Source organism: Sabethes cyaneus, chromosome 1 (assembly GCF_943734655.1).
Source record: "Sabethes cyaneus chromosome 1, idSabCyanKW18_F2, whole genome shotgun sequence".
In the NCBI taxonomy this organism is placed as follows: Eukaryota; Metazoa; Arthropoda; class Insecta; order Diptera; family Culicidae; genus Sabethes; species Sabethes cyaneus.
Window position 1 is genome coordinate 126,717,364 of NC_071353.1, and position 144,179 is coordinate 126,861,542.

A 144,179-nucleotide genomic window follows, 5' to 3' on the forward strand; every position below is an offset into this window, starting at 1 on the left:
GTCTTGTCTGTCTGTGAAGTCTGTCATCGAACTTGCACCGAGGGATAGAGCACTTGCAATCAAAGCTTTCGAATTTTTCGAATATCTTCCAAACATGACATCTGTCAATCGTTTCGCAAAAGGCGCATCGAAAAATCATCGAAAATGGGTGCTCGTTAGTGCGATCTCGCTTTCGCAATCGTCATTTGTGGCACGAAGCGATGGTGATGTTCTTTCGACTCGTTCATTACATATTTTGTGTCTAGTGTGTGTCAAGAGGACGAACATTTTTTCTTCCTCCACTAAATTCGGAAAATTTGCACATTTTTGTTCCGCTTCTGGTTTACTTGTTCCGATCGCTATGTAGTACAGGTGCCGCCGGGGTCGCGAGTGTATACGGTTTGTCCGCCAGTTGCCGATGGTTGGCGAAAGGTGTGGATAATTTTTTTTACTCGGATGGTGAATTCTTTTGTTGTGGAGTGCCACCAGAAGAAGAGTGGATTAAAGAAAACAGGAGGTAATAGAAGAAGACGTTGTGCAGTCGCAGTGCAAGGGCCAAAGTGCTTATGGATTGGTCCGTCCGTCGGATCTTATGAATGTGGTTCTCGCTGTGACTGCAGGCACCTGCTGCTCGCAGATTCGACGGCGAATTCGATTACTTGGTCGTTCCGGATTGTTGCCGCTGGCTTACTCAAGTTTTGTAGTTGCTTTAGTCGAAAGAAGAAGAAGAAGACCAAGGAAACAGAGTATTTTAGATAGGATTGCACTATTCCGAAGGCACACAGGCAGTTCTAACAATGGACGAGGATCGCCACAAACGGTAATCATGGTTTGCTGGACGTTGAAGCAATTTGACGACAATCGGGTTTGTTATTTTCTTGTTCCAGATTGCTGGCGCTGGAGGAGAGGTTGCGTGATCCGGGCAGTATTGCCAACGTTGACTGCCTGCTGGACACAGTGACGGCACTGGTTGCGGATTGTGATCACGACAACGTTAAGATCATCAAAAATATTGAAACATACATAAAACGATGTAAGTCTGCGCAGCTGGCTTTGAATAGCTTAGATCATTAAGAGATTCTTGCGTGTTTGTTGTTGTTTGCTAAATGACTAATCAAACTGTTCGATGCTTACGTCTTTGGTTATACAGTTTGAGCTCGTCTTGGTTCGAGCGTTTTTTTGCAACGTCAACTTGCCGAATACCAGTTGACTTTTTGTTTAATTTCATAATAATGGTGCTTTAATTGATTTTGTCCTTTAAATGGCATAAATTAAATATAATAAATAATTAGTTAATTCGATAATCAATGCCATATACATCACATGAAACCCTTTGAAACGTCAAAGGCCGCGGACGCGAAAGATAAGCCTTAGCTGTTAGCGGATTATGTTACTAGAAAGGTCAACTTTTGATAAACAACTGCTGATTCTGTTATTAAACTTGGTTGGAATATGATTGAGCAAAGCTTGACGCTGCATGAACCACGTTTAAATAGTTGTTGGCTTTGTTAGCTCGACGTATGAAATTCGATTTAAACATTCTATTTCTCTACCTCAAAATGTTTAGGAAATTATGTAAAACTACCATACAATATCAGTAATTTGCTTCTAAAATTTTCCCGTTACTTATTTTGGTAATTTAGACGATGATTCTATTCCTCACTTTTTCATCGTTTTTCATAAAATTGGTCAATATTTAATCTGCATTTTTTAAATGTAACTCAGAGAGTCATTCACAAACAATCTGCATTACAATTTTCGGTTCATGTTTATCAATATATCCTGAACTTTATCAGCCGATAGCAGGAAGGGCTCTTGCCGTATCAATAATTCCTCTATTGTATTTTATTGACTCGGTCCTGGGCTACAACTCGTCGTCAATCATCGGCAAGTCGGCTTCAACCTGGCTGAGCCATCTAGTACGTAGGGCCCCTCTATTCCTGCCGGTGGGATCAATACGTCTTATCTGAGGTTTAACTATTTTTTTGGAAAATAGGAAAAAAGACGCACAAACGACAAATATTTTTTTCATGAAAATTTTACCAACAATTGGTAACACCTTCGAGTCCAGGTCCACGAACATTCTGGTAGTATACCCAATTACGGTTGACATCAAAGAAGACTGGTTTGACTGCAGGTTGGAGTTTCTGTGAAATGAATTTACTTGCTAAATAGGTGTAATTTAGCTAAAACTTGGTTCAAACTACGCAAAAATTCCCAGATTTTGAATAGAAAATTTAACCAATTTTGCTTGCTAAACAGTACAAATCGACAAAGGAATTTAATGTATGTAATTATTTTGCCCCAGTTTATTGAGATTGGCAAGGTGTTTTGGAAATAAATTAGGGTATCCACGTTGTATTACCGACATTTTTGCAAGATCTGTCGGTGGTAAGAATTTGTTCCGTAGTTTCACGAGTTCCCTGGAAGCACGTCTGGTGATTGCCTACGAAACCTTGTGCTATCGGTGACAGCTGGCGTTACAGGATCTGGGAGAGTACTTCGTAGGCGGCGATAGCTGCCGCAATCGAGCCTCCAACCACTTCTCCGGTAGCTTCTGCTCCTCACAAATCTTGGAAATAAACCAGTGATAGAGCCATTGCCTACATTTCTCGGCAATGTCTATAAAACTTTGCCGGTAGCCGGTCCTTACCAGCGCCATTTGATTTCTCGTTTGACTTCTTGGATGCCATGCGCTATCCTCCATGGGCACTTCTACGTTAATTTCCTTTCCTATCTACAGCCAATTATTCGAAAGAATTTTACAAACTGAAACGAAATCGTGAAGAGCTCAACCTCGTCTACAACTTCGAAGAAGCCTCATCCAGAATTTTTCTATAGACGAACTACTACCAGCTCTAGATGGCACTAAAGGCTCATCAACGGGCCCTGATGACATTGGAACGCGTTCAATTCCACTGCAAATGCGCCCTTCTAGTTAAAGGCCTTCAAACATATGGTCTAATGATGTAATTCCGGATCCATAGAAACAAAGCGTTGTTATCCCGATACAAAATGGAATGGGCACAAGCGACTATCTTTCGGAATTAGATCATGTGATAACGGAAGCAGCAAAAAAGGAAGAGCGTTGTGAAAACGTTGTTCTGGACATAAAAAAGGCTTACGATCGTGCATTATTAGCAAACATTTGGGAATAAACAGCGTTGGTTTCAAAATCTCAGGCGATAAATCTGCACTAGTGCCAACTAAAAAACCTTAAAAATGGCCTTAAAAAATATTTTTTGAAACGATGGCTCTACAATTGAACAGCAACTTAAAAATGGCACCTCGAAGGGGGGAAGATAACCATGGACGGAATCAAACTGCAATATCATAAATCTCTAGAATTTTTAGTGTGATGTTCGATAGAAATTCTTCTTCAACAGTCGCACCAAAAAGCTGATCGAAGAATGCAAAAGTCTTCCTAATCTACTGAAAGCTATTACTCGATGGGCTGACAGGAAGACTCTTGAAGGAATTGGCTACGCTATCGTTCTATCCCAATTGTTTTATGAACTCGAGGTACTCAGGTAGCGGAACGTTATCCAGCTCAATTCAACTTATAACGTTGTTATTCGTACAGTATCAGCTACCCTCCGAACAACACCAATACAACTGATGATGATAGAGGTAGTACAACTCCAGTGGTAATTTATAACAACCTTAACGCTGGCAAAAAGGCTTGCAGGATCATGGAAAAGGAAAAGACTATAACAAACACAATATAGGAAAAAACCAATCAAGCGCTTGATACCCTAACCAGTCAACAACTCCCGAAAATCATAAAAATCCATACTAGTCTAAGTAAACCTTGGCATGAAGCGAACCCAAAAGTCGATTGGGTTTTAAAAAAGCGTCTCAAAGTTGGTCAAGGGCGTCTTATTACCCAAGAATTATTCCGAAAACATGTGGAAAACACATATACCGTTTGCGATCTTTGGTTCACAGTTCACAGACGATTCGCTAGCACAATCTAAAGTTGGAATTAGAATTTTAGGCACAAGCTACCGGCTTAGTGGAAGCCTTCGCAATGAATGTTTCGTCCATTCAGCGGAAGCTGCTGCAATCGCGAAAGTCACAAGGCATGTACAAAATAGAAGCGTAGCAGGCATGTTGCCTACAGGAGGTAGAAAAAGGGGTGTCGTATCATCCTATCATCCAAAAAATTGAAATCGACACAAAAGATTAACAAACCACTATGAAGGAAGAGGTAAACAATATGGCTCGCGAAGGACGAAATACGGAGATGGTGTACCACTCAGTTTCCGTGGAAGATGCGGGTGGCAGGTGTAAAACCATTTTGTGGAGAAAATATCAATCTATATGGAAGGACGTAGATACGGAAGACCTTAGATTCATCAAGGGAACCATAAAAATGGAATGACAGAAATAAGGCGAGATTACGCCTAGGACATACTTGGTTAAATAAAGAAGAGCACCTGTTCAAAAGAAAACTCTCCACGGTATGTGATCTCTGTAGCGAACCAATCACTGTTAACCATATACTACTCGATTGCTGCAAATATGCCAATGAAACGGAGAGATTCGGACTACCTAACATCAGAAATATCTTAAGTAACAACAGTTAAGTAAGGCAATTAAGTAAGTCTGCAACTTCGCCATTGAGGTGTTCATCGAAGAACTGCTTTCACCTGTTGTCGACCACCTCGCGCGCGTTTGTGATTAGATTCCCTCCCTCGTCACTACACAGATCAGGTTTCGGTGTGTAGCTTTTATACGAGTTTGGTTCATCTTCTCGTGAAACTTGTACGTGTCATTAGCACGGAATAGTTGTTCTAATTCTTCACAACCTCTCTCTTCCTTTTGGCATTTTTTTACTGCTTAGGATTATGGTCAACTGGTTCGTCGTTCGTCGGTATTTGGCCATGTTCTCTCTAGTGGCGATGCTCGAATAATTTTTCCAAGCAATTTTTTTCCTTTCCACCACTTGTTAGCATTCCCCATCAAACCAATCGTTTTGTATACTCTGGGACTTTTGACCTAGTGCCACTCTTCGGAAAAAGGCAGTGCCTGATCCCGTATTCGCGCGTAGTTTTCGGCAGATGGCGAATTATCTACACCCCGTATGTTCATGATGTTAGAGAAGAATCGGCCTTCTATCCACCTTTTCGCATGCGCAATGGCGGCTAGTGGATACAACCTTCGGAAAATATTAGCATGCCTTGAAACCTTAATTCGCGTTAAGTTGACATTTCCATGCTTGATTGTTGTTGTACATAGAACTATCACGTGAGCGTGAGCGAATTTGCCAAAAGCAAATAAACATTTTCGGAAAGTGTACCCGCTAGCCGCCATTATGTGCGCGACAAGGTGGGTAAGAACGTGGTCAATCTGGTTCATTTTTATAGGTTGGTCAGGTGATTTCCAGGTGCTTTCGTGGATATCTTTGCATGGGAAAAGGTGCTTCGGATCACCAGGCCTCAGGAAGCTGCGAAGTTTATACATTATTGGTCGTTATCGTTCGTTTTGGTGCGCAGACTATGGGGTCCTAACACTTGTTTATACATATTTTCCCTACCGACGAGCGTACATATCCCCATAAATGACGTCCAGCCTTGCGTAGAACGCTTTCTTCTCATCATCGGGCGTACCCACGTGCGGGCAGTGATTATGCTATAATTGAAAAAAAAAAGGCTTTTTATTCTCAATAGACACATAATCTTGTTGATCGCGTTCCTATCTATTACGCGATCCTGTTTGTCTAACGAAGCCCGTTCCCAGTTCGTTGGTAGTGTCACCGCTCTGGTAAAACTGGGCCTTTCCAATGGGGATTTTCCAAACCTTCTCTAGTTTGCGACAGCCAGCTGCTCGAGCAGCACCCGGTCACCACCTACGAGATCTTGCGATATTCAGTTCCAAGTGCCGAGTTTCCATTCCGTTCGTCCTCCTTATTTGGTTACCTGTATCGATGCCGAGTATTGTGATCTGAATTCGCTTGAATTACTGTAGTAGTTTGATTAAGGTAGGTTGCCTTACTAGGACCATGTTACCGTGCCTCGTGGTGGGGTTGTCATCTTAGGTGCTGAGACAACACAGTGCTTCCTTCCTTGTCGGTATACGACCTTGGTTTCCACCAGAGTTGGTTAGCCGATCTCCACTAAGGTTGCTCGTATTTCGGTTGGTACCACGGGGAGGTGGGGATAGGAGTTGCTGGATAAGAGGCTAAGGACCACTATGGGGTCTCAATTGCGATGATGCTTTTGCTAAATACGCTCTAAATACGGTGGCGAATAGATTGGCTGGTTCCGGGTTGATCCGAAGTTCGATCCGAACGGAATTTTAAAGGCTGGTCATCAAAAGATTGCAACGTCTAAGAATTTCCGATTGTAGCATCCAATGCACATTAAAAAATGAGCTTAAGGTCAAGCCTTACATATCTAAACCGCGCATCTTCACGAAAGCAGCAACAAGTTAGACTTGAGAGAGCGAAGAAGATGCTTCACTGGGCCGAAAGCGGTAAATTTTTTTGACATAGAGGTTTCTGACAAGAAATTTTTCCAATTAAACAATTTGTAAACTCTCAAAACAACAGGGTTTATATCTGACTGAAACCATGGGTTGGTCACCAGGAAGGAGCACGCGTCCCGTAGATAATGATTTGGGTCGCTGTACTCGCGGAAGGGCGCTCTCCAATTGTTTTCATTGAGTCTGGTATCAATGTAAATGAAATATGCTGTCGGAAAAGTGTTTCAGAAGTTGCTTCGCAGTCGGTGGACAAAGATTTCAGTTTGGATGTTTGGATTCAGGCCATGGATGTTTCAACAAGACTTGACACCGCTCTCACAAAGCGCGAGTGAACCAAGAATGGCCGAAAGGCAAACTTGCCAACCACACCACAGTGTACTCTTACACACGCTTTCTAAACCTGTTGTACCTGATAGATATCATGCTCGAGCTCATAACTGTCAGGCACACCTTAGGTGGGACTGGATTCCAGTTGAGTGTCTTCCTGTAGATTTCGTTCGCTCCCCTCAAAGTATGTCAGATCCACCTTTAAAGACGTTTCCGAATCATAGTTTTTATTTGGCATTGGTGATATTGACGACCGAGTTTTGAATTGAAAACCCAAGTGTAATGCCACCAAGTCTGCATTATGTATTCAGGCAACGATTAACGCAGACCTGCCGTTGTATCCGCTGATACGCACCACGTCTCGCAGGTAATGGAACGGATTTCACGTTCAAATGGAAAATTTGTGTTAGGTGAGGTGATCTGATTTGAGGGCTGACCATTCCAATGACCCAAAAAGTCACCGCTGGTCATCCTGTGTCTATACCAGTCTTGGTACCATCTTCTGGGGCTGTCTGGCTACTAGGCGTACTACTGCCCTACTGTGAAATTGGAATGATTGTGGATGCTCATTTCCACTGACTTGGTCTTTGCGGTTTAAGCCCACGGCTTTGCTTTGTTAAAGGGTTCCAGGGTAAACCTCTGTTCGGTTTTTTATCAATGCCAACTAAAATCTCGTCTATAACGACAAGGAACAGTAGCAGGGAAAGTATGTAACGCTGTCTCATTTCTTCAGTGACACTTATAGGCTTATAGGGCCTGAGAGGAGGCCTCTTTCGAAATTACCAATTAACTACAAGATGACTGATTTGCTCTTTCATAATACTGTGCGTTGTGATCTAATCACACATAATCGGTCGAAACGAAATACAGCTTGCTAATACCGGAGAGTAATGCTGATTCTCTTCTGATGCCTTACATCCAGTCTATCGGTGTCAGTTTCCTAAATATTGATTTATTTATTATTCGATTATGTCCATCCGACCTGTTCGGTCTTAATGGATTAGATGGGGTAAAGCCAAGTAGAGGCCATCCTCTTGGAGGCGATTCAGGTTGCAGTAATTCAACGGACTGAAGAGAACGCTGAGGAGCACGAAAGCCAAGCAATGAAAGAATATTCGGCGAGTCGAATTCTCCGTTCAACAGCTTGGCGACAAGTACAGCTTGCTGGTTTTTTCTGCGTCGTTCTAAAGTATCTAGACCGATAAGGTGACATCGTTCAGGATACGAAGGAAGATTTACAGGATCATGCCACGGGAGATCACATAGTGCTATGCGGATAAATCTCTTTTGCACTCGTTCAATTCTCAATGTCCAGGCTACTTGATAAGGAGTCCAGATCAGACACGCGTTTTCCAATATTGGTCTCACTAGAGAACAACACAAGGCCTTTAAACAGTACAGATCCTTAAAGTCCCGTCCAATCTTTGTTATGACACCGAGCTGCCGGTTTGCTTTAGAAATTACATTCGAACGATTCTGATTAAAACATAGCTTGGTATCGAGAACGACGCCCAGGTCGTTAACATGTTGAACGGTCTTAAGTACTTGGGTCTCAATGTTATATTCGAACAATATAGGGCTGACAGTTCGATGGAAGGTCATAATCTGACATTTAGCCGTGTTGACGATGAGCCAGTTCTTGCGACACCAATTGACGAAAGTGTCAAGCAGCTTTTGCAAATTTCGGCAATCTTCAATGGATCGAACAGCGAGATATACACCCCTATTCTGTATTTCGAACGGGTTTCTTTTTCGTTCGAAACTGACATTTCGTTCGAATAAACAATCGATCGAAATATTTCAACTCGTTCGAAATACAGAATATGGGTGATAGTTTCAAATCGTCCGCCTATATCAACTTACATCCATCACCCAAAAGTAAAGCAACGTCATTAAAATATAACGAGAAAAGCAATGGACCCATATTGCTACTTTGTGGCACCCTCGATCTAGTTGTAAATTGGGAGGAGAGACATGATTTGAGCTGCACGCGTAGCATTCGATCACTTAAATAAGAATATAACGTCAAACGCGGCCTTCAAGTCTGTGTAAATTACATAAACTTGAGCCTTCTGCTCTAAATGCGAGATGCAAGTCGATGTGAAATCCAGAAGATTCATACAAACAGAACGACCTGGCATAAATCCGTGCAGATCGAAGGAAATATTTTAGGAGCAAGAATAGCAGTTCTCACAATTATTTCAAACAGCTTACACGACGCAGAGAGGCTAGTTATGACACGATAATTTCCTATATTTTGTCAGTCACCAGATTTGAAAACTGGGAACATATAAGACTGCTTCCAAATCGCCGGGAACTTTCTTTGCTCAAACGACCTATTAAAAATATTCGACATAGCGGTTCCGCCACTACAGACGCACAGTGGGAATATTGTCGAAGAGCTAGTCAACATTTGCGGTACGGTCGATTAGTAATTGTCCAGCTCTTCTTTTTTGGTATCCTCGCACTAAATTTCTAACATTACTGTTACGTATTTAGTAAAAATAGATTAGATTATAAGACAAACTTTCCGCCATGGTATTCAACACAAAAACATTTGATATTTTCATTCTTGACAGAGAATTTTGAGTTATATTCATAAAACCAAGAAAAACCAAGAATTTAAAATCACAAATTGAGTTGCACCCTGATGATTTGATTTCGGAAACGTTTCCTCACGTATTTCCGGCAGAAGAACAACAAACAAGGTCTAGGATTCTGTAATAATGTTTGTTTTAGATTTAAGTTAGGCATATGATAATCATGTGGATGATGTCAAAGTTATCAAATTCTTACGCAGTAGGTGTAGGTGTATAAACTGTTTTTGGGCATCATTTTAGAACGTAAAAAAATAATTCCTATCGTTTTTCGTTTCACCCGGCAGACAAAGACCTTGCCCGAGAGATCAACGAGCTGCGCATGAAACCGGATGACTTCATTCCGATAAAACTCATCGGCCGTGGTTCGTTCGGCGAGGTTCAGCTGGTGCGTCATAAAACGTCCAAACAGGTGTACGCGATGAAACGGCTGTCCAAGTATGAGATGATCACTCGCTCGGATACGGCCTTCTTCTGGGAGGAGCGCTACATCATGGCTCACGCTAACTCGGAGTGGATCGTCCAGCTTCATTATGCCTTCCAGGATAACAAGTACCTTTACATGGTGATGGACTACATGCCGGGAGGGGACATTGTCAGTTTGATGAACATCTACGAAATTCCAGAGAAATGGGCTATTTTCTATACGATGGAAGTTGTGCTGGCTCTCGACACTATTCATAATATGGGTTTCATTCATCGTGATGTTAAGCCGGATAACATGCTGCTGGATAAGTACGGTCATCTTAAATTGGCCGATTTTGGCACGTGTATGCGTATGGGTCCCGACGGATTAGTACGTTCGTCCAATGCTGTTGGAACACCCGATTACATTAGTCCAGAAGTGCTGCAATTTCAAGGTGCTCAAGGGGGCTACGGGCGGGAGTGCGACTGGTGGTCGGTTGGTATTTTCCTGTACGAAATTCTAATTGGTGACACGCCATTCTACTCGGATAGTTTAGTTGGAACCTACAGTAAAATTATGGACCATGAGAACTCATTGCATTTCCCGCAGGATGCAGCTATTAGTCAGAACGCTAAATCGCTAATTAAAGGTTTTCTTACCGATCGAACAAAACGATTGGGTCGGCATAGTGTAGACGAAATCAAGTGTCATCCATTTTTCCAAAACGATGTGTGGACATTCGAGAATTTGCGCGAATCTGTCCCGCCGGTTGTACCGGAGTTAAGCAGCGATGACGATACACGTAACTTTGACGAAATCGAACGGAAGAATAGCGTTGAAGCGAACTTTCCTACCCCGACTACCTTCTCCGGCGATCATCTTCCTTTCATCGGGTTCACCTATACGGGCGACTTTCAGCTACTGTCCGGTGCTCAGGACAATGTGGACAACAAGACCACTGCAATAAATTCATCAACTCAGCGAAATCATCATGCACGGCATCGTTCGTCCAATAATGCCGAACTGCTTCGGTTAGAAAATTTGCTGCAACGGGAACGAAACACCATCGAGATGCTGGAGAAACAGGAACGAACACTTCGGCAGCAGATCGAAATCATAACGCAGCGTGAGACCGAAATACAGAATTTGGCCAATAGCTACGAGAAAGAGCTGACAATGTTGAAGCATAACTACCGTGAAATGCAACGAAAGGCGGAGAACGAACAGGAAGTTCGTCGGAAGACAGAAAACATGCTGCTTGAGACAAAGCAACGACTGGAAGATGAGAAAAGCAAACGCACCCGCGAAATGAACAACAACCAACAGTCTACCGATAAGATAAACATGTTGGAAAAACAACTGGCGGATATGCAGGAAAAGTATAAGAACGAGACCGAAAATAGCCAGAAGATGAAGAAACAGGTAGCGGAGCTGCGTCTTTCTAAGACCGACGTCGAACAGAAGGCCAACGATTTGCAGTCGATGCTAGCGGGGCTGCAAACGGCGCGAGATGTTCTTCAGCAGGAGGTTGCAGATTTGCAATCTCGTCTGGCACAGGAAAGAAATTCTCGCCTGCAGATGACCGAGCAGCAGAAGGAGCTGGAGGGTAAGATACTGTCCCTTAGTGGCGATCTGGAGCGTTCGATGACCCGCGAACAGCAGGCTCTCGAAGACAATCGAAGTCTAACCGACAAGATATCGGACCTGGAGAAGGAGCACGCATCGATCGAGTGCGAACTGAAGGCTGTCCAGAATCGGTACCATCAGGAGGTGAAAGCACACCAGGAGACGGAGAAATCAAGACAACTCAACAACGAAGAGGCTAACATGCAGGAGGTTAAAGGTAACTGGAAAAAGAGTTGTCTAAAATTATACTATTTTTTGTTTCAACCGGTGTTTGTATTTGTTGTAGCACTTCAAACCAAGCTGAATGAGGAAAAGGTGGCGCGGCAGAAGGCAGAACAGAACTCCCAGGAGAAGGAACGTCAGATTTCGATGCTGTCGGTGGACTATCGGCAGATCCAGCAAAGATTGCAAAAGCTTGAAGGCGAATATAGACAGGTAATTTTGCATTTTGTTTGGTTTTTTTTTTGGAAAATTAAATTATTGTTTGGTTACTGTGTTGTACAGGAATCGGAAAAGGTTCTAGCACTGCACAGTCAGCTTGAGCAAGAGCAGACTAAAAAGAGCACACTGCTGTCGGAGCTCAGCCTTCAAAGTTCGGAAGTGGCTCATTTGAAAGCGAAGGAAATGCAGCTGGTCAAGGAGGTGCAGCAGTTTCGCGAGACGAAACGCAAATATGAGGAAGATATTGTAAAAATTAAAAATGCTCACAATGTTGATATTCTCCAGGTATGTGTCGGATTATTACACATTTCAAAGTGTTGGTTTTTAGCTGTAGTTAAAATTTATTTTGCTTTTAAATTTAGATGAAAGAACTGCAAGATCAACTGGAAGCCGAACAATACTTTTCTCGTCTTTATAAGACTCAGAGCAACGAAGTTCGTGAGGAGCTAGAAGAAAAAACCCGTCAAATTCAGGAGCTCGAAGAGGAACGCAGCTCGGTACTGCATCAGCTGCAGCTGGCTATGGCCCGAGCGGACTCGGAAGCTTTGGCTCGTTCGATAGCGGAGGAAACGGTGGCCGATCTAGAGAAGGATAAAACCATGAAAGAGCTCGAGTTGAAGGATCTAATTACGAAGCATCGCAACGAACTGTCAACCAAAGAAGCGGCCCTCACGTCCCTGAAAGATCTCGAGACCGAAATGAACAAGAAGCTAAACAACAAACTGTTTGAAATCGATGACCTGACGCAGCAGAATCGTAAGCTTCACGATGAACTTGGTCAGCTGAAGACCGAGCAGACTGAGATGGAGAAATTGCGCACAAAACTCAAGACTGAGACGATGCTGAAGCAGCAGGCGGTGAACAAACTTGCCGAAATCATGAACCGGAAGGACAACAATCTCACCGGGAAGCAGAAAAGCAAAGTTAATTCGACTGCGGATCTAAGGAAAAAGGAGAAGGAAAATAAACGTCTTCAACAGGAACTGTCGGTTGAACGTACCAAGTACGACGAATTGAGTCTGAAGCACAATGAAATCATCAGTCAGCTATCAAGGGAAATTGATGTAAGTAGAAGAAATGCCTTAAATGTATTCAAGTCAATCGTAAAATGTATGTAATTTTCCCCCTTCACAGATCAAAACGAAGCTTCAGATGGAAATCGAATGCAAAGCGACCGAGATTGAACATCTGCAAATGAAACTGAATGAAACGGCATCGTTATCGTCTGCTGACAATGATACTATTGAAGACAACCAGGACGCAATATTCGAGGGTTGGTTGAGTATACCGAACAAGCAGAACATCAAACGGTACGGTTGGAAGAAGCAGTTTGTGGTCGTTTCGCCCAAGCGGATCATTTTCTACAGCTCGGAGGTCGACAAGCAGCATACAATTGATCCGCTGTTGATCATCGATCTTAGGTTTGTATGCTATTTTGATTTTAATAGTTTGGTAATCACTAGCGTGCCCAGACATGAACGAAAGGTAAGGCACTCGACTTTTGAAAAGAATGCGTTGCCTTGGAAAATCCAGTAATCGTAGGATAGCGGATCTATTATTACTTATCACAAAAGTACCGACCGATTAGGTTGAAGCCCCCGAATTTTCGGGTGCCAATTGGATTATAAATCAAAGTTGAAATTGGACTTGAAATTTGGCTTACTGGCAATGATAGAAATGCTAAGGTAGCAGATGCGAAAATTAAATCAATTCTTACACATTTTTAAGTATTACGTTTAATAATATCAACAGCGGTCGATTATTGGAGTTTATCAACGGATTCCCGATATAAATACTGCACACTAGCTCTTTGGTCTCGAGGGTTGGGAAGCGGGTGCGACTCTATGGTTTAAAGCTTCTGTCGACTACCGCGAACGCCCAAGCCGTGTTGCGCCCAAACAAGAAAAAAATATTTAAAAATTTTTTGGTAGAACTTAATTTTGCGTCTTTTCTCTGGAGTTTTCCACCATCACTTAACTTAAAATTGGAATTAAAGTTAAAAATAAATATAATGAAATCGGACTTGAAGTAGAATTCGAAACGAAACGTGAAATAGCACTTGAAGTTGGGCTTAAACTCATAGTGGAGTGAAGTGCAATTGTACTTGAAATTAGCCTTGGAATTGAACTTAAAATAGTAATTAAAATTGGACATGGAATTAGAATTAAATTTGAACTTAAAATTAAGTTTAAATTAGGCTTGAAACTAAACTCAAATTTTAATTAATAACTGTAATTAAAATTCAACTTGAAACTGGAACTATTTTTTTCGCAATTAACTTACTTATAATAAAAAATAGTGGCAGATTGAGTTAAAAATTGCAGGCTTTTCGTTTACAGTACTTATTTTGTTTTATAAAGAATTTTAAAGAGAAAGCGAGGCACGTGTGCCAGAGTGCCCCAGTCTGGGTACGCCAGTTTAGATAGACCTGATGGACCAATGATCAATTTGTATTTCACCTGCAGCAAAGTGTTCCATGTCCGGCCGGTCACGCAAGGTGACGTTATTAGGGCGGATCCCAAAGAAATTCCCAGAATTTTCCAGCTGCTTTATGCAGGGGAGGGTGAAGCGAGGCGGCCTGACGAGCAGCAACAGCTGGATGTCAGCTCGTCAAAGGCGGACGAGAGGCCCATGACATTGCAGTACAAAGGTAATAAAATCCTACAGATCAATTTAAAAGTTTATGGTAAACTAACATCCACAATGCTGTTGCAGGTCATGAATTTCTTCAGATCAGTTACCACATACCAACCACTTGTGATTTGCCATCGTGCCAGAAGACACTCTGGCACGTGTTTAAATCATTGCCAGCATACGAGTGCAAAAGGTAATCATGTAGTTAATCTTAATCCTCTGAAATAATACTCGAAAATGCTTTTTTACAGATGTCGGTTCAAGCTACATAAGGAGCACGTGGACAATAACAACCCGTTGGCTCCGTGTAAGCTGCATCATGATCCGAATCATGCACGTGAAATGCTGCTGCTTGCCTCTTCCAACGAGGACCAAAATCGGTGGGTAAGTCGACTTTCAAAGCGTATCCAGAAGAGTGGATACAAGGCTAATTCGACCAACAATCTTGGCGGTGCTGGTGGCAGCACCAGTAGCAACAGCAGTAGTGGAAATAGTGACGGTAGCAAAATTTCACCGAGGTAAGTCAGCTTAACACCGATGACATCTGGCCGAATGAATTGTAACAATAAATCAAACTACTTTTTATCTATTCGCCTCTGATAACCGTTCATTTGTGGCTAATGTCGTTCATCATCCTTACCGCGGTGGTACTTGGGTCTTAATATGCTCGTTCGTTTTTCTCAGTCAATCGACACGTTCTAATTACAAACCATACGCTGTGAATGTGCAACGGTCTGCTACCCTACCGGCGAATGCATCGCTGAAGCAACAGCAGTAACTTACGCTCGATTCAAATCAGATCTAACTTATCTGATCCTGTTCGGGTAAAGCGGCGTGGAGCGGTGTAAACGTTAGCGAGCTGGTAGCAGCAACCACTGTTGCATCTACAAATGTAACTACAACACTACGACGGCTAAACTGCTATGCTACTAAAATACGATATCAACTAGATAGTGATAGTTTTTGACAATAACCTTTTCTTCGTACCGCGACGGTGTTGAAGTAGCAGTCGCAAATTGCTAATAACCTCTGGCTCCAAATAGCAGCTCAATCTTCATCAAATATATTAAACTTATAAATGGATTATAAGGACAAGCTTCTATAACGCAAATTACAAACTTACTTTTTAAGGGCAAGCGTCATTGTTCGCATTTAATACTTTCGTACAGTAGTTCTAACAAATTAGACTTTCAATCGGTTTGCCCACATTCAAATAAGTTTTAAACGCCATTCCCAACGCAGAACTTACAAACCGGATGTAATAATCAGCCGTGCTGTGTGTGCTAGTGATTTCCAATTAGCAATTCTTTTAGACATATAGCTTACATACTAATTTTTATCAGAAATAGAATATCGCTGTCTGTGCGGTGGGCTACGAATGCTTTCAAACCCTCGGCACAATGGCAGCGCGATAAATCTTTCAACTGCACATTCCTGCTAACACAAACACTGGCTTCTGCTTGCTGATATAGACTTTCGACTGACTGACTAACTGATTCCTATCCGTTATTGTTTTATTTGGCTCGCTTTTGTGTACTTTACTTAATAACAAAACCAAGACCAACTGGAATACGAAGATAATAAGATATTTAGATGTTCATAAATTATTCGTTTTTATTAAGAAAACAAGTTGATGAAAGAGAAGCGACAAGTTAACATTTGTTCTAGTTTTTTTGTTTCACCGTAGGATGGTAATTTGTTAGGGTTCGAATTTAACAAAAAAATGAGAAAAAAAGTTGAATTGTAGTGGAATTCAAAATTCCTAACCTATAGATTGAAAAGTAGGATGCCAGTGCAGCTTTTCCTGAAAAGATAAACATAGCTAAGGATCCGCATCCTTTGTGTATTTCTAGCTAGCATTTAAATATACATTTTTTCGGACGAAGCTCGTTAAAACGTTGTACAGTATGAGAAATCGTTATCATATTATATATATATATTATATATTTAAAATATTTTTTAAATAACTTTTATATGTATAGTGAACAAATTCCATTTTACAAAACAAGTGCCTTTAAATCTAATATAATGAATATCTATTACATAATCTTTCCTAACAAATAATCCATTACTGGAGAATGAGGAAAAAACATATCAGGATCATAGCTGATCGGATATGCAAATAAGAATCAAACCAATGTGAGCTTTAGATACCTAGTTGTGTCTTTTCTATCCCAAGTTTACACACGAAAGGCTCTTTGAAATAAACTTTGTACATTCTGAAAGTATTTCGATCATCACTAATTATAAAACAATCCGAAGCAAACAACAGCTACTCAAACACCAATAATTTTGATTTATCGAAATTTTTCATATAACTGCAGTAAAACTCTTTTCACAAAAAAAGAGGATAACTAAAGAGAAATCCGAAATTGAATTAATATTCTCTCCTTTTACGACCGTTTTTTACATTTGATAGTGGACATAAAATGAAACTTGAGTCTCAAACTGAAGGCGGAGTCGGCTTCGTTTGGTTTTCTGTTCGACCATTGTGGGGGAACTTACGTGACCTTATGGACTTACGTGACTTATGGTCGATGTGGGAAGAGTAATCCACCAATCGCCATACTGTACGGTTGGAATACAAGCTGAAAACAGTTTGCTGTTTTCTTTTGTGTCTTCCGAACCACATTGGTTTTAATGGAAGTACACCCAACAAGTCTGCATTCGATTCCAGTCGAAGCCGGTGGGATTTTCTGGGGCGAAAATCTCCGAAACATGCCTTGCATCGCACGAGGAAATGAACTCCCTCACCTGGCGCCGATTCGTTGACCGCAGGGACCGCTTACTCGGATGATGGTAGTTGGCACAATATGGGGCGGACAGATGCCTCTCATCTGTCAAAAATTTCTCATCGGCCGTGACTGTACACAACACATTTCAGGTCCGCGTTGTTTAAGGCCAATCTTCGCATTGAAGCCATCTAAATTAATTAGAAGGCTTCCCTTCGACAATTTCTTGTTCACACCATTTTTAATTACTTACTAAGTTGGCCTTGCATCTTCTGACAAGGTCTGCATAACGTAACTGCTCCAGTTCCGTGGGCACCCAGTGCTCGCCAGAACTCGTTCTCCCTGGTCTTGCCACCTCGCTCGCTCCAGATTCGAAGTAAACATCATTTTTGCAGATTAGCTGTCCGGCATTCTAGCAACACGCGCTGCCAAATGTATCCGTCCAGCTCTAGCCACTTTCCGAATAATTCTAAGAGCCACTCCCTAAAAATTTCTGGGTTCGTTGTACAGACGCGTAAGTTCGTGGTTCGCCTTCATAAACCGTTCTCGTGCACGCCGTCAAAGATGGGTCTTGGAGTCCGCCGTTCGAAAACTCCGAGTGGTCGTATGTTACATCGTTCCTTTCCGTTCCTGTAGCGCTACGATGTCCAACTTGCAGCTCTTCATTTCTTCAGAAAGCATATGATAAGTACTTCCGAGGATATTCAGAGACCGACAGTTCCATGTTCCAAATTTCCAATCGTTGCACAGAGGAGTAACTAGGGCAAAAAGCTGGCCAAAATAAGAAAAACATTTTTTTCGGTCTTCTAATACAATATATATTTTTTTGTATGCTGAAATAGATGCTGCATAAAGAACTCTTAGTCAAAAGACGTAGAAACATACCTGTAAGTTTTCACAGGTGTACAAACATTGGCAACATTTGAAACATTTTTTTTGAAAATCATCAAGCATCAGGAAACGGATTCCACCAGAAGTAAACAAAAAGATTAACAAAGGATATTTATCAAAACATAGGTTCATCATGAGTAATTCTAACTGGTTTGTAGAAAGAAAATTTAAAATTTTTAAAATATGACTTGTTTTGAATAGTTTTGACAAACAACCATTTTTCTGCAATTTTGTGCTTTTTCAATGGTAAAAAAGTTATCAAATCTTGCAGAATCTGGTCATATATTCTATGGAGGAATGAATCTTTGTGGTATTCTGAACAAATTGGTACATAAAGCTCATCCGGAAACGTCCGGACTGGCATTTGCGGCCCTTTTGAAAATTATATGTTTCACATTGTTTTCAATGAAATATCGGCAATTCGCACCTAGTTGCGTAATATCTTTTGTGCAAGATAATGCGGATTGGTTATCCCGGGGTTTGAGAGGGGAGCGAAGAGAGGGGGAGAGGATCCGGGAGTTTGATATTTGATGTTTTTGATATTATTCCTACTGCAAACAGCCTCATCGAGGTTCCCAGCTAATGTCAAAAAATCTTAATATGTGTGCGTGGTGGAATACTTCATATGCTAGCTCTGTGATCTGTAGTCTGTGTTGGGCGACCCTGTAGTCTTTGTACGGACGTTTTCCTTGACAAGTGTGTGTATGTGAACCAATTGACTTACATCATTGGAAGGAAGTAATCGACAATACATGATCAGGAGTGTTGTGAAAAAACTGTGTGACTGAATTCTATTGCTTTTATCACAATTAAATTGGAATTTCCGTAAACAAACAATGGCCACCGATGCAGGTAAGCTAGTTATCTTTTGTAATTTCATCATTGGATCAGTCTACTCATTCATTATTGGATCAGTAGGTTTTGGAGAAGGCTGCAAAATAGTGACTAGACAATATCTTTATAATTTAATGGAACTTAGTAATGGATCGATAAATGATAAATTTAATTACTTAGAAAAAAAAACTTTTAAAAGAACTTAATTGCTCGAAAGACAACCTGCTCATTGCTAAGAAAAAGCTCGTAACATTCAGATTCGACTTCAGAAAAAGATGGTCCAGTTGTTCTTACCATAAAAAAACATTCGCTCAAAAATACTGCAATTGGTTAAAGGGGTTTCTGAGTTTCCCTATGAGGAAGAAAATGAGAGCTTCAGGTGCTGGGCGACCCAGCAAAGAATTTTGTGTGTCAAGTGATCGTAGCAAGCGTCGCAAGACACAAGAGCTTCGTGAAAGTGTGCCAATCGAAGAATTGACTTATGCAACGCAGATGAGCCAACGTGCTTCTGGGAACACTATGGTTGCCGCAATTATTAAGGACATTGGCGAATTTCCTTCCAAAGCCACTACTTATCGTAAAGCGTTAACAAATTTTAAATCACCAAAGGTTGATAAACATTCGCCATCGGATGCATTGTCTATTTTTGTTGAAGCAGATTTAACAAGGCATCAATGGGAAGTAATTCATGCTTCAAATAAATCAATTTACCCATCTTATTCATCATTACAAAAGGCCAAGATGCAATGTTATCCAGAGGAAAAATTCATTGCTGTTTCTGAAGTTTGTTTGTCGGTTGAGCTTCAAGGATTACTTGATCATACAGCCACACGGCTATGTAAATATCTTGATGAAGTTCTGATAACCTTAACAAAAGTTGAACAACAGAACGTGGAACTATTTTCCAAGTGCGGGTGTGATGGTTCACAACAGGATAAATTTAAACAGAAATTTGAGAACGTTGAAGATTCTGACGGAAATATTTTTTTAAGTTCTCTTGTGCCATTGAGACTATTTGTCAATATTGAGAATAAACACAAATTGTTATGGCAAAATCCTGCTCCATCGTCGCCAAGGTATTGCCGTCCTATCCGAGGCCGATTTCTCCGAGAAAACATTGAAACTACCAATGATGAAATATCCTTTGTCGAAAAACAAATTTCAGAACACTCGAGCTCAAAATACAATGCAACCAATGGAAATCTTATTCTAATTAAACATACGCTTCAACCCACAATGGTTGATGCGAAGGTTTGCAATGCTGCATGCAATACTTCGTCAAGCATGCGGTGCTATATTTGTGGAGCAACATCCAAAACTTTCAACAATTTGGAAAAGGCGAGTGAAGAAAACCCAGACACGTTCAGGTTTGGCTTGTCAACATTACATGCGCGAATTCGTTTTTTTGAGATGATTCTTCATTTGAGTTACAAATTACCACTACAAAAATGGCAAGTTCGTCTTGAAGGTGAAAAAAGATCGTTGCAGAGAGTAAAAAGCATATTCAAGCTGAAATGAAAAGTAAGCTAGGACTTCTAGTGGATGTGCCGAAAACCGGTTGTGGGAATACAAACGATGGTAACACTGCAAGGCGGTTCTTTGAGAACGTACGGGAGTAGAAGAAAAATTGATTTATCGTTTTACGATAATCATCGAAGCTATTACTTGTGGTCATAGTGTAGATACTGAAAAGTTTGCGGCATACGCAATGGACACAGCTAGAATGTATGTATCACTTTATGATTGGCATCCCATGACACCTACTGTGCATAAAATTTTGGTGCATGGCAAGAGTATTATAGAACACGCACTTTTACCAATCGGTTTACTTTCCGAGGAGGCTGCTGAGGCGCGAAACAAGCACTTCAGAGCATATCGGCAAAATTTTGCAAGAAAGTTTTCGAGGACAGCTTGTAATCGAGATATTCTGAATAGGTTGCTACTGAGCTCGGATCCATTTTTGAGTTCATGCCGTAAGGTTTCAACTAAAAACCGTAAACCATTTGGCAGCGAAACTCTCAATTTACTTAAAGTAGACGACATCGTCGATGCCGATCATAGTCAAGTGCCAGAGATTCAATGCGACTCAGCTGAAGAATCGAATTGATCATACGTAAGATAATATACATGGTATTACTTGATTTTTGGCTAATATCTCCCTTTTTTTCAGAGTAACATATACCATTTCACAATTTTATTGTTTGTAAGTTTAGGTAAATGATACCAGAGAAAATAAAAATATGTATCTTAAATTTCGTTTATTCTTTCATTGGCGTGGTAGAAGAAAACCAAAATCTGCACTGATAAGTGAATCGAAATGATTAGTAATGGCATCAGTTTGTTACAAAATTAACTATTTTGACGTTTCACTTCATATTCGAGCGAAATATTACTTAATACATAAGAAAATAATTTTGGCCAGCTTTTTGCCCTAGTTACTCCTCTGTGCGTTGGTCCGTTTTCGTCGCCTGGGTCTCTGCCGATTTTTTTATTTGCCAGAAGTGCCAGAAGTGGGCTCAAAAATGCCTCTGCGACGGACAGTCGCGAAGACTGTCTTTTGCAGCTGGTCCCGATTGCTGTACACAGTTTATGAATTGATCATACCCATTGAAGGAGTTGAGCTAGGTTGTAAGACTGTGCCCCAATTAGGTACTACATGGTTAATAACACCAATAACCTTCTTGGGATGGAGTTTCTATACAGAGTATGGAGTTAATAGGTAGCTTCTGAAGAAGCTGTACCTGGAAGACGCAAGAGCTCCATAGGAGCAGAGCATGTGCGTTGAACTTTCTAGTTCTAACCTTCTTAGTTTGCAAAAGCGGCAAATGCCAGTTAAAACCTTTGCAATTCTCTTTAAATGGTAAAGAACGGGACAATGTCCGGTGAGAAGCCCTGTGATTGTGCGCAGTTTACCACGCGTTAAGGTTAGTAGTTTTTCAACTACTGCAGGGTCTGGGTAAATAAACTGTTTAGCTTGTTTACAGCCCTGCGTTTGATACCAACTGGATGCTATTTCTAGCTTATGAAGGTGTCCAGAAACCGTTCGGGGTCAATGAATTGCTGATCAGATCTTTGCCTCGGTAGGCTGTCAGCAAGCTGACTTTGTTTTGGCAGGAAAGCTCCCTTAAAGTTGTGCTGCACTCTCAAACTAATTTGGATGCAAATTAGGTGGACTTGAGAGCCAGTAGTGCAGCCTGGCTGTCGGTAAAGATTCCGATTTTCGCATGCCTATACTTTCGTTTTTGACATATCTTGGTGCAGATGTATATTGCATATACTTCCGCTTGGGAAACGTTGGGCCATTTGCCCAGTGGAAGAGCTTCCTTTATTCGGGGTCCGTAGACTCCGGAAGCTGTTTAGGTCTCAATTTTTTATCCATTTGTACAGAAGCAGATGGTACCGGATAAAAGAATATGCCTTCCATTGTTCCGTACAGTGCGATCTGTATCCATTACACTGTATGGAACATCCATGTTTGGCCGTGCCTCCATCCAGTCAGAAATTGTCGTTACTAAGGATGATAATTTGAACTCCCTCAGTACGCGAAGGTGGCCAATTTGGTCCCCTTCAAGTATGTTACGACACCTGTGCAACCTTAGTGCACAAAGTTTGGCTTCCTTATTCACATCAAGATGTTAAGGTAGCAATGGCTGCAGTTGGTGTTGTGCGCATAGCGCTGGTTACTGACAAATATGCTAGGCGTTGAACTTTGTTTAGCTTGGCCTGCGCTGTCACCTGATTCATCTTTGGTCACCATACAAGAGTGTGCAATAGTAGTGTATGACCGAAGGGCTAGTTGAGGTTCCAGTTCCCAGGTTTTGCCAAACAATGAACTGTATGCCCAGAAGGCCGAAGCTGCTTTCCTAAAAACGTAGTGTAGGTGAGCAGTCCAGTTCAATTTACTATCCAAAACAATATCCAGATGTTTAACTTCATTGCAGAAGCTTAGTCTGACGCCATTCAGTGTAGGGGGAGTAAGAGTACGTCTCCTTCGCCAAGCAAATGGTATCACCACTGTTTTGGCGGGGTTTATATTAGGTCCCTCCGGTAAACACAACGAAAAAGTGGTATTTAGAGCTCCTTGACGACTAGACAGCACTGAGTCAAATTTACCTCTGACAATAAGTACTACGCCGTCGGCGTAAGCAATGACCTCATAACCATGCTGTGCTGTGATAGCTTGTGCCAGACTGCGTCGACCACCAGTGACCAAAGCAAGGAGGAGAGAACTCGTCCTTGAGGACATCCTTTAATCGCAGAGATCGTCATCGACGTGTCTCCTAATGAGGCTGTGATTTCCCTGTTTGACAATACTGCTTGAATCCAGCTCATTGTCGGCTGATCAGTTCCTTTATTGAGGAGGGCCGTATTAATTGAAGCGAAGGAGGTGTTGTCGAAAGCGCCTTCAATGTCAAGAAAAGCACAAAGTGCCGACATTTCAATCTGCATCACTAGGCAGTGAAGTGTGGTTTCCGTAGATTTACCGGCGGTAAACATGTTTGCTGACTCACCTGTAGAGGGGAGTCCTTAAATAACTCATTACGGATGTGATTAGCCATGATTTTGTCCATCAACTTGAGAAGCGTTGATGTCAGACGAATTGGTCTGAATGAAAGCTTTTGTCGTGGCTTTTTGTTGTCTGCCTTAGGTATGAACACCACGCTGACTTCTCTCCAGCTTGCCGGGACATGTCCCAACGTAAAGCTGGCACGAAAGAGGTTGATGAGCTCGGACATTATATTCTTTGCCAATTGATCCGATCACAATTGCTACTTATGTCGTTCATTGCTTGTTTTTACGTCATGTTAGCTTGTAAGGTGCGTGACCAACCCCACTATGTCGCCCAAGGACCAACGTAGCTCGAAAGAGCCCTCCCTAGTCAGCACCAACTCGTATATCATACGTATTTAGTAGATACGTATTTCGCCTGCGACTTGCAGGCTTAATCAGTGTTTGTTTCGAACTCAGACCTAATTTCAGACAAGCAGGTACAATAAACAAAAAGGTTTAATAGGGGTCAATCTCGGCACAGACAAACAGACGAGACACTCACGATAATTCCATCGTCCAATCAAAAATCACTCATTTTTCAAAAAAGCATGTTTCGCAACATGGCCACACCGCGGCGCGTAAGTGTTGGTTTGAGTTTTCAGTATAAAACCATTCAAATGTACAAAACCCTACAGCATAAAACCCTGCAAATGCAAGCTACTCCGCAACATGCATAACAGAGGGTGCTAGTGTGCAAGCAAAATGTGCAGGACGATGGTTTTTAAAGCATTTTCTTCTAAGTGTCATGTCAGTTCGTCAGTGACCCGGTGTAGTGGTTAGCATTCACGCCTCCTGGCGTCGAGGACTATAGTCCATACCCGCTGAAGCCATGACCTATAAGCTGTTAATGTGTCTATAATCAAACAAAAAACAAACTTATGATGTTGCATTTAAGACGAATACAGTGGACCCTCGTTCGTTTGAACGATTCCTCATGCAAACTAACGGGGTTACTTTTTAATTTGAACAACTGGTAACCCGAAATATGCTGAATCCTGTGTGAACTGGCTGTCCTGCTTTTTGTTATTGTTTTGGTGGTTTGTTTTAGTTGGCAATTGCAAGCGCGAATACTGCATTCTCCGATCGGATTTCTATCTTAATCGTTGGGAAAACGAAATGTGAAACCGATTAAACACGCAGGGTCAGTACAAACAAATCGTGTTTATGTGCGTTGTCTGCATAAACAAATGATGTCGGAGTGTCCAATGGGACTGCATGGCGAACAGTTAGGTTTTGTTACCGCGTATGTTGTAGATACTTCTTCGGTGTGTTGCAACGCGAGTGGAAGTGATTGCTAGTGTGCCAAATGAAGAATAGTGATCAATTTCATCGTAGAGAATGAAGAATGCCATATACTCCTATTGAATTGTAATATAGTTTTTGGTTTATGTTTGCCGGTCATCGAGTCAACGAGTTGCCATGTTAATGAAAGAAGCAAAGCAACGAGGGATAAGTATTAGTATTATTTCATACAGGGTTACAAATTAATTCAGCACTAAATGCATCAAGTTACATTCAAACATGTATCCATTTTCATATTTCATATAATTATTTTAAACATACTAACTTAAATGCAAACATTAAATTCTTTCTTAGTGATAACCGTTATTGAAATCATACTAATTACAAGCTTTCCGATATCAATACATATGCAGCCCCCTCGCGAAGCAAATACTGCACCGCACCGATCCATTACCGTTTATCCTACAGACAGATTCTTATTAGAACTAGTTACCTCTCTCTCCTTCTCTTCTCATATTGGCACTTGCAACTGTAAAATACCTCTCTTTCTCTGATATATGTCGAATTTGTTTATTCAATCCGGATTGGAACTGGATGAACTTTTTGTGTTCATTTGCTCCTATCTGACAGATAAAATTCATCCAGTTTCAACCCGGATTGAATAAACAAATTCGACAATAGTGTCACGTTTTTTTGGCGAAGCAGATATGGTGTGAAGCGTGGGAGGATATTGTCATTTTTGATTTTATTCGTCATGTTTGCTATCCGCGTGCGCATGTCGTTGAACACCATTGACTGATTTTTGTTTCGTAAATGCGGTTACATGAGCTCACTGTGCTTCCAGGTCGAGCCTTATATTGCGGGACGGTAAATCGGCATTGTGCAGATTTCATAAAAGTGTTTAACCCTTGGTTTCGACTTTCAATTAATTGAAGGTGCGGTGGGTAAGGATGCGTTTTTTTTGCCTTTGGACATTAGCTTGGCTTTGAATCCTTTGAATAGATTCTTTTGATGGTTGTTTGGAACTTGGAAGACCTGTGAATTCTCAGCTGTGAATAGGTTCAGTGCAAATGTGTTTTAAGCCAATTTAGATAATTTGATATTTTCTCAGTCAACTGAAAACTATGTATTGTCTGTTGTTTCGTTTTTTATGTTGTTCAGAGCTCTAGATCGAGGGGCAAGACACTGTCGAAAATATATTACTTTTCCCTACGGAAATATTTTTCCAACCTTAATATATTGACCTTTCCCACCCATAATATAACCGAAAGCCCTATAAAGTTACATTTATTTATACATTTATAGGGTTTTAATAGAGCCTAATATATTAATATTATGATAATATTATGAAGTGTCTTGCCCCTCGCTCTAGATATATGGAATTTCGCCTGTTTGGGGACGCGATAGGTAACTTTTTCGACACGTACAGAGTGGTCGTGCGATTCTGAGTACACTTAGGTATCAGGCTTTCACTTTAATCTGTAGACTTCGTAAGCGGTTTTTGCCGCCACACCGCATCAACTATTAGAAGCATATAATTTCCTACAATATATTTCTTATATCGCGTGATAAAGATAATAATAAATACTAGTTTAAAATTGTAAAAAATTGTAATAAGTAGCCAGTTTCATCCATGTTACCGAGAGTTATGAATGAAGCGAAATATTGACTTATTTTACCCCACCACCATCTTTCGGTTAATAGTATTTATGTTTAAACGTACTATTCGTACTATACTATGAAATACACCATCTACAGGGATGAGACATTGTCGCGGTTATGCACGATTTAGCAACACTCCCTACAGCCGGCTGTCTGGAGTTAAAATTGCTATAAATACTTTTACCTAATATATAACTCTCTGCTTAGACTTATTAATAGTGTGAGTACTCATTCAAATTTTTCATTGGAACAAATATATTCTCAAAACTATAATAAATGAAAAAATTAAATACGATCGAATGAATAATGAATAGACGAAAAACATACCTAGAATTCTACATTTTATAAAAAACAAAAAAGCAACGATCGCATCACTTATCAAGGTGAATCCTGATCCAACAAACCCAACCTTTCTAGCAAAACTCCTTCCTGTAATCTTTGTAGGGATGCAGAGGTTAACACGGTCTCTAGAACAGCAAAGATTACACTAACATTCCTTCCCCGTTCCCACCTGATTGCAAGGACGTGGCCGGCGCAGTTATTGATCATTACTATGTCGAATCACTGAATTTTGCACAATGAGAATGATCGGTAAATCCCAACCACATTCATTTGATTCATTGTGCAATTTCACTGGTTCTGGTCAATCACTGAGTGCAACCATTGATATGTGCAATCAGTCTAAGCTAAGCTAAGCTAAGGTTGTCTGCATAAACAAATGATGTCATGTTGAGAATGACATTTGAACCATGTTTACACGACGTGCAAGTGCAAACCAGCGGGGTTCAAATTAAAAAGTATTCAGATTAAAAATGGTCAAACAAACGAGGGTCCACGGTATTCGAAAATGGCTTCTGATTCTCACCCAAGTTCTCACCAAACAAAATTATTGTACCTTTCCATATATAATGTCTTGATCTACTAACAGGAATGTGATAAAAAAATTGAAGCTGTCAAAGTTCGTGTTCTTTTCTTTCTGTTATGTATTCGGTTCGTAGTATTTAATCTCATTTGCGTATCGTGATCAAATTGTAGAAAATTTGCATAAATTAGTGCAAAACTTGACTAAAATCCGGCCTAAACTGTATCACGAAAGTATACACACTATGTGCTCTAGTAGTACACTGAGAATAATGCTCTAAACGGCGACCGAAAGGCGAACTTCGTCCGATTCGTTCCGCATGCTCTTTCAGTGAAGTAAATACATAGTCGTCGAGAAAATTAATTAAAATTCATCTACGAAATGCCCAATATTGTTCAGCGGCTGCTGGTACAGCGAAGTCATTTGTTTTCATTGACTGCGGGTCATCGATGCTTTCATCAGACGGTCCCAAAACGGCATTCATCCGGGCCGCCCAAGCTGTCGCCTTACGATGTAAGTACAGTACAAGTACATACCGCGAATACCTACTTGATTGATTTATAGCGATATAAATACATAGGTAATATGTCATTTCACCAAGGAGACAACGGTGATGTTTACGCTTTTCATATTCACTTATTTATTTGCGGTGAGAAACATTGATTGTTTGATCATCTTTAAAATCAACAAATTACACCGTACGTTGGTGGATGTTGTTGGTATTAATAATGCTCTGGTAGGTCACGCTGACGTTTATTTGATTTTTGTGTGTAACGCAAGGATTAAAATTGAAAATATTTCAATATTCACATCTGAAAGAGACGTATATTAATTGTTTTGTTGTATTACAATTACGGCAATTACGTTACATTACGTTGAATATTTACACTGACGAATTCACTACTTAAACCTGCAGGTAAACTGTGTCCTTCGTGCCAACGAATATACGCAAGAGTTCGTGGGGAGTTCGGTCAAAAGTTACGACACAAACCAGTTGGCATCAAATTCACCAATCGAGGACTCGCGCAGTGAAGGCAGTTGTGTACATACATCCGGCCTATTGGTTGGCATCTTCGATGGTCACGCTGGTGCGGCATGCTCTCAAGTTATCAGCAAGCGATTGATGCGTTACATAGCCGCATCGCTGGTTCCTCCCGACGATCTGAAGCAGCACATCCAGAACGGGGCACAGAGCCACTCGTTCATCAACTGCCATAACGATAAGGTTTTATTGCATGACTTAAGCAGTATTAATGTATCATTTGATAATAACGCTTGGTTTTGCAGCTTGAATTTGTCAGTGAAATCAAGGATCTCTATGAACGTAATTTCAACATCTTTGCTAATGAGCTTACGAACACCACGCTGGCTGGTTTTCAGATGCATCAGGTTTTGGAAAACGCTTTTCTCCGTTTGGATCAGGATTTGTCCCGGGAAGCCATCGAGAATCCTAGCTTGCGAACAATGTCTGTGGCAATGAGTGGTGCTGTTGCTGTGGTAGCTCACATTGACGGACCACATCTGCATATAGCTTCCGTGGGGGATTGTTCTGCTGTTCTGGGAACCGTCACTGACACAGGTTTAAAAAATTCTTGTAATTGATATATAGCCACGTAGAATACATTTAATCTTGTTTACAGGTCAATGGACCGCTAAAAAGTTAACTAACGAACACAACAGCGACAACGTTGCAGAGGTCCGTCGGTTGCTTAATGAACATCCAGCTACGGAACGGGATACCGTTATTCGAGGAGAACGTTTGCTCGGTCAGCTGGCTCCTCTACGTGCTATTGGCGATTTCCGGTACAAGTGGACCCGCCAGCAGCTGCAGGAGCTTGTAGTGCCTCAGTTTGGTGAACAGGTGATAGCTCCGTTTTATCTTACTCCACCATATTTGTCAGCCTGTCCGGAAATTACTCACCATATGCTAACACCTCGGGATAAATTTTTGATTCTCGCCAGCGATGGCCTTTGGGATACCATGAGTCCGATGCAAACCGTCCATTTGGTGGGTGAGCATATGTACGGCAAAGCTTTCCTCCAACCACTCAAACTACCGAAACATGATGTAACGTTCGGCGAAATCAGTCAAATGCTTAGTACTCGCAAAGCAGGCCTCCAGAAGAAACCGCTCGATCGCAATGCAGCGACTCACCTGATTCGGAATGCACTGGGTGGAACCGAATATGGCGTAGAGCATTCTAAGCTGTCGCACATGCTTTCTCTACCTCAGGACATTGTTCGATTGTTCCGAGATGACATCACAATAACCGTGGTCTTCTTCGATTCAGAATACCTACGCAACTGCCCCACCTAGCAGCGAAGGTCACTTTCGCTGCCACAGACCAAGAGCCTCGCCTTAAGCTCGGCAGTGGATGCCGCGGGATGACAATAATCAACATTCAGTCAGAAGGGCCGCAGTACTTTTGCTAAGGCTGTTATCACAAGACCTCAGAAGCATCCTCAGGTCGGCGACTGTTCATAAGCACATGTAACGAAGGAGTAAAGACACTTGGTTCTCATCTGTCGTGGATTACTGTATATCTATAGTTGAATAGCTAGCGTGTGTACATAAACTTGCTTTTTCAGAATCTTTTGTACGTGTTATTTTCGCTCAATATAGATATCTATATTTAACAAGCCGTTTAAAGACGATGAAGAATAAAAGTCGCTGCATGCTAATGCACATTACGAAGTCGACAAATAATAAACCATAGACTTAATTATTTTGCAATTTTAGTGTATTGCTGTAATCAATAGGCGTTACTGATTGTTAAAAATTTCCATTCAATAATAGGGGCGGGTACCAAGCGACTTCGAGGGTCTAATAAGCGGCCAGCGGCTCTCAAACCCCTTAGTAATTACTCATCCACTGTACTAACTAACTATCCGCAATGGAATTCTGAACTGCATTGCGTACCAGAATTCTTTTGGCGTAAAGTGCCCCATGTATGTATCGACGAGGAGGCAGTAAAATTTCTGGAGATTACGGTAACAACTCAAGTCGTAGGGCGAAGCGCTGCTACGAACGTATCGTATGACCCCATGAAGGGCCACCTGGATCTCCTTAGCTCATGGGATATTTTTTTGACAGTGTGTATACTTCGAGCGAAAGTATCCTCCGTCTACACCAAAATTAAAATGACGACCGCTGTACACAAGCAACCTTGGAACATCGTCGAACTAATGCTGGAGAAAGACCTACCCGTGCGCCAACTAAATCTTTAAGCTTCCTGCGGACTGTTTTGCAAGGCTCGCTGCGATAGATGTGTAAAAGCGCTGTAAATTTCCGATTAGGGGATTCTGCATCAGGTGGGGCAATCTCCCGAGTCTCGCGTCGCAACTACATTTGCGACTGTCGAGAAGGTTCCCCGCAAGGTGGATCTATATCAGCCAGCAACCTTTAATCGCATACAACAGAATTCACCGTAAAGTGCCGATTGTGCTTCGGTCTTTTATCACCTGTAGCCACCGTAGCTCTTAGGTATTGGTGAGCAGGCTACTCAACCAACGCTATTGGTCGCCGTTCGCCAGTCTCTGAATCTAACGACTCCGTCAAGAATCCGGTTGTAATATTCCATTTCCAATTACAGCTTGGTTCGATTCATGGATCTCCCAGCTTCGACAAAAGGTAGCGGTACACAACGGTAAACGTTATTTGGATGATCCTCTCTTACCTAATTTTCCGTTCTTTCACCTTCACGTCTTGCCTCCCCTGAGATGCTATAAACACCTTTTCTTCATCACTTTGTTCAACCATCCCGTACGTTAATTGTAAAAAAACTGTCGCTATAAAAAAATAGACAGCCAATGACAACAGACCTTCGCTGCGTGCAAGCGAATTTGCTAAGGGTACTTCCAGTGTTTTGGGTCGGAGGTTTGTCAACCAATTGCTAACAGCTGTTGATAGAAGAGCCTTGGGTTTATGATAATTCTCGGTCTTGGCAACTATGGTAAGTTAACTACTGTTACTCACAGTCTAAACCGACGGCTGTAATTCCGTAAATAAAGAAATAAAACTCTCCCATTACAGAATTTATACAACGTGACATTTTCACCGTTCAACTTGAAATGCCGACGACTACGAGGAATCAGTGAAGATAAACTGTTCGGGGCGTTCGCATACTTCCTGGATGACAAAGACAAACACCACTCAAAGTTGCTGCGCTCGTGCACGGTGCTGCTGGGCTCTGAACGGGCCGTCCTTGATTAGTTGCTGCGATATTAGCGCCCACCGCATGGTGTGGGACAGTATAGGTGAAAATATTAGGGGTTAGTACCTACTTGAAGACTTAACTTCTAACAATATCATTGCATGCAATGTAGGGAATGACCTCAGTTTTGTTAACGCTGTCAGACGAGACAGCGCTTCAGACTGTTATCATTGGTCGACATAAAGGCTATGACTTTCAGTGATAAGACGGAAGCGTCCCGGTCTACGTATTTGCATTTCGGGCAGTCTCCTTAGGTTCTCTCGAGTCTGTCGTAGAACTCGTCCTTAGCATCATCAGATTTATCATTTGTCGGTGCATATGTAACTTAATTAGGATGTAGTTGAAGAATTTGCCTTTCAATTCTCAACAAACATACGGTCGTCTTCGGGGCTCCACCGAATAACTGGTTATTTTGTTTTTTCAACGCTATGTATTTTTGACGTTCCACAAACCGACTGTATTTTGTAAACAAACAACATGGAAACCGAAAGAAGCGAAAATTGTACTCAGTTATTTGGAAAATCTATTGTGGTCTGCATCTAGGCTAGTTACACAGCTGAAATTGCCCAGGAATACCGTATGGCGCGTTATCAAACGGTATAAGGAACGTGACGACGATTCGGAAGCCTCAAGCTAATCATCAGAGTGAAACTGTCGACCGGAAACTGCGTGGTAAGATTTTGAAGACCATCAACAGGATTCCCCATCTGTCGGATCGTGATTTTGCCAGAAAATTAGGTGCTGCCCATAGTACCGTGAGGAGAATTCGACTCCGGGGAGGGCATTCAGTCGTATCGAGTTGGCAAACAGTCAAACCGAACCATAAAACAGAATAGTGTGGCCTAAATCCGTGCTCGAAAGCTATACAACCGGATGTTAACTAAGTTCAACGGGTGTCTTCTGATGGACGATGAAACCTATGTCAAGGCTGACTTCGGGCAAAAGCCAGGTCAAAAATTTTACTTGACAACGGCTCGGGGGGGGGGTTGTTCCAAGCAAATTTAAATTTATTTTTGCCGACAAATTTGCACGGAAATTTATGATATGGCAGGGCATTTGCAGCTGTGGCAGAAAAACGAAAGTTTTCGTTACAAATAAGACAATGAGGTCGGAACTGTATCAAAAGCAGTGTCTTCAGAAACGATTTTTGCCGTTCATTCGATCCCACCACCATCCCGTGATGTTTTGGCCAGATTTGGCAAGCTGTCATTACAGCAAAGTCGTTCAAGAATGGTATGCGGAGAAAGGGGTCTAGTTTGTTCCGAAAGACCTTAACCCACCCAATTGTTTTCCTTTATTGAGAAATACTGGGCAATCATGAAGAGGAGACTCAAGGCAAAGGGAAAAATTGTCAAAGACATCAATCAGATGAAGACCTGGTGGTCGACCACCGCTCCGTAGATGGGTTGGATCAAACCCGAAACCGGTTAGCGTAAAAGGTACTTTTAATGTTTTGTAAGAACCATAAGTGCTGTGTCTTGTTTGTCCGTGTAATGAGCCATTTCACAGGAAAAGTTCGACAATTCCTTCGAAACCGTGACGAATTATTTTATCCGTATTTTTTCTTAAAAATATGAAGAAAACAATAAATAACTGAAATAAACGCAATTGTTTTTGTTCCAATACTATCTGACGCAAGCTTGACGTGATAGACAAATCTCTAAAAATCTCTAAAAAGGCTGGTTGACTATCGCGGCATCTCTGCACTAAACTAAATATAAAAACTGTTCGAGCTTGTTGTGACGTTATTTACACGGACCTTTCCGTCGCTTTCGACAAATTGAACCATCGAATCGCCATCGCCAAACTGGACAAACTCGGAATCGGAGGCTCGTTGCTACGATTGTTTAATTTCTACCTCTCCGACCGCCACCTAGAAGTTAGCATCGACGGGTTCACCTCCAGACCTTTCACTGCTAACTCTGGAATTCCACAAGGTAGCAATCTCGGACCTTTGGTTTTCCTCGTTTACTTCAACGATGTCAACTTCCTGCTTAAATGCCTGCGACTCTCTTTTGCCGACGATCTGAAGCTGCTGCTGCTTCTGCTTCTGCTGCTGGTCCATGGTTCAGCTGCTGCTTGCTGCTTCTCCAAAAGTCGTCACAAGAATGAGGATTCACACGGATGACGTCCGTTTATATAGCATCGCTCGGCAGCTGACGCGCCGTTGCCATATTAGACTATAATACGTTGCATTGACAGTGTTGTCAGAGTAGACCGTTGTGAATCGCTTTATTTTTTTGTTCATGATGTTTATTCATCATTAATTATTATTATTATTCTTATCTCCCACACCTACGTGACCATAGATAGCAGATTTGGCTTCCATTGATCTAATTTTTGAATGCAAGTGTGATTTAAGGTGTCGCAGGATAAGTTTTTAATCATGTTCGATACTGGCCATTTCCCCCAGCGGTAACTTAATTCAGAACATTTCCGGTTAGTCACAATACAGTCACAAAACTCCTAAAATGGTCGCCAATGGGCATATAAAGCATGAAAAATCAATACCGGCTGCGATCTACGTTCATTGTAGAAGTGCCATTGAAATTTTTTATTTACTTTATATGTGCAATCTGCCCTTTATAACTTCAAAAGGGCGTTACTCAAAAATTTATCCTACGATTTTTTTTAAATTGGCTCACAGGTGGCAATACAAACCAATTGGCATTTGCCGTTTTAATGACGTATTTTATTTTTTAGTAACGGTCTTTTGTACACCATGCACCCACAATTGATGAATTTCCAGTCGTTATTTTTGAAGAAAATGTTGAATCCCGTGACACTGTTCTGGAGCGGTGCAATAACGGCGAATTGCAACGAGTCCTAAAGACTCCTCGCTCATATGACTCATTGCAATGCCCACTGCCATGGAGAGTATCATGAGACAATTTCACAGGATTGATATCGTTCTCACCGAATTTCTGTCGTTTCGTAACGACGAAAGCGAAACCTATTACAGACATAGGGTATGTTGCTACATCGTCGTAATTGCCTATTCCCGTCCAATCCAACACAAATTATTAAAAATATCAGCATTTTTATGACACACATTGCAAAACTAGTTATTCCCTAATATTTTAGTTGGTTGTCTATCATACGCGATCAATCAAAGGGAGCTGAGATCTATTTAAATGCTTTTTATCATTAAAGAAGTTCTACCAGCCAAATTTCCTACGTTTTTTTCGAGCGACGAAGAAGACAATGTCGACTAATCGTTCTAATTTCCGTCATTCATAAATGAAAATAACTCACGCAAGGCATTGTCGTTATTCTACAGCCAGGAAAACTTGCCTAACCTGCAGAAGTGTTGTAGAATAACATTTGTCATGCCGTCCTGCACAAATACATGCGCGTTAGCTTCGTAAACATTGTTGTGATTTTTAGTTCCGACGATGAAAAATTTTGATGGACGGATTTTAAAACGGTACGACGAATTTTAGCAAAAAAGTCAATTGCGTATTTTCAATAATATGCTTTAATAGTCGCTTTTCAGTGATTTCAAAGTTCACGGATCGGAAGGTAAGTGTGTTTTAGTCAAATCAGCACAAGAACTTTTGGCGTATTCATTAAATCCATCCAGCAAATGATGAAAATTAGAATGGCTTTACTTATTACGACGGGAATTAGAAAAAGACCCTACGTCCCCAAGAGTTCAAGAGTTTCACTGACTTCAACCGATTTAACTTTCGAATTCATGCGTTGTGAATCCTTTATCTTTGTTTATTTACGCGCCGGACAACAAAACGAAGAATGTAGTCTATTTAAAACTAAAAGCATTGAATTTACGTTACAGTTATGACGACAGATTCCCTTAATCTCTTTACTTTCCGAGTAAATAAAAGTTAAGTATTAAATTCAACGTACAGTAAAACGAGTGGTTCCATCTCGTTTGATCAAAACAACCAAGTTCGGAGAAAGTTTTTGTTTTAAACTTTTTTGATATCTATCCTGACATGAAATTTAATTGGAGGTTGGTAGAATGAAATTCGCCGGGTCAGCCAGTTATAGTATGCGGCAATCCTCAAAGCTATTCGCAGGTAGCTGGCCGGCCGAACTTTTTGTCCCAAAATTCCATTTTCATTCATATTTCTTAGAACCGATTGCTTCCTATCGATCGCACTAAAGTGGTGGCGTCTTGTCGGCACAATGCTGCGTTTGTTGAGCACGTGCGAGAGTCCTGTGAAGGAAGATTTCAGTCGATCGACGAAAAGCATGCGAGTGTAGATCTTCTCTGAGAAGAGATGTTCACATTGAGTGTGAGGAGAGTAAAAATCAATCAGAGAGGAAGAGTGACGAGTAATGCTCTCGCTGGGTGCTATTGAGTGCTAGCTTTTGAAAAGTCTGTGATAATCATTGGATCATTGGATAGTCAGACAGGGCAAATAAGTCTTCTTCGGTGAAGATCGACTGTGTCTGAATACTGGAAAGGTTTTAATTAATTCTCTCCTTCGAGGAGTTTAATCAAAATGCTGTTACAGTCTCTCTAGCTGGCACAATAGCACTAAGTATAACGATATTTAAGTGTAAACATGAAGGGCCCAAGTTAATAATGTAAACAAACCGTGCTGAAAAGGTTAACCGAAATGCTTGTAAGGTCAGAAAGTGACTGTTTTGACATGTTTTAAAGGAACTTCATGATAAAATACGTATCAAGAATTTTCAGTAATATTTTCATGCAGGTTTTCAGCTAAAAAGTTTATATTAAAACTAGTTCTAGTTCTATTTCTAACTGTAAAATGATTTTTTGTAGAAAATATACTGATTTACTGGGATTTTCAGAAAATTTACAATTTTGAAAAAGATGCAAAAGGCAAAACGCGAGTGAGAGCTACGTCTCCTGTATTTCCAAATCTCCACCGCTGAGTTCCTGCTAGAGGTGACGTGAGAGGATTGGAGTTTCTTTGCAGACTGCGATGTAGGCACAGAGACAATCGATCATTAGCCGCCGTGAAGGCAAGTTGAGTTTCTGTCTAGTGTAGTGAAGATCGACTGCGTTTGTTGGTTGAGAACAGGTCAGGTTTTTCCACTTCTCCACTACTGAGAAGAGCTTTGTTGAGAAGTTTTCCAGAAAGGTGTGCAGTGGCAGGTGATTTCTTTTGATATCAAATTTGATCGGAAGAGTTTTTGGTGGAAGTTACTTTTGCGTTGTGTTGTGATGTATATTTTGTGTGCGAGCAGTAAAACTTTTTGCTTATTTCCGGTTCGATGATCAGGATCAGTATTGATCTTTCGCAGATGCTGTTGCTGGATGGAAAGGAATTTTTGACTTTGGCGTACGCGTAAGAGTGTTTGAAACAGATTGGTGCGTGTGTTGGTGGTGTTCGCTGTTTGGTGATTGCAGTTACCTATACATAGCGGCGGTGATCGAATTCTGATAGACGAAGATCACAACACGATGGTTTACCTAACACCAATACCAGAAAAATGATAAAGTTTGAAGTGATCGATAGAAAGATTTGATAGATCCAAGCAAAATCGGAAGAAATGATGAATTCTAATGATCGCATTTTTTAATCATAGCGAGATCGAACAGATTACGAGTGAATTGTGGTTTTAGTACGATCGAAAATAGTACTAATCTGGGACAGGATTTGTCAACTGGCTTCTTATTATTTATCTTCATCGAGTTTGCATTGGTTCTCTAAAAAGTACCAATAATTATTTGATCGGCAATTGAATTTTATTTACAATTGATAAATACCAGCGTCAATCATGGAAACTTCCAGTATTGTTTCAGCGTCAATTTTGTGCATCCCTGATGAAAAGATTGATCGATCAATTAGGATCACTTCCATCTTAAAACTGGCTGTGTGATAAGGCTCGACAGGTTTCAACCTGTATATTAATAGAGTAACTGATAAATTATGATAATTTGTATGTTTATTTTTTCACTAAAACCTGCTTCATTCAGTAAACTTTAACTTTATGATTAAGTTTTTACTTTTCTTGTCTCATAGCTGGTGCGCATCTGTATTCGTGATCGATCGATCTTCTGTGTTATTTCTTGGATGCTCTCATCTACCTATTCCGCGGTAATACGCAAGTGGATTTGTTTACATTTTAATTATCCGCCTCAGAAGTGGGATTAAAGTTCACGAATGGTTAATTCAATTAATCCGGCAATTAAATGTTTGTTTTCTGTGTTGCTTTAAATGCCAATCTTAGATTGGTTGATAAATTGATCAGTTACCTGCGATCACACAAGTTCTAAATTATTAATTTCAGGTTTCGTGCGAGTAAACCGTGGTGCGACTTTTAAATCCGCGAGAAGATGAATCTGGAAAGTAGAAAAATCCTGCTAGTGACACTGGGTACGGCTTTGGGGCTGCTATGCTTGGCGCAATTTGCATACTCCTGCAATGAAATGGTTTGCGCTAGTATCGTGTCGAAGTGTATGCTAACGCAGAGCTGTAGATGCGATATGAAAAATTGCTCGTGCTGCAAGGAATGCTCCGAATGCCTGAGTTATCTGTATACCGAGTGTTGTAGCTGCCTGGAGATGTGCCCGAAACCAAACGAGACGACCAACGAATTGAGCAAACAGTCCCACGTGGAAGAGCTGGAGGGCTTCCCGAACTTATTCAATGTACTTACATCCGAAGAGGATCCAGAAGAGCGATGGAAGATTTTCACGTTTCCAATCGATTTCGATGCGGCCTTGTACGGACCGACTGCAGAGAGTGGAATGAAATATCTGATGCGTGAGTAGAATTACTTTAAGTAGTGAGGTTATGGTGTATTCTTATTAAATTCATTTGTGCAATGTACGCAAATCTTTATTCAAACCGCAGCGCACACAATTTACGCAATTTATATATAGATCTTGATCTACATCTGTATATCTATACAGTTCGTTTTCGTCATACTAATTTCTAAGAGCTTATACTCGTATAGGGCAAGTCCTTTCTTAACTGTTGATAAAAGGTATGTATAAAAAGAATATCTATGGTGCGAGGTGGCTGCCTTGAGGTACCTTAGATAGGGCAGTACTCAACGAACGTACTCCGTTGACGATCAAAATTTTTCCAACTGGAGTTTAGTTTGCGCAAAGTTATGACGGAAAATGAACGATAACGAATACAACGGAAGCAAGATGACGCGAAATATAAATCAATCCGGATCTTCAAAACTGCAGCTCCTGGAAGATATTCTCTCTCAAGCACTTATTTCAACGGAAGCGATTATCAGAAATTTTCTTTCCACTAAAACAGCTGATTAAAATGAAATACAACGACCAATTGCCTATGGAAGCTCATATCTTTGTTCTTGAAAAAGTAATAGGTACAACTAGATGAGATTCACCAGTGATAGTATTCTTTCTACTGGTAACAATGCCTAAATTGTACAATCAATTAGTAACGGTTTTAGAAACGTGACCGGTAGAGTAATGTTCGATAGAATTTGTCAAAGCGAAACTGCTAAATGAAGAATTTAAGCGACCATACAGTACTGAAAAGCTGTAATCTTGTGTAGCATTTGCCGTTAAAGGCAGAAAACTTATCTTCATCGAAAAATATTGGGAAACCGAAGAAAAAAGAAGCTATTCTATTGGAAACGAAAGATGCGGTAGCTTTTCATACAACGGAAGAGATGAATTTCTCGCTGGATATTAGATAGTGGAACCCCCAGGGGTTCGCCAACGTTTTAGCTCGCAGATTGGGAACCACTGGTCTAGCGAATTTTTATTGTAGGATATATTGCTGGATTTAATGGAATGTAAATCATTCAGGATGGGGCACTTCTTGAAGCGATTCCCATCAGATCACCTGTACAAACCGAGTATAGCGGGGACAGGTTCTTGCTGCAGCACGAGCCACTTCGGCTATACGCTGCTAGAGGTGAAGGAGACAAGCTGCCAAGAATTACGCGTGCCTACTGGATGAGACTCTAACTTCCTCTATAGAGTTAGGTGCTTCTGATTAGATACGCTCTGCTGTGGAAAGGGTCCCAATGGGACGCTAGGTGAAGAGCAGTGTTGCAGATCGAGCGAAAAGCAAACGACGCCGGCGCGTAATTTTCCTGTACTCTAATAATCGGCTGCAAAGTCTGTCGATAAAGAAGGGTAATGTCTAAAGACATTTATACCCAAGGCTTTGTTTGTTTATCTGAGGCAACACTTTTAATTATTTCACCCATTTTTCATACAGAGCGTCGATGGTCTCCTCATGCCATTGGACACCGGCTTGCCGTACTTGTTAGGGGGGACTTTTGAGAAACATGAGCGGATCAGACTACGAGGGACGAAGAACGGCATCATACGCATAATGGCGTTTGTTTACTGTCTCAGTTAGCTCTGGGTTGACATTCAGCCGGCTGTTAGATAGAGTACAGGACAATTACGAGGCTAGTGCAATGGTCCTACTGACTGTATCTAGCAAGCACCGCTTAGCCAAGATTGCCCCAGATAAAGGGTGTTAAAATTCCACGGTGTCTTCGGTCGCCGGCGATTTCCAGTTCTGCTTTTTTGATTATGCTGTTCCAGCTTGCTTTTCAGGTGTTCACAAAGGAACGGTGATAATGGATCGCCCATCGGTGCACCTTTCAACTGCTTGTAGTAATTGTCTCTGAACGTGAAGTTCAGAGAAAGAAGAACTATTTCACATTGAAATTAACACGTATTTGTTTGGTGATACAGGTTGATAGACCTCTGCCACGATTCCCACTACAGGATCGCTCGTCCAGGATAATCCTTGATTCTGTTTACTATCAATGGCTTCAGTTAAGAGCTCGTTCATAACGACGAGCAGCAGTATCGGCGATTGATATGCCACACCAGCACCCAGATTTAGATAAGTCTCCTGTCTTGGAACCTTTTTCCGCAACATTTGCCTGGACGATACAGGGACAGCTTTGATGAGCATTTCGGGTGAAAGGCTGTTTATTCCACGGTTTTCATAGACATTTTGACTATCAACAGAACTAAACAAAATATTTCAAGTAAAATCCATTGAAATACAAGTAGGTGAAACAATTCATGTTTGAAGCTTGTTGTGTTTATATACCTTTCACTAGCATTATATAATTAATTAGTACGGTATTTTTATTCTTCTGTTTTTTTCCAAAGCTCTGAAATGTCTTTTTTTCTTCTAATTTCTCCAGACTCTAGCGACAACGATTTGAAGCCCCGTTTCGAGGATCCGTCGAAAATAACCGTTAACTGCACGGTTGCCTACATGGCTCAGTGCATGTCCTGGAACAAGTGCAAGGAGAGTTGTGTCACAATGGGATCTTCTAGCTATCGGTGCGTCATTTTTGGGTGTTTCAATTTTCCCGCTAATAACTAAAAACAACCTTCTCGCAGATGGTTCCATGATGGATGCTGCGAGTGCGTCGGTCAGACATGCATCAACTACGGCATCAACGACTCTCGCTGTCGGGAATGCCCGGAAAACAAGGATCTGGATTTGGACGACATCCCCAATGAGGACGAGCTGGACTACGGGGACGGAGTTGGACCGCTGGACAACAATGGTGGTGGTGTTGAGTCCACCAACATCTGAATGATTTCGGCATGGTGCAGCTTGCTGACGACGGTTGCCAGTGCGTTGTTGATTGGTATATGATGAGAGCAGCTGGTTGGGTGACATATGTGCCTTCGCCATCCAAGTATTATCTTGCCGGGTTGGTCTTTGAAACGTATTTGACAGACAGAAGCGTAGTACTTAACGCAACAGTAAAAGTATACTGGAGGTACTTGAAAATGAAATTTGGACAGTATTTTAGATGCGACAGGCAATTAGGTGGTTTTATGGCGTTTTGTATTTACAAATAAAACTTATTATTTATAACTTTATGTGCAGGGAGAAATCGGACAAAAATTGCATCACAAAACTACTAATATTTAAGCATGTAATGTACAATAAAACTTTAGCTATGTAACTGAGAAGTTTTTCTCCGCCTTAGAGTTCGAAACTAGTGAAGTACGGTTTTTCAACAAAAAATAACACCCTGTTATGGCACCATCAATAACCAAGACGATAATGTTCATTGCTAGCACTGTTTTCGTTTTTTACCTATTCGATTTTTTTTCAAATTTCTTTACTGCACTAACCACATTGACCGTTTTTAATAGGTCAGATTTTGAGCCAGCTTTCACCTTAACATTTTTTCTCATTAAAGTTTTATGAGCAAACACAGCTTTCGACACCGGCAATCTAGCTAAACTGCTTCTACTCTGAACAATTTCCTCAAGATTCATATCGCCGGCTTCGCTTTCCGTTGTTTGTCTGGATTTTTTCTTCAAACGGCTTTTCCCCACTACAAGCCTATTTAGGATCCGATTTATTTTCTCCATTTCCATCTTCAGTTCTTCAAATTTCACTTCCATTTCCAGCACTTCATTTGTTGCTGCTGCTGCTGATTCGATTTCGAAGCGTCGACTGTCCACAATCTCCTTCACAATGATGCTTTGATCGGCAATCCGCAATGCCTCGTCCAGGACGTGTTCATCCAGTGTCAAAAATAGAGGGAACTTTAAAAGTTTTAGATTTACGTAAAACCCTTCGGTTCCCCGTGCAAACCAAGCCCCAGGTAGATTCGGAACAACCCTCCACTCGCCCTTAGGGAGCTTTTTACAGCCTCCCTCCAGGTTTGCGATCTGTTGAACTACAATTTTCCGGAATTCTTTCGGCCTGACTGCGATCACGTAAGAGTGGTTTTCGAAAAATGGGCTTGGGAAAAGTTTTCGAATATAATTGATCGGTAAACTTCGCAGGCCACGCTCGTACCGTTCTAGGATTAGTACCTTTTTGCTAATGCTGATCAGCTCCGATTCTTGTTTGATGGCTGTGATATCGCTGACCGCCAAACCGTTGATAAGATTGAGAATAACTATCGGTGCGAAAAATATGAATAACACAAAAAGAATTATTTTCCCTCCACTAAAATCGACAGCAGCTGCTTCAAATTCGCCGGTGGTCATGACCAGAGTTTTTAGGGCTGCATTTGAGAAGGATGTGAATTTGTTAAAATCTTCCTCGGTGCCGTTGGATGTTATAGGTTGTGTTGTTGTTTGATCGTTATACGAAACAAAAAAGCCGAATGTAAAGGCAGCCAGCAGTGGGATGAAGAGTAGAAAACTTTTTAGGAAGTTTACTGAAACGGTTTTGAACATGTACATGTAGGTCGACAGGCTGTTGAAGGGAAGAGATCCTATGAGAACGGTGAGCTGCATTGCGAAAGCAATGATGGTCAGTGAAGAGAGAATTGAGTTACAGCCACCCGAGAGGACGATTAGCATCGATGTGATCGTACCTATGTCTAAATAGTTTTCCATTGAGGAAAGATAGTTGAGTCCTAGGAACATTGCCTGTACGATCTCGCGAAAGATCATGTAAATAGCACCAATTAAAGTCAGACAGGTTAAAAGTATCGAGTAATCGCCACCATTGCAGGCGTCCAGGGAATGCAAACTGAAGCAAACCACGGTAAGTAATGTACAAAACAGATTGAGGTAACTCCATTTGGTTAGTCTGAGCCATTTTACCAGAATAAACGAGTAGATGACGGGGTGGATGAGTAATGGCTTAAGATCTTTCGATTTTGCTATTATTTTGATTGGATCCATTTCAGTTACAAATGTTGGTTCCGGCTTTTGTAGGGTATTTGAAACAGAAGCTTTCTCCACAATACGCCACAAATTTTGCTTATTGCGGTCTCTGGGGGCGTTACTTTTAACCTGCCGTTTCTTGAAGATATACGGATCGAAACCATTCAGGTTGAATCTAATTTCATTACGATCATAGTAGGATCGTTTGACGTCAATTGAAACACACTGGTCAAAATACATCTTCCAAAAATCGTACCGAGCGTAGTGCAGAGGGGTGAGACCGTCCTTATTACGAATGCCTAGAAAGGCATATTTTTGTTGAAGCAACTCAAGCGCTATATCGGTGAAACCGAACTTTAAGGCGTTGTGTAGAGCGGTGTTTCCATTGTTATCGGTTCGAGTGAGATGAATTTTTTGGTCCTTGGACAGCAGATCGGCGCACTGTAAAACTCTTGCTCTTTCTTCGTAACGATTTTGAAGTTCATGTGCCCGATTCAAGGTGAGCGCCAGAATTGGTTCGTCGTTGATCAATATTTTGTCGGTCATGTTGTTCAACAGAACACCCAATATGTTCACATTGCCATTTTCACAGGCTTTTTTCAGCAGCCCCTTGAGCTCTACTCGATGCAATAGTTTAGATCCCTTAACTTCCTCATCATCTGCAGGAATAAAAACTCTGGTCCTAATCTTTTTCGGTAGTTTCTCCACTTGAAATATTTTTTTCCCGGCGTACTCTACAATCTTCCTAACACTTCTCTCCAGATTAAGCTCAACGGCAGTGTGCAACAGACATCGAATAATACTGGAAACATCCTCCGTATGGATATTTAACCATTCCAGTTGCTGGGCAAAGTTACCTTCCTCTTCGAAACGCAAATAGATTTCCAACAATTCGATGGTCACCCTGTCCGGTACCGCATTTTGGTAGAAATGGACCATTTGTTTTTTCCTCTTGCCAATAACAATGGCACCGTTAAATTGTTTGACACATTCCTCTAGAAAACCTGCATTTTCTTTCGACGTGTTCCGCATCAGTAGCTCGAATGGTAACTGAAGCCGATCACTGCAAATGTTGAAATCAGCTTTCGCCTTAATCAGCATTAATATAATCTGCCGGAGGTCCTCGACCTGTGGGCGGTTTTCCGCAGCCTTCAACGACCGTTTCTTGAATTTAGGGCTATTGACCAGGGCGTCGTATAGTTCACACAGCAGGAAGAGAGCTGTTTTGCGCTGTTTGTTGCGGCAGTTTACTTGAATGTTCGGTTGATCTAGTAACCATTCGATAAATTTGACGTTCAACTGTTCGACGGCATAGTGCAGTGGGGCATTCAAGTCCGGCCCGGAGATTCGCTGTTTGAGAGGTAAGGATTATTTATGATAATATTGTTTTGACAATATGATCTATTTACCTCATTCACACAATTGAAACGGCTTATGAAACGTTCCAAGTACGGTTGATACTTGTTAGTTTCTTGAAGCATGCTATCTAAGATAAGCTGCAGCTTAGAATTGAACAGAAACGTCTTCGGTTCCGGGATGGTGGTTTGAGCGTCCCAGTACTTCATTTCTTCGATTAGATTATTGAGAATCTCGATTCTAGGATCATTCAGAACAGATTGAAACTGTTCCAAGTCATCAGCGTCCAAGGCTTGTTGAAAAGATTTAGAGATTGATACCTACAACGTAAGCGAACGATATTAAATAATATATTCAACAATGACAATAGCTGTGACGTCGAGTGAAATTGAAATGAACAAATATTGAAGTATCAGCAAAGATAACGCTGCTGCAGGCAGTTTTAATATTATGTGGAGTTTTGTGATTGTGACCATCATTTATAAATAGGTGAACGATAGTTTTATCAGATCACCTGCAGTTGTTTCCTCTCCGTTCGCTTGCTTCTACGAGTTTCCTCCATGACCAAACACGTTGCCTCTGGCTCTGAAAGTAAACAAAGTGAGAGAATCAATACTCACGGAATGTAGAACCATCACCACTTACCGACAGCCGCTGCGGGATTTCCTTGTTCTGGATGACTCATTTTTATACTGCAACTCTAACTGTAGTTAAATTGACTAATTTTTCATGTGATAGAGCACTTCAAAATCATATAAATGATAAGCATGATATAAAGCGTATGAAAGACAGTAACTTGTTTCGACTGCGAGAGAATATAAACTGAATCGTAGAAGCGTACGTTTACTTCATCGAACGACTTAAGCTAAGCGTGTTTTCAAGATGAAAGAGCGAACAGTAGAACAGAAGAGAACTCTCCCGGCGGGGCCACCGGAGAGTGATGGTCACTGCATTGCATTTATCGGCTTGTGACGTTCATCTATTTAATTCAGAGAACGATAAATTTCAGATTGTAATCGAGGCACGATTTCATACTTTCGGTCGGGGCGGTCTACCGAAATGTTTAATAGTAATATAGAAGCAGATAACGATTTTTTTCGCATAGGAACTGAATCTACAATTGTTTTGTTGTTGGCTTGTGATTTGTTTAATTGTTGGTTGTTCATACTGTCAATCATCGCTTTCCATGAATTGATATACAGAGATACAAGATACATGCACAATACATGGCCACAGAAAAAAAAAACAAAATTTCTTAGCATTGACACTTAGCGCTCCAAAGCGATGAAAAGTGTTCTATTTCGGTACATACTAGCTACCATACGTAGGTACGCTAAGGGGAGGCAAGTGAAACTCGTTGCGATTCTCGACAGTGAATCCCCAGCAACCGCGATGGAACCCACAGCCCACAGAACTGAACTTCAAGGAAATATCACTATCGGCACAGTGGCACAGAGCACTATAATGCTCACGTGTGAGCTGTGTGTAGCATCAGGAACATGTTTAACCTTCTGTGACTGAGGTGGTAGTTTGACAGACATAAATGCACAAGATGTGACAATAGTTGTATTTTGATTCTGAAGTTTACAGTGTCTTCCCGACCCATTGCTGCGGTTTTATTATATCTAATAGGTTGCTAAAGATATGTTCTCAATGCTGAAATAATTAAAATCTGAATTTACATACGGTACGTTGCTGCTTCGTCGTAATTGCCTATTCCCGTCCTATCCAACACAAATTATTAAAAATATCAGCGACACACAATGCAAAATTAGTTATTGCCTAATATTTTAGTTTGTTGACGCGATCAATCAAAGTGAGCTGAGATCTATTGAAATGCTTTTTATCATTAAAGAATTCCTCGCAGCCAAATTTCCTACGTTTTTTCGTGCGACGAAGAAGAAAATGTCGGCTAATCGTTTCAATTTCCGTCATTCATAAAATGAAAATAACTCACGCAACGCATTGTCGTTATTCTGCAGTCGGGAAAACTTGCATAACCTGCAGAAATTTTGCAGAATAACATTTGTCATGCCGTCCTACACAAATACATGCGCGCTAGCTTCGTAAAAATTATTGTGATTTTTAGTTCGGACGATGAAAAATTTTAATAGACGGATTTTAAAACGGTACGACGAATTTAAGAAATAAAGTCAGTTGCGTAATTTGAATAAAATGCTTTAATGATCGCTTTTTAGTGAATTCAAAGGGCACGGATCGGAAGGTAAGTGTGTTTAAGTCAAATCAGCAGCACAACTTTTGGAGTATTCATTAAATCCACCTAAGAAATGATGAAAATTAGAGTGGCCTTCGTTACTACGATGGGAATTAGAAATAAACCCTACTATCTTATTCTAATAACAAAGTTAATCCAAAACATAATTTAGGTGGATCAAAAATATTAGGTACAAATTGGCACTGTAAAAAAATGCCTATCTGCATGATCGTGATGGATGAACGTGATCGTGATCGACAACAATGGAGGAGAATCAGGACTTGATGGCAGACCCAGCTAGCACCAACTCGTATATCAATGTACGAAAACTATCGTAAATATCTCCTAACAAACTCGAAATCGTAACTAAAGCTGGATAAAGTGGGATCAAGTTGATTTTTTGTCGTATATAATGATAATGACTGACATACATACGATTTTCAGCACAAAATCGTAGAGCAATACGGAGCGACTCGCGCTTAATCGGATATTATCGTATATAAATACTTATATAGTCATAACGCTCAAAATTATTCGTAATCACGTATATCGCCTCCAAAATAGTACGGATATGCTGATTTTTACCTTTTTTATACATATGAAAATGCTAGCTGGGGTCGTCTTGAGGCGTGTGAAAAGCTGGATTTCGCTTGACTGTTGTACCACAAAGCTGTAGCACAGGCACTTGTCCACAGCACAGAGAGGATCGCACTATGATCACGGAGAAGCACCAGTAGACGATCTGGTTGTAATGTAATGTGTAATGTAACGTATGCTCAGGCAGGAGTATATGACGGACACGAGAGTTCAGTACGGTATAACGTAGCCGGTTGTTGACGTTTGTTAAACAACAGCAAGTTAACAGAGTAGAAGCAGGGCTCGATGCATGGTCTTGAGATACTGGTGTACTGGAATCAATTCGGATTCCATTATGTACGCAGTATTCGGTCAGACATAACCCAGTGTTTTACCTTACAGAAGCTAGAGTTTCGCTTGGCCATTGCGTCAAAACTGCATTACAGATGGTTGTACAGTGGACTTTCGGAAAAGTTAATCGATTGGGGAATGGGTTGATTAACTTTTCCGAAATATTAACTTTTCCGAGCAGTCCTAAAAATCATTGAAAATGATAAATACAAAGCGAAAAATGCATTCCGGGATATAGGATACACATTTTTATGAATTTAAAAGTTGTAATGGAAAGAAATATGTAGCAAGATCTTTATGAAATAATACTTAGTTCCTTTCAGTAAGTTTAAAATAGTCGGTTACACTAGTCTACTTTTGTTTTTAACGTAGGACTACGTCTTATGGCAAGTTTTGAGATAGGGTGTCATTCCAAAAAATCGAAAAATGCGAGCGTCACGAAAAATGAAAGGTTTTGAGCGCCAATAGCTCAGCGGTTTTTCGATCGATTTTCAATATTCTCACATCAATCGATCGGAAAATCTTCTAAGAATTGACCCAAATGAAGAAAAGTATGGATTCTTGATGTTGAACTATTGTAAAATTGAAAATAATGAACCTATGTTTTACCAGAATTCTCGCTTCGTGATTGGTTGTAAGATCCTTTACGATGATCTAAACCTATACCAATTTGATATCTGTGCTTGGGAAGTAAGCCAAAACAAGTGACGGAGTTGCCTCATTTCAACAATATTTCTTAACACCGCGGTTAAACCTTGACCATTTTGATGTCCTTGCTTGGGAAGTACGCCAGAAAGAGTGACAAAGCCCCCTCGTGGCAACAGATTTCTTACGAACGCGAATTAACCTAGTCCAATTTGATGTCTGTGTTAGGGAAGTGTGCCAGAAAAAATGACACAAGTTCGTTGTCCCAACAGATCGCAAATTCTTTACTGCGAGATGATAAAACCTCGGCGAATTTGATATCTGTGTTGGAAAAATGTGCTACAGTAGACTCTCGGAAAAGTTAACTCTCTGAAAAGTTAATTGTTCCGAAAAGTTAAGCGAATATCAGCTCTCATGCAACGCTCTAAAAAGTTAATTTTTGCCTTAACTTTTCTGAGAGTTTGAATTTATTGGTTGTCCAAGCGTTCGTCCACACACGTGAGTTTACCTTCTATCTTAATTTCTCATTTTTCAGTTTATTGTCGCATTTCCACAGTTTCATACAGAGTCGCATCATAACTGATATTAAATTAAACTTTTGTACCGGACAATCGCAACAATAGTTCAATACGAGCACATAGTTACTTCAGAATTATTGATGACATACTGGAAAAGCGCAAACTCAGATGAATTTTAAATGCAAAAGAAGGAACTAAAAATAAGCGCGAACATTATCAAAACGTATTCGCAGAAAAAACGAAAGTAAACTAGTGTAACCGATTATTTTAAACTTACTGAAAGGAACTAAGTATTATTTCATAATGATCTTGCTACATTATTTTTTTCCATTACAACTTCCAAATATATAAAAATGTGTATCTTATATCCCGGAATGCATTTTTCGCCCTTGTGTTTATCATTTTTAATGATTTTTAGGACTACTCGGAAAAGTTAATAGTTCGGAAAAGTTATTCGACCCATTCCTCAATCGATTAACTTTTCCGAGAGTCTACTGTACATCTGTAGTGTACAGTTATAATAAGACTCTGTATGAATACGCATGCTTGCCGTATCATTAGAAGTGTAGTGAAAAGATGTGCTGTTGATAAAATAGGATTGAATTGGTAAAATCCCTTCAACGTGGGGATCCATGGGTAATAAAAACAATCTTTAATTTCTGTAAGGTAGCAGGCAAGCAATAGTTTGTGTTCTTGATTTTGTTAAATTGTTTTCAAATGCACAATGTTTCGAGAATTGAACGTATGCAATGTTACTACTTTGATAAATGTTACATACAACGCATGTAGCATGTATATATGTTGCATATAGCATGTATACATGAAGAATCGAATGATTACAAGCATGAATACATGCTACTATCACTACAAAGAGACTTACGTAGTCCTGCGTCACCTATATATGCGGTCGTGTCTTGTACACAACCCCTCTGATTTTTTTCGTAGAGTCTGCGACTCCTTTTTGATAATGTTCGCGCTTATTTTTAGTTCCTTGCTGTTCCTTCTTTTGCATTTAAAATTCAATCTGAGTTTGCGCTTTTCCAATATCAATCAATCCTGAATCCTGTTATCAATAATCCTGAAGTAACTATTTGCTCTTATTGAACTATTGTTGCAGCTGACCGGGGCAAGACTTTAATTTAATCCCAGTTTTGATGCAACTCTGTAAGGGTAAGCGGGGTAAGACCGCCCGCCTAAGCAATACCTCCTGTATAAAAAAAAGTTGTAGCTCAATTTCTAATTTATCTGCTTTAAATGAACAATTGATCTATTACCTACATATAAAAAATAAAAACATAAATATCTGTAATGATTTTCTATTTTTTATTGCGATTTGGAAACACCTCCAAAAAATAGAGTATTTTTTCCATGCGGGGTGAAACACGCCCACTAACGGGGTAAAACCGCCATAGCATATAACTTTAACAATATTCAACCGATTTGAATGAAACTGGTGGCATTGGATTCATGAATTTATCTAATTTAAACAAATTGAATCAGTTTGCTATCAAACAATACATAGTTCCCCGAGATTCGCAAGTTCGAAAGAGTGTCCGGCAACCACTCGTATTGGAAGAATATCAGTAATATAGGTACCGACAGTCTTGAAATTGATACCGTGTAGTTTCCTTAGACAACAAGATGGATCGGGTTAGGCATCCTGGAGTCAATCTTTAAGGACTAGAGAGGATCTAAGATAAAATATAACAATATGGGAATTAAAGTTCCTGCAATTGATCCGGTAGGTCATTTTTTGACATTTAAAATTGTTCTGATTGATAAAGCAGATACATATTACTTTTCCATTGCTAAGATAATTTGCTATATTTTCATAAAAAATATGTTTATTCTATGTTATTTGTCCCAAGAGGGAGGAATTATTAAAAAAAAGCTATATCCGAGAAAAAAAGAAAATGTCCATAGCGCCCGCAGGGAAAATTGGCGATTTAGATTTTTCCAAACAGTCCACCAGCTATAAACTAAGCACATTTATATTGTTTTATGTAAATCTGAGATCCTTTGGTCCAAACTATGCAATTATTTTAAAAATCTCCTTATCGCACTAGCATTATACACGACGGTCTTGCACCGTTCGTTGTGGGCGGTTTTACCCCCAAATGACCGATTTACACATTTCACTATTTATTTCAACAAAACTGCATGAACAGTTACCTAATTTAGGTACTGTCGGATGAAGACAGGATCAGAGAAGCGATGTGGGTTGGATTTACTGAAAGTTTTAACGTTTTGAATAAAATAAACCCTAAGTTCTGCGGGAACAAAGTTATAAAAAACGAAACGATTATAACGAAAAATCTATTTTTATTTATTTCTCCGATAGTTTATACGATATTGCTGTACAAGGTATTGTAAAATATTGCGTACGCAATCAGTAATATGACTGTCATCAACATTTAACACCAATTTGAGCAAGGCCCTGTAAAACCATGGTGGGCGGTTTTACCCCGGCGGGCGTTGTTACCCCGTTTACCCTTATGAAATTGTGGCAAGGTGACAATAAACCGAAAAATGAAAAATAAAGATAGAAGGTAAATACACGTTGTGTGGACGAACGCTTCGACAACCAATAAATTCGAACTCTCAGAAAAGTTAAGGCAAAAATTAACTTTTTAGAGCGTTGCATGAGAGCTGATATTCGCTTAACTTTTCTGAACAATTAACTTTTCAGAGAGTTAACTTTTGCGAGAGTCCACTGTATTTGTTCTGGATTGTAGTATTCTATGGGTTCTATCCACAGCACAGAATAGACAGTGCCGTACCTTGTACCATTTATTCGAATTTTCTAGACCAGATGAGTTAAACATATCTTAAAACGTTATATTTTAGCTTTGCTCTTACGGCATATGTACTTAAAACTTTTCATACGGCGGATATCTCTTGTTAGTTCCGAAAACTTATTGTACAACTTGGTTCCTACATTGGTAAATCTACATTGGCAAATTCTTAATTTGCTAGTTGAGATACACAAGTTATTCTTCAATTTTCATGTTTCATAATTCTGCCAACACTGCTTGACGATTGCTTTTGAACCTTTCTGCTTGGAACAATTTGCGTAGTCTGTTGTGATTTTTTTTATTGATTAAAGCCACTCCGTTAGTGTGGTATCCTGGTATTTATAGCATACTAGCTGATTCGACAAACCAGAACCGCATTGCCATAAAATAAACTGTGTTGTACATAAATCGTGAATCTCGGATGACTTTTGTCACAATCTAGAGTTTTGCAAGTTTCTGAGAAGCGCACCTTAGATGATTCATTTTGGCAATTACGTAACTATGCAAGCATGGGTACTGCCGCTACTCGTATAACAGTCCCATTTAACAAGCGAGTGGTCGTGGGTTCGAATCTTAGTAGAATCAAGCCATTCGATGTCAAGTGACTTTAGCATGGGTTTATTCTCAGGCCCCTCCATTTACCCTTCCTTCGTGCTGAATTCTATATTTACCCTCTGAAGCCTCTTGACAGTGCAAATGTCCCTCCTATAGTTAAGTGTACTGGTCAGAGGTACGAATGAGTCCTCGCCAGGGACGGCTATAATATGGGATAGTGCTGGCAGCGAGGAATAAGTGGGTAAAGTAGATTAAGCTTTGAAGGAAGGGTAAACCCCAATACACGCAAGCACGCATAAAATTTAATAAGCATATCGCTCACTCAATAGCGATTATAGCAAAAAGAAATGCAGTGCAGGTCATACAGCAAACACCCGGGCGATATTACAATAGATCAACTATACTGGTCGCAGTAATGAGTCCACACATGAAAAAAAAAACAGTCCCATTTTATATGTAGTTTCCTATATAAATGGGACTGTTATGCGAGTAGCAGCAAGGTAGTTTAATATAGAAATTTGCAATTTTTCCTCACAGTAAAGTAGAAAACAATCCCCCCGTTGCTTATCCAGATAAAATAAAGTGAACAGCACTTAAATTTTCGCCGAGATTGAATAACATTTCGCCAAATACCATTTCGCGAAAAACCTTACGCGGAATGTACCATTTCACGAAAAAACTTTTCGTGGAAAGTATCATTTCGGTCCTCGGGGTGATCCTCTCCTTACTCGCTATTGCTCGTTCGGATCCAACTGAAGGAAAGTAATAGTCCTAACCTAGGAAAACAAATAAACCTAAACAGAGGTGATTTCTGCGTGGGGGCTGCAGATAGTTTTTGGTGGTCTTGTTATTGACTGTTATATTTTATGGAAGAGTCCAAAATTTCTCGATCTCAATTAGTTTTTGAGTTATGCAAAATTTTCTGTTTTATTTGATATGAGAATCCCTATCTCCCTACCAGGGGTGAGGGGTATCAAACCATCATACATTAAATTCAAGCCTCCAATCCCCCAAATGCCAAATTTGGTTCCATTTGCTTGATTAGTTCTCGAGTTATGGGGAACTTTGTATTTTATATGTATAGGAGCCCTCCCTTTTAATGTGGAGTGGCCATAATTTACCATAGAAAAATTCCGGCCTCCTACCTCCTAAAACCCCACATGCCAAATTTGGTTCATTTGCTTGATTAGTTCTGGAGTTATGAGGAAGTATGTACTCGGTCAACTGATCCGTCAATTGTGCATGACGCTTGATCAGTTTTTAATGTGACCGCATATGTCACCGAGGTTCAGATTACAATGGATCATTGAAAAAGCTGAAAAATCTTATAGATGGCTCCAGCATAGACATGTTCTGTCAAACACACTCGACGAACGTCTGTGATCGACTGTCAAACTGCATTTCAATCTGATTGGTCCATCCAAAAAGGCCGATTCAGATTAACCGGTATCAACCATCAACAACAACGGAACGGCAAGAAATTATGACGTATAATCTGTATCATCCTTAAAGGTGCTTAAAGTTTACTCTAAATATGCCACGTGAGGCTTTAGTATCCATCTAGCGGTAAGCATGAGCAAAAACTACCTAGAATGATCCATTGTTGACCAACATTAGAAAAGGGCGGATAAGCCAAATGTCAAACAGAACGAGTAAGAGTTCATTTTCCTATGCTGCTCCAGCAAAAAATAACTCTCGCTCGGTCTGTTTAACGTTTGGCTTATCCGCCCTTTTCTAATGTTGGTCGAGAATTATTAAGATTAAAGAAGGTTATTCCAGCGGGGGTGTATGGTATTGTGCTGTGGTAAAGTGCTATACAGGGCCTAAATATTGCCCGTTTCTTTGGTAACAAAACGCGCTGCTCACTTTTTTGATAGCTTGAAATCGTCGCAGAAAGAATCTGCTTGGCTGTATGTAAGTTCTAAGTAAATATTATGCTTGTCTAGCACGTAAGCTATTGATTTACTTGATAAAATAAACGATATTTGCCCCCGCGACGATTCAATTCACCAGGTGTAATTCTTACAGCGTTGAGGAAAAACCCGAATTAAGCCACCTAGCGGTGTGACCTAGCCTAATATATAATTATTTCCGAGTTTCTCAGCAACATTTATAATAAACTTGACTCTATTTTCCGTTCCTTATTCCTCAAAATCCTTATTTACCAGTAAAATTCACAAGAAAATACTGCGTGCAATAATTACATTTTCCTTCCTAGAGTGCATAAATATTGGTAAGCATCATTTAATTTACTTTATCAACACCTTATTTAGTTTTATAATATTTACGTGATTTATTGAATTGTTTTATAGAAATTAACCTTCTAACGGGTTTACAGATGGCCTTAACTTTTGGGCGGAGGAGCCACATACGAAGCTTTGAATTTACAATTTGAGAAGTGTGTTCATAATAGATTTCTTGATTTTAATATCATGCGTTCAAGAGTTAGCATCTTTCAAAAACAAGAATTCAGAAAAATTACGAAAAAAAATATTGCGCAAATAATTCCTTTGCACTTTTGAAGGAAAAGGATATCTAGAACAAAATGATTGGCCTTGAAATTTTATTATGAGTTTACTTGACTTCAATTTTGAAATTTATCTGAATTTGAAAAAATAACCAAGAGCATTAGATATGAAAAACGAAAAAGAGAAATTGAACTTTTTCTTAGTTGGCGCTCCTTCAGATAATTATTTTTGCATGAAGCTCAAAACCTAAGCTTCTTTTGAATGCACTTTCATGAAAAAATAGTCATTAGCTTGGTCGCATCGTTTTTACGATGTAACCCGTTAGAGGGTTTAGAAAATGGTATGAGATAAAAAAATAGTGCAAAAGAAGCGCCATAAACATGCTTGAGAATGGAAAATATGATCGATATGTTTACTAGTGCTTGTCATTTTCGATTTATTTATTAAAACATGATACATGACATAAGACTTCTGTCTTTTAAAGTGTCACTAACGAAAATTTATCGTACAAAATTACTAGCAACCTTTTCTTTCTATTTTTCATATAAAATTTCTAAGCTCTAGTATCTATTGATTCAGTGTCTATTTTCGAAGCCTGCAAGTTGTAGGCGAAATACGTATATGTCGCGAATAAATATTAATAGTAGAATTTAATCGGAAAAAATTCTACAATTCCCAAAACAAGTAAACATAGAGGTATACTATATTGAGCAAAGTTGTGTATTTTTACTATTTGTACAATTTTTTAATACATGAAAAAGTTATACAACAATTTTACAAAAAGAGCTAAAATAGAAAAACTGATTTTACAAATTAACAAATAAGATTTTTCTATCTTCGCTGAAGAGATAGAACGTTACTGTCTTCAGCAAAATTTCTTGTAATGATATGCTCTATAACTTTGCAGAACACATCACCAAGTTTTCCCAAGCAAAACTATAGTGCGCACGTTTTTTTGGGTTTGGGCAATTGTGCGCGCGAGTAAGCGTTTACTAAATTTGGCGCGAGTGTTCGATGGTTAATATCTCTTGACCGGCAAAACCAATTGTTCTTAAATTTTGCAGATATATTTACAGCATTAAAATCTCTAATTTGATGTCAAAATGATTTAAACTGGATAAATTATCTTAGATGAAATCTTAATAAATTATTGTAAATTTTGATGTGTTGTATACGATTGCTCATAACTTTCAAATTAAACATCCAATCAAAAAACAAATCAATAGTGATCTATTAGGATATATTACCTTTCAAATGAGACTAATAGCGCATAAATTAGTTTGGCCACCTCTGAGAAACAGGCGATAATTATTACCTTGTCAAAACAGGTTTTTTAAGCATAACTTTTAAACTACTTGTTTGTTTTCAAGAAAATTTCCTGAACAATTTGGCGTTAACAAGAGCTTTCATTTGATATTAAGATCGTTGAAATTGGTCATGTAGTTCCGGAGAAAATCGTGTCACGTGATTTTTACATTCTTATTTATAACTTTTAAACGGAATGTCGGACCACGAAACAGTTCAATAGTGATCTACTAGGCAATAATACCTTTCAAACAAAAGTAATAGCACACAAATCGGTTCAGCCCTCTCCGAGAAACAGGCGATAGAAAAAATCATCACATACATACACATGCACACATACACACAGACATTGTTCATTTCGTCGAACCTTATCGATTGGTATATGTGGCTTGGCCCTCTGGGCCTCGGATCAATTTCTCGTTTTTCGACCAATTTTTAAACCTTTGTTATATAGTATAACAAAGGTAGAAAGGTAAACTAAAAGTCATCCCGTTGGTTAAAGGGATATGTTTACAATGTCTGTAACAGCCAATAATGGTCGCATATTTTTCTCTAAATATGCGCAACTGTTTTATTATAGACCCAATAACTTCGTAGGTATTTTGTGTCTCCAAATGCGTTGTACATAAGTTTTAACTTTCACCTAAAATTGAGAACTGTTGAAAATTACCCCGTTTGACGGTATTCTTTATTATTTTTATTAAAATCATGACCAATGCTGTCTTATTAGTCCAATCTTCTAAAAGCATTCTAAATTACAGATATTTTTTTTGAAATCGGTTTATATTTGTTGTCTTTATCTTGGGCTGTTTTTATTGAGCTACCTTTTCTGCTGTTATGTTCCTTTTACTTCTCTATAGTTTTTTGTGTGTGCTTTGATCCGCAATTCGCAGTGCTTCTTCCATAATGTGTTCATCAAGCGTCAAAAATAACGGAAACTGAAGAAATTTCAGATTTACTATTCTGTGCTTAAAAAATCCACCGGGCAAATTCGGAACAACTCGCCATGTTTGTTTTTGTATTTTTTTTTCACTTTGTTTAGAAACAGGGTTGTCTTCGTTTCCGTTGCTAGTCTCCGTTTCCGGAGTTTGACCTTCTGATCTTTTGTTCTTTGTTTTTGGGTTGTCTTCGTTTCCGTTGCTAGTCTCCGTTTTCGGAGTTTGACCTTCTGATCTTTTGTTCTTTGCTTTTGTGTCTGATTTATTTTTTTGTTGAACCATAATCTTTCCAAATTCCTTGGTTTTTACTGCTATTTTGTACGAGTGGTCTTCAAAAAATGAGCTGAAGAAAAGCTTTCGCATGAATGGGCAGAGATTTCGCAAACCCCGCTCATAGCGATCCAAAATCAAGACTTTTTTGCTAATGCTGATCAATTCAGACTCTTGTCTGATGGCAGTGATGTCGCTGACAGCCAAGCCATTAATAAGGTTAAGGATAACAATCGGTGCGAAAAATAAGAACAGCACAAAAAGAAGTATTTGGCCTCCACTAAAGCCGATAGCAGCCGCTTCAAACTCTCCGGTCGTCATAACCAGGGTTTTTAGAGCCGCATTTGAAAAGGTTTGGAAGTGGTTGAAAGCACTTTCGGAGTCATCGGTCGTGGTTGTTTGATTGGAAGAATTGATTTCTAATTTTGGATTGTAATAAGATAGAAAAAAGCCAAGAGTAAAGGCGGCAAGTAGTGGGACAAAAAGGAGAAAACTTTTCAGAAAATTAAGTGAGACGGTTGTAAACATGTGCATGTAAATCGATAGGCTGTTAAATGGAAGAGATCCTATCAGAACGGTAATCTGTAATGCGAATGCAATGATGGTCAGAGAAGATAGAGTTGAGTTGCAACCTCCGAGGAGCACGATGAGCATCAGTATAATAGTCGTTATGTCTAGAAAGTTGTCAATAGAGAAAATATAATCTAGACGTAGAAGGATTGCTTGTAAAATTTCGCGGCCGATCATGAAAATTGCACCAAACCAAGTTATCACTAAAGTAACTGTGCTTTCGCAGCTGTTAAGTGAATGATAGCTGAAGGCAACTACCGCAAATAATGTAAAAGCCAGATTTAGGAAGCTCCATTTTGTCATTCTGAACCATTTTACCAGAATAAAAGAGTAAATAACCGGGTGAATAAGCAGTGGTCTGAGATTTTTTAAATTTGCTATTATTTTGATTGCATCCATCTCAGTTACGAACGTTTTTTTGCTACTTCTAATGGCCCGTATTTTGTAAATGTACGGTTCGAGGCCCTTCAGATTGAAGGTAATTACATTTCGGTCACTATGTGACCGTTTTTCATCCATTGAAACACACCGATCAAAATACATCTTCCAAAAATCGTAATTAGCGTAGTGTAGAGGGGAAAGACCGTCTTTATTACAAAGGCCTAGAAAAGCGAGTTTTTGTTTTTGGAGTAACTTAAGAGCTATATCTGTAATACCGAGTTTTAAAGTAATATGTACAGCGTTGTTTCCATTGTTATCTGTTCGTGTAAGATATACTAATTTGTGGTCGCAAAGTAGATCCACGCAGTGAACAACTTTTGCTCTTCTATCAGGTTGATTTTGCAGTTCATGTGTCCGATATACAGTTGTCACCAAAATTGGATCATCGTTGATAAGTATTTGATCAGTCATTTTGCTCAGCAGAATTTTCAATATGTTTACATTTCCGTTATCGCAGGCTTTTTTCAACAATCCCTTAAGTTCTACTCGATATTTTAACTCGTCTCCTTTAATGGTTTTATTTATAACTTCAAAAATCTTTTTTCCTGCATATTTCACGATTTTCTCAACACTTTTTTCTAAATTAAGCTCAACCGCGCAATGTAACAGATAACTAATAACATTAGGTATGTACGCGGTGTTGATATCTAGTAATTTTAATTCCTGAGAAAACTTTTCTTCTTGTTTGAAATTCAAATAAATTTCTAATATTTCGATAGTCATATGGGAAAGTTTCTGGTCTTTATAAAAACCGACGGTTCGTTTTTTCGACACGTTTCTACGGTTTGATGTTGATGTTTGATGTTTATTAGCTCGATGCCAAGATATTAGCCGAATTAGATTATCATCATCATCAAGTTTTTTATCAGTCATCCTGCTCAGTAGATCCTTCACTATATTTACATTTCCGTTATCGCAGGCTTTTTTCAGTAGTCCCTGAAGTTCTACTTGATAGGTCAACTCGTTTCCTTTAATATTGTTATTATTATTCTTTCTAAAAATCTTTTTTTCTGCATCATGCTCTACGATCTGCTCATAACTTTTCTCTAAATTAAGCTCAACCGCACCATGTAACAGACATTTTATAACATTAGATATATTCTCGTTATCGATGCTAAGTCGTTTCAGTTGCTGGAAAAACATTTCTTCCTCTTTAAAATGCAAGCAAATTTCCAATAACTCGATAGTAACGTTGGTAGGTATCTGGTCTCCGTAAAAATCGAAAGTCGTCACCGGTGTGCTAAAAGCAATAGCATTACTGAAATCAGTCGTGCACTTTTCCAGAAACAGATCGTTTTCTGGACTGTTCTTTAATAGAAGATCGAATGGCAACAAGCAACGTCCGCCGCAGATATTAAAGTCGGCTTTTTTTCTCAGCAGCATTAATATGATCCGTTTTCTTTTTTCTTTTTCAATTTGAGGATTTTGTTGTTGTTGTTGTTGTTGTTGTTTTCGTCGTTTTTTAGATTTCACAATGGCAGTAGTGTTGTAGTTTTCACATAGCAGAAGGAGGGCAGTTTTACTCTGCATATTACGGCAGTTTATGTCAAGTTTCTGTTGATTCAGCAACCATTCGACGAATTCGATGTTCGACTGATTGACCGCATAGTGCAGCGGAGTGTTTAAATCCGGGTAGATTCTCTGTTTGAAATATAAAGATTAATTAGTTTTGTTTTTCTAATAATAAAGTTTGATTACCTCATTTACGCAGTCAAAACGATTAATGAACATTTTCAAGTATTCGTTGTATTTGGTAATGTCTTTAAGCATGGCATCCAAGATACGCTGTAGCTTGGAACTGAACAGGAAGGTCTTTGGTTTTGGAATGGAGTTCGGAGCGTCCCAGTTCTGTATTTCATCGATTAGTTCAATGAGTTGTTCGATATCGGAATGATTGAGAATCCTTTGGAACTTTTGTGGGTCACTAAGTCCGGTTGATTCAAGTATATCCTCCAATTTCTGGCTTTCGACGCGATGATGTTGACAGGGAATCAGATTTGGAACGAATACGTGCACAAAAGAGCGCACGCTAGCACGAATCAAAGCTTGCATTCGGCTTCGCACAAAGGCTCGCCATTTTGACAACCTGGAGACTACGTCCTTCTCGGATTTGATCACTTCTATGTCCAAAACTTTTTCGAAAGATTTGATGATTGATGACTGCGAAATATACGAAAACTGGTAACTACTCGACAAACATGGTCAGTCTAGATGAAATCATGGACTTGTTATTGCAAATGAAGAGAGAGTGAAAGTTAGAAAAAGATACCCAAATGTAATGAATTGTGTTGAGCGAAAAGTCGCTTTAGGTCTTACGGGCTAATCTTTATTAATTAATTGGTTTTCCATCTTACGACACACTCAAGTAGCACACTTACGGTGCTTTTAGGTATATCGACTTATTAATGACTCAAACCTATATATATATAAAAGTGAGCGTGAGTAAGTTTGTATGTTTGTATGTTCCACCATAACTCCAGAACGCCTTGACCGATCTCCACCAAACCTGGCACACATGTTCCTTGATATAGGAGAATCAGTACTGGGGGATTGACAAAAGAGGGGGGGTTCATAACAGGGGGAGCCCTTAACTCCGAAACGCCTTGACCGTTCTTCATCAAGCTTGGCACACATGTTCCTTGACATAAGAGAATCAGCGCTGGGAGGTCAACAGAAAGGGGGGAGGTTCCCTAATAGATGGGGGAGGGTCCCTAATAGGGGGGAGGCCATGACTCCGAAATGCGTTGACCGTTCTTCATCAAATTTGGCACACATACACCTTGACATATGAGAATCAGCATTGGGGGTCAACATAAAGGGGGGGGGGGGTTCCGTAATAGGTGGGGGAGCGTCCCTAATAGGGGGAGGTCATAACTCCGAAGCGGCTTGACCGTTCTTCATCAAACTTGGCACACATGTTCCTTGACTTAAGAGGGGGACCGAACTGTTTGGACGGTTCTCCCATAAGTGACGGTAGGACAAAAGGAGGAGCTAATGACCGGAGGTTACTGACGAGAAGGGGGGAGTAACGCCTATATGACTGTAAGAATTTATCCGTTCAATAGAAAAAATCAGAATACGAAACACTAAACTGCAATGCCCGCAGCTGTAGATTTATCAAGTGTATGCACCGAATTAAAGTGCCCTGTATAAAAAGTGTTCGATCATTAGTGCTAATTGTTGTTGGCCCACTCTGTTTGAGTCATAGGGGCAATCATTCAAACAGTGTGGAGTTTATCTGAGAACACCATGTTTTTCCCATGGTAAACTTAATGTGGCATGCTCCAAAGTGGGTAACATAGTAAAATGCTATGTTTAGAAAAGTACAATAACAAAACTATTCATTTCCTACGGATGGGGTGGCCATTGTTAAAAGCGGAAGGTGCAAATAGGAAAAATGGCTTTGTTTTTCTTTCTTTATAGGGTTTTATAGGGACTTCCGTAAAGAAAACAGATGTGCAGGTGGCCGGGTAGTCAAAAGAGGGGGAGCTGACTAATGCGGAGGAACGTCCGAAAGAGGAACAAGCGTTATATTTTTGCATTATAAGCATTTCGGTTACAATAACCGATGTACAGATGGCTGTGAGACAAAGGCTCCCCGAGTAAGAGCAGGCACTCAGCTAGTTAGTTATATAACAGTCAGCTTAACTGTTTTGAGCATGCCGCTCTCCAACTAGTTAGACACCATATACTTCTGATTCGCTGTACTCGCTTAAGCTTCGTTGGTCCTCTGGCGAGACTCGGGATTGATGTCGCAGGCCTTGCAAGCCGCCGCCACGAAAAACTATCAAGCAACGAATGAAGAACTAAGAAATTCGGACTGGAACAATCGGACTCAGAACTCTCAACTTTCAAGGGATCACTCGAGTACTCTCCGACATATTGAAGAGCCGCAAATACGATGTCGGTACGGTACGTATGTTCAGAGCTTCAGGGTTCAGAAATTCAGTACTTTGACGATGAACATCTGAATGGCGCCCAGGTGAAGAACCAAGGCGGTGGGGAAAGCTATTTCGACGGTGCAATAAGCGGAGAAGAGGTGCCAGACTCAATGATAAGCGAAGTTAAGGAGGCCACTATGCAGCTAAAGAAAAAGGAAGAAAGATGAGCAAGATGGCATCGGAGCGGAACTTAATAAAATGGGACCAGAAAAGCTGGATAGTTGTTAGAATTTTGGATACGGAACAGCTTCCGGAGCAGTGGAAAGATGGGGTTATCTGCCCGATGGGGTTATCTTCCGCCGACCATCACCAATTACGAACAGATTTGTAGAAACTTATCATGTCGGCTTTGTCGAAGGTCAGTCTACAATGGATCAAATATTTACACTGCGGCAGATCCTCCAAAAGGGCCGTGAATTCAGAGTTCCCACGCACCTTTTTTCCGTCGACTTCAAAGCCGCATATGATACCATCGAACGGAAAAAGCTACGGAAAATCATGGACGAGACAGCTTCCCCACGAAGCTCATCAAACTGTGTAAATCAGATGGATGGTACTTAGTACTGTGTTCGGATTTCGGGTGGATTGTTTAGTTCATTCGAATCACATAGAGGGTTTCGGTGATGATCTCTCATGCCTGCTCTTCAACATAGCACTAATGAACCGAGCGGATATCAACATGCGGGGCTCGATATTAAACACATCTAGTCAATTCGTCTGTTTTGCCGATGACACGGATATTATCGGCAGAACATCTGTGGAGGTGAACAGTACACCAGATCAAAACGCGAAGCTGAAAAGATGGGGTAAAGGTAAATATGTCTAAAACAAAGAACATGCTGGCCAGCGGAACCGAGGCCAACCGACAGTAACGATCGACGGCGATGAGTTTGTGATAGTTGATCAGCGGAAGTCGTGCTTACTATGGGCTTCGCAAGCAATTGCTGTCGAGCAGACTGAGCATTCGTAAAAAGTGCATCTTGTACTAGACGCTTATTAGACCGGTTGTCCTCTAGGGTATGTAACATGGACAATGCTCGAGGAGACCCTACGAGTGTTCGAAGTGTTCGAAAGACGAGTGCTAATAACGAATTTCGGTGGTATACAGGAGACGGAGTGTGGAGGCGGAGGATGAACCATGAACTCGCACACGTACCTTGGACCTTATTGGGCAATTCCAGACGTGATTTTATTATGAAAAAATATAGGGAAGACTGCTGCAGGTTGAGACCAATTTTGTTTTCGGTCCATAAAACTTAAACAGAATATTTCACTGAAGTTTTTGGAGTGTCTTAGTAGAATACAAAACCTGGAAATTAAATAAAAAGAAAACTTATCCAATTTAATTCTACTATGTATATTTGATTCTTGACAGATACGTATTTCGCCTACGACTTACAGGCTTCCTCAGTGTTCGAAAACAGACACTGAGGAAGCCTGCACGTCGTAGGCGAAATACGTATCTGTCAAAAATAAAATAAAAATAGTAGAATTCAATTGGATAAGTTTTCTTTTTATTTAATTTCCAGGCATAATATTTCAATTATGTGGGTTATACATCATTGGAAAGGTATTTCTATTGTCTATACAGAAAAAAATTGGTTTTAAAAAAATCATCAAATCAATCAAACGGTCATTTCCGTGAAGGTCCTAAAAATTTGCGAAAAAATTGTTGCTGCAGGTTGAAAAATTATTTTTACATGAAAACAAAATCCATTTTATTTGTACAAATGTTATTTTTCGACCATCAAGCGTTAAATTTTTTCGAAATTGTACTTGTTTATTGTACTTCCCTGGGGGTTACCGTAGTTTTCCGAACATGTCCAGATATGAGCAATGTGACCCTTGATTGCACCAATGTGGCTAGGTAGCTGATTAAGCTTACATTGATTTAGTTTTTGAATTACAGTGTGATAGGTCACGCATGATGTGTTCAGGTCGTAAAGTAATCATTTCCCCTTCTATGAAAATCCATACCGGTTGCGATTTTTGTTCATTGTGGAAGTGTTATCTCTCTATTCAGCGTGCTTTTAAATTTTCCCTCACGGGACTTTTTCGCTATCGGTCTCGTGGTGATATTTAGCTTTAGAAGGAGTTTACCTTCCAATTACTGATTTTTATTTACTTTATATACTGACTTGTACTTACTCAAATCAATTACAACTTACTTACACTTACTCAGTAATTTCACGAAAAAAGGATTCATCAAATTTTTTAAACTTTTACGTTTTCAAAACAATTTTAGACTTCTATTTTTTCATTTGGCGTTTGGGTTGCCTTCTCCTGAGATAGGGTGGGCCCAAAGATCGTAATTTTGCAAATTTTTTTTTAAAATAACTATTGAATAACAAACCCAATGTTAATGATTTTAATACCAAATGAATTGTTTTGTAATTCTATATATTTAGTTACTGTCAGTAGAGGTTATATGAACTAAATTGCACAACGTTAACTAACAGTTGAATTATATTCCGAAGACGTGCCGATTTCTATTAAAAAAAACAAGTAAGATGGTATAACAAAGGTTCCTTTAACTACCAAGTGGATCAAATCGGGTTTTTAATCAATTTTTGCATTTTATAAACAGAAACAGGCTTACCTGCAATTTCCTGCGCCTTACTCGTTTACTATTTGCAGTTTCCGCAGTTAGATACGTTGCATCTGCAAATTTTTTTAGAGTTATATTGTGTTATTTATATTGTAACGGGTGGCAACTAAAATAGTGGAATTTTTTCGCGGCCCAACAAACGAGCTCAGGAAGAAATAAGAGTATGTATGTGTTAGCTCTCTCTCGCTCTCCTGTTTTTGTTCATATTTTTTGTTTGGTTTATGCTTGCCCAGTTTTGCTAAAAATGGCGTCGAAATAAGAAGCATTTCGGGAACGCGTTGTACACTTTTGCGAACTGCAATAGAAATCTCGGCAAAAAGTATACGGTACAACATTTAAAAAGCAAATATGTTGCGGCTTCGACTGTTTACCATATCCTAAGATGCCCAACAACAATTCGCAAGCAAGGTAGTGGAAGACTAGCCAAAATTATGGACTCAGAAGGACATCGTTCGCTTTCTCGTTTCTTCAACAACAAGCCCTCTGGTTTGGCTATCAATTAAGATGCAGCAGACGAATGTTTGAAGAAAATTTTGATCCCGTTTCTACTAAAACATCATGCAGATGGACAATACGTGTTTTGGACAGATAGAGCATCATCGCATTACGCCAAAAAAACACAATCGTTCCTGAATACCCATTCGATCCCATTTTTACCTAAAAACCGCGACCCAAAAATCTGTGTCAGTGCGCCCATTCGAAGATTTCTTCGGGATTCAAACGGAAGCTGCGCCGAACAGCCGGTTACGGACCGTTTTCAAATGTACACTAATTTTATTGCAACAATGGATAATATATCTTTAATTTCGGTAAATCAGATCTTCTTCATGTATCTTTGTCTTTTTTTGACAGCTTGAGAAAAAAAATCCAAAATTTTAGTTGCCACCCGTTAAGGGGGCTATGCCCACTTTTTACACCATATTTTTTGCCTTATTTCAAATATTTTTTTCTCGATAACGCGAAAAGCGAATCGATTCGGGTTTTTTGCATTCTAAACATTGCACTTTATACTAATATTTACAATTTTGTTTGCATATGTGAACCTCTTCCTCTCTCCCCTACGGCTCCTTGAACATGATCATTCGAAAAAAACATGATTTACGGTACCATGGATTGGCGCTGGGGGGCTTATCCGAATTGAAAAATTCCAAAACGACTTGAAAGTATATTAAATTATCTCGTGTTTGACCCATTCTTTTTTTTTAAATTCGAAACTATAACAAAATGGCGAACATTCAAGCATAAAAGTAAGGTTTTTAGTCGAAAAAATTGACTTTAAACATTTCTAAAAAATACAAAAATTGTAATATCGAAAAAAGGATGGGTCAAACACTAGATAATTTTGTTGGCTTTGAAACAAAAAAAGAATCATGAGAATTGCTTGAGCCGTTCTTGAGATATTTATGGTATCGACTTTCAAAACCTGGTTTCGAGAAAAACGACGTTGAAGTTTTTATTCGCTGTGTAATCGCTCCAGACATGCGCGATACAAATAGCTGTAACTTGGTCAATTTTTGGAATTCATCGAAATGACTTGAAACACATATGGTCAAAATGTTAATCTTTCGAAATAATCAATAAAAAAATTTCGATTTTTTTAAATTGAGAAAGTACTATGCCCCCTTAATCTTTATATGGGTAATTTCACCTCAATCGAGACCATGGGATTACTTATGCTTTTTCGATATTCAGTTTCCAAAGCTTTTTAAAATGGTAACCAAAACATCGTTTTATATAGATTGAAATTTTATGTTTTATATAGATTTATATAGATTGAAATAGCAGAATATCTTAAGGTGGAATTACCTATATCATAGTCACAGACAAACAGACATAACACTCGTTTTCCATTCTTCATACCGAATAAACCGTCACTTCAAATTTAGGTTTAGTTGGGAATGTCTCCGTTTTGGTCAAAGTGGTGCTTTTTGACAAAAGAAGGGGAATTCCCCATAAAAAATACTTACTACTTCGAGGGATAGTTCTGTTGCTATTTGATATTTGGGAATGTCTGTCATAGATGGTGCTAGTGTTCAGGCTAAATGTGAGGTACGATAATTTTTGTTGATTTTTCTTGCAAGAGTTATGTCTATTTGTCTGTGTCATAGTGTAACAGATATTACTAAAATAGCTATCAAAACGCGGAGTGCCCTCTAAAAAAGTTGAAGGAATCGTAGATAATTTTTTGAGTTAGGCGTTTTTAAAGCTGCTTTGAGCTTCTGAAGCCCTTTTAATTTTTTTCTTCATGAACAACTTGTCATTTTCACTTCCATAATCAACTCTCGAAGGTGTTTCATCAACAATTTCGCAATCATACGGCTGTATACTCGACTAAATTTGTTGCATGTGGGAGGTACATAGTGAAAGACGTTCGTTTTTTCTGTTATCGGCAACGGAAGATAGGAACAAGTCTGACTTTTGATACTCTTATTTTTTACGATAAACGAAGGGGAAACAACGCGCTGCATTCGTCATGCTGCACAGCATCAAATACAAACGGTGTCCCGCATAAACTTTACTTCAAAACTTGTTGTCAACCTCTATTACTACCACTGTTGGAGGCGGCTTCAGCTGACAGCTGTCGTGACAGAGATCTGATTTCAACCCGTCACTTCTCGGATGTATTACATGCCTTTTTGTACCAGGAGAATCAGAGGACAACAGAGCTGCCACAAATACAGATATTTGTGCATACATAAATTTGGGACCCATCAATTATTTCAGTTGCAGTGATTTCTGGCTCTACTAATGTTCCTGAATTTTAAAGTAGTCCATAAACTATTTATGTTATTTAAAAGATTAGATCGAGAAAATTAAATACTCCGGAGAAAACGGTAGGGTCCCAAATTTATGCATGCACAAATATCTGTATTTATGGCAGCTCTGGAGGACAATAGAGGACAATTGTCACCACTTCGAAACCATTTGTGCCACTCTTTACTCTTGTGGCAAGCAACACACGAAACGAAAAAAAAGGTAATCATTAGCTTTTCATTCGTTTTGTCCTTTTCACCCAACCGCTGATACACATATGTCAAAATCTGTAGTGCAATGCTGCCAGAAAATCTGAAAATTTTGATAAACAGTGCAGTCGAAACGAATTTTTTAAAACTCAACATTCGTGATTTGGCGAAAAAAAAAATCAACATTCTTGCAGCAATTTGCATTGTTTAAAAAATTGTAGTAAATTCTAGAGTCAACGAAAAAATATATTTTTGCACCATTGTCACTCGTATTGGGTGTACTTTTGAGAAAAAATAAGAAAAGGAGGGGTATGATCTGACGGATAACCTCTATTATGATATTTCCCTTCTCATTTCCAAGGGTTTAAACGACGGCGTCCTGCCTGTTTGGACATATACGTTTTGACAGTTTCTTTGGATAAAATGGATTCATATTCGCTCAACTATGTTTACTCGATACCGTTGAGTAAACACATAGGTAAGTTATCCTATAGTGGACGCTTTACCTATAATGGACCTCGGGTACAGTTTCGGCGTTTCTTAGCTTGTGCTTCTTATTTCCGAGGAAATATGACATGAAACAAAAAGTACTCAACATACCACACATTCCAGTTTATAAAGATTTAGTAGCATTCAATTATTATGCCTTCACCGAAAAAACTATACACGTGCGATCAATGTGCAGATCACATAGATATTCTCATGATGCTAATCACTACAGTTCCATAAGAATAACACATGAATCATATGCAATGGTTAAACCATGAGTAAAACACTTTGATATGACCTGATATTCACATCAACTCATCGTGAAAGCCATATGAATTTTAAATAGAATGACATTTCATAAGAGTTACCCTTTGATTAAACGTGTAAAACCAGTGAAATATTTATAAAAACTTACACCTTAATTTCATGTGGATTGCAACAGGATATGATCTAATGGTGAAACACGTGGATTTTCAATGTAAAAGAAGTGACTACCATGTTGATTGAAGGTTTGTTGGAGAAACATGGTTATTTAACGTGTTTTCCATATGAAATATTTCATTTCACGTTAAATCGAAGGGAAACGCTTTTGATACGCGAATGATTGACATATGAAACAAGATTATCAATATTTGCACGTTGAAATTCATGTGTAAGATCTTTTGATAACGCCGTGTCTATTTTTATCAGTGTTAAAATCGATAATTTCAAGTGTGGTTCCATTATGGGTTAACAACGCCAAAGATGTCGCCATTTGTGGACCCTACAGAGACTATAGATCATTACACGGGAGCTCCTAACCACACTTTTTTGACAGCACTTGGTGGTTTGTTTACATGGTGTTAAATTTTGAGTTGAGTTTTCTATCTTTGTCCGGCAGATAATGATAGAAATTTATAGTTTTTATTTAAGAGAAAGTGCGTTACATGCATTTTACAGAAACTGATGCAGTAATCCTTCACGAAATTTCAAATCAAAACTGCTGGATGTGACAAAAAACCATGTAAACAAACCACCAAGTGGTGTCATTCTACGCAAAATGACGTTATCGCAAAACGATCTATAGATTACAGAGGCGCCGAGACACTCAAAAACCGCTAAATTTTGAACGAAAGCGGAGAGTTACCTTTATTTATGAAGGTCTCTGTAGTCTATAGTCTCTGTAGTGGACCCTCTCCATGCAAAATACACTAGAATTGCTATACTGGACCCGGTCACTATCCTATTGTAAACCACAACGGACATTAAAAGAAAACGGACATTTCAATCTGTTTTAAAAATGTGCAAAATATATATAGATTTTTAACATAAATTGATATTCTTTTAGGCTTAATCGAAAGTTATTCGTATTGTAAGTGCCATCGGTTGCTTGTTTAGCGTTACCAGTTTAAAATAATTCGTGGAATAAAACTACTCAAATACTAACTGGTCCACTAATGGGTAATTTACCCTACTTGGGAGTTGCACGATCGTATTCTGAGGAAGTGCCAAGGATGTTTGCTAATGAACGATGAAACATACGTGAAAATGGATTTTAAGCCGTTTCTATGGAAAAAATCTTGTTGGATCACAGCCCAATGCGATCTCTTTATCCAGTTTAAGTTTGTGGCTGGTTAACTAGCAGCGTGCACTACAGATGATAGAGGAAATTCCGAAGAAAGTCTCCGATTTTATTCGACGCCTGTCGGAATATTTTTTCACTGTGCCTCACTGTGACGACTAATATTTTTCATTCGTCAAATCTTTTCAGAGGTTTAAAGGTTTAAACTTAAAAATATGTAATATGTCCAGGTATGCTTACAACATACAAAAAATATAGCAAAACCAGAACCTACTGGCAATTCAATTTTTAAAAGGTGAGAATGACGTTAGAAAGCAACAGGAATTTATCGATTCGAGGAACACCGTAAAATATACTTTTTGTTATGTTCTTACCGAAATTTGGAAGGATTGTTTTCAGTATTGAAATTACAAAAACCCAGAGCCAAAGCAGCCAAGCAGGTCGCCCTGTGTAAGTAAACAAATTAGTATTCTCTGATCAACCGATTGTTTAACCATCGTTTACCATTTGTAAGCTCAGCGAGATTGTTCGATTGGGAATCGTCCTGTATGAAATTTTTGTAATAGAATTCCATTTTATATATTGATAAACTGCTGCGTCAGCTTACCTGCAGTTCGTTATTTAGTGGAAGCATGACAGAAGTTTCTGTAGGAACCTCTTGTTCTTGATGACTCATTTCGGCGCTTTCACTAGTTAGTTCCTTGCACTCCTTGTTTGTTCGAATTTCGGCAGAAATCGTCAAAGAAGTTGTTTCTACCATTCAAACCAAATTAAAATATGTACATAAATTAGATACTCTCTGATCAAACGATTATCAAACCGTCATTTACCGGTAGATTCTGTAGTAGTCCTGTTCTCCTGCGTGATATCTTCCTGTATGTTATGATGTAATAGAATTTCATTTTATAGGTATTGATTTTAGATAGTAGATTAAACATAGATACGCGGATGCACTTTATCGCAGAACTGGCCACGAAAAAAACTATAAATTCTCTAGAGTTACACATGATATCCCAGGATTATGGTTTAGTAGCTTATTTAAACGTTGTACAGTGGACTCTCGGAAAAGCTAACTCTCTGAAAAGTTAATTGTTCAGAGAAGTTAAGCGAATATTAACTCTCATGCAACACTCTAAAAAGTTAATTTTTTGCTTAACTTGTCGGAGAGCTTAAATTTATTGCTTGTCCAAGCGTTCGTCACGTGTGTTTTTCTTTTATCGCCATTTTGCCTTTTTCGGTTTATTGTCACTTTACCACCATTTCATAAACAGTTGCATTACAGCAGCGATTAAATTAAACTCTTGTACCGGACAGTTGCAACTATAGTTCAGTACGAGCACATAGTTACTTCGGGATTTTTGATAACATGCTGAAAAAGCGCAAATTTAGATTAAATATAAATGCAAAAGAAGGAACATATGAAACAGAAAATTCGCGCGAACATTATCAAAACATGTACAACAAAATTTAATTATCAGAACGTGGAAAGAACAAAAGCAGACTAGTATAACAGACTATTTAAAACTTACTGAAAGAAACTAGTATTATTTGATGAGTTCTTGCTACATATTCCCTTCCACTTCCACTTACGTTAAAATGTTTATCTTATATCCGTGAATCTATTTTCGCTTTTGTCTTTATCATTTTCAATGATTTTATGGACTACTCAGAAAAGTTAATTGACCCTGTCCTCCCTGTCCCCAATCGATTAACTTTTCCGAGAGTCCGCTGTATAGCTAATTATCGGGTAACAATTGCTTGATAAGCCGTTATTCAACAGAAATGTATGTTGGGATAGTGATGTCATGTTCTTTTGGATATACGGTTTAACACTTTTTTTGGATAGAAAGGATTCATCTTCGCTCATCTATGTTCACTCTACTATCTTTAGTACTGATAAGTTGGAGAACCATTGATATATCCGGTTACCTGCACTTCGTCGTTTAGACTAATTGTAACCATCTCTTGTTCTACTGGTTGACTCATTTTGGTACTTTTGCTAGTCAGTTCTTTGCAGGAACGACAGGATTGAACGGTATGATTTTCACTTCACAACCAAACGGGTGATAAGCATGATACGACGTATGATAGAGTGAACCTACAAATGCAAACTGAGTGAAGCGCGGTTTTGCCTCACCAATAGACTTAAGTCGTTGTCGCTATAGTAAGCTGAGAGGAAGGAACAGAGAATAGTACTCTCTTGCATTGGGGCTCCCTGATGGGGACCTACCACACTCGAAATTAAGAGTTTCGTATGTGGAAATTGTGTGACTATTCTTATATTCATGAAACGAACGTTCCGTCGTTTGTTATGTTTTTCATTGCTACGAGAAGCTTAAAATTTGAATTACTCTGAGTTCAGTGGAATGCATTCACGGGATAGACAACACTACTGAAATCGAAAAATAAACCCACGCTCTCAACTTTGATCGTGTAAAATAGGTAATGCGTTATTTTGGCATGTGTGATGGGGGTTCCCAAGAAAAGAGTGATTGCTGATTTTTATCTTGAATTCTTTTGCACTCAATTCTTAGAATAGTAAATTTAGCCCTGTAATCACTTCGATAATGGGCAGCGATCGGAGAATTCACAAACTGAATATATACAACGAGCATCGGCAAGGAATATGTTTATTAGTAATAACAAAAACACATGGTTCAATCCGCCGCATACGAATGAGCCACATATCTTAGCGCGTCGCAAAAGTGCGGAATGCAATGTTCTGCTGTTTCAAAAGCAACTACGTTACTGCGAACTATTCTCTGTTCATGGTAATATTATTTAGGACACTTTCGGGTATTCGGCTAAATTTAAAGGTTTCTTAAATAAATCGGCACTTCATTCTGTGAGTAAATTCTAAATTTGCATTAACTTGAGAACGGCTGGGTTTAAGAAAAAAGTTTATATGTGAAAATTTGCTCAGAATTATGCGTAAAATTTGATTTGGTTAATCTAACTTGTTTTTACTTTCAAGACGACGACACTATGCAGGCCCTTATGACTTGCAAGGTACTGCGTTTTCTACAGTAGACAGAGAAAAAGGCACAATTTGTGTCCCAAGCCAACCCAGAAACGTAGCTGCATTAATAAGGGGGATTGCGCGGTGTGGTTCAAAGGTACACGGGTACCAGTGAGCCACACGCAGAGATGCCAACTATTTTTCATAGGTTTCAGGAGGCATGGAGAGTAAAAATCAGGATAAATCAGGATCGTTTTTTTAAAGTATATTTATACACAAAATTTTTAGGTATTGCTTCCCAGATTGCTTCTTATGTTTTTGTACATTGTATAATTATATTTTGTTTGTATTCGTTGTGAATATTTTATCAATCCGGTTTTCTCTTTATTAAGCTCTACATAGTTTTTAGTAGCTAAAATACCTTTCATAGTGTCCGTTCCAATTCTATTTCTAATTTTGGTTTTATTAAGATTAAACTGTGAAAACAATCTTTCCACAGCTGCTGACGAGTGTGGCAAAATCAAGAGACTTGGTATCAATTCCCTAAGAAGTGGAAAAGCCATTGAGTCTGAGAATCTCTTAATTGACAAAACTTTTCCCCAGAATGTTACCGCATCATGGGCATCGATCGTGGTGAAATCTATATTTAAAATTTCTCTGAATTCATCATCAAAATTTTGAAGTAGTTCTTTGTTTATCAAATGCGGGAAACACAACAGTAGTGGGAGAATACTTGAATGTTTTCTTGCTCTAACATTTTTTGGATCAATAATTTCCATATTAATCATTATCACATCATTAAAATTAATTCTGCTTTGAATTTGATTGGCAAGCGTTATGTAAAATCTTATTATATTGACTTTGAATTCAAATATTTTCTCTATCGTCATTTTTCCTTCAGAAATATATTCGCGAATTAACAAATCTGCAGCTACGCCCACATATACATCATTTTCCCTGAGGTAATTTGGTGGTTCAAACTTAACCTCGTTTAAACTTTTTAAATTAGTGAGATATTCTGGCTTCATAAAATTGTCTAATATTGTTCTGTAAAGCATTGATACATTCGCGTGTAATGAATATAATGCGGGATTTTCACTCTGAAAGAGCTTATTTAGTCGGTTTACCCAGGGTAGGATATAGGAGAGAAACGAGAGATATAATTTCGTTTCAAAACTATTCAATGCTTCATAAATTGAACTTACTTTCCCCTTCTCCACGCGATCTATGTTAACTGCAAAACCAAAATAAACTTTAAGCGATTCATACCGATCTAGTACCCGCTGAACCACGCCTTCTAGCGATAACCACCGCGTGGCACTTGGATGAAGCATTTTTAATGGCGTAAGGTCTAATAAGGACTGTATCTCGTTGAATTTACTTGTACGCAAGGGGCTACAATTTAAGTAATTGTAAATGTCTCGACAAAGCTGCTCGACATAATCGGGAATGTGTTTGCAGGCATAGGACGAGCACAACGCAAAGCTATGGCAAACACATTTTAACACGAAAAGTGAAGGACAATCATTTTTCAGTAAAGCAGCTAGAGATAAATTTTCCCCCGTCATGTTTTTTGCACCGTCTGCTGCGTAACCTAACATGTTTTGCTTGTACGGAATTTTGTCCTTGTCAAACGAATTGATTACCAACGCATACAGCGTCCTGGAATCTGTTTCGACAACTTTCGATTAAATTGTAAAAACAATCTTTGATAACCAAAGAATCACTTTCCCAAAAGTATGTTCTCGTTATCATAGCAAGAGACTTTTTACAGCTTTTGTCGGTGGATTCGTCCACAATCAAACTAAATTTAGATATTTGCAGATGCCCTGTTAGTTCCTCATGAAAGCCCTCACCGACAACATTGGAAATTATAGAGTTTACCTTCGTTCGTCCCAGTTTAATCCCCTTTGCAATGGTCGAATCAGGACAGAGACGAGCCATGAGAACTGCAAACTCTTCGATTTCCACTGCAGATCTATTATGCGCCGCGCCCCAAGCGCAAAGCTGTAATTCAGCATTTCGTAGTCTATCGTTGTAGCTTGAGTTCGCGAATGCGTTAATAGATTTCATAGGTATAGCGAGTGCCCTTTCATTCTGCTGGTGCTTCTGAGACGCAGCGTGCTTCAGCAAATCTTTAATGCCAGCGGAAATTTTAATATCCTTCTTACATGCTCGACAAAATCCAGTAGAGTAATCCGTACTAGGAGATAACCACGTCAGCTGTTTCTCCCAATGTTTGGAATATTTTTGAGTCGCTTTTTGTTTTTTTGGTGGTAGCTGAACAGAATTCAAATAACAAAATAAAAATATTAAAAATCAGAATAACATACAATAGATCATATTTTTGCAATCAGTTTACCGTATTTGGTAGCTCTGATACAATTTGCTGGGAAACTTCGGAAGGATCGATGCTATCATTGTCATCATCTGACATATCGAAAGCTGAAACTGGAGCAGTATCATTTTCACAGTCGGACTTTTTTTGAATCGGCTGTTCCTTATGGCGAATTTTTGAAGGTTTAGACTGATTTTCTGTGGACATATGCTTTGAATAAGTATCGAATGATTCCTAATTATTATGAAGCCATACAAACCACTTCTTTTGAAATATTTAAATAGACCTCCACTCGCACCCGGCGTTTGCGGGTTTCTTGACATTTTCACGTTTAAAAAGAAAAGAAATCCGAAAATAGACTTTTCAGAAATGCTGATATGAATAAAAATCTTAAACGTTCAATTAACACCGGTACGTCAAAAAATAGCAAAGTAGAGAACGAAAGAGAAAAGGTACATGAGATTCGCAATGACGGCACCGCACGACCTCTTTTCCACTTACAGAACTGCCCGCAGCTGAATGCGTGAAAATTATTTCCGACATATACCTGTCTTTTGCACTCTTTAACAAATCGCTATTCCGCTTCACGCATACTCGAAACTAATGTAGGTGTCTCCACTGCGGCGCCGTCATAGCGAATTGCTGACACTGACATTTAAGTATTGTTGCTGTTGCTGTTGGTGGTTCGTCCATACGTTTTGTTGTTTTCCCTAGTTTCACCCCGGTAAAAAATATACGAAACAGAGACAAGGATAGGAAATACAGAAATAAAAATGAATACAGATTTGCACTCATACGCCATACGGGAAGTTCACCAGTGTAAAAGAGATCATGGGATTCCGCCATAGCGATTCGCGAATAAGACCTAGAGAGAAAAGGAAAGCTTATTCGGCAGCTGATTTTCAGTTTCAAAACCAGCAGGGTGTATTACAGGGAGTCCAGTTTATTTATTTCTATTAATTTTTAATCTTGATGCATTAATCTTGATGATTGAAAATTTAAAATCAGGAAAAATCAGGATTTTTTTCTCAAAATCAGGAAAAAATAAGGGCTTGTCAGTATATCAGGAAAGGGAGCAAAAAGTCTGGAAAATCCTGAAAAATCAGGAACATTGGCATCTCTGGCCACACGCCCTGGCAGGCAGTGTTGCCACATGTACAGATTTATCTGTAAAAGTACAGATTTTTCCGATTTTTTTGGTACAGATTCTGTACGGTACAGATTACAGATTTTTGTCATAAAGTACAGATGGGTACAGATTTTTTTGGGAGTCAAAAACTATTTTTTTTTTATTTCAGTTTTGTTACTGGAAATCAATAGAGGAGCACCTCTTGACATGAACGCAAACAAAACAAAACGTGTCTGTCCTTAAGGTTAGCAAGAATATGTACAAATATCATCATAGAAATCAGAAATTTGCGATTTTTATATTTTTTAAAGTAAATAAACCAGGTTTTCCTATGTAACAAACAAACTTTGTGGTACAGATTTTGGTACAGATTTTTGAAAGCAAAAGTACAGATGAAAAAGGTTTTTTTACCTTCCAGTACAGATGAACATGTGGCAACACTGCTGGCAGGTGTTGTCTTCAAATCCGGTTATAATCTCTGATTATAGCTTGGTTCGACCCATGTACCTAAAAGGTAGGACAAAGGTACAAAAGGTAGGAGTCACAACGACAACTTGTTAAGCATAGTTACTTATTAACCCCCTTCCCTTCCTTTCCACTCTTTCCCATCCATTGCCAAAAAAATTTTCATTACTTTCCCCTACCGGCCCTCAATCAATTGTAGAACCATCGTTTCAAAAAAATATTAATATTATTGCCCGACCGCATTTCAAGGTCAAAGATTGAAAACACGAGTTTGGTCAACTTATCATTTGACGTCATTTTGATCAAATAAGTAGTTTCCAAGGTATGATTTTTGGAAAAAAAGTAATCTCATTACTAAATACGGCGTTTTGAAAAAATAGTCTTGACGAAAAAAATCAAGTTTAGTGGATAATGAATTCTTGCGTGGTATCCAACACATTAGGAAAATTTTATTCCAATCAAAGAAAGTTGAGTCAAACCGTATGGCTAGTTGAGGTGGAATTGCTCCTGGAATAGCTGACCCGACAAACTTCGTATTGCCACAAATTAACCTGTGTTGTACATAAATCATGAATCTCGGATGCTCTTTGTCACAATCTCGAGTTTTGCAAGTTTCTGAGGAGTTCAACCTTAGATGATTCATTTTGGCAGTTACGTAACTATGAAAGCATCCCAGGTAACCAATAAGCATCACTAATGCTATTCAAATGCAGGCCAAGAAGCATTTAAGTCACCTTAAATGCTACATAAATGCTATTTTGGCAAAATATACAGCTACTTTACTGATAACCTTCTTGTAGTGCTGACAATGCTAATTTACAGCTAATTACCGACACGAAGAATTTGAATACAATTTTGGATGCCAATTTACAACACCTATGCAGTCAAAAAGCTAACATACAATAACGTGCAGTATAAAATGCCGGATACGCTGATTTGCTGCTTACGTTAAGGCTTATTAGTTACCTGGAATGGGTAGTTTAATATACAAATTTGCGATTTTTCCTCACAGTAAAGTAGAAAACAACTCCTCTGTCCCCTCATTGCATAGCCAGAATGCGGATAGTAATATTCGCCATGATTGTACAACATTACGCCGAATATCATTTTGCGAAAAACCTTAAGCGGAATATACCATTTCACGGAAATCTTTTTTGTGGAAAGTACTGGCAAATGAGTGAACATGTGCAAATATATCACCTCTGTTTTCTAACTCCTATCTCTACCTCCACGAGGTGCCGGCTGGGGTACGGTAGCCAAAGTTGCGCACCTGGTGGTACGCAACTTTGGTTGTCGTATGCAGACAGAGAAGGTGGAACACTCGCCGTGTGGTTTCCGGCTACCTAATCGTGCAGTTCGGTGCAGGATTTTCGGAGGGCGCGGCTGCGGGGTGGGAGCACACCGGGAGAGAGTCTTTTTCTCAGCTGGCTTAGCACAGAGAGAGAGAGAGAGAGAGAGAGAGACTCTTAATCGGTCTGTTTTACACAATCTGCACTTACGCCCTTTGGCGGTTGGTGCCGAATTGTACGTTTGGGCAAAAATTGAGCCACGGGACCTGATCCTGCCGGGAGTCGGCAAATCAGGTGCCCCTAAGTCAAGGTCTATCTCCGTGCCGATGACTGAATGGCTGGAGGGGTGAAAACATGCCAGTCGCGAACGGAGTGCTTTGGGCATCTTGCCCCTACTGTGCCATGCGGGGCTCTGGTACGGTCGATCTTTGTTGTCCCTTGCGTTTCGTGGGAACAGCATAGTAGTCCTGCCCAATTTCCCTTATGGGTTTTACGCCAAGTGCGTTCTGGCCAACTTAATTGGCTTCGCTTACAATTTGCTGTCTGATCTGTGTTGGAGATTGTTTGTGCATATACTCCGCTAGTCAAATAGTTAGAGTCACACAAATAAATCTTCAACACAAACGGGCAGCAAATTTGTATTTATGCGAAAAACTTTTTAATGGCTCTGTCACCATCGCATTGGTCCAGGAGCCATATTTTCGCAAGGGGTACTTTCATTCGACGGATATTGGAAACCAGAACTTTGCTGTTTTCAGCAAAACTGGTATGACAAATCCTCGTTTGATGCCCAGGGCATGCATATTGTTGCATAGGTCAATTAGTGCATGCCTTATCTCTGAGTTGACTACTCGAGATATTTGTGCAGTCACAGTAGAACTCGTCGTGGATGATGTCCATAGGCGCTATGTCTACTGTTCTGCATACTTACCACACGATGAACCGTCTCCCAGCGACGATTTCAGAAATGTGGTGAGATACTGCCAATCTAGTGGGCTTCCGCTCATTGTAGGCAGTGATGCCAATGCCCATCACATCATTTGGGGCAGCTCGGATATCAATCTGAGAGGCTCTGATTTGATGGAATATTTGAGTGGTACCAACCTTGGAATACTCAACATTGGCAATTGTCCAACTTTCATACGAGCTGGTAGAGAGGAAGTGTTAGATATAACACTCTGCTCTAACAGGATCAGTCATGAGTTGGCACAATGGCATGTTTCAAATGAGACACCAATATCTGATCATTGCTTTATATATTTTGATCATTTGGGTGTCTCCTTGAACGCTGCAACATTTCGCAATCCGAGATTTTCTGACTGGGAACTCTTTGAGGAGGAACTGGCGACGAAATTTCAAGGATTCGAACCAACGATTGAGTCATCGATCGACTTGGATGTGGCTGTAGATGTCACAACATCTTTTATTGCGGAAGCTTTTGAAGTAGCTTGCCCACTAAAAACTATTAAAACGACTAGAGGAACACCATGGTGGAACTCTCATCTCGCGGAACTAAAGAAACGATGCAGGAGAGCCTGGAATAGACGTCGGAGGGATGGCGTAGAGCCTTTCAAGCAGGCCCGGAAAGCCTATGCAAAGGCTTTACGATCTTCAGCACGCACGAGCTGGCACAGGTTCTGTAGCAACGTTTCCAGTTTCGGCGAGGCAAGTCGACTTAATAAAATACTGTCAAAATCGAAAGATTATCAGGTTAATAACATTCGAAGTTCGAACGGTGAATATTGTTCGAATGACAATGAAATCCTGGAATGTCTCTTTTATAGTCACTTTCCGGGCTGTGTGGAACCTGAAGTTCGAAACGATCCAGAAATCGTTTTAGGTGGCTTAGACTCATGGGCTTTTGCTCGGAGACTTGTCACAACTGAAGCGATTGAGTGGGCCGTGAACAGCTTCTCTCCATACAAATCTCCTGGAACAGATGGAATATACCCTATTCTACTGCAAAAAGGATTCAAGTACTTCAAACACATTCTGAGAAGGATGTTTGTGTGTAGTATTGCTATTGGGTACATCCCAACTCAATGGCGTGAAATAACCATTAAGTTTATTCCTAAAGGTGGACGCGCGACATACGAGCAAGCCAAAAGTTTTAGACCAATCAGTCTAACGTCTTTCTTGCTTAAATCACTTGAGCGGATTGTTGATCACCACATCCGCGAAACAAGCTTAGTAGAAGTTCCTCTTCATTCAGCACAGCATGCTTATCAAAGTGGCAAGTCTACAACCACTTTATTACATGATGTGGTGGATAAAATTGAGGTTGCTTTTTCACAAAAGGAATCTTGCTTAGGAACTTTTTTGGATATTGAAGGCGCGTTTGATAACGTATCTTTCGCTTCCATTTTGGAGGCTGCTCGTTATCATAATGTGCCTTCAATAATCATAAAGTGGATAGAACAAATGCTTAGTAACCGATTGCTTTTTTCGTCCTTACGGCAAGCAAGCATTTGGAAGCAAAGTGTTTGTGGATGTCCACAAGGTGGCGTTCTCTCGCCTCTTTTATGGAACCTTGTGGCGGACGGCCTATTGAGGAAACTCAATGGTCTAGGCTATCCGTCATATGGTTTTGCGGATGACTATCTCATCCTAGTAGTTGGAAAGTGCATAAGCACATTATTTGACTTAATGCAGCAGGCACTACGTGTCGTAGAAACGTGGTGCCGAGAAACTGCACTTTCGGTAAATCCGAGCAAAACATCTATCGTCTTATTTTCAAGACGTAGAAATACCAATGGAGCTCGCGCTCTGCGCTTTTACGATTCGGATGTTGATGTTGTGAACGAAGTGAAGTACGTGGGGTTGATTCTCAACTCCAAGCTTGACTGGTCCACAAATATTGATTTCCGAATTAAAAAAGCGTGCATGGCCTTTGGGCAATGTAGACGAGCAATTGGCAACTCTTGGGGGCTTAAACCCAAATACATACACTGGTTATACACGGTCGTTGTCAGACCAATACTGGCGTATGGTTGTCTTGTATGGTGGCAGAGAGGGGAAGTTGTGACTGTCCAGACAAAGCTAAACCATCTTCAAAGGATGTGTTTAATGGCAATGTCTGGTGCATTTACTACAACTCCTACTGCCGCCCTAGAAGCTATTTTCAATATTAAACCTCTACACTTCCACCTGAAGCAAGAGGCACTAATATGTGCTTATCGACTACACGCGATTGGCCTTTGGCAGTCTGTGGACGGTTCCACTGGTCATACTCGACTGTGGTCGCAAATTGTTGCTGAGGACAAGTTTGCCCTTGCTCCTAGCGATGTAACGCTCATGCGTACTTTCCCGTATAGGACTTTCTCAAGTGACTTTCCTCCTAGAGAGGATTGGATGTCAGGCTACATGGAAAGGAAAATTTCCGACTATGTGGTCTGTTATACCGATGGTTCCTTGTACGAAGGTCGCGCGGGTGCTGGTGTTTACTGCCGTGAGCTGGAATTGGAGGAATCCTATTCGTTGGGTAGTTACTGCACCGTTTTTCAAGCTGAAATCTTTGCAATTATGTGCGGAGCTCAGTTTGCACTTCAGAAAGAACTGATAGGCAAGATTATCTACTTCTGTTCTGACAGTCAAGCCGCTATAAAAGCCCTTTGTGCGGCTAATTCTAAATCTAAAACAGTCATCGCCTGCCACACCCAATTAGAAGAACTAAGCATTCTAAATGCCGTTCATCTGGTTTGGGTTCCTGGTCATTCTGGTATAACCGGAAATGAATGGGCTGATGAACTAGCAAGATCTGGAGCAGAAAAGTCGGTTTTCGGACCGGAACCTGCTTTACCAATTGCGGCATGTTGGATAAAACAAAAGATTCGATCTTGGTTTTCATCTGAACATGTACGTTATTGGGAAAATCTTGAAACTTGTCGTCAAACGAAAAGTTTCATTGTTAAGCCTTGTGAGAAGGTTGCGAAATTTCTTTTGCAACACTCAAAGGTAAATTGCAGTATTCTTGTCAGATCACTGACTGGTCACTGCAGACTAAATTATCATATGGCTACGATTCAGCGAGCTGAATCGTTTCATTGTAATTTATGTGAATCCGACTACGGTACACCATATCACGTAATTTGCAACTGTCCTGCAGTAGCACAATTGCGTCATAGGATCTTTGGATCCTACGTCTTAAATGAATCGGATTTTAGGAAACTAAAATTACGAGACATTTTGATGTTCCTTACCGAAAGCGGTATTGAGCTATAAGCTCTTATTTATCATGAGTATACCCCCCAGGGGGTGTACTTTTGATAAGTTAACTACCAAGGATTGCAGTATCCCCTCGGGGATACAAAAATCTCTCGGTATATATATGTTTGTGTTTGTCCAAATTCCTCATCCACCCCTTCCTATTCCTCCTGTTTTCCTTCCCGTCCTCATCAGGTAAATGATGACACGGGCAAGATGGGCAAGGCACAAATTTTCCACATGATTGTGAGGAACGTGCTGCTCGAGCCAAAGATGCTGATACCTGATACCTGGAATGGGTAGTTTAATATACAAATTTGCGATTTTTCCTCACAGTAAAGTAGAAAACAACTCCTCTGTCCCCTCATTGCATAGCCAGAATGCGGATAGTAATATTCGCCATGATTGTACAACATTACGCCGAATATCATTTTGCGAAAAACCTTAAGCGGAATATACCATTTCACGGAAATCTTTTTTGTGGAAAGTACCATTTCGCGATCCTCTCCTTATTCGCTGTCGCTCGTTCCAGAAAACCCAGGTAGACCTAGGAAAATAAATAAACCAAGACAATAGTGATTTCTGCGGGGAGTTGCCTCCACCCAGTGGGCGGCGCTTCCGACGGCGGATCGCCGGCAACACTTGCGGCCGTATCGTCCTGAATGATCTAGTGTTACTATAGATAGTTTTTGTGGTCTTGTTATGGACTAATGTTTTATGGAAGAGTCTCGAATTTCTCGAGTTCGATTAGTTTTTGAGTTTCGCAAAAATTTCTGTTTTATTTGTATGAGAGTCCATATCCCCCTACCACAGGGGTGAGAGATCTCTAACAATCATAAAATAAATTCAAGACTCAAAAATCTCCCACATGCAAAATTTGGTTCCATTGGCTTGATTAGTACTCAAATTACAAGGAAATTCGTATTTCATTTGTATGGGAGCCCCCCCCCTCTTAAAAGGGGAAGGGGTCGTAATACACCACAGAAAAAAATTCTGCTATCTAAAACTCCCACATGCCAAATTTGGTTCCATTGGCTTGATTAGTACTCAAATTATAAGGAAATTTGTATTTCATTTGTATGGGAGCCCCCCTCTTAAAAGGGGAAGGGGTCGTAATTCACCATAGAAAAAAATTCTGCCATCTAAAACTCCCACATGCCAAAATTGGTTCCATTTGCTTGATTAGTTCTCGAGATTAGAGGAAAATTGCATTTCATTTGTATGGAAGCCCACCCTCTTAAAGGGGAGATTGGCCATAACTCGCTTTCTAAAGAGGAGAGGGGTCTCAATTCACCATAGAAAAAAAACTTACCTCCAAAACCACTTACAAGTCAAATTTGGTTCCATTAGCTTGTTTAGTGCTCGAGTTATGAGGAAATTTGTTTTTCATTTGTATAGGAGCCCCCCCCCCCCTCCTAAAGTGGGGAGGGGTCCTAATTCACCATAGAAAATATTCTTGCCTACAAAAACACCCACTTGCTAAATTTGGTCGTATTTGCTTGATTAGTTCTAGAGTTATGAGGAAATTTGTATTTCGTTTGTATGGGAGCCGCCTCCCTCCTAAAAAGGTAAGAAGTCCTAATTCATCATGGAAAAAATGGTGGCCTCTAAAAACACCCACGTGCCAAATATGGTTCCATTTGCTTGATTAGCTCTCGAATTATGAGGAAATTTGTATTTCATTTATGTAGAAGCCCCCCTCTTAAAGTGGGGAGGGGTCCTAATTCACCATAGAAAATATTTTTGCTTCCAAAAACTTCCACATGCCAAATTTGGTTCTATTTGCTTGATTAGTTCTCGAGTTATGAGGAAATTTGTTTTGCATTTGTATAGAGCCCCCCCCCCCCTCCTAAAGTTGGGAGAGGTCCTAATCCATCATGGAAAAAATTCTTGCCTCCAAAAACACCTACATGCCAAATTTGGTTCCATTTGCTTGATTAGTTCTCGAGTTATGAGGAAATTTGTATTTCATTTGTACAGGAGCCCCCTCTCTTAAAGTGGGGAGGGGTCCTAATTCACCATAGAACATTTTCTTGCCCTCGAAAACCTGCACACGCCAAATTTGGTTCCATTTGCTTAATTAGTTCCCGAGTTATGAGGAAATTTGTATGGAAGCCCCCTCTCTTAAAGGGGAGAGGAGTTATAATTCCCCTTATAAAGAGGGGAGGGGTCTCAATTTACCATAGAATAAATTCTTGTCACCGAAAACACCAACATGCCAAATTTTGTTCAATTTGCTTGATTAGTTCTCGAGTTATGCAGAAATTTGTGTTTCATTTGTATGGGAGCCTCCCCTCTTAGTGGGGGAGGGGTCTCTAACCATCACTAAAACCTTTCCTGGCCCCAAAAACCTCTACATGCAAATTTTCACGCCGATTGGTTTAGTAGTTTTCGATTCTATAAGGAACATACGGACAGACAGACAGACAGACAGACAGACAGAAATTCTTTTTTATAGGTATAGATGGCCGAATAAAAGACATCAGACAGAAACGTAATCAATCTAGTTTTAATATTTCCTCGATCGTGATCAATCCAAATTACCAAATATTGATATTGTGATATCCCGCTATCGGTCATGAAAGAACGTCTAATCCCGGTCTAAGCAAAAACTAAGTTACGATTACTGTACACAGTGAATAGGACACAGAAAAGGTGAATACCTAGATTAATCCAGATATTTTTTCCTTAATACCAATGTAAGGTATATCTACCAATAGTGGACCCTCGGGTACAATTTCAGCGTTTTTTAGTTTGTATCTCTTATTTCTGAGGATAAATAACAAGGAACAGGAAGAATTAAACATATCACACATTTTAGAGTATAACATTTAGTTGCATTCGTTTACTTAAGTCGTAATTTGGACATTTTCAATAAGCGAGGGTCCATTATAAGGTTCCCAACGCAAAAAATCTCACCATTAGTGGACCCTCTTCATAAGAAACACACAAGAATTTCTATAATGGACCCGGTCGGTATTCTCATGCAACCCCAAAGGGTGCATTAAAGGGAATTGGACATTCCAATCTGTTTTCGGAAAATATAGTGAGTTGCAATATAAGTTTATATTTTTGTTAGCTTAATCGAATGTTACTGATACCAGTTTAAAATAATCCATAGAAGAAGTCAACTCCAGCACTAAAAGTGTCTACTACTGGTAGTTATACCCTATATGACGAAAGAAAACAGCAACATTGCCGTTGTCACTCTTTCTCTTACTACTGCGATTTCATTATGTCGCACTTTTGTACCCAGTCGCACGTTTAAAATGCGGTATCCAGTAAAATTCAAACTGCGGGATATTATGCCTTGCAACAATTTTACGAGTTCTACGCAAATTCATATATCACCAATACATTGAAGATATGCTTGTCAAACAAGGAGGGGTATAGAGGTGAGGCAATGACGAAAAGTTGATGGTTCAAATTGCAAAATTGTAAAAGTGTGTGGGACATGCAGAAAGAATCATGCTAATAATTTTCGCCTGGGAGTCTAAGAAGGTGGTGTCTTCGCAATATAAACCTATAGCGCATACTTATTATCTCAATAGATAAGATCGCTTATCGCATGGTGGCAAGTGCACGGTGTCGTATGTGCTGGAGAGCGGCGAGCTAACTGGAGAAATTTCGCTCTTCAGGCTTTGTGTTAGGACAGAAAACCAATTGAGTAAATAATAAGTTCACTTATCTCGTCAGTGGATTAATCGACTTGCTTCCTTATCGTTTATATTAGGATTCGTTTTATTGAATATTATAAGGAGTTTTCTAATTTGGCATATTAAACTGAATCCACTGGATATTACTGAATAATCTATTAATACAATGAAACGTTTTCGCTTTGTTGTTAAAATTCATATCTCTGGTTGAATTATGCATATAGGTATATTCTATCGTAAAACGGCAGACTTTAGAAACATACATCGTTTCTCTAGCATCTGTAGTTTACTCGAAAATTATAATTGCACCCATCAACGAAATGCATCCCGTTCGCAATTGTATCACAATTATCTGTCACCGTTTAGCGTTAATCCCCGAAAAATCCCTCACGAGTAGAAAGTAATTATTCGAATCCCAACCGGTGTGGTGCACGAAAGCACTAGGTACGTAGGTACTATCACTGAGTGCTGTGATTTAAATTGAACTAATTTAAATTGCAGATCCTTTGCGCCGACAACCGACGCAACGGTTTGCTGAAATACATGTTTTCATTTTTGGAATGAGTATTTTCCCAGCAGCAGCTGAACGGTTTCATTCCGAAAGAGAGAGGGGGCTTCGTTGTTACACCCAAGCTCCCGAAATGAGGTGCGTTTGTAATTTAAATGTGCAAATAATTTGAATTTATGCTGGTAACTGTAGCTATTCTCTAGGGCCCGCCATTCTGATATTGTATTGGTAATAAGTTGCAATGTATTAATGCCGAATTTTCTTAGGTTGATTATGAAAAGTTTGTTTATCAATACGCTTTACTTCTTTATTTTCTAAAACCAAAACTTATGCATTCTTTCACGGGAAATTAGCAATCATTAACTTTTCGCCGGAAAGCCCAATTTCGGAAGCAGTTTTTGTGCCCAAAAGCGGGGTTCTGTTTATAAAAATGCAAATACTGCATTCTTCTTGCCAATCTAAACACAGCGAATATATTTTCATGAACATAATTTTTGTTTCAAATAAAAAAACTGCTTTTGAAATTGGCAGAATCCATGACGACTAATTTCACCTTCAGATCATGGTTTGACATAGGGGAAATAGTCGTCAACAGTGAGAGAGCAGGAACAGTGAGTAAATTTTTATTGCAATTATTTTCAGAGTGGCTGGCAAAGGGTGAACATGTGCATTCCATAACCTCTGTTCATTAACTCCTATTCCTACCTCCACGAGGTGCCGGCTGGGGTACGCAACTTCGGTTGTCGTATGCTAACAGGAAAGGGGGCACAGGTCCCGCCCACATTAAGATGGCAGCCCCATCAGCGGGATAAGAACCATAGGTTAACATCCTACTGTACCAGAACATACAAAAAGTTACCGAAAATTAAAGAAGAAATCTCTCCGGATTATTGGTAACGACCTTTAGCATGAAAACACGGACACGAATCGGAACATGGAATATACTGACCCTTGCCCAGCAGGGCAAGCTGGCTCAACTTGCAAGGGAAGCTAGCCGCCTGAAGCTTGAAATCTTGGGGCTGAGCGAGGTCCGCTGGCCGGGTACTGGCGAACACAGAACATCATCCGGGCAAGTCTTGATCTACTCTGGCATACGAGGTGAAAATGCTACTCGAGAAAGAGGAGTTGGATTCCTACTGAGCCCAGGGGCACATGCGGCCCTGATGAAGTGGGAACCAATAAATGAGCGAATAATCGTTGCCAGATTCAGAACACGGGTTAGGAACCTTACGGCAATCCAGTGCTATGCGCCAACAGATGCTGCCAACCTGCGAGAGATAGAGAGTTTTTACAGCCAGCTGAACAGCGTGGTTGAGAAAATCCCGAAGGGGGACATTCAAATTTACATGGGCAACTTCAACGCGAAGATTGGCTCAAACAACGCGGACCTTGAACGCGTCATGGGATGCCATGGCCTAGGAGAGATGAGCGAAAACAGGGAGCTGTTTACAGAATTCTGTGGTAATAACGACATGGTCATTGGTGGATTGCTCTTCCCCCATAGACCAGTACATAAAGTCACGTGGGTTTCCCGCGACGGCCGAACAGAAAACCAAATCGACCACATCTGCATCAGCCGGAAATGGAGAATGAGCCTTCTTGATGTACCCAATAAACGCAGCGCTGACATTGCATCCGACCATCATCTTGTTATCCCTAAGATCCCTAAGAAAGGAGACCTAAAGGATTGCGGTAACTGGCGTGGCATCACGTTGCTCTGTATTACTCTCAAAGTACTCTGTAAGGTAATCCACAACCGGATCCAGGAGAAGATCGACGCTACTCTACTGCGGCAGCAAGCTGGATTCCGTGCTGGCCGATCATGTGTAGACCATATCACAACGCTCCGCATTATATTGGAGCAGATCAACGAATTCCAGGACTCTCTTCTGCTGGTGTTCGTTGACTTCGAAAAGGCGTTCGACCGACTTAATCACGAAAACATCTGGGGTGCACTTAGACGTAGAGGAGTTCCAGATAAGCTAGTCCATCTCATCGAGGCTCAGTACGAGGCGTTCTCGTGTAAGGTTTTGCACGACGGCGTCTTGTCATACCCCATAAGGGTTACTGCTGGCGTGAGACAGGGCTGCATTTTATCACCGCTTCTGTTTCTCATCGTTATGGATGAGATATTAGTTGGAGCAATTGACAGTAGACCAAATCGAGGATTGCCTTGGAATCCTCTAGCGATGGAGCAGCTAAATGACCTCGACCTAGCCGACGACATTGTCTTGCTTGCACAACGCCGAAACGACATGCAGAGCAAGTTAGATGACCTCTCCGAGAGCTCCCAAGCAGCAGGTCTCACAGTCAATGTAGCGAAAACTAAGTCTATGGTAGTGAACACTGACAATGCCACCAGCTTCACAGTAGCGGTACAACAAGTTGAGCAGGTAGCCGCCTTTCAATATCTTGGTAGCCAAGCAATGGTGGTACCAAGACTGATATAGCCACACGGATCAGGAAGGCCAGGGGTGCCTTTGCAGGTCTGCGAAACATTTGGCGCTCAAACCAGATCACTCTACGTACGAAAACCCGAATCTTTAATTCAAACGTTAAATCCGTACTGCTGTATGCCTGCGAAACGTGGTGCGTCTCAGCGGAGACAACGCAAAAACTGCAGGTATTCATTAACCGGTGCCTGCGATACATTATTCGTGCCTGGTGGCCTGATAATTGGATATCCAATGAGGAACTCCATCGTCGGTGTCATCAACGGCCGATAGCCACAGAAATTCGTGAACGTAGGTGGAAGCCCAAGCAACAATGTGAGTTTTATTGTACTCTTATGGTGGTCGTTAAGACCAATTTTGGTCTTAAATACTATCATAAGAGTGTAATAAAACCCAAATTGTTACTTGGGAGTGGATCGGACACACCTTGAGGAAAGGAGCGAACGAGGTTTGCAGAGCAGCACTCGACTGGAGTCCACAAGGACAGCGTAGAAGAGGCAGACCCAGAGGCTCATGGCGACGGAGCTTAGCCAACGACATCCGGGCTGTAGACGAGAACCTGTCCTGGCGACAGGTAAAAGCCATGGCGGGTAACCGTCAGCAGTGGAGATCTCTGATTTCATCCCTTTGTTCTGCCGGACCGGCGGACATGGACACATAAGTAAGCAAGTAAGTAAAATTATTTTCAGATGAATGTGAATAACAAAATATATCTTGAATCAAATTTAAATTTACTACATCGCATCACGTAGTAGTAAGAGTTAATAATAAAAAAATTGGAAGGTTGTTTTCAAGATAAAACCGCATGTTTAACGTAGGACTACGTAAAGTTGATATTATAAAATACTGATGCAGATCAAATAAAGGCCGTTGTGCTGTTCAACCATTGCAATTTCTCAATATTCTTTAGGCAAACTAAGCTGACTTTACTTACGTAGTCGGGCTAACGTAAGAACAGTATGAATCTTAAATAACTTTGGACACTTTACTTTTTGTACTCACAATAAGCATAAAATTACCTTCGTGCCGACCGGTTTCGGGTAAGTAGTTACCCATCTACGGGGCCGAGTCCAACTAATTATGTTGATGAGATCAGCTACAGACTTAACTTTGTTAATCCGAAGAGCGGCGATACTATTGGAGCATCGTCCTCATTCATCAGTAACCGCTCTGCTGTAAGGATGTGTAACGACTCCCACGCATTTAAATGTGCTGATTTTCGTATATTTTTTAAAAGTTTAGCACTATTCCAGTTTATCACATGCTCACTGCTAATGTAGGGCAATGCATGCCAAATACATAAAATGCTACATGTTTTTACGAACGTTTTCCGTTGAAACTTCAAGTTCGATCAGTTTCTAGTGGCCAATATGTAGTGGCGTTTGTGCATTTTTACAACACAGTTTACTCTTAGGACATCAACTTGGTCTATGTTCAAACGAAGCAAATAACTCCTGACCTGTTGGGATGGGGAAACTTTGTTACTTTGTTTTTTTTTTCTGTATGGACATGTCACTGCGACCAGAATTTTGAACAATTGTGATATCGTTCAAGAGTTGTATTCCGCACTTCGTATTTTTTGCAGCACCACTATAGAGTGAACGAACTGCTGTTTATTATGCGTGTTTAAGTGTCGGTGTTTTCACCCCCTTTTCTCTTTTATACTTTTTACCACCTCGCTCCACTTTTATACTTTTAACCAATCTCGCTCTCTAGCGCGAGGAAGTGCGAAGACAAGTTTTATTTTGCCCTTGGATTTCAAGAAACTTCATTCGCATTTCAAGCAAGTACCATTCTTATAACTTGCCTTGGCAAGAGGCTTCATTGGTGGCTAATACCGAATTCAATAGGAAGGAAATTTGTAGAGGGGCCTGAAAATAAACACACTTGATATCGAAAGGTCTAATCCTACTAAGATTCAAACTCCTGACCACTTGCTTATCAAGGCAGACTCGATGATCTTGTGGCTTCAGGGTTTCCGTATTTGAAAATAAAATAAAAATAAAATATTGATTATGAAATGCTAATGTAAGGAATTATGTGTTTATCTAGTATAACAAGCAAAGACGTAAAACTACGTTAAAAGTTAGTGGACCGAATCTATAGTTGCTGTTAGATTACCCAAGCAACAATGTAAGTTTTATTGTACTCTTATGATGGTCTTCAAGACGAATTTTGGTCTTGAATGCCATCATAAGAGTGTAATAAAATCCAAATTGTTACCTGGGTAAACAATTTCGCGATGCTATTATCTGACTGCTATGAGTGTACATCACTCTCGGTGTGTCTGCAAATTTCGACTCGGAGCTAGCCTCGCGAACTCACGGGAATCAGCCGCATTTGTTTTTGCGCACTGCTCGGGTACGAGCAGTCACGGTTTCTCATTGTGGAGATAACTTTTAAGTGTGATTAGAAATCGGACAATATGAGTCACTTGCATTTTTACTTAACTCAAAATGCACACTCAAACAACACAAATAAATATCGTGAATTATCCTAACGATCGTATGGTTGGTCTACACTGATTTCGTGAGGCTTGATTTGACAGTTCTGTGGTCTAGTACTACGAGTTTCGTGCATTCCAGAGTCTCACAATTGTCGGCGCGCACCGGTAGGCATCAAGCGGACGAATTATTCACTCTGTGGCGCGGCCGAGTGCGGTTTATCGGTTCACTTCTGTTCGCACATACGCTGCGTTTCGTTGTACGTTACAACAACGATGTGGTGGATGATGCAATGGTTTGAGTCTGGGACATTTATTTATCCTGATTTAACCACCTGTCAACGCTGTGTTACAAGGCATATTAAGCGACGTGACGTGAAATCCTTTCCTGGATGCCGCCTGGCCGTTGGGTTGGGTGTGAGTGCGGGTGTTCGTCCTGTTCACATTCAGCCTACAGTTATACAATAAATTACAATTTATATTGGAAAGCTGTTGGTGCAGGACCAGTAGCTAGCGGTGTTCTGGTCCATTCGAATTGCGCCCCCCTCACGGAAGCATTACGGATGGAGCTTACATTGTTGCTGCCAGTTGCGGCAGGACGACATTGTCTCTGTCGGTGTGGGTTCAATGACTGTACCCGCAGGAGTACGGAAAGATGCAATTTTCACGCATGATTTGGTAACCAAGAAAGCAGGACAGTTTTGTGGTGATTGCTCGGTAAGCGCAATCAATTTTCATGTTTATTACTTCAATGGTCAATGTTTATTGTTATTTACAGTACTTCCTATGCTGAAACATGAACTCCCTGCCCATAACAGTAAAAAGTTATGACTTTGAGTGCTTTTAGCGAATTGCATCGCATTTTTGGCTTGTGCATCGGTTCATAAAAGAGCGGAATTGAAAAAGTTGCAATGCAAAGGACAGTAAACAAGTAGGTATCGTCGAAGCGATACGCACAATTTCACACAAACTACCAAATACTGAGAAACCAAAACTTTCCCACAAAACTATTGACCAGTGGCGCACTAATTACCACCCTTGTAATGACACTGGTAAGTGGCCTCTTCAGTGGTCAAACTTCACTTCGTGAAAAGGCCGCACGTGTATCAATTACACGAGTAATTCCGAACAAAGCCTTCCGTCGGGCCCCTGGTGGCCAAGCGAGGTATGTACCCATTCTTTCCCGGACTGTCACACGGTTCTTTGCGGTCATCTAGGCCTTAATTAAATTTTAAGCTAAAAGCCGTAATCGGTGTCCCTTATTCCGGTGCATTCCGTTTCTGCATTTGATTGATTTATCTCATGATCGACTGCGTGACCTCAAACGAGGGTGCGAAACTATTAGGGGGAAAGTTCATGCTTTCTTTTGTTGACCCTCTGCGGGCTGGTCAAGCAAGCAAACCAACCGGACAACCGGACGATGAAAAATGTACGATTGATACACAGTTTCGCTGTTGTCCTGTTTCTATTGTCTCTCTTGACTGGTTGACTGGCTGGCGTGCTGCAGCTGCACCGGAGATGGCCTCACAGGTCAGCATTGATTTGTAATCGACGATTTAATTACTTTTCAGTGCGCCGGAACGGTGGTGCTTCCCAGGGGACGATTAAGTTGTCACACGCGTGAAGGATCAGCGACGAAGAGATGCCGCCGAGGGAGCCCATAATTTTGTCGACAGATGATGATGACAGTCACGTGTCACAGATAGTCCCGATTGAGCGTGGCCGTGAAATTCGTTGGCTTGGCCGAATGGGATTAACTTTTCGTGTAGGTATATACAATCCAGATTTGCTGAGACAATTCCTTATTGTAGTAACGTGGTTATCCCATTGCATATCCAAATGTATTTCAAACCAGTTAAATTTTACAAATATTTTTGACGATCCTAAAAGTTGTTCATAAGCTAAAGGCAATGAAATAAAAACGAAATTTTACGTTTGTTGTCTTTAAGTAAATAAATTCGTCCTGTACTCAAAAGCAATAATTTTAATACTCAATTTCGTTGTCATAGAATCATGTATCGTTTACCCTCCGGAAACAGTCAACAGTTTCTGCACACAAAATCACATTTAATTAGACAGTGGAGTAGTTATTTTACCCCATCCAGGCAAAGCACATATTAGAGAAGCCCGCAGCTGTCTTTTCCATATCCTTCCTACAGCATCAAGTGAAAAATTAATAGCTAAATCTTCCCGCTCATCTGCAAATATCAACCCTGTCTGCTTAGAAATTAGCAGTAGAATGTTTCATTGCAATGAATCCATTATACTTATTCGAACATTAACGTTGTCTTCCTGTATTTCGCATACTCTTATCATTAGGAGTCCCAAAAATCCGCACATATGACCAGTGGCAGTGTGAACCAGCCTTGTAGAACGTAGTTGGAGATACTTCAGACTCAGCTTTTAGCCTAATGAGTGATAATGGATTATTGTAGAAATTCGTCACCACTTTACCTTGCTTGTTTGGTATGGCCAAAAGGCAGTGGAAAGGGCGTGCAGTACCACCCATCTACGCTTAGTTGCTGATGGAAACGAGCATTTGTCATCGGAGCTAACTCTATGCGAAACTTACACGTCGTTCCACGAAAGGAAGTTATTGTGGGAGAGATAAATAATAGTTTTTCGGGTTGAACTTGATTAATGATTGCCTCCGTGTCGTGCATGCATGCATCCCATATTACTACGGGTATGAAGTGTGACTAGTTGTCGTCTGGCCTGGTCCGATCCGAGAGGGGGTGAATGAATTCATGTATTATGATTTTAAATGAAGATATTTATAATTTTTCCTGCAACCGAAATGGCCGCAACGTGGGGAGGAAGTTGTTAGCAACTTGCCAGCCGAGATATCGTTACAACTGCCCGTGTTACAAGTATCGGGGATGATACTTTTCGGAGCCATCCGAACCAATTTGGATAAGTAGTTTCGCTTGTTTCCATAAGTGACTCGGTGAGGACCCTAAATACCGTTTGACGGAATTGGGGAAGGTATCATTAATCTTGTTCCGGTTGTCCGGCAAGAGATAGTCAATTTCGGAGATTGGATGTCTCAGTTATCATTTTGACAAATGATTGGAACATTTTTATCAATCACATCTTTATACGTGTTTTTTTTTGCTGCGGACCAACATTGTTGAATCATTAATTGCGCTTTGAGAGGTTTCCAAATAAACTTGAATAGATCAGCACAGAAAACATACAGCATTCGTTATGCGACAAATTTTATACTTTATTAATAGAAAACGGATTTCATTGCATGTCTTTTACTTAATTTGTGGCTATTTTCCTTAACCGGGCGAGTACTTCCTTATTCGCAATTTCTTAGTTTTGCTTGGTTTTTTGTCCGTGTCTGGAAAGTTAAATTTGGAATTTACCTCTGACGAAATGAACTCGTCAGATAATTTTGATGCAATCTTTAGCATTTACACCAGTTTGGCTATAAAACCTTGGTACATCACCCGTGAAATTGAACTATTATGGTAGTCAGTCCATAGTCCAAATCTAGATCTAGTGAAGAACGTCTGAAGAATCATTGTGCGACGGATCTATGCTAACATTAGTAATCTAACAGTAATATTCATCAGCTGAAACCTTAAAGTGGCAATTTTGGAAGCATATGAGAGTTTTGATACAGAATTGTGAAAAAACTTGGTTGTAACTATGCATGGAAAAAGATTTTCCAGGTTATCGAGTATGCTGGATCCGCTCGGTTCATAACAACTTGTAGCGCTATGTTGAACAACATGCATTCGAGACCACCACCTTGACGAAACCCTCTGTATGATTCGAATGGACAATCCACCCGAAATCCGAACACAGCACTGAGTACCATCCATCGTAGATTGAATCAGTTGAAGGGGAAACTGTTCTCGTCCATGATTTTCCATAGCTCTCTTCGGTCGACGGAATCATATGCAGCCTTGAAGTCAACGAACAAATGGTGCGCTGGAACTCTGATTCACGGCCTTTTTGAAGGATCTACCGCAGAGTAACTATTCGAACCGTTGTTGACCGTCCTTCGACGAAGCCGGCTTGATAAATTCCCGCAAATCTGTTTGCAATTGATGATAGACGGCGGAAAATGATTTAGGACAGCGCATTGTAGGCTGTGTTGAGAACGGTGATCGCTCGATAGTTCTCACAGTTCAACTTGTCGCACTTCTTGTAGATCGGGCTGATAATCCCATCTTTCCACTCCCCCAAAAGCTGTCCCATATCCCAAATTCTAACAATTAGCCGGTGAAGATAAGCGTCCAGCTTTTTTGGTCCAATTTTAATAAGCCCCGCTCCGATGCCCATATATTTCCCAGCCGATTTATCGTTCTTTAATTGCGTGATGGCCTTCTTAACTTCGCCTATCGTTGGGGCTGGCACCTCTTCTCCGTTAGCCGCACCGTCGAAATTGCTTTCCCTGCCGCCATGGTTCTCAGTCTGGACGCTATTCAGGTGTTTCGAAGTACTGCTTCCACCTTTCGGTTAACTCACGGTCGTCCGTCAGAATACTACCATTCTTATCCCAACATATTTTGGCTCGCGGAACAAAACCTTTGCGGGATCCGTTCAGTTTCTGGTAGTACTTGCGCGTTTCCTGAGAACGATGTAGCTGCTCTAACTGCGCATACTTCTGCTCTTCCAGGCAGCGTAATTTCTCCCGAAATTTGGTTTCGCATTTCTTCTTCTTTTTCTTTCCACGTTCTGATGTGTGGCACTGCCCTTCTTGGCCGCCCGCGCAGCGTTCTCTTCATCCATCACTCTCCTACATCCATCGTCAAACCACGGGTTCCGTTGATTCAGTGCCACATGCCCGGTGCTGCTCTCCGCGACATTGCTAATGGCTGTTGTGTGGTGTTTCAACAGTTTTCGAAAGGGTCTACGTCCAGTTCGTCCTCTTCCGGCATCGCAGCTTGAAGCGTGTGCGTAGTTTACGTAGTGTGCGACGTCTGGCTGGTTTAGCCGCACGAAATATAACCGAGCCTGGCGTCGGTGCCGAATGTTACTCATAACGGAAAGTTTTGGGCTCATCTTAACCATCACTAGGTAGCAGTCGGAGTCAACGTTGGCGCTTCGATAGGATCTGACGTCCATGATGTCTGAGAAGTGTCGACAGTAGATCAAAACGTGGTCAATCTGTGATTCTGTACGGTGTACGACCATGTTCTTGGGGGCGTGTTGTCGTGGGATTCTTCAAACGAACCGATTTCACTACACGGTCGTCCGGGATCCTTGCGACGTGGCTGGCCGTAGTACCTCGACTTACGCCAGGTCTTCCGTAAGTTACAATCTTTAAACAGTCCGTAAAGGACTTTTCTTCCGTTTACCAGTCGTGAGCCGTATCGAGAATTTCTCTCTACTGTATTCGGTGCTGGGCTACTCGTCGCCATTTCGTTCCGCGTCTCGACACACGCAAGTCGTCTTCAACCTGGTTGAGCCATCTAGCACGTTGGACCCCTCTATTCCTGGTGGGGTTCTTGAAGAGAACGGATTTCAGTGCACAGTCGTCCGGCACCCTTGCGACGTGGCCGGCCCACCTTAGTCTGCCAAGTAGTGCCTGCAACTGCGTGGTTCATACCCCTACGCCACTCTCCGCTACCCGTTTGTACTTGTTACCGATCTTTTTCAAATAGATCGGCGCAATGGAAGTGTTGTTCAGATTAAAGTTTAGTTTTAAGTTTGTAAATATGTTGCCTTGCTTGTTTGATTGCCTCTTTGTTATTGTTGTTAGTATATTAAATGTTTTGCTATTGAAATTGGGTTATTTTTTGTTTAATATAGTTTCAAGTCATTACTAATATAAACCGTTTGATCCTGGCACAACCCTGGGAGATCTGAACCAGTTCAGCTATCTGAAACGCAGGGAAATTTTGATAGCGAACCCACTGTATCCGGTTAGAGGAGTGAGAAGGGAAATAGTCAGCGTCAGAGAGATAGAGGATGAGGGAAGGTCGAGGATGGAAAGGCCTAAAAGGGATCAGTCGAGCTCGAACGATATAGACGTCAGCAGCGAAAACGTCAAGTCTGCTGTTAATAATTCTAACCAACGTTAGATTCGTGTTATACGAAGTTGTACCGGTAAAACCGAGTTAAACTAGCAAATACTTGGGTCGTCTAGCAAAAAGTGCAATAGTGAGCCTCGGTAGCTTGGCCGCGTGAACCTACTGACGGTTCACAACTGTAGCTGTGAGTGACGAACAAATCCGGTGATAGAAGGCGGAGCCAACGCTCGTATTATCGCAGGCCACGAGGGCAACTATCAGGCAGCGTTACCAATTCTGGACTGTGGAGGATCCCTTACGCTGGAGTCTGTGATTCAAATGGTCGGAGACGCAAGATCCATATCTGTGACTATCGTTCTGGCCTGTCATCGATCCTAGGCCCCGTAGTGCGGTCGTGCTACGTACCCTCTCTCCCTATCGTCATCCTGCATGTTATCGGTGGGCCCAACGCGTCGTGATCGGTACCGCAACGAGAATGTGGAAACTCCGGAATAAAAATTAGTTAAAATGGAATACTATATTTAAAAGAGCCGATCCCTGTTTCCTCTGAACACTCTTTCGTTGTTCCGCTTTGTTTGATTGAGACGGTAAGTAGGCGAATAGACCCTACAGTGGTCCATAGCCTCTTATTCAGCAACTCCTATTCCTACCTCCTCGTGGTACCAGCCGGGATACGAGCAACTTTGGTGGAGATCGGGTAACCAACCCCGGTGGAAACCAAGGTCGTATGCTGACAAGAAAGGAGGGCTCTTTCGAGCTTCGTTGGCCCTCCGGCGAAACAGGGGGTTGGTGTAGCAGGCTTTGCAAGCCGTCACCACGAAAAATACTAAAGCACGGAACGAAGAACAAGTAAATTCTCACTGGAATAATCGGAATAGACCCACGTGACGAAAAAGGACTATGGAACTGCCGATCTCTCAACTTCCAAGGGAGCACTCGAGTGCTCTCCGACGTATTGAAGAGTCGCAAGTTCGACGTCGTAGCGCTGCAGGAGGTGTGCTGGAAGAGCTCAACTACGGTGTGCTACGTTCAGAGATGGACATACCATCTACCAGAGCTACGGCAACACACACGAGCTGGGTACAGCTTTCATAGTGATGGGCGAGATGCGGAAACGGGTGATTGGGTGGTGGCCAATCAATCCTCGAATGTGCAGGTTGAGAATCAAGGACCGATTCTTCAACATAAGCATCATCAACGTGCACAGCCCTCACCTGAGAAGTACCGATGACGACAAGAATGAATTCTACGCGCAGTTGGAGAGTGAATACGACCGCTGCCCAAAACATGATATCAAGATCGTCATCGGGGATTTCAATGCTCAAGTCGGCCAGGAGGAGGAATACAAACCGGTGATTGGAAGGTTCAGTGCACACCAGCGAACCAATGAAATGGGCCTAAGACTTATCGATTTTGCCGCCTCCAAGAATATGGCCGTACGTAGTACCTTTTTCCAGCACAAAATCCATCACAAGTACATCTGGAGGTCACCAAATCAGACAGAATCACAGATCGACCACGTTTTGATCGACAGTCGGCACTTCTCAGACATTATCGACGTCAGATCCTATCGAAGCGCTAACGTTGACTCGGACCACTACCTAGTGATGGTTAAGATGCGCCCGAGACTCTCCGTTGTGAACAACATTCGGTACCGACGCCAGCCTCGGTTAGATTTCGCGCGGCTGAAGCAGCCAGACGTCGCCGCAAACTACGCGCATTCACTCGAAGCTGCGCTGCCGGAAGAGGACGAACTGGACGAAGCCCCTCTCGAGGACTGTTGGAACACTATCCAAACAGCTATCAGCAATGTAGCGGAGAGCTCCATCGGGCATGTGGCCCGGAATCAGCGGAACGATTGGTTTGACGATGAATGTAGGAGGGTGATGGATGAGGAGAAAGCTGCGCGGGCGGCCAAAATGCGCAGTGCCACACGTCAGAACGTGGAAAGACACAAACAGAAGAAGATGCAGCGAAACCAAATCTTTCGGGAGAAAAAAACGCAACCGGGAAGAGCAGGAATATGCAGACTTGGAGCGGCTGCATCGTTCTCAGGAAACGCGGAAGTTCTACCAGAAACTGAACGGATCCCACAAAGGCTTTGTGCCGCGAGCCGAAATGTGTCGGGATAAGACTGGCAGTATTCTGACGGACGATCGTGAGGTGACGGATAGGTGGAAGCAGCACTTCGACGAACACCTGAATGGCGCCTAGGCGGAAAACCATGGCGGCGGGGAAAGCGATCATGCAGCTAAAGAACAACAAGTCAGCTGGAAAAGATGGCATCGGAGCGGAGCTTATTAAAATGAGACCAGAAAAGCTGGCCGTTTGTCTGCACCGACTAATTGTTAGTATTTGGGATACGGAACAGCTACCGGAGGAGTGGAAAGATGGGGTTATCTGCCCGATCTATAAAAAAGGCGACAAGTTGGATTGTGAAAACTATCGAGCGATCACCGTTCTCAATGCCGCTTATAAAGTGCTGTTCCAAATCATTTACCGCCGTCTATCACCAATTGCGAATAGATTTGTGGGAACTTATCGAGCCGGCTTCGTCGAAGGTCGGTCTACAACGGCTCAAATATTTACACTGCGGCAAATCCTCCAAAAGGGCCGTGAATACAGAGCTCCCACGCATCTTTTTTTCGTTGACTTCAAAGCCGCATATGATACCATCGACCGGAAAGAGCTATGGAAAATCATGGACGAGCACAGCTTCCCCAGAAAGCTCATCAAACTGATTAAATCTACGATGGATGGTACACAGTGCTGTGTTCGGATTTCGGGTGGATTGTCAAGTTCATTCGAATCACACAGAGGGCTTCGTCAAGGTGATGGTCTTTCATGACTGCTGTTCAACATAGCGCTACAAGGTATTATGAACCGAGCGGATATCAACACGCGGGGCACGATATTCAATAAATCTAGTCAATTCGTCTGCTTTGCCGATGACAATGATATTATGAATTATTCCTAATATTATTAGGAGGCTGAACAGTACACCAGACTAAAGCGCGAAGCAGAAAAGATTGGGTTAAAGGTAAATACATCTAAAACAAAGTACATGCTGGCCAGCGGAACCGAGGCCGAACGACACCGCTTGGGCAGTAGGATATTGATCGACGGCGATGAGTTTGAGGTAGTCGATGAATTTGTCTACCTTGGCTCACTGGTAACGGCGGACAATGATATCAGCCGTGAGATTCGGTGGCGTATTATCAGCGGAAGTCGTGCTTACTATGGGCTCCACAAGCAATTGCGGTCGAGCAGACTAAGTCCCCGTACAAAGTGCACCCTGTACAAGACGCTTATTAGATCGGTTGGTCTCTACAGCCATGAAACATGGACAATGCTCGAGGAGGACCTGCGAGTGCTCGGAGTTTTCGAACGACGAGTGCTAAGAACGATCTTCGGCGGCGTACAGGAGAACGGAGTATGGAGGCGGAGGATGAACCAAGGACTCGCACAGCTCTATGACGAACCCAGTATCCAGAAGGTAGCTAAAGCTGGACGGATACGATGGGCAGGGCATGTTGCAAGAATGCCAAACAACTACCCTGCAAAGAAGGTGTTCGCCTCAAATCCGGTAGGAACAAGACGACCAGGAGCGCAGCGAGCAAGATGGTTAGACCAGGTGGAGCGAGATCTGGCGGAGAGTACTCGGTGTCCGAGGAATTGGAGAGCGGTAGCCCTCAACCGAGTTACATGGAGAAACTTTGTTCAACAGGCTTTGTCTTAGGACGACAAGCCACCTAAGTAAGGAAAGTAAGTAGGCGAAAGTGCCAAGTCTCCCGAACACGGCAATTTCAAATACGGCAAGTGCACGTATGTCTTCCATAAGCAAAGTTGCTGTCTCAAGTTCGTAAAGGACTGCCAGTCTGATTAACGTTTAATACATCGTCAGCTTTTTGCGGCGGCGTCTGCTCCTTGATCGAAGTGTCTTGCGGAGGTAAATAGGCTCGACTTCCAGCTTGAATGGGTTGTGGATCTCCTTACTCGTATTATTGTCGGCGGTGACCAGAGATCCCAAATATGCGAACTCATCAACCACTTCAAGTTCATCGCGTTGGCTTTCTTCATGGCTTCAAGTTCATCGCGTTGGAAACCTGTTTGAATGCTTCTGTTCCAGTCATAACTACTTGGAGAATAGTGATTGGAATGTTTTATCCCATCCACCATATTCATCAGACCTGCAGTTGCTGACCTTCCATTCTACCGATTCGAAACACTCTCCACAGCTACACAACAGCTGAACAACAAAATATCTAATTTACTAACTTTCAGTGTAAAAAGCATCCGGGTTTTTTACCTTGGAGAGTAAAATAATATGTTCTAAAAGAAATCAAACCAAGTTATCTTATATCTTCCATAAACATTACTCAACATTCACAAAGCGTTTTCTTTGTTCTTGATTAAAACAAAATGGCTCAAATCGCGTTTCCTATCCGCCCATGTAGTGCTTACTCCTTAGATCTGCAACCCCAAATGCCACAATGCCACCAGGCCCTTCTGGATAGTAAGTTAGGATAAGCGAAACGGAAAATTTGCTCCTTTTGGCAGTTTACTCCTTGATGAAAGTAAACTTTCGAACAGTCGCTGTCCCGAATTTGGCAAGCATCGCACAATGCACCAACCGACGACATATTTTACAACGTAAGGGTGAACCCATCATCAGAAAGCTGTATAACAATTCGCCAGGTTGATATCAGATGTCGAGTTTACTAGTGACCATAGTATAGTTTTCAATTCCAAACTGTCTTTTTTGTATCGCCTACATAGTGACCAACATCAGTACAAGTCGTGCGAACTATCTCGAACTCGAAGCATTCACAAAGGAACATCTGCTTTGGACCGACTGCGGAAACTGCTTTCCCAATCGACGGTGCCGTGGGGATGCATGCAGTAGCTTGAGAGGTCTGTTGTCGTCCTGAGGGAGAGAAAGTTTTTTAATTAATACTCGATGCAGTTGCACGAATGTGCAAGGAGTTGAGTGAATGAAGCTGTCGATGGTATCTTCTCCGTTTCTTGCTGTGATTAAAGTGGGAGACGAACTTCTCCCGACGAACAATTAAGTAGTGAGCGGATAATTGGCGCGTATGTCGGTGGCAGTTTTCCTCGCCGTAAACTTGTTGTTGCTAATATGTAGCAAGATTTAGCAGATAATTTTGCTAGTCTTCTAAATAAGATGAGTGCTAATCATAAAACATGATATCCTGCTGGAAGCGGTACAGTTTGACTGTCGGCACTATTTCGTCAGCATGCGAAGTTCGTCACGGAAGAATTAAAACGACGAAATTTAAGTACTTCTCAAAATGAAACGCTGAGTATGTCATAAAACCATTCAATAGCAGCAGCAAGGCGTATACATAAAATTTTAAATTTAATTAAATTTTATTAAAATGTGCACAGTCACAGTCGGTGACACTATGGTGATGATGTGGAAAACTGCACTGTTCCGGAAATTCGATCGGACTGAAAACGTTGCAGGCAGTAAACGGTCGTTTTCATAACGATGGTTAATTTTCGCACGTCCCCAGCGGATTTGCGGGGTTAACATGTGGGCATAGATAATGATGAACCAAATTGCCGCAAACAAAGCCGCTTCAGGATAAAATAATTACAATGCTGTTTTGAGGGAAACTAAGCGGCGAAGGTTGCATGAATCATGCCAGCAGAATGCAATTTCGTTGTACATAGAAGTTTTACTGTTATTAGAAGCCATATAAGGATAAATCTAGCGAAAACTGCTCTCTGCGCTAGAAGCTCTTGGTATTTTGAATCGAAGATGAAATTTTATTGCCATATAATCTGCGCTTCCGGTGGTTGGTGTTGAACATTGGTAAGGTGATTTCCAGTTAAAATTGTAGCGTGATCACTGATCAGAACACCATTTTGAGCATACTTTAGTTACAAATCCTTCTCTGTTCGCAAAAATTATGAACTTAAACGACGAAATCGCTAAGGTTCATTAATGACAGCGAGCACAACGCTTAAGTTTCACTTTCTTTACACCTCTTGACGATTCTCCCTTACCGCTAAAAGTGTTAAGAAGCAATGTTAATTAAAACAACAAATTAAACAGAAGTATCCAGTAACTGGATTTGGAGTCGTTTGGCAATACTTTATTGTTTAGAAGAATCAGTGGCAAAAGTTCGACTACAATTTATTCGATTAGAAAAAGTTTTAGTACTATCAGTTTTACTCTATTTCAGTAGCATAGTAAGGAGGGAGCTTTTTTTTATTATACTGAGCAGTAGCTCCCCGCAGAAATAACTTTTATTTAGGTGTATTTGTTTTCTTAGTTCTACTGACCTTTAGTATCTTCAGTTGGGTACGAACGAGCGACAGCGGGTAAGGACGGATCACACTTTTTATAAGCCGACTGAAAGTCACGGGCTTGATTAGATGGTTTACCGTGAATATATCGTTTCCAAAAAGAGGCATTTTTTGCGTAACAGTTTTCCACCAGGTGGTCCTTTTCGGTGAGAAAATATTTCTCGCGAAATGGTATTTTCCGTGAAACTATATATTTTGCGTTATGGTTGGCAGTGATTTGGGTTTTCGCGTAATGGTATTCGACGAAATGTTATACAATCAGTCTACGGTTTCTTCCCAATTCTCAGCAAAAAATAGTTTTGGCTCTTATTTCGTCAGATATTCTCGCTACGTGTCCAACCCTCCGCAGCCTGCCACATTGTACCCAGCTAGCATTTTCATATGTATAAAAAAGGTAAAAATCAGCATTACGTACAGATATACATGCTAAATAAATCGTATTTCATGCGCAAAATTGGCATATCCGTACTATTTTGGAGGCAATATACGTGATTACGAATAATTTTGAGCGTTACGACTATATAAGTATTTATATATGATAATATCTGATTAAGCGCGAGTCGCTCCGTACTATTCTACGATTTTGTGCTGAAAATCATATGTATGTCAGTCATTATCATTATATACGACAAAAAATTAACTTGATCCCACTTTATTCAGCTTTAGTTACGATTTCGAGTTTGTTAGGAGATATTTACGATAGTTTTCGTACATTGATATACGAGTTGGTGCTAGCTGGGTACTACCTTCACTATATCAGTATACTAGCTGACCCGACAAACTTCGTATTGCCACAAATTAACCTGTGTTGTACATAAATCATGAATCTCGGATGATCTTTGTCACTTCTCGAGTTTTGCAAGCCCCCCAGTGGGCGGCGCTTCCGACGGCGGGTCACCGGCAACACTCGCGACCGGCTCGTCCTGAATGATCTAGTGTTACTATAGATAGTTTTTGTGGTCTTGTTTTTGATTAATGTTTTATGGAAGAGTCTCGAATTTCTCGAGTTGGATTAGTTTTTGAGTTTCGCAAAAATTTCTGTTTTATTTGTATGAGAGTCCATATCCCCCTACCACAGGGGTGAGAAGTCTCTAACTATCATAAAATAAATTCAAGACTCAAAAATCTCCTACATGCTAAATTTGGTTCCATTTGCTTGATTAGTACTCAAATTATAAGGAAATTTGTATTTCATTTGTATGGGAGCCCACCCTCTTAAAAGGGAAAGGGGTCGTAATACACCACAGAAAAAAAATTCTGCCATCTAAAACTCTCACATGCCAAATTTGGTTCCATTTGCTTGATTAGTTCTAAAGTTATGAGCAAATTTATATTTCGTTTGAATGGGAGCCCCCCCCCCCTCCTAAAAAGGTAAGAAGTCCTAATTCATCATGGGAAAAATGGTTGCCTCCAAAAACACCCACATGCCAAATATGGTTCCATTTGCTTGATTAGTTCTCGAATTATGAGGAAATTTGTATTTCATTTGTGTAGAAGCCCCCCCTCTTGAAGTGTGGAAGGATCCTAATTCACCGTAGAAAATATTTTTGCCTCCAAAAACCTCCACATGCCGAATTTGGTTCTATTTGCTTGATTAGTTCTCGAGTTATGGGGAAATTTGTATTTCATTTGTATTGGAGCCCCCCCTCCTAATGTGGGAAGAGGTCTTAGTTCATCACAGAAAAAATTCTTGCCTCCAAAAACACCTACACGCCAAATTTGGTTCCATTAGCTGGATTAGTTCTCGAGTTATGAGGAAATTTGTATTTCGTTTGTATAGGACCCCCCCTCCTAAAGTGGGGAGGGGTCCCAATTCATCATTGAAAAAAAAATTGTCTCCAAAAACACACACATGCCAAATTTGGTTCAATTCGCTTGATTAGTTCTCGAGTTATGAGGAAATTTGTATTTCATTTGTACAGGAGCCCCTCCTCTTAAAGTGGGGAGGGGTCCTAATTCACCATAGAAAATTTTCTTGCTCTCGAAAACCTTCACATGCCAAATTTGGTTGCATTTGCTTGATTAGTTCTCGAGTTATGAGGAAATTTGTATGGAAGTCCCCCCTCTTAAAGGGGAGAGGAGTTATAATTCCTCTTATAAAGAGGGGAGGGGTCTCAATTCACCATAGAATAAATTCTTGTCACCGAAAACACCCACATGCCAAATGTTGTTCTATTTGCTTGATTAGTTCTCGAGTTAGGAGGAAATTTGTATTTCATTTGTACAGGAGCCCCCCTCTTAGAGTGGGGAGGGGTCCTAATTCACCGTAGAAAATTTTCTTGCCCTCGAAAACCTTCACATGCCAAAGTTGGTTCCATTTGCTTGATTAGTTCTCGAGTTATGAGGAAATTTGTATGGAAGCCCCCCCTCTTAAAGGGGAGAGGAGTTACAATTCCCCTTATAAAGAGGGAGGGGTCTCAATTTACCATAGAATAAATTCTTGTCACCGAAAACACCCACATGCCAAATTTGGTTCTATTTGCTTGATTAGTTCTCGAGTTATGAGGAAATTTGTATTTCATTTGTATAGGAGCCCCCCCTCCTAAAGTGGGGAGAGGTTCTTATTCATCATAGAAAACATTCTTGCCTCCAAAAACACCTACATGCCAAATTTGGTTCCATTTGCTGGATTAGCTCTCGAGTTATAAGGAAATTTGTATTTCGTTTGTATATGAGCCCCCCCCCCTCTTAAAGTGGGGAGGGGTCCCAATTCATCACAGAAAAAAATTTTGTCTTCAAAAACACACACATGCCAAATTTGGTTCAATTCGCTTGATTAGTTCTCGAGTTATGAGGAAATTTGTATTCCGTTGTACAGGAGCCCCCCCTCTTAGAGTGGGGAGGGGTCCTAATTCACCGTAGAAAATTTTCTTGCCCTCGAAAACCTTCACATGCCAAAGTTGGTTCCATTTGCTTGATTAGTTCTCGAGTTATGAGGAAATTTGTATGGAAGCCCCCCCTCTTAAAGGGGAGAGGAGTTACAATTCCCCTTATAAAGAGGGAGGGGTCTCAATTTACCATAGAATAAATTCTTGTCACCGAAAACACCCACATGCCAAATTTGGTTCTATTTGCTTGATTAGTTCTCGAGTTATGAGGAAATTTGTATTTCATTTGTATAGGAGCCCCCCCTCCTAAAGTGGGGAGAGGTTCTTATTCATCATAGAAAACATTCTTGCCTCCAAAAACACCTACATGCCAAATTTGGTTCCATTTGCTGGATTAGCTCTCGAGTTATAAGGAAATTTGTATTTCGTTTGTATATGAGCCCCCCCCCTCCTCTTAAAGTGGGGAGGGGTCCCAATTCATCATAGAAAAAAATTTTGTCTTCAAAAACACACACATGCCAAATTTGGTTCCATTTGCTTGATTAGTTCTCGAGTTATGAGGAAATTGGTATTTCATTTGTACAGGAGCCCCCCCTCTTAAAGTGAGGAGGGGTACTAATTCAACATAGAAAATTTTCTTGCCCTCGAAAACCTTCACATGCCAAATTTGGTTCCATTTGCTTGATTAGTTCTCGAGTTATGAGGAAATTTATATGGAAACCCCCCCTCTTAAAGGGGAGAGGAGTTATAATTCCCCTTATAAAGAGGGGAGGGGTCTCAAATTACCCTAGAATAAATTCTTGTCACCGAAAACACCCACATGCCAAATTTGGTTCTATTTGCTTGATTAGTTCTCGAGTTATGCAGAAATTTGTGTTTCATTTGTATGGGAGCCCCCCCTCTTAGTGGGGGGAGGGGTCTCTAACCATCACTAAAACCTTTCCTGGCCCCAAAAACCTCTACTTGCAAATTTTCACGCCGATTGGTTCAGTAGTTTTTGATTCTATAAGGAACACAGGACAGACAGACAGACAGACAGACAGACAGACAGACAGACAGACAGAAATCCTTCTTTATAGGTATAGATTTGTACACTCGATACAACTCGTGGTTCAGGCGTCTGCGCCACATTCCATTTTCCATTTTGCAACCAAGTACTGATCGTTGAGTTTTACGCTCAAAACCCCCAAGCGTTCGTCGATCAGTTTCCTTTAGTGTTCATGCTCTATCTCCGTAAAAGGCCACTGGGAGGATTTGTATTCTGTAGAGCGCCAGTTTTGTGCAAATTTGCTAACTACGGGACTTTAGACCGCTACGTAATCCGTTGAAAGTCCGATTCGCTGCTGTAATTCGCTGTTTCACTTTGCGGGTTACATCGTTGTCGCATGTCACAATTGCAGGCTTGTGTATGAATTCCTCCACTACTGCATATCGTTCACCATGCAGCTCCACCTCGGTACCAACACCATTTGGACTCCCACGTTCCCTGCCAGCAACCATGTACTTCATTTTGGCGGTAAGTCCCAATCTCGCTGATTTTCGTTTGAAAGGCCTCTTCCACTGCTCTACGGTTGACTCTAAGGATATCGACGTCATCCGGAAAACCAAAAGGTATGTGAGATCTCGTGATGATAGTCCCGTTGCTTTCCACGTTTGCTGTTCATATTGTACCTTCCAAGGCAAGTGCATCCACTTGCTTCAGTCCATTCAACGTCTCGAAGGCGGCTGAGGTCTCCCCCGCTATTCTGATGCAATTTTGACCCATCCAGCGTTCCACGAAGCAACGTAATTAGTTTCGTGGAAAACCCTTCTTTTAGTATTATCTGCCTCAGGCATGGGCGTAGCGACGGAGTGGGGGTTTGGTGGATCAAAAGGCACCTACCACCCGCCCACCCCCCAAGGGTATTTGCTCTACACTTTGAAGCTTGAAATTTCTACCAACTGCTTAGAGCACAGGAAAATTTACAGGACTAATTGTACGATTCTCGTTGTCGTCGTCAATAGAATAAACTTGGGAAGACGCAAGTCGCAAGACCTAGTTGACTAATCTCGCACGTTGGGCCCCTCTATTCTGGGTGCCCGTGGGGTTGTTAAATAGAACCATTTTCCTTATGACTGTACGGTCCATCTCACGGTCCGTTCACCGACTTTCACCAGATATCCGATGGTAATATCCCCAAGTAGTGTCTGTCTCACACTCAAGTCTCGTTTTACGACCACTATTGGGAGACGTAAAAAAATCGGTCGTAAAAATGGAGGACGTTAATTCAAATTCGTAAAAATGATGACTGTGTACTTTGGCAGCATAGTTTTGCGAAGGGCAAAGTAGGCTCGATTTCCTGTTTCAATGCGCCGCAAGATCTCCTTGTTTGTGTTATCCGCGACCACACACGATCCCAAATACACAAAGTCATCTTCGTAGCCAAGAAGCTTGCTAACCTCACTGAAAATTGAGTCTCTCGTGTCCATTTTGCTCGCCGAAAAGCATTCAAGATAAACTGTCAACTTGTCTCGACTCTTACCACGCCTCGAAGGGACTCGATATTATTGACTCTAATAGTTTCTCCCAGCCGAGATTTGAATATTCAACGTAGCACGATGCCAATTGGGAGGCGTAATTTTAACATTTACTGCAGGCCCCATTAACAAGAAAACTGACAGCTCGCTCTGTTGGCTAAGGTGGTCCCTCGATGCATCTGTGTAAGTGAGTGCTAATATTCATATCGTCATGCCAACATAATCGAACAAACACCAATACAGAATTTTGGACAGCTTACTAACACTCATGTAAAATTTGTCACCTTCGCTAATACAAGCGTCGCTGATGCTGACGCATGGCGTTTATATGGAAAAATAGGAGAGGCCAGTCTTGTTAATAATGGGGTCTTCGTATTTACCTTCTTTTATTTCAATACGACATTGACAATTTTTTTTGTCAAATGAAGAACCATGAATATAAACCAAACTTTTGATTCAAAATAATTCCCTATTTCCTAAATAAACTCCTTAAGGTTAGGTTACGTCAGATTTTTTTTTGTAAAACCCCCCCTGAGAAAAATTTCTGGCTACGCCCCTGGCTCACCTCATTTCGTTTAACTGAATCGTACGCCGCCTTAAAGTGCACAAACAGATGATGAATTGGCAAGTTGTACAAAGCACCTAATAGGCAGACTTGAGCAATATAATGCCTCGATAGTTTTTACGTTCGAGTAGGGTATGTTGCTACATCGTCATAATTGCCTATTCCCGTCCTATCCAACACAAATTATTAAAAATATCAGCATTTTTATGACACAGAATGCAAAGCTAGTTATTCCCTATTATTTTAGTTTGTTGTCTATCACATGCGATCAATCAAAGTGAGCTGAGATCTATTTAAATGCTTTTTATCATTAAAGAAGTCCTACCAGCAAATTTCTTGCGTGTTTTCGTGCGACGAAGAAGACAATGTCGCCTAATCGTTTTAATTTCCGTCATTCATAAATGAAAATAACTCACGCAAGGCATTGTCGTTATTATACAGCCAGGAAAACTTGCCTGACCTGCAGAAATTTTGTAGAATAACATTTGTCATGCCGTCCTACACAAAATACATGCGCGTTAGCTTCGTAAACATTGTTGTGAGTTTTAGTTCGGACGATGAAAAATTTTGATGGACGGATTTTAAAACGGTACGACGAATTTTAGCAATAAAGTCAGTTGCGTAATTTCAATAATATGCTTTAATAGTCGCTTTTCCGTGATTTTAAAGTTTACGGATCGGAAGGTAAGTGTGTTTTAGTCAACTCAGCACAAGAACTTTTGGAGTATTCATCAAATCCATCCAACAAATGATGAAAATTAGAATGGCTTTACTTATTACGACGGGAATTAGAAAAAAAAACCCTAGATGCCATGTTTTGAAAATGGCCATCCCAGTGCCCCTCCGGTATTTGTTCTTCCTCCCAGATTCTGACAATGATCCGGCGGATTGCTTCGTATAGCCGCTCGCTTCCCGTTTTTAGAAGTTCAGTCAGGATACCGTCCTTCCCAGCAGCCTTACCGTTTTAGGCTCACTGAGTGCCTTCTTAATCTCTTCATGTGGTGGTGGCTTCATAACATGGCCATCGCTCAAAATTGTTGTGCGGGTTAAACACCCCTGGTACAGAATATCGTTTATCCCAGCATCAGAACATGCCTCGCGCAATATACCATCTCTGTAGAGAGAAAAAAAGTAAGGAAAAAAGATGGTTGAAAAATAAAATTTTCTTTTCCTTTTTTCTCACGCTGTGTTTTGAGTACAAAAACAAAAGAAAAAAAGGAGAAAAAGGTACATGAAGTTTGAAAATCGTATTTTTACTGGGGCGGCGTTTTATTCCGTCGAGGTTGTTCCACGCCGTACTGGAATGCTTACGTGTATGATCGTTTTTATTCACTTCCCGTGGCCGGATCATTACAAAATTAGTATCAAAATAAGCGGAAGACTGCGTATTTTTGGTCGTTCATATCCCCTTAACATGCACTATCGATAAGATGAGTAATGTTTGTTTTAAAATCAAATTAATCCATGAAGATACTAAAAGAGACAAATGTCTCAACACAGTTTAAGATCAGTTTTAAATGTACTTTCAGTTTATATATATTTCAGTTGCCACATTTTGCACCTTTCCAGCCTATACGAATATGAAATGCGTCATTTTTTACACTAAATCTGTCAATAACTCAGTCGAAGTTGAAGATACAGACTCACGGTCTTCTGCAAAATGATATATGTTTATGATATTCACATATCTGTAAAACATTGTTGTTGTCTAAATTGTATAGTTTTGAAAATATACCGATAAAATTGATTGTTAGGGGTCTGTCAAAAATGACGCTTAACATCTCATAAACTGTGATACTTAGTAAAATGGTATCTTTAGCAAAAATTTTTGTAATAAGATTATCTACAACCCTTTGGAGAAACCAAAACTCTATATCATAAAACAAAAAAGTTTTAATTTGCAGCGCCACTTGTGGTTGAGTTCCGAATTAAAACTAATGATCAACCGTTGCATCTATTGATATACAAACATTTTTCTAAATAAACTATATTAATAAAATCGCTATTAACAGAGTTATTAAAAAATTTCATGATTTCGAGCATTCAAACCACTGTGCGCTGGTTCTCTCGAGTCTGTCGTATAACTCGTCCTTAGTATCATCGGATTTATCATTTGTCGGTGTGTATACGTTGATTAAGCTGTGGTTGAAGAATTTGCCCTTAATTCTTAACATACATGACGGTGATCTACGGGCCTCTACCGGATAACTCGTTTTTGCTTTCCCAATACTACGAAGCCGACTCCATGTTCTGTCGTGTTCTGTAGTTGATGCGGTACTTGAAAAAATGCCTGCAATAGGGTCTACTGCACAGAACTCCCTTACTCCGGAATTTGGCCACCGAACTTCCTGAACAGTAGCGATCTCCACTGCGAGTCGATGTAGCTCTTGAGCAAGCAAGCCAGCTCGTGCGGGTTCATAGAGAGTTCCGACGTTCCAGGTACCAAGTTTCCATTGGTTATCCATTAATCTATCTGAACACTACCGTCATCATCGGTATCGTCTAGATTGAAGACACGTTCAACGACCTGACTGCTGATCACAGTCAGTCGTTTTCAGTTGGTTAACAAGTAAGGGTTGAGGGATTCATTGTGGATGTGAAATAGGCTTCGCTCTGTTTCCTTGTTGTTTTTGGTGGTAAATGAGAGTTCCGGTATACTACCTTACCGGGGTCGCGATATCTGCATCTCGAGTCTCCCGATGATGGGTCTGCCATCTTAGGTGTTGCTTTCGGGATACAGCGTTTTATATTCAGGCACTCAATCCGAGACAGACGCTATTTGAGCCGCCCTTCATCTGGAAAACGGGCGCTCAAATTCACACCTCCTAGCTCAGCTGCTTCAGTATGTACATGAAGCATTTCCAGGTATGGCCATCGATCGTCATCGTTTGACTTAGGTCTTCGAGAATGCGCTAGCTAGGAGCTTGAGAGAGCCAGAGCTATATCTGACGCTCCTTCCAGGTAACGGTAGAGAACCATTTCTACCCAATAATTTATGATTTATCATCTGCCGTTCAACTAACTGTTTTTTACTAACTAACTGCTACAAAGGTTGAACTCCTCAAAAACTTACAAAACTTCAGATCCTGACAAAATTCATCCGAAATTTACTATCTATGCACAACACAGTTCAATTAGTGGTAGTACAAAGTTTACCGGATTAGCTAGGAACCCCTTTTAGCGATTTTGCCTTAGAAAGTAGCGAATTTAACAACGCTGTTTCTAGAAGAGAAGAAAGGGAAACATAATAAGTCCTACGGTTTACCTCATGCTTGTTTCAAGCAAACCGAACGGTGTAGTTAGTTTACTAAAGACAAACTGATTATGCAATTTAGCACGCACTTTGCGGTTTGTTTGATGAGCACTATCCGATGTCAATTTTTAGTTTGTAAAATTATGCATCTGACGCTGCTTGCAAATTGCGCGTTGCATAAGTTCGAGAAACAGAGATTTGCTATTGCAACCTGTCAGCAAAACATGCGAACAAACAAACACTACTCTGTTTACGGTGGCTAACCAATAATTGGTGATTAATGAGCTTCAACGCAGCTCCTCCACAGCTTCTCCCTCCGTCCACATACAAAGGTAGGTATATCTTATTTGAACAACACTCGCAACAGTGATGGATGTGTTTCTTAAGCCGTGAAACTACATTACAAAGAAAGTCCCCAAAGTCCACTTCCGTCCTCGATAAGACGTGTCGGTTTCATAATCATACCACAAACTAATGAATTATTAATACGTCACTAAAGAAATTGTTCCAATAGCGACGAATCTCATGAGACAGATTTAAAAAGCCATACATCTTTGGACTGTCCAATCTTGGAATCCTTTTGCCGGCTTTTCCCCTCATGCGAATTGCTCCGCGATACAATCGCAAAACATTTCTCCAGATAGTCCAGGCCCGTTACACATATGCAGTGCGAATCGAAAGCGATTACCTACCTATTAGAGATTCGATCCGGAAAACGGTTCGTCCAAAATGAAGAAATAGATCACCAGTTTTCGGGGATTGTTTTATTGTCTTCTTGTCGGTGCGGCCTTTGGCCGAAATTTATAGCTTCTGCAAACCTTACCGAGGACCGGTGAAATATTTGCCCGGTGGGAATATCCTTGTACACTGAAACTCAAACGGTGAATGACAATCAAAATATGTTTTATTCATTTGTACCTACCTATGATGGCAGGATATTTTTATGCGTTTTTGATAAAGCGCACCCTTCCGTGCGGAAGGCTAGTCAGCCGTTTTGACCACCAACCGAATTTATGACAGATTTATTGCTACAGATTGTCGCTGATTTATGGAGGGACTTTTTATGCTGAACCACGCGCATTTTTCTGTATCTAGCAATTTTATCTACTTTACATTTCTTGGTTCAATCTTTAATTTTCAAATTTGTTGTAATCTTCCTGGCTAAATCTCACCCCACTTCAGAGCGGTACATCATGAAAATCCTTCCACCGGGCGAGGTAATAAATGAGATTTTAATTGTGTCTAAAGCTTGACGAAATCAAGCTTCCATCGTTCATCGTTCGTTTCGAGCCACATAATCAAGCCGGTCCGAACAAAGAAGCATCCCGTCTGCCGGTGTGGCACGAACCGGAACTTCGCACGGGCAGCCAGTCCGCTGCACCAGTTGGTTTCAAGGACTCTTATCGTTCCGGGGGTTTTCTCTCTGTAATAACAAACGCCCGCTGCTGGTGTGTTCCACCGACAGCACGGCAGAAGCTCGGGAGTGCATATGCTGATAAGGACGCAGCTTGCAAGCTACATTTACTTATTGCCGCCACCCGCCAAGCGGAAAAACGTAAGAGCTTTTATGTTTCACCCTGAATTGCCGTCGTCGTCGTCGACGTTGTCGGCGTCCTCGTCGTCGTTGCTGTTGTGTCGGTTGGTTGATGGTACGTGGCGGGTAATGCCATGAATAATGTACACTATTTACATAATTTTCACCGACGGAAGTGTACAGTAAAACGAACGAATGTGGGACGCTTTTTGCTGCTGCTGCCGTCGCTCCGAAACATGCTGAATAAATATATCATTAAAATGCATCCTTCGCTCTGCAGACGATTGAATTTAGGTGAATTACTGTGGAACGCAGATTATGAAACCTTTCGACAATTAGGTTTGTTTTCGGTAGTTAGTTTTATATTTCAAAATATTTTCAACTGGAAAGCATAAGAATAAAACAAAAGTAAATTGGAGATGAATTCCATCAAATTGGATTGGTGGACGAACTGTAGGATTGATGAAAGCATTTTGAATGAGATTTAAGAATTTTTTGCATTGACAGTGTCTACAACATCAAACATGTGCTTGTCGCGACTTAGAAGCTCCCGTGTGCGAACTATCCCATCATCGGCTAAAAGCGGTCATTCACTTCAAAAGATAAACTTTTCGATCCTTGACTACCTACCCCGGCTTATCCCGTCCATCTGTAAGTACATTTCTGGCGGACGACAAACAAAAAGTAAACTCAATAGTCTCGCTTCTCTGCATGATCCTGTACAAAAGTTGTTGAGCTTTTCTCAACATTCTCGATTGCCAAAGGGATCGGAGAATATGAAAATGCACTGCAGCACCAGGCTACTGTAGTAGGGGTGGGAACCGGCACCGGGACATGGACCGTCACTTAATCATAATCTAAAATCGATGGCGGTATTATTATTTCCTCGATGTCCAACAGCACCCGGGCCGGTAGCAGTGGACAGTGCCCGAAAGAGGGGTTGAAAATTGGTCCTTGGCAGAGCGTCCACTCAGGCGGTGGTACCCTCTCGAAGACACGGAACACGAACATGTGTCGCTTGCAAATGTTTGTAGATTTTCTCTCCGCACTTTCAGCAATCAAATATTTTGCTGAAAATAATAACTTGGAAGTGGACGTTTCCCTAACCAGGGAACGTAGTTTGTCCGTTGGTCTTTGTTTCGTTGGTGCATGAAATATAAACTCAAGACATGGTAAATTAATTCAAATGTAATAAAGAAAAAAAAAACTTGCAAACACTGCTCCTCGTTTATTCGTACGAGATTCCACTTGAATACGATTCCATCAGCAAAGGACAAACATCCTGATTACGGTAGGACGGTCCGGCAATTGAATATGTCATCGAAAGAAAATATCGAATTCTGGTGAAGTAATTGAATTTTGATGAACAGTACGAGCCGTGTGCTCTGGTCAGTCAATAAAAAACAAACCTCTGCTTCCTATTTCGATGACCAAACGGTCATAAATTACCGGGAGGAGCCAGCCGGAAACGCGTGTTTTTTGTTGCCGGCCCTTTATCTTGTCAGCATCCCCAGACGGGCCTGGAAATCCTGGTCCACTAAAACTGTTTTCCTTCCACCGTTCTGCTGCTGCTGGCGCTGCTGTGTGAACGGGAGTGTCTACGGGTGGTTAATTCAATAAAAAACGATAAGTGCTCGGTGTCATTTCTTCGCTTGACCGGATGCTGTAATATTCACAAAGGAAACGAACCGAATGCCGGAAGTTACCACCAATAAATAATTGTATTAGATATGCAACATTGCGAAAGAAAAATCACTACTAAGCGATGGGTGTTGTCGTCCGATGAATGGGTACTCTTAAGGGAAAATAGTGGCTAATAATTCATGCAACATGTCGATTTGAGTGCAGTAGAAGATCATTAAAGCACTTGTATTTAGAATAGCAGATTTACTTTGAAATACTGTTGTATATTTTTGCGGTTTTGTCTTAGGAATTATATGAATTGCAATATTTTTTTGTTTAGTCATTTAAACCATTTTTTTAAACCATTTTTCAATTTGGTACACTTTCTCTTTAAAGTGTATTGTTTAAATTCTGTGAATTTTGTTTCACCCAAGATCGAAGTGAGTCAAGTAAGAAATGGCGATTGAAGATTAAAAAAGCCTGCAGAAAAAGATGTATTCCCACAATCCTCTATGAACTATATTTGGAAACTATCCTTGGATTTGGGAACGAAATACTACGAACGAACGCAACATTTTAGTGGATTTCAGGGCAGTAATAAAGCAAACCAAACAGATTTATTGCTGCTATTATGAAAAAAATTTGACTTCAACACCAAAATCATTTGTTTATGCGAGGCCATAGTGCCATATTCTAGTATTTTATTTTAGCTCGCAAACGAAAATTCATCAAAGTAAAGAGTTTTGCAGGAAGAACGTTATTAGCAATCGGTTAACCTGTCACAAGAAGCAACTAAAACGATTTTGCTAGAAATTGAGATTGACTTACTATATTTATTTATTTTGAATATATTTATTTTGTTAAAACAACCAGTTTTCAAAACATGCAAAATTTCGATGACGGTAATTTTATCCACCCGGCAATATGCACGATTTAATGCGGATATGCTACAAACCAACGGAGATTGATGAAAATTTATTAAATTTTCTATGAGATATTTTATTATGGTCGCTATATAAACAAAATCGATCAGGGTGATCTGACAGTAAAACTTTTTCTGCTCACGGTTGTATTTTTTCAAATTAACAAGGTTGGCGGACTGATTTAGCTTTCTACCAGAGCTAGCTGTATGCTTTATAGCTTTGTCGCGAAAAGCTTTATTAAATTATGGCGGTAGTTGTCATGCAGCGGAAAGCGGTTTTGTTGCTGCTTTCTGGCTTTCTGCAGAGTGTGATAAGGCTACTTAAGCTTATAACCTTTTAGGAATTAGGTTATAAAAACCTTCTGGAGAATGAGTCTCTTGGTCGGCAGGCAGTTTTATAACGGTCATCAGGAACTTCTGGTGGAGCTCATAGTTTTATTAGCGGTTTTAAGAAATTGGTCATGGTAACCATTAGAGGAACGTAATAAAACTCAGAATTGTTACTTGAGAGTTTTAGTATTTCTCGAACCCTTTTTATTTCCTTTTCTTCTCGTGTCTCCTCTTCGTATGTTCCGTATTTTTCTTTTTGTATCCCGTTTTTTTGTCTTTTCTGTCACGTTTATTCTGTCTTTGGCACTCTCATTTTCCTTTAATCTCCGGTTTGGCTATTTTTCTCTTATGTGTTCCCTTTTATTTGGTCTGTTTTTCCTGTTTTTTTTCTCTCTCTCGTTTTTCCTTTTTTCTGCACCCTGTTTTCTCTTGCTCTGTTCCTTTTCCTTTCTTTTCCTGTAATGTACTTGCCTATTTTCTGAGTTCTGAATTTTATCGGTTCTGTGTTTCGTTATTTTCATCAGTTTTTCCTTGTTTTCAAGTCTGTTTTTCCAGTTTCTATTGTTATTTCCTATCCCGTGTCGACATTTTTTGATCCCGGTTTTCGTCTTCTTCGCTTTTAATCCCGTTTTTCGTTTTCTTCTGATCCGTTTGGCCTCTAACTATCTTCCTTTTCTGTCACATTCAGATTAGGTTTTTTTCCACATTATCTCTTTTGTCTTTCGCTTTGATTTCGTTTTTTCCATTTTTTTCTTTTTCCACCATTATTGTTCTCATTTCTCCATTTTCCGGCCCCCGTATTTTATCCTTTCGATCTTGTTTATCTCCCTTTTTTCTTCCTTTTCAATCTCGTTTTATCCCTTTTTGTTTCGCTTTATCCCCTTTTTTGTCCAAGTTATCTTTATTTTCTTTACTATTTTGGTTTTCCCAGTGTTGGGCACCGCTAATTCGCTAATTCGCTAACCGATACAATTTGTTCGATAATCGTGGAAATTTCGCTAATCACTAATCGCAAACTGCAAATTAACAGTTACTGTTTATTTTTGAACATATCGCAATGACTTGCATTGTATTCTATCACTATACAAATTATTTGTAATTTACATTTATTACATGGCTTTTCTTAATTTACCTAAGATCAAAACCTATTATAATGGATAAAATGATTACAGTTTATTAATTTTTAAAATAAACAGCGGCACTTCATTTAGAATCATGGCACAGCAGCAATTCGGCTAGTTTGAGTATAAATTATAAAGTATAACTAGCGTTTCTCGATTGGTCGGTTAGCGAATTAGCGAATTAGCGGTGCCCAGCACTGGGTTTTCCCTCCTCTTTTTTATATCCCGCTTTCCCTTTCATTATGTCACGTTTTTTCTCTCAGTTTTCTTTTTTCTAGCCAGTTTTTATTCTTTTTATATTCGGTTTGTCCAGTTTTTGTCACGCTTTCTTCGTGCTTTTTTCTCGCGTTTTCTCCTTCTGTCTCATTTTTCCTTTTTTTGCTTTTTTTCTGGAGGAACAGCAGGATACGAAGCACCTCTAGATCGATCGGTAATCCATCTGTGAATGTGTTAAAAAAGTTTACTGACAATTTCATGAGATACTGTTTGTTCTACGTTGTTTGGTCAAAATTTTTGAGTTGGGTAGGTAAATATTCAGGAAAACCGAGGTTTTCAGAAACAACAAAAAATTTTGTCTTCAGAAACTGACAAACCAGAAAAAATATTTCAGAAGATTTCCATCATAACAGAATGTAATTTTTTTTGGAGACTTTTCTTTGAAGTTTTCCACCATCAGTTAACTTAAAATTGGACTTGAAAATTAAAACGAATTGGTTTTAAATTGGATTTCAAACTTGACTTAAAAATGGATTTGAATTTAAGCATAAGCATAAGCATAAGCATAGGATACCGCCCGTGTGCTGCTACTCCGTTATTGACCAGGACCGATGAAAATTGCAAAATGATGGCTGGAAAAAGAATACTTGGGACAGCACGCTATTTTTCATTGTGCAACCTTATCAGGTCCCTGCATGCTGATCAATACCGACGCCGGCCACGTCCGAATGCGGGTCCTGGTAGGATGGAAAGGAATGTTAGTCCAATACTTGTTGCTACTAAAGACCAGGGAATCCTCTGCATCTTCACAAGTATTTCGGGAAAGGAATTGTTGTTAGTAGATGGGCGGAGCTAGATGGATAATGTAAGCACCAGTTATATGAGACTAACCTGGATATTCGAAAATTTTCTTGTAAAGCCAGTAACTACGAAAATTAAGTATAAAAAATACGTTTTTAACAAATTTAATATGATGCCAATGGTGCTCATATACAACCATAATTTAATTTATATCGTAAAATACTATGCACATGCGAGATCTACGGCTCAAAAACCACGTAACAACTTGAACTTATCCGCGATCAGGGAAATCAGGGATAATGAAACGAGCCAATATAGTCCCTAAGTTGATAAGCATTTCCTCTTACCAACGCTAATATGCAGAGATATAGCGCCCTACACGCTTACTTAAAAATGGATTTGAATTTAGACTTGAAACTACCCTTATTAACCGAGTTATAGGTGTCCCAGGGATTCTATTGTTGGATTCGAATCTTCTGCAGTGTTCCTTCACACGATTTCTATGCGAGGAACTCCAGAGACTTTTTGGTTCTTCCGGGAGAACCTTTTTGGTTTGTCTGGATAGACTTAAAATTGGACTTGAAAGCAGTGTTGAAATTGGGCCCTACCCTGGGTACGCCAGTGACGAACTTACCCTCCCAAGCAACAATTTGAGTTTTATTGTGGTCTTATAATGATAGTTATGACCAATTTTGGTCACTAAAACCATCATAAAAGTATAATAAAATTATGATGCTATGATTTCATACACTTTTAATGAAAAATAAATAAATGGCTATGATTTCATATGCATTCTTCGTTTGTACGAATTATTCGTGTTTGGCCCTTAGCAATAGGTATAGAATTTGAGAACAGTAATTTGTTGTTAGTTTATTGGTAAATTCAATTTCACCAAACTCTTTGGAACAGAATCATTCGTGACATTTGACAAGTTTAACGATGTTTTAATGTTTCTTATTTCTTTCAATGTGTGATAAATATTTTCCTCATAATTAAATACTGGTTATATTGTCATTCAATTTTTAATGACATAAACGAATTTATGTTTCAAGCAAATATTTCAATAAAGTTCATAAGAACCGAAATATGAACTGAATTAATGAAAAAACAACAACCTATACTTAGCTACACAAGCACTCGAACAGTTAACCAACGACCTAAATCACCCTTGTTATGAACACCGTCAACATATTCACAAAACAGCCAAATTTAATTCAGTTAATATCTATCCTTTATCGTTACTAATTGTTAGGCGTCGGCATGCTTCCAAACAACTAAATTAAAGGACCGTACATCGGACCCGTGCTGTTTCTACCAGCAACAACGTTACCCTCCTGCCGCGTGAAACAATACCCAAAATAGTTTCCCCGTAGCATTTAGAAAATTGTATGATTTGTCAAATTTGCCTTCGCAATACCGTGTAATAACAGGACGACCACAGTTAGACAAAAGCCGAAATTCCCCTCGGGTGGAAAAACCACGCCGCACTTTCAGCTTTCACCTAATTGAGATGCTCCAAATATCAAACTGACATATGGTGGCTAAACAATTACATGTTGTGAGCGCACTGTTCACTGTATCAGATCGAGGATGCCATCGGAAGGTAATAATTGTCTAATTTGCCACCAGTGACAATAATGTTGGTATCTTTATTGGTAACTTCAGTCAGGCGCTTAAACGCTAGGACTTTGTGGCATTAACCGGTGTAGCGTCACACACGCGTATGAAAGCTGTATGGTGTTTTGCGGTATGTTTAACCAGTCAGGCGTGAACAGAGCCTGAAAAAAACAGCATCAAAACAAATGCCAGATGACAGCTTATCGTACACGTGCTCAACAAGATTGGCTCCGCTTAAGGTTGCGTGAACTACGAGCGAACGTAATTAAGGTGGTATTGTTTTTGAGCGTAAGACTTCTACTTCACCGTTTAATTTATCTGTTGAGGCCAATGAAACAATGAACGAGGAAATCAGAATGAAATTGCAATAAGTTTTATTAAAAGATGTGGCTTTTCGGTCTCGTGTTTCTTACGAAAACTTTATTTTACGTTCAGCTGACGTTTCGAAGAACTATGCCTTCATCTTCGGAGCAACTATTGTTTTAAAACATTACAATTATTTAAACAATCTTCATCATTAAACATAATTACTTACAACGTTGATAATTGTTTTCTTAGTCAAGTGTTTAAACATGAAAGTGTTATTTTTGTTTAACCCTCTATACTGAAAGTATAACAAAATGGACGGAAACGGATTTTTTACAAACTAACTATTGTATTGGCTAATTTAAAATTCCAACTTACACTATAACCGTCTACGCACATCACAACCAGATCGATTATTCCAATATGAACTTTCTAATATGCTGCTGTAAACGAAGCTTCTGTATTTAATTTGAGAGACGGAGAGAAAGAGAGTAAAAGATTAGACGATTACTGAGCAAGTGAATGCAAAATACACGAATATGCCACATTTAAATTATTCGTATCAGTTCTAAAATTTATTGTAAGTTGGTCCGTAAATATATGGCACATTTCAAGTATTTGCAGTGCTTGAACTCGATTGTCTTGATTTAAAATCGTTACTTTAGACAGATCAAAATTATGATCATTATCTATCATGTGTACCATCAGCACCGTCTTTTTGAACTCATCTTTTTTGTTACTCTCCGCACTGCCCGACGCATTAAACTCTTGATATCGTTTCATAAGTGAACGATGACCAGACAAACGTTGTTTGAGTTGTTGTGTTGTTAAAACAATGTATGCACTGTCGCAGTCTATGCAAGGTATGCGATAGATTACATTGCGCTTAAAAAGTTTTGGAGTCGGATCTTTTAATTTTGAAAATAAAACTGAATTTGTTTTCGCGCACTTAAAACCCAATTTAACGTTTTTGAAGTTTCTGCGTATTATTCTTGCAAGTGCGGGAGTTAGAGACTCAACGTGATGAAGAGATCGATAAACTTGTGGTGTATTCTCAGTAGCAGCACCACTATTTTCATTTCCATTTGCCACTCTGTTCATCAAGCGGTTGACGAGAGCGATCGGGTAATTGTTTTTAGCCAAATACTCACGCACCGTTTTCTTCTTCTCTGCTAGCGGTTTGCATGTTGATAAGCGAAAAACTCGACTTATGAAACCGCTGGCCGTGTTAAGCTTCTGTGTTAGTGGATGTAACGAAAGATAATTTAAAATTCGTCCCGAAGAAACGGATTTCATGTACCAGTCGGTGACGATTTTTTGTTCCTCGGTTCTTATTAGAATCATATCTAAATAGGGCAAACGGTTTTCGTTTTCAACTTCGCACGTGAACTGAATGTGCGAGTTGTACGCGTTGAGAGCGTTCTTAACATGTTCGATTTTGTTTAGGGGAACAGCGGCTATCAAATCGTCCACATATTTTTTGACAAATGGAATGGGAATATCGATCATCTTCAGCACATTGTCTAGTAGCGTTTCCATTACGAGGTCAGCAAGTGCCGGGGAGAGAGGATTCCCCATTGCAGTGCCTGCCAATGGTTTTTAGTGCTTGTAAAGGCTTTGTGGTCGTTTCTAATTTTTTTTTTGAAAATACAAAATAACCATGCGTTCTCTTTTTCTTAGGAATCAATGGCAGCAATTTATTGTAACTGTTGTAGAAATGAGGTTAGTATTTGTGTGAACGTATGAGTTTATGATCGAGGTAAAATTGAATTGAGTTCATAGTTTCCGAAATTCGACAGAAGCTTATTTCAGCAGTCGTAGCAAAATTATGCGTAGTCTAATCTTAAATGAAAATTGCCGCTTAGAAGTAATTTATTTACATAACAATATTTACCCAATCAGTGCGAATATTTACATACTGACCGTCGGTCAGTCGCGAAGAAATATGTCCCGAAAACCTCTAGGGAGCTTTTTTAATTGTCAACCGAACGCGTGTGCGAATGAAAAATCAACATCTGTCAACAGAAGTCTTGTTTAGCACTTCTAATTTAATTGATTCACCCTTCGTCTACGACAAAGAAATCATTTTTCGATGGCCACTATTGATGGCGGCTGTCGTTTATTGTGAAATGTTATGTGACCAACCGACGACGTCGGCCGGCCATTAGCATAGATCAGACCGCTCCTAACTCCTGCAGCTCCTGCACAGAAGGAGACTGGAATTCGGTCGTAATTGAAATTTATCGTAATTGGTGTGCGTGTGTGTGGTACGTTTTAGCAGCGTGTTGAAAACGAGCTCATCATGTTGACACATTAAATTTAATGTATAATTGTTCCTCCTGGCACTGCTAGCGCAGCGGCAGGTTCTGACAGGAGTTTGAAGAAACTGCGGACAGTCGACATGGCTGAAACGATCATATTCACTTACTAATAGCGTCCACACTACCATCCAGGTGATTAGAAACAAGTGGCCCTATAGGACCGAAACTGTTTGCCAGAGGCAGTCAATTAATTTATAGTAATTACTGCTTAATGGCTGTGGTAATTTGTAGGGCTCTTTAAAATCATTATCACGGCTGAATAGTTTACGGAATGGTTCTAACCATCATGGCAGATAAAATGTCGTCGTATCAGCGAAATTATAATTTGCACTAAGCGCACCACATCAATCAATTTTCTTGCAAAATCCAATCAAAGGCATCCGATTCGGTAATCTCTTTATGAGATTAAAGTTAATACCTTAACCGTTGGGTGAGGTCAGTTACGCATTCCATCCCACTTTTGTGCATTGTTATGCGTTTCTTTTGTCATTGAACCGGAACTAGGTACGAACCCTCGCTGCACAAAACGAGGGAAGCTGCTAAATTGCAATAAATTACAGCCGATCAACTGCACTTTTTTTTGCATTTGTTTCTCAGAACACGTACGCACGCATATGTATGCAGTACCGACAGAACTCGTTTCCACTTCGCTAATCCTTTCTCCTGTATCCTGACAATCTCAAATATTTGCATACGCAATGGTGCACACAATATGTCCTCTAATGGTGGTGTGCGGAAGGTATTCCACATGCCAAACACGGATACCAAATGCAAACAGTTAATGCCGATGAAGTTCCTTATGGGATTTCCACCCGTTTCACGTCCTGGCATCGGGCGGCGAAATCAGCAAGTATGTTGGTAGGTACTGGTACTGGCAAACTGCACTTCATTGTCCTTTCTTTCTGTACCGCGAAATAAAGTTTCTTCAGCGACAAACCGAAGAAATCGTCTCACACACAAAGAAGGGGGAAATTCACTAGAGCCAAGATTGTTAAAACCGGGTCGGGTGGTTCTACAATTGATGGAAGTTTTGCCGTTTTTGTTCTTTAGGTTCGTAGAACTCAAAAGCAAGAAGGCGGACGTGGAATGAAGAAACTCGTCCATGCCCTACATAATATCGAACAATGAATTCATCTGCATTATTGTTTTTAACGAATTGGGCCGAACATAGAGAACATGTCGACCCAAAGGTTGCCACATAAATGACGTAAACACTCGGTGGATCGGTGGATTCTTCCTGTAGGGAAAACGCTGCTTTTGTCTGTCATCGAGGCTAACGTTCATCTAGTGAAACATTTCTTCTACTACGAAAGCTAGTCGCCATTGTCGGAAACTACATAGAACCTTTACAAGCATGTATGGCCCTTTTCACAGTAGCGAATTCCGTGAAACTCCTAACACAGTCGCTGCGGCGTCCCACATCAAGCGTACCTTGTCAGGTCAGCTCTTGCGCTGTAGCCAAATGGGTTCTCCCCTGATACTCGTTGATTTGCTTACTCACGTTCCTCTACAGCTCAAGATTCTTCTGTAGTCACTTTTCCAGTTGTTTCATTTTCTTGACGGCGCTGTCCGGGAATGCCGGGTCATCTGATTTGAACAGTAGGTCGATTTCGAAACGGTCACCTACTATTTTGGTTACCCGCTCGAGGCTCTCTCGGGCACCTCTGTCCTCCAATGATTCCTGTGATCTCTCAACTACCGACTGTTCCAGGGCATAGTGGCTTTTCACGAGTTCATGTAGGTCCTCGTTCGTTATTACTTGGTGGTAACCGATGTAATTATCAGTTCCAATCGTAGTAGAGTGAAAAGACGGTTGGTATGCATACCTTAACCGACCGACCTTAGACGGATGGTTGGACGGTTGGTTGGCACTAGGTATTGAGCCTCGGAGTACACAAAATGATTGGTTTGATGGGGAATGCCAACAAGCGGTGGAGGAGAAAAAAAAATGCTTGGAAAAATTATTTAAGTATTGCCACTAGAGAGAACCTGGCCAAATACTGACGAGCAAGGAACCAGTTGGCCACGATTCTGAGGAGAAAAAAGCGCCAAAAGGAGGACAGAGATCGTGAAGAATTAGAGCAACTATTCCGAGCTAATGACACGCGCAAGTTTTATGAGAAGGTGAACCAAACTCGGAAGGGCTACACACCGAAACCTAACATGTGTAGGGACGTGGGAGGGAATCTAATTACAAACGAGCGCGAGATGGTCGACAGGTGGAAGCAGTTCTTCGATGAACACCTCAATGGCGAAGTCGCAGAAGGAGGCGGAATGGAAATTAACCTAGGAGCGCTCATGGAAGATAGTGATGTCCTAGCACCTGATCTCCAAGAAGTCAAACGAGAAATCAGGCTGCTGAAGACCAATAAAGCCGCTGGGAAGGACCGCCTACCGGCAGAGCTTTATAAGCATGGCGGAGATACGCTAGCAAAGGCTCTGCACTGGGTTATTTCAAGGATTTGGGAGGAGGAAAAGCTACCGGAGGAGTGGATGGAAGGAGTGGTTTGTCCCATCTACAAAAAGGGTGATCGGCTAGACTGCTGCAACTATCGTGGAATTACGCTGGTAAACGCCGCCTACAAGGTACTCTCCCAGATCCTGTTACGCCGGCTGTCACCGATAGCACAAGGTTTCGTAGGGAATTATCAGGCGGGTTTCATGAGGGCTCGCGCAACTACGGACCAAAATTTTACTATTCGACAGATCTTGCAGAAATGTCGGGAGTACAGCATGCCCACGCATCACATTTTTATTGATTTCAAAGCAGCATACGATACAGTCGATCGAGACAAGCTATGGCAGATAATGCACGAATACGGTTTTCCGGACAAACTGACGCGACTGATCAGAGCTACATTGGATCGAGTGATGTGTTTCGTACGCATCTCTGGGACACTCTCGAGTCCCTTCGAGACGCGATGAGGGTTGAGACAAGGTGACGGTCTATCCTGCATGCTGTTCAACATCGTTCTTGAGGGGGTGATCCGACGAACGGGCATCGAAACGAGAGGCACGATTTTTACCAAGAGTAGCCAACTTCTAGGCTTTGCAGATGACTTCGATATCATTGCCAGGAAATTTGCGACGGCGGAGGCAATCTACGCCAGACTGAAAGCGGAGTCTAGGAGAATTGGTCTAAAAATAAATGCGTCGAAGACCAAATACATGAAAGGAAGAGGCTCAAAGGAAACAAATGCGCGCCTCCCACGGACGGTAACCGTTGACGGCGACGAACTAGAAGTGGTAGAGGAGTTCGTGTATGATCGCTGGTGACCGCGGACAACAACGCTAGTAAGGAGATCCAGCGGCGCATCCAAGCGGGAAATCGGGCCTACTTTGCCCTTCGTAAAGCGCTACGATCAGGAAGCATACGCCGCCGCACGAAGCTAACAATGTACAAAACCATTATTAGACCGGTAGTTCTTTATGGACTTGAAGCCGTGACGCTGCTTACGGAGGGCATACGCGCCCTTGCCGTGTTTGAGCGGAAAGTGCTGCGGACGATATTTGGCGGAGTACAAACTGAAAGCGGAGAGTGGCGGAGGCGTATGAATCACGAGCTACAGGCACTGCTTGCGGAGACTCCCATCGTACATCTAGCGAAAGTTAGCAGGCTACGGTGGGCCGGACACGTCGTAAGGATGCCGGACGACAGTGCGACGAAAACAGTCCTCTTCAACAACCCCACCGGCACCATGAACAGGGGGGCTCAACGTACACGGTGGCTCGACCAGGTCGAAAGCGATTTGCGACTTCTGAGATGACTAGGAAATTGGCGACGAGTGGCCCAAGACCGAGTTGAATGGAGACGAGTGCTTGAAACAGCACGAGCCACCCCGGCTCTATGCTGCTGAAGAAGAAGAATCGTAGTAGAGTGCCTTGGACCGTATACGGTCCACCCAAACTTGCAGCGAACCGCAATAGGTTCAACGGGTGCACCCACCGTCGCGTCTATCGGAACAAACGAGTGGATATTATTTAATCTGATTGACAACTCCTGCTGACTGTCGTATAACTCGAATGGCAGATCCCGCATATGACGATATTCCGCGGCAAGTTCCTGAACATCCACTCTTTGATGTGGTAGCAGCAACTTTCCAACTGTCCGGACTCTATGCAGTAACAGCTTATTGTTGGTACTGCCGCTGACTCCCGACGTCCATTGGCACATTTTGTATTGCTTCAACCTCTTTTGATCGCTGGGGCTGGTCACTGGATTCTCCTTTGCGTGGTAGTACAGCGTACCCTTTTCCTTCGGTTTATTCTTTCTGAATGACGTCGATCCACCTTTGGTGGACTTGGCATGCTGTCATGAGATCTATGTCGATATTTGCGTAACAGGCATCTTCGACAATCTCCATCAGGAAATCCGTCGAAGTTCGAAGCGTCGGCGCTCCTTTACTCTACCGGTAATGCACCCATTCTCGTGTTTTCCGATCAGTAAGCTTGGCGACCAAAGCCTTGATGAGCAACGGGTTGACGAGATGTTGCCGAAGTTCAGCGGCTTCTAAGCGTCCACAGAGTTACTACACGGTATTCCCGAAAGGAAAGAAACTAAGCAGGTTTAGGTGCCTCGAGCCGGGTAATTTTGTCCAGGAGATTCTGTAGTAGTTGTTCCAGACGTCCATAATGGCGACGCAGTTTCTCGATAACGCGCAAAATTGACTCAGGGAGGAAAAGTTGACCAGATATCAATTCGAAAGCTTTGCCATCGAGAGATTGCTGCAATTTCATAAGATTCTCGTGGTTGATGCAGCCACAGGTCTCATTAGAGGTTTGCAGGCCGTATAGAACAAGCCTTTCTCGCTACTAGCTGAGCTATTGTTGGCCTTTTTTTCGGTTTTGTCCTTAATCAATGCAATGGACTGAAATGTTCGGACTCTTTATCCTCCTCTTCGTCGTATTTTTTGCTATCGATATCTTCTTCGTCTTCATTTTCATCCTGCCCCTCATCTTCTTTTCTGGCCGCACTATCTGCATCGTCGTTTTCGTTTTCCTCGGCAAACTTCTTCACATTTGCTTTGGTCAGTTTGAATGACTTATTTTGCTGCACCAGACGATCCCACTTTACCTTCATAGACCTTCGTCGGTAAGGATTCCGTCACCTCGACTGTAGACAACTTCACCAACTCTTTATCCCGATTCGCCATCAGCTTTTCGAACGTCCTTTGGTTCGCCTTCATTTGATCGATCTACTTCTGCTTTTTTGGAGCATCTCCTCCTTGAACAACATCTACTGTTCTTCTTCTTCTTCGGCGTGCATATTCAACTTCATTTCCAACTTCTATCCTTCAAACGCGCGCTACAACGCTTTCTTCTTCATCTTCAGCTTCATTTTTGTCTCTAGCTCCTAAAGTCGCTTCTTCTCCTTCTCTTCCAGTGCTTTCACTCTCGCATCTACGAGAGAGGATCCCGTCTTCGATTTGTCCGACTTTTTGGTTGTTTTATAACTCCGAGACGACTTCATGGGATCCTTTACCTGTTGGGCATAGCCCTGATAATTCTTTTTTTGACAGTACCACTTTTTCGGGGCCTGCTCTACCTGGATTTCCACATAGCGGCAACGGAATTAGAGCCCAAGCAGCACATTTTTTGCGCATATGGTTGCAGAAACTTATTAATGACTAAAATTAGTTGTAAATCGGTAGTCACAACTGAATTGTAACAACTGTGCTAGTAGGGAGGAAACTTCTATCGCATCCAATCATCGGTTCATCGCATATGGATGGACCCCATATTTCGCATGGACTTTCCGTCAAGTCGACGCTTTTCTGCTTTTCACTTTCGACTTCGGGAATAGGGTCAGAAAGGCCTGAACTTCTCACTGGATACCTCACGTGTCACTTTATTTTTAAGAATTTTCCGGAACTGAACCAAATTCTTAAAACAGTCAACTATTTTGATGCTCAAACCGTAATATTTATTTTTCGTTAAAATGAAGATTTTCTTAAGCTTTACTCACAATAAAGTGGTTTTATTTCCTACTTGAAACTTCCTTTTTGATCCGCTTTTATCACACTTAATCGGTTGGTTTGGCTCTTCTGTTGGTCCAACTTCAATTTTCCTCTTCAGGTTTGTACAGGTTGGTTCAGGATTATGGAACGATTTTGTCTCAAGCACCTCACTAGTTCGCTCGAAAAAGGCTTTAAAACTTTTACTTTCGGCAAACTATACTTTGTTTACTTTCAGTTCAATTTACGCTGGCGACTTATGTTTATCTTCTAATCTATACTGGTTTACTACTATTCCTACGTCTAAACCTACTCCATCGTCTTGTTTGTTTTCGTCTTCTCTATCTCTTTCCTTATTCACAACTACGAAGCAACACGATCTCTTTTACCCTCATGAAAGTGCTCATATGTGACTGTGCGTAAAGAATGGTTCAAAATCTCTCTGTTTCTTGCACTCTTAAACAAATTCCTATCCTTGCTTCACGTATATACTAAACTTATCCAGGTACCTTCGTAGTCGCGAATTGCGGAACTCATTTGACGTACCGCGGCGCAGTGTTGCCAGGGTTGCTTCTGCGGTATTAGCAACATTTACATTTTCGCGATCCGTTATCTTTACTAGGTCCTTCCTAAAAAATTTACTCGATGTGGCCTTCATTTTGATCAATGACATTCTCAAGACGACGCCGGAAAAACACGCCCTTCAAAAATAGTCCTCTGACATCCAGTGCCATATGTGCGTTATGACAGAGTTGAGGGCCTTCACACTAGGGTGAGATGTTTTGCAGGCTTTTGCTTCAATATAGGTCCAAACTTCATGGTTTCTATCAGCCATTGCACAATGGGCAAAAACGAACTCGTAATCTCAAGAATTAGAAGCCGCTGGTTTGAAATCTTACAAGATACCAATTCTTATGTAAAAAATGTAGCAAATCGATTAGTGACGGTTTCATCCTTTGGGAAGTGGTCCATTTTGCCTTATTTTCACCAAAAATCATGATTAAAACTAACTTAACACTATAAAAACTTATTTGCCGACCATGAAATGAACTCAAACAGCTTCCAAGCGATGTCGAAACATCAGAAGAATCAAATTCCATCCATTCCATACTGTACGAAATGCAAGAATAGTCCATTTTGCCCAATTCACACCTAAATACATAGTAAAACCTCATTAGAGCGATTAAAACTAATTCAAAGACAGAGGAATCAACTCAAAAAGCACCAATTCATTCGAAAGACATCAGGAGAGTTGAATATCATCGATTTCGTACCGTGATGAATTCACAATCGGTCCGTTTTGCCTCATTCTCTTCAAGATCTACAAAAACATGTTCATTTGCTATTGTGTAAAAAATTCGTAATTTTTCAACGATGGTGTTCGGACAAGTTTATCAATAAAATACAGCGCATCTTTTTAAACTATTAGGATGACCTTAAATTCATCTATCAAGGTGATACAAACTTTTGTTTTTTGAATACGCCCTAAAAATTTTTTTTCTACAGAAACATTGTAGATCACACTAAAGTGAGCAACTTTGCTGAACATAGTAACTATAGTAATTATAATCTTTTACTAGTTGCGAGATATAATGATTTAAAAAGTGCATTTAAAAATCAATTTTGCAGAATAACCTTGCAGACAATTTCTTTATTGCTTTCAACTGTTCACAAAAGTTATTCAGTATGGTGAAATGCACATTTTTTCTGAAGACTGTTTTTGCCTTCAAGTTAGTTTTAATCGCTTTAATTAGGATATCTATGTACATGGGGGTGAATTAGGCAAAATGGATCATTCTTGCATTTCACACAGTATGGATTGGATGGAATTTGATTCTTCTGATGTTTAGACAACATTTGGAAGCCATTTGAATTCATTTCACGGGCGGCAAAGAAGTTTCTATATTATTTAATTAGCCTTTTTCATGATTTTTGGGGATAATAGGGCAAAACGGACCACTTCCCGGAGTCTGCGCAGGATAGAACCATCCCCAATCGATTTGCTGCATTTTTTTTATATAGGAATAGGTATGTTGTAAGATTCCAAATCCATTGTGCCATTTGCTCGTTGTGCATTGTTGGATCCGATTTGACGTGTGACATGGTATTCCATCCTGTTGTACGACAACGTATTCGCGACTACTAAGGTAAGGTGCTGCCACCTGGATAAGTTAAGTCTATGAATGAAGCAAAGATAGAAATTTGTTAAAGAGTGCAAGAAACAGAGAGAATTTGGACCATTCTTTGTTCACACTCACATATAGGCAGTTCCATGAGGATAAAAGAGATCGTGTAACTTGTAGTCGCGAATTTATCCTCAGAGAAAATGGCCTTCACCCAGGGAAGCATTTGATCCTTCAAGATGCCGATATTGACTTCGGTATTGATTTTAACACCAGCGTAAATGAAAACAGGCAGTATTTGCAAACCTTTAGACGCCACCAAACGTTATACCACCAGCCGGATGTTTGGTTTGGAACTTAAACATCGCTTTATCCCAAACATCCTCAAATGTCTTCGATGAAATATTGGACACAACATTGATGCTGAACAGCTTTTCGTCGGAGAACAGGATAATTTTTTCCTTCTACAATAAAGAAAGCAATTTCTTCGAACGAGTCACTCGTAGGTCTTTTACCCGCTCCGTAATGAAGTGGCGTTTACCTCGTGCTTTAGGAGATGATTCTTCGCATGGATTTTTTAAAAATTTGGACGCACCGACGTGATCCCGGCTGGTGTACGTGCAAACAGTGGACCTTCACTTCCCTGTTTCAGCTGCTTAGGACCATCAAGTAGAAACTTTTTGATGCGATAAACTGTCATCATGGTCATGAGCAAGAAAGTTACTTATGACCGCTCTCGGTTTTCGAAAAAAAGGCAGATGAAGCACACCCTCAGGATCGCTGACGGTGTCTGGACAGCGATCGAGCACTTAGCTCTGGTTGGTACAACTCATTTGTTGGCAAGTTCCCAATTATTAAACAATGATTCCATTCCCTTGAATTACCTTTCTTCCGAAACAAATGTGCGAGGACCACCCCATCAGTAGTACAGCCTGCGGATTTAGCAACTCTGAACAAAACACAAAATGCAAAGTGTTAAATTCATACCCGTTACCTGGACAAAGAATGCCCTATTTACCTATTTCGTACACGCAAAACAATCACATTTTCTCCTCCCATCCTACCACATGGCAAATAACAATCAGTTTTCCCGAGGAAAGACAAGTCCGGTCAGGAGTTGCGAAGTGTTAAAATTGATTTGCATTTTCCAACAAAAAACTTCTTTTTAACAGGAGAAGAACAAGAAGAAGATGAAGAAGTGGCAGGTGTGAGAAGAGCCTGCGCTTCTGTTCCTGTCAAGACACCGGCTAAAAAATAACCCCATTCGGGTAGGAAGACAGATGCATTTTCTTTCTTCCACAATCCCGATTTCATAGTACGGAAATCTCCGCAACCGATCACAGGAATGGGTAACAAAGAAATCCCCCTTTTCCGTATGTGCGTTCAATAAGTGTTCCAATACACTATTACGCATACTGCACTGGCTGCAATTTATGCAAATGGGTGCAATCTTCATTGCCGGTGTGGTACCAGGGGGCAATAACCTCTCATTTTGCGAGAATCTCGCCAGCCAGGGGACCGCGCGGAAATCCACTCGGCAAATACTGGCAAAAGTGCTGTGATTTAATTGATTGTTGCACAAATGCGGACCCCGGCTCTCGCTTTGTGTCGCCGCTGCTGCTGGCGCTACTGGTCGTGGCTTTTTACGTACATTGTTCTAGACTCCCTTAATAATAATAGAATCCTGCGACCTGTATTAACTATAGCACCGACCTCGATTGGCCACCCCGTTGGACATCTTTTCGCGTTGGCACGCTGGATTTAGGGTGCAAAATGCATTCATGTCAGGCATCGGTTTTTGTGCAAGTGACATTTATTTACTAGACTTTTTTCTTCTTGACAAAAGACACTGAGAGAAGGGTGCTACTTTGAAAGGAAACTCTGGTTTGTAGCATAGGTTTAAAAGCATGTTTGCCTCATTTTCTGAGTAGGTAAGGGGTGAATTTAAATGAATATTGTGGACATACTCATGTGATTGATTTATATGCCGGTTTCAGCAGTCAACTTCACCCGGTATAAAATGGCCGCCAGGTGTCCTGATGGGCTCGATTCTTAGTATTAACTATTCAATTGTCTTGCGTAAATTAGACACTCGGTTGTTTGGAGATTTTTTACAGGAAATGGTTAAATATGATCAGTGGAAAAGGGCTTGCAATCAGGAAATATCTTATAACAAATAATTTTAAAGTAATTTCTTGCTTAATAACGGTCCTAAGTTACTCACCTGCGGAACTCCGAACAGATGACAAAAATCATACGATTGTGTACACATAATACATTAACAGCACCGCGACCTAAATATTTCGTTCACATATGCTCCTAATGTGAACGAAATATTTAGGTCGCGGTGCTGTTGGAATTAGGTCGCGGTGCTAATTGGAATTAGGAAATGACGACATAGTAACAAATTAGTTGTCGGTCATCGAATTTGACGACCAGCTACCGCTTTGACCAACCTTTAGTAGCTTCTCTTAGCCTGAAAAAAGCGAGTAATTTTAGGATAGCGGCTTTTATTTTTTACGCAATCTTTTTACTTTTCGGAATATACTGACCGATTAGTTGAAAACTTTAGAATGCCTGGTTACACTATGAGGATCATTTTATACTGAATTTCACATATAAGATATTTCAGTTCAATTACACTTTGGGCTCAAAATTGAACTTGAATTTCGACTTAAAATTGATATGCAATTGGACTTAAATTTGAACCAATTTAGACTTGAAGCCTGACCTCAAATTGAACTGGAAATTGGACTTTGAAGTGAACTGAAAGTTGAACTTAAATTTAAATTGAAATAAGACATGAAATAAGACTTAGGGTGAGACATGAAATTGGACTGGAAATAGGATTTTAAATAGCATTTGAAATTAGACACAAAATTTTACTTAAAATTGAAATTAGACTTGTATGGGAACTGAACTTAGAATTTCGCTTGAAGTTATTCATAAATTGGACTTAAATATGGATCAATTTGGACTTGAAATCCATGGACCAAAAATTAAACTGGAAGTTAAACTTTAAATTGAATTTAAAGTTGGCTTTGCATTAAGACTTCAAGTTAGATTTGAAATTAAATATGAATTTGGGCTTGCAATGGAACAGGCAACTGGTCATTAAATAGGACTTAAATAGGATATTGCACTTGGAATTAGGCATGAAATTTTTCTTAAAATTGCACATTGAAGGTGAAATTATATACAATTTGTTATTGGACTTGATATTGTTTGGACCAATTAACGACAAATTGAAGTGGAAATTTGACTTTAAATTGAACTTAAAATTGACCTTGAATTAGCGCTTGAAATTAGACATGTAATTGGACTTAACATATAATTGAAGAAAATTGATACTTTTTTGCCATTTGTTCGGACACATTGTCACTTTACATTGTCTTTTTGTCATTTTTCTGTGATTCATTGTCATTTTGTGGCGCTTTTGGCGTCGTCATTTGTAGTTTTTTTTTTGGCATTTCTTGTCGTTGTTTTGCAGCCATTTATTATCTCTTCTTTGTCTTTTCTGCATCTATTTATAAACCTTTTTGAATTTTTGTCTTCTTTTCACCTACTTGCCTTCACTTCTTCGTCATATTTCCGTCGTGTGTTTTCATTGTCTTGTCACTACCTGTTCGTAGTCTTCTTATCGAATATTTTCTGCCCTTTCGTCATCTTATCATGCTTTCGAATCTATTCATCATGCTTTCGTTACCTTTTCAGTGCTTCTCAACGTCTTTTAGTCAAATCTGTGTTTCTTCGTATTCGTCGTTTCTTTGTCATGTTTTGTCTTTTCGTGGTATTTTTACCATCTCTCCATCGTATTTTCGTCGATTTCGATGTCAGTATTTGCTCGGGGCTTCTTGCCGTATTTTGTAGCTGCTTTCGCCGCTAGTTTGCCACCTTTTCTTCATTTTTTGTCATTTTTTCATCATCTTTCTTCCTGTTTGTTGTCAAGGTAACAAAAATGTTGTATTTTTCTTATCCTTTCGTGGCCTTTTTGACGTATATTCGGTATCTTTTCGTCGATTCTCGCATGTTTTATCGTCTGTTGGAAGCTGTTTAAACGTTTGTTTGCGTTTCGGTTGTGCTTTATTGTCGTTGTTTTTGGCATCTCTTGGTTGTCTTTTCATCGTATTTTCTGCGAAGCGAGCGAAATTCTGAAGATGGCTAGTCCTGACATAACTTAAACAGAGTTTGTGGCAGAGGTTAATCCCTGTAGCTGATCGCCCAGATGATACAGCTGTTTGTCGCAGTTACCAGTACATTCATTGTTCAAACTCTTATCATTTACCTGGCGAAAACTGAAGGATGTCCTAGCGCATTCTCCCCATATCATTGACTTTTTTTCTGGAAGCTAACTCAAGTTTCCGGTTCATTCTGCATTGAAGATGATTCGATTCGTAAGGTAACCCTAAGTGGAAGTTTGACTTCATGTAACTGTCGTTTTATTTTTTCCAGTAATGCGGAACACCAACCTCGCTTCTAGTCTGTTACGTGAATTTTTGTTTACACGCTTTATTTTGTCTTTCTGATCCCGTCGGAGTTTCTGCCTAGGGATTTTGCTACTAAATTTGCCAGCCAAGGATGGTCTATTTAATTGTTGTTCATTTCCACTTAACATATTACTCTTGTTGTACTTAAGTACATTGCAGTTTTTCAGAATCCAATGTAGCTTTTAAAATCTGTTTAAAATGGATCAACCATTTTATCTGTCAAAAATCCAAATAAATCAATAGCTTAAACATATGTAACTGCTTATGAGCATATTCTGGTGCTTGATTCACACTGAATAAAGCCAGCTTTTCGGTAATTCTTGTACTAAACCATTTTATTCATCAATAGTCTAATCAAGCTATTTAATTCGTCTATGGTCTTACAAATCTTTTCATTTAACTATGGTCGTACCGAACAAAACACTTTATTCAACAATGATCGCACCGAATCAATTCATGAATTCACTTACAAATGGTCGCACCGAACCGTTTTAATAATCTATGATCGTACCGAACGATATACTTCACTCAACAATGATCGTACCGAATCATTTAATTTATTCATGGTCGTACCGAACTATATACTTAAAAAAACTGACATGACCCTACAGTAAGGAGTTTATTCAGGAAATGGGGAATTATTTTCAGTTAAAAACTATTTTGGTTGAAATTTATTTGACAAAAAAAAATCAAAATGAAATAATAGAAAACAAATGTTAAAATTTTGAATCCCAGTTGGGATTGACGTACGTTGTATGTTCGAATCTCGGCTGGGAGAGACTGTTAGAATCCACAGGATCGAGTCTCTTCGAGTCGCGGCGAGGGTGCTGTTAACAACTAATCCTGGCATTGCTCTTGAAGTGATCCGACGAACAGATTTCGAAATGAGAGGTTTGATTTTCAGTAAAGGTAGCTAACTTCTTGGCCACTCAGGTGACTTTGATATTAAAGCCAGGAAATTTGCCACGGTGGAGCCCGTCTGCGTTAAATTTCGTGGGATCGCTGGTAGCCACGGATAGCAACACAAGTAAGGAGATCCAGCGACGAATTCGAGCTGGATATCGAGCCTACTTTGCCCTTCGCAAAATGCTACGATCAAGAGGCATAAGCCGACGTACGAACCTGACAATGTACAAATCCCCTATTAGACTGATAGTTTTTATGAATTTGAGAATACTCATGGAAGTCATACGCGCTTCTGCGGACAACATTTGGCGGAGTACAAGCCGAAAGCGAAGAGTAGTGGAGGTGCATGAGTCAAGGGCAACATACGCTACTTGGGAAGATTACCAACGTATATTTGGAGAAAGTCGGTAGGTTACGGTAAACTGGACACGTCGTAAGGAAAACGGTTCTTTACAACAACCCAACCGGCTCCCAGAACAGAGGGACTCAACGTGCGAGATGGCTAGTCCGGGTCTAAAGCGACATTTTTTATTTACTGGGATTTCAGAGACGCTTAGGAAATGGGCGACGAGTAACCCAAGGTTCAGTTGAATGGATCCTAAAACTGCACGAACCACCCCGGCTCTAAGCTGCTGACAACGACGACGAGGATCGTACAACCAGTCCGGTAAATTTTTCTGTACTCTAAGCCGCAGGTTCCGAAATTTCAAGCTAGAAAGCGTAGAACAAATTATCTTCTGGGGGAGGGATTTGAACCCCCAAAGCACCCCGCCGCTACGCCCATGATACAAGTGGATTTGCATCAGTGGGATAAGCGTAAAAGACGAGAGATCTCAATTGCACACTGGATTTTTGACATGTTGCTCAAGAATGGTCGTACCGAACCATTTAGTTCATCTATGGTCGTACCGAACCTTATATTTAATTTCACAATGAACGTACCGAAATATTTCACTCATATTCGGTCTTATCGAAGATTATTGTATCACACGACCAGCTTAGCGTATGAATATTTGGGTAAAATACTTCGTGTTCACTCATTCCAGTTCACATTCTTATTCTTTCCGACATGATCAATCATAGCGTAACAAGAAAAAGAAAACGCTCCAAACACACTCAAATTAAAATGGGTATATATCATGTAATATTATTCCCTATATCTGACGTGGTTTAAATTACGATAAGCACCTACTAGCGATGAACCAACGAAACGTTTTGCTTTCCTTTTTTTATCACCAAATAAGCGACAAAAATAACACTTTTCCACTCACGTTCCCAAAATGCTGGATGTCTTTGTTGACTCTCTGATGGAGACTCACGACAGCTTTTTGGTGTGGGGGAGAGCGGAGGGTTAATTAATAAAAAAAAAACACTTGAGAATAAATAACTTGGATTCTGTAAGAGCAGAAACTATCCTATCATAGTCGCTTTTGTGCAAAGCCTAAATTACAGCAGCCACAAAGAATCCCAAAATCTTGCTTGTTAACCAACTGCAGACGGTCGACTGTGCTCAGCAGTCACGCCATTGAACGCGGTCGGAATCTAGACGATAACGATGATTGCCGACACGATGATGCACCGAAGTGTTCTTACCGTTTGTCGCGACGGTAGCAAGACGTAACTTTGCCGAGATGGTGTAATGCGCGAGACATGTTCTGATGCTGGGAGAAGCGATATTCTGAATCAGGGATATTCCACCCCCACCTTTTCACTATATTTTTGACATCTTCCCACTGTATTGTCGCATATAATAATAAAAAGTTCTATTTGCTGCCGAAGTCAAAAATTCCAGTTCGTATTGGCAGTATTAACGTAAATATTCCCTTTTAACTACACTTCTTGTTAGAGTAAACTATTCTATTCGTTTCTTTCTTTCAGAAAAAATAAAGTTATGCTTTTCGGAATATTATCCGCTGCACGTAGCATTTTCGTGATTTTTGTAATTAATTGAATCTTTCAACCTATACCGCAAAGTGTATGAAAATCCGTAGATATAAGTACTTGAATCGTTTGTTTGAGAAACCCCACAAACGCCATTTTTATGAAAATTGACTTTTTAACAGTTTTCGAATCCTTGAGGATATCTACACCTTCCCTCAAAATTCTAGACAAAGTTAGTTCCACGAACCCCTTTTAATTGGGGTTGCAAATATCCGTTTGTTTGAGAAACCCCAAATATCCATGTTTCCGATAATCACCTAGAGCGGCGCTGCGATAGATATAAAATTATCATTCAATATTTACGTGCAATGTTGTAAGTAGTATTCGCAACTCAATTCAATAGTATAAAAATGTCTTCGGAATCGAAAAATTACGAGTTGGACATAGTCAAAAAGAAGAAAGATAGTGTTCGGCGGACTACAGAATACAAGGCGATAACTTTCGCCTTTCGTATAAGAACGGCGTATAAAATCGAAAAGAAAAGGATGTTTGAACTGAAAAAGTCAAATGCTGATTGCAAATGCAGATAAGCAAGAATTAGTTGGTCGACAAGATAAACGCAAATAAACCGTTCTTGTAATCTAGATGCAGTAAAAACTGTAGCAATCGCGCTCCAGAAATCGACAGACTAAACTATCCATGCGTTTCTCACAAAAGCAGTAACCCTCCATTTACTATACAATGTTAATAATAGTTAATCTTTTTTGTTAACTCGTTGCTTTTCCTAATGTGAGTAATCCGTCGAGCACTCCTAAGTAACTGTAAAATCAATAGTTTATCCGTACGAAGTATGTAAGGTGCTGTTCACGTATCTCCATTTCCTTTTGGTATAACGTAATTTGAGAACAGACCCTTGTTTTCAGATTTTGTTCCATAAGCATAGTACGGTTGTTCTCCAAAATTATTTTATTTTCTGGTTATATCTTTAATTACTACTAGCAAAGTATCTAGGTATTCTATTCGATGTGAATTCGTGTTACTCTGGTCCATTTATGCAATTCAAAAACAGTTGTTATCCCATTTACCTTTTATTTTTTAATAGGTAAATGAAAACCATGATCAAAATTTCTATTAAAAAGTACAAAACTTTTTCTAAAACTTGTATTATTCTACTTCAATTTTTTTTATAAATAATATTTAGCGCCCCTCCCCTCTTCTTCTTCTTAGCGGTACGTACTTTTTTAACATCCTCAGTGATATATGGTAACAAATTACATACTATGATCATGAAAAGATCACAAGTCTGACTAGAATCGGCCTAAAACTACTTAAGTGCACCATCAATTTCTGGTTTGTTTGAGAAACCCCAAATATCCATTAACTTTAAAGCCTTCTAATTTTAGTTAGAATCATTATTTTGATCAAAAGATAAGTCTACATAATGTATTTTAGATATTAGCATAGAACCTCATACCAAAAAATATAGGGATTGGTTCAAAATTTTGAGAAAATCAGTTTTTTGTTGTTTTCCCACAAAAGTGTCGAGTGGACTTGTGGGGTTTCTCAAACAAACGATTCACTTGCACTGTAGGTCCGTAGAAAATTCTTAAATCCATAGAACTACGGATAAATCCGTAGACCTGGCATCACTGGTCAGAAGTCATGCCAAATACGCAGCTATATGCTTCTACAACAGCGTAAATTTATAAAAAGCTTTATTCACATTCTCACTTAATTCACTTGTTGGTGTGATAATATTTAGGCATTGAATAAGCAAGAACATTGAAACAACCGTCAAAATTTGTCGAGGACTTGTTGTAAAACTTATTTTAAATTATATGTGGTATCTTTATTATAATCAGATTCAGATCAAAATATCCAACAGTTATCACAGGCAGTACCAGTCTGCTGTAACCCAATGTTATGACCTTTAATTTATCCATTTCACACATATATTTTTATGTTTTTATTGATGCAACAAAGTTCTATTTCTATTCTATTCAAGTTCTATTCAAAACAACAACTAACCTAACTCTGTTTCAACGCAACGGCCACTTCAAACAAAGAGCAGTTCAACGGTTTCCTCAATCAAAATGCAAATTAGATTGCTATACCAACTCCGTAACTGTACGAAACACTAAAGCTAACTTATCGACAGAAAAATGAAATGAAAATAAACAAATTGGCCAGCATAAATCCCTCAGTCCGGTGGTGTCCGATAAATCACTTATCTGTCAAAAAATACTTAAATCGACCATTCGGTGTCCCTCCCGCACATTCAGATGTAAATTTGTGTCGATTATAAATGGATTATGTGGCTATTCAGATCGCAACATATAGGCAGGCCAGCAGCGTGACAGTGTCCTCGTTATGATTTATGCAGAACTTCCCCCTTTCTTCTTTCGTGTACGGAAAAAATGCCGAAATTTAGCCAACCTGATCATGAATAATCATCTACCGAGGAGGGTGATTAATATCCTCACTCGCCGATGAACTCGGCGCAATCCGATATAGCCACTACTGTATCGCTGGTTAGATCTGGCAAGTCATCCTTGTTGACCGACACTTGTTTCAGGGCAGAGTCGTTATCCTAATCGCACTTGCGAGTGTGATAAGTAAGTTCTGGAACTGTACTTGTGCGGTAGGCTAAAGCCGTGTATTCTTATACCATAGCGTTGATCCGATCGTCAGAAAGCGACTCCGAGGTTGGTCATCTGTTTACACTTCCTGGATTAGATTGTTGAAAAGAAATCGCGAGTCATGGTCCAATTATTTACGATGACAACGCTGCCGCACCCGAATGAAATGCTCTACCCCCAGGAACACACGTGCAGTTCGGAACTGCACACAGCACAATTAATACAACTTATGGCAATGACACACACATCATAGCGGAAATGCAAAATATTCGGCTAAACTTCCAGCCATCTGTTTGACTTTTTCGAGACGCCACCGGCTAGGGATATCCTGGAGACAACACCAACCGTATAACCGTAGCGCCATTACGGCAGGCTTGCCTGCCACGGAAATTAACATATCAGCCAGTCAGTCAATCTGCTACCCATCAAACGGCGCGGCGCAATCCGACGACGTCAATCACTGGCCGCGCGCCCTGCACTCAGTCAGTCAGTCAGTCAACTGCCGGGGATCAAACTTCGCACCCAAAATCAATAAATTACAATTTTCCGATTAGTCGCAGAAGATAAAACAAAATTTATATTTATTAATCTACATATCATTATCACTTGGTTCTTGCTCGGCTTGCTCTACATATATCGGGGCAGTTTCCCTTATTTTGTCGCTGAAGTGTCGAACAAGCTGTCGATTCGAAGGGAAATTTCACGCTCCGACGATGAGGGTCAATTGTATAATGCAATTGTTCGGTGGCCCTTGCGTGGCCAATTTTGGCCGACGTCACACAAACCGTGGACTATTTCGGATAGTTTAACGTTTTGAAATGCTGACTGAAGTGTGTTTGCTGCCATTGAAAAGCACACGTTACACGGTGGTTTTTTTTCGGGAAATCTTACGGACTCATTTGATCTGTATGGACTTGAAGGAGTTGAGCTAGATTGATTTAATTGTTGCTGTCAATAAACGATAGTTCATTTTACGAGCTGGTCAGGGTTCAGGGACCGTTCCTGATTTAGTTAGAATGCTAGTATTAATTGCACATAAATTCTCTAATTTAACTGAAGATTGTAAGTTTTGAACGACTTTTAGCTTCTAAATAAAAATTTATTCATATGGGTATGGCTGAAATTTACTAAAGTCACTATAATGTATTTTTTGAAACGGAAATTCAGGCCTTGAAGGAAAGTTAGTTGAAATCTGTCATTGAGATTGTCAGTGTTTAGAATTATCGATTGAATTCTGGGAGCCCCTATTTAGAACAACAACAACAACAAGAACGGCAACAACAGGTAAATTGGCGATAAACTTCGAACGGTATTCTGCTACGCTAAATTGCAAAAAACTTTCTATCAAGGACAGTGTTTTTAGTGTTTTTAGAGCTAGTTTTTTTCTACAATTGCTTTGTTCGCATTTCATCAAACAATGTACAATTCGGCATCGTCTTTCAAGAGGGCGTAACTGTGAAATGTAAATAAACTGAGTGACATATATTTTCTGCGGGACCACCACTTTAATTCCACTTTAATGATTTTATGCATTTACTCTAACATTCCTTTAAAGAACCAGCCTAACTTAACGCAATAAAAAATGACGGATGGGTATGGGGATGGAAATAAAAAACACAAACAATAAGTCAGTGGTGGAAGAAATTTTGCTCAAATCATACGTTTATTAAGCCATTTGCAAAAATGTTGCTTGGCCCTGCCGCAGTTGCCAGCAAATTTAGCCGTGGCGAATGAAAAGATGGATTTCGACATACCCCTCAGCTCTTTCATGGCTTTGGTGATTCGCTGGGTCTCCATTTTTGGTCCGAAATTATTGTAGTAGATGCTCTGCTTGAGGTTCGCCCAAATATTTTCTACCGGTCGCAGTTGGACGACATTGGAAGGGTTGGCGGTCTTCGGTATAACGTTTATCTTTAGCCGCTCCTGTGATCTCTTGGCTTAATCGGCTGAGGTCAGGTTCGGCCAAAAGACCACATCTTCTTTCGCATGATACTTCTTAATGCAGGCGACAACTTCCAGCAGGCACTCCGTACTCCATAGCTTAGCGTAGTCGTTCTTTGTGTACTTACTTTACCTTTTCGGCGACAATCCACTTATCGAATTTAGGCCAAATTTAGGAGTCGCATTCCCCACGCATCTCGGTCTTGGGCTGCCACTCTCCAGTCGCTCTTAGCACCCGCTGTTTTAGCATCCTCGTCAACAGCGCTCATCCATCGAGTGCAGTGTCTGCTTCGAAGACGGTACGACGGGACTCTCATCCGGTATTCTTGCTACGTGGCTAGCCCACTATAGCACGCCGTGTTTTTTTCGCTTCACAATATCCGCATCTTTGTATTTCGTGGTTCATGCACCTGCGCCACACTTCATCTTGTAATATGCCGCCAGGAATTGATCGCAGAATCTTACGCTCAAACGGTGATTGTCCTGAGGCTCCCACTCAAGAGGTTGCGGCGTTTGTAAAATATTGCAGAGAAGTCAACAAAGACTTTATCATCGGCTGTGATGCCAACGCTCATCACACTCTGTGGGGAAGTACTGACATCAACAATCGAGGTGAGTGCCTTTTAGAATTTCTCTCGTCAAACAATATCGATATTGCTAATAGAGGCAATGAACCAACATTCATTAATGCTATCAGGGAGGAAGTCTTGGACCTGACCCTGTGCAGTCCAGTAATTTCAGAGAAAATACAGAACTGGCACGTGTCGGATGAAGCATCGCTGTCTGATCATAGGCACATTATTTTGGAATGGGTGGGTGGCCTAGTGTCACAGGTCGCATATCGAGATCCTAGGAAAACCAACTGGGATCAGTATGCGCTTGAGCTCGAAACGAAAAACCTCACTACAAGAATTAGGTCGGTTCA

At 40.4% G+C, this 144,179-nt stretch overlaps 5 protein-coding genes across 8 annotated transcripts; 3 read left to right on the forward strand and 2 right to left on the reverse strand.

Annotated features, from left to right (window-relative positions):
- Positions 1 to 238: 238 nt before the first annotated feature.
- On the forward strand, positions 239 to 16,706 carry LOC128738664 (rho-associated protein kinase 1). Of its 2 annotated transcripts, XM_053833987.1 has the most exons (11): positions 239 to 799; positions 867 to 1,012; positions 9,677 to 11,638; positions 11,708 to 11,856; positions 11,926 to 12,147; positions 12,225 to 12,926; positions 12,997 to 13,283; positions 14,328 to 14,512; positions 14,578 to 14,689; positions 14,748 to 15,014; positions 15,181 to 16,706. In XM_053833987.1, the coding sequence occupies exons 1-11, from the start codon at positions 777 to 779 to the stop codon at positions 15,272 to 15,274; spliced, it is 4,149 nt and encodes a 1,382-aa protein (XP_053689962.1). In that variant the 5' UTR covers positions 239 to 776; the 3' UTR covers positions 15,275 to 16,706. The 2 variants fall into 2 exon arrangements, with proteins under 2 accessions (XP_053689962.1, XP_053689955.1); XM_053833980.1 differs by having other exon boundaries at positions 9,677 to 11,856.
- Positions 16,707 to 27,421: 10,715 nt separating this feature from the next.
- Positions 27,422 to 29,975, forward strand: LOC128742890 (pyruvate dehydrogenase [acetyl-transferring]-phosphatase 1, mitochondrial). Of its 2 annotated transcripts, XM_053839386.1 has the most exons (5): positions 27,422 to 27,783; positions 27,851 to 28,006; positions 28,187 to 28,495; positions 28,558 to 28,849; positions 28,911 to 29,975. In XM_053839386.1, exons 1-5 carry the CDS (start codon positions 27,652 to 27,654, stop codon positions 29,585 to 29,587), a joined length of 1,566 nt encoding a protein of 521 aa, XP_053695361.1. In that variant the 5' UTR covers positions 27,422 to 27,651; the 3' UTR covers positions 29,588 to 29,975. The 2 variants fall into 2 exon arrangements, with proteins under 2 accessions (XP_053695361.1, XP_053695370.1); XM_053839395.1 differs by lacking the exon at positions 27,851 to 28,006.
- Positions 29,976 to 36,445: 6,470 nt separating this feature from the next.
- On the forward strand, positions 36,446 to 41,362 carry LOC128732987 (protein twisted gastrulation). Of its 2 annotated transcripts, none has more exons than XM_053826501.1 (4): positions 36,446 to 36,573; positions 37,713 to 38,188; positions 40,587 to 40,728; positions 40,789 to 41,362. In XM_053826501.1, the coding sequence occupies exons 2-4, from the start codon at positions 37,759 to 37,761 to the stop codon at positions 40,985 to 40,987; spliced, it is 771 nt and encodes a 256-aa protein (XP_053682476.1). In that variant the 5' UTR covers positions 36,446 to 36,573; positions 37,713 to 37,758; the 3' UTR covers positions 40,988 to 41,362. The 2 variants fall into 2 exon arrangements, with proteins under 2 accessions (XP_053682476.1, XP_053682477.1); XM_053826502.1 differs by lacking the exon at positions 36,446 to 36,573 and adding an exon at positions 36,765 to 36,789.
- On the reverse strand, positions 41,266 to 45,168 carry LOC128732986 (uncharacterized). The gene is made up of 4 exons (XM_053826500.1): positions 45,037 to 45,168; positions 44,906 to 44,976; positions 44,445 to 44,711; positions 41,266 to 44,385 (listed from the first exon to the last, which is right to left on the reverse strand). The coding sequence occupies exons 1-4, from the start codon at positions 45,074 to 45,076 to the stop codon at positions 41,497 to 41,499; spliced, it is 3,267 nt and encodes a 1,088-aa protein (XP_053682475.1). The 5' UTR covers positions 45,077 to 45,168; the 3' UTR covers positions 41,266 to 41,496.
- A 25,682-nt stretch (positions 45,169 to 70,850) lies between these two features.
- LOC128746206 (uncharacterized) lies at positions 70,851 to 74,996 on the reverse strand. Its single transcript, XM_053843252.1, has 4 exons — positions 74,922 to 74,996; positions 74,287 to 74,839; positions 72,981 to 74,228; positions 70,851 to 70,969 (listed from the first exon to the last, which is right to left on the reverse strand). Exons 1-4 carry the CDS (start codon positions 74,994 to 74,996, stop codon positions 70,851 to 70,853), a joined length of 1,995 nt encoding a protein of 664 aa, XP_053699227.1.
- Positions 74,997 to 144,179: the final 69,183 nt, after the last annotated feature.

Bases quoted from the DNA above. Each gene is read 5' to 3' on its own strand.
- LOC128732986 (XM_053826500.1), bottom strand. From the start codon at position 45,076: ATGAGTCATCCAGAACAAGGAAATCCCGCAGCGGCTGTCG. The intron at 44,977-45,036 runs GTAAGTGGTGAT...GTTTACTTTCAG, and splicing joins AAATCCCGCAGCGGCTGTCG to AGCCAGAGGCAACGTGTTTG. The intron at 44,712-44,905 runs GTGATCTGATAA...CTTACGTTGTAG, and splicing joins CGGAGAGGAAACAACTGCAG to GTATCAATCTCTAAATCTTT.
- LOC128746206 (XM_053843252.1), bottom strand. From the start codon at position 74,996: ATGTCAGATGATGACAATGATAGCATCGATCCTTCCGAAGTTTCCCAG. The intron at 74,840-74,921 runs GTAAACTGATTG...AATTCTGTTCAG, and splicing joins TATCAGAGCTACCAAATACG to CTACCACCAAAAAAACAAAA. The intron at 74,229-74,286 runs GTGATTCTTTGG...TTGTCGAAACAG, and splicing joins GAGAACATACTTTTGGGAAA to ATTCCAGGACGCTGTATGCG.
- LOC128738664 (XM_053833980.1), top strand. From the start codon at position 777: ATGGACGAGGATCGCCACAAACG. The intron at 12,148-12,224 runs GTATGTGTCGGA...TTTTAAATTTAG, and splicing joins ACAATGTTGATATTCTCCAG to ATGAAAGAACTGCAAGATCA. The intron at 14,690-14,747 runs GTAATCATGTAG...GCTTTTTTACAG, and splicing joins CCAGCATACGAGTGCAAAAG to ATGTCGGTTCAAGCTACATA.
- LOC128742890 (XM_053839386.1), top strand. From the start codon at position 27,652: ATGCCCAATATTGTTCAGCGGCTGCTGGTACAGCGAAGTCATTTGTTT. The intron at 28,007-28,186 runs GTAGGTCACGCT...TTAAACCTGCAG, and splicing joins TTGGTATTAATAATGCTCTG to GTAAACTGTGTCCTTCGTGC. The intron at 28,850-28,910 runs GTTTAAAAAATT...TCTTGTTTACAG, and splicing joins GGGAACCGTCACTGACACAG to GTCAATGGACCGCTAAAAAG.
- LOC128732987 (XM_053826501.1), top strand. From the start codon at position 37,759: ATGAATCTGGAAAGTAGAAAAATCCTGCTAGTGACACTGGGTACGGCT. The intron at 38,189-40,586 runs GTGAGTAGAATT...TAATTTCTCCAG, and splicing joins TGGAATGAAATATCTGATGC to ACTCTAGCGACAACGATTTG. The intron at 40,729-40,788 runs GTGCGTCATTTT...ACCTTCTCGCAG, and splicing joins ATGGGATCTTCTAGCTATCG to ATGGTTCCATGATGGATGCT.